The sequence below is a fragment of the Erigeron canadensis genome, chromosome 1 (genome assembly GCF_010389155.1).
Source record: "Erigeron canadensis isolate Cc75 chromosome 1, C_canadensis_v1, whole genome shotgun sequence".
Lineage (NCBI taxonomy): Eukaryota > Viridiplantae > Streptophyta > Magnoliopsida > Asterales > Asteraceae > Erigeron > Erigeron canadensis.
This window is the reverse complement of record NC_057761.1, coordinates 31,912,670-32,051,179: the sequence shown is the minus strand read 5'-3', so window position 1 is coordinate 32,051,179 and position 138,510 is coordinate 31,912,670. Positions and strand designations below refer to the sequence as shown.

Sequence of the window (138,510 nt, the reverse complement as noted above, 5' to 3'; positions counted from 1 at the left end):
AGTGCCCTGAGGAAATGTTTACAGGTCCCCCAACCCGACAAGACCCATTTCATGTTAACTCACTAGTAAAGGTTACCCATTTTGACCCAGATATACTTGGTTGTGAGTTGTGAACTTCTTTGTTTGAATTTCTGTTGTTGCCTACATGTTAAAAAAAGAAGGCGTAAGGGCGTAGCAGATACGTTACCTTGCTGATATGTATTTGATCAAACTCCAAAAACATAAAAACCACTTATTTATTTTTGATAGAGATTACGATTGAAATAGATAAATGTCAAATGGGTCAGGAAAAAAGTTTAGCTAAATGGGAAATAGGTCAAATGGGTTAACAATCACCTAAAATGTAGCTCTGTCATGCTTATGATCTTCTAACCAAACTGGTTTAATTTACATTATCAATTTAAAATGTTATCTATACTATTATATAAAAGAAATAGTCTTCCCTTTCATCAAATGTTGAAATGTAACCATGCGAATGTACAAGAATGTCCTTCCTTTATTTCAATTAAAATGCATTCCTATTTAAACTATTTTCACAATTTCACTTCAATTGAATATCCACTTATATTGTTAATACGTGTATTTTTTGTTACTGTTGGTTGATATTGAAGCTACGGTATCATCGTGGTATCTCGCTTAATTAATCGTTCACTGATACTGTTTTTGGTAATCACGACATCGAACGCATTGTCAATGGTATCCGCTGCAACGCGCGGGTACCATGCTAGTAATATATAAAACAGATCAACAAAAGTTCTACAGGAAATGCTATTGTTAACAAAGCTCTTGAGAAAGAATGCTATTGTTCATCATCTATGACTGCTCCCATCTCTTTAAAGCTCTTTTCAGCACCCAATATTGCAGCAATACAAGAGACTACAATAAGAATGCAAACCACGATCTCCTACAAACCAAACCGTAAACAAATTATTAAAAGGAAATGATGATCAATAATATTAGTAATTTTATGGTGTGATTAGATGATTGGTGGCATATATATGCATATTACCAACGTACAAGCCATCATATATAATGATGGCTAGGTTGACAAAAAAAAATTAAATTCTTATGATACCTCAATGAGCTTGATCCTTCCATGTCTTAGTCGTACGTAGCAAACACATGGAATGATACATGCCTGCAACAAAAAAAAAAAAAAAAAGGAAAAAAATTTGATTTAGTTTAATCATTAAACTAAAATGCATTTAGTTATTATTAAACATTACAAGATCGAGGCCTACCGCTAGGGTCACCATATAAGCTTTATTTACATTTAAGAGATGCATATATAATCACCGCCAATTTATAATTAAACCAGATTAAAGTTAATTAGAGTACTTACCATAGATTGGGGCCACTAGAGATAAACCTATAGCTGTAAAAACAACTAGGTATCGGAGAGTATAGCTGATTAACCACCTAGCACGGTTCCCAACAGGAAGCCCAGATGCAATATTTTGAATGGCTCTAGCCATTGGCCATATCGCGAGAGCAAATCTTATTACTTGATGAAGCAGCTGCAAGATAACAAACCAGATATTAACTTTGTTTTTTTCTATTCTCTTATTAATATTGTTATATAATGTACATATTATTATATACATACCACAATCAATCTTGCTAATAAACTGAAATTTGACCATTTTGGAAGGCTCAGGAGATAGTTAGATTCAACTTCTTCACCGAACATCCAATAACCAATGATTGCGGTCGATGCATATAAAAAGGTAACTGCTACATATCTATAATATATAAAACATGAAGTGGAATTAGATTAAAATACCAAATAATTATGGAGAAATAAAATCAATTCTATGGAAAATTTTCAAAATTTTATTTCTCTTACATATATAACATAACCCTCCAATATGCTCTTTTGTCAACCATGGACGTATGAACTTCTGCAAGGTATGGATGACCTGCATATGCATACGCGTGGAACCCAAATGCCATGGGGAATCCAGATACATTGATGAACTCCCAACTTTCATCAGACTTGCTGTCTTCCCTTAGAAAAATCCAAGTCAAGGTTCCAGCACCTAGTATGGTGAAAATAACACCACAACCTAGATTGAAAAAGAAAAATAGAAGTTTTCAAAAGATTCAATAGATTGTAAGTTTTCACATTAAAAAAAAATAATAGTTATAAGCTTTCACGAAATTCAAAACTCACATGTAAAAAGACGATCCAGGAAATCGGTATCCTCCACCCACGCAGCAATACTCATCACGATAACGAAGTAGGTTACGATGAGAGATGTGGGCGTAAGGTCAACTATACCGAAAGTGGGGTCACTGGGATCATACTGCTGGAGTATATCGCGTGAGATTATCGTCGCCTCTACACAGGAGGCCTGTAATTAAATATAGAGAAACTTAAAAAACCAAAGAAAAATAAAAATATAAAAATCTGGATTCCACATACAACCGATTAGACAATTTATTGTGGAATTAGACATGCAACTTCAAGGGTTATGGAGGGGGAGTTGAAAGCTTAACACAAAGTTTGCATACTGTATCTGATGTTGTTAAAAGGATCAAAAGTGATCAATGTATGTCTTGAAAAGGTAAAGGGGTAAAAGGTAAGTTTTTCTCTTATAGCCGACTTTCACTTAGAACCTTGCACTTAAAAAACATGCAACAATAATGTATTTTGTAATAGTAATACTGAAAGGTTTTTCTCTGTTAAAAAATTAAAATGATAAACTGCATAAAACCAGTGATTGGTTTGATTGATATGTTCAAGCCATAAGCTTGAGAAGGCATGTTAAAAAGGATTGAAAGTGATCAATCATATATCTTGAAAAGGTAAAAGGTTAAAAGGTAAGGTTTTTTTTATCATATTTGTGGTTGCTGCAGAATATTTTGAAGTGCATGGTTCTAAGTGAAATTCAGTTGGCTTTTGTGTAAATTATGAAGGTTTTAGGACTTCTATAAATTCTGGACCTCACTCAATATGTATGTATATTACGAAATAAAACTTGTAGAGAGAAAATGAAAACTTTGCTTTTCAAAAAGTCTCGTGCATTCAATCAACAAAGAAATGTCTATGTATAGAGAGACTTACACCGGTTCACAGGAGCACAACTTCTATCCTAAATAACCGGACCACTATTGACACAATCCTTAACCCAACATGCATATACAATAACTTCCTTAAGATTCCATTATTTCACTCTAGAGTCATCCAACTCACATGCTACTGTAATAAACTAAACTTACTTACTAGATGACCAAGAAAATTAAACTTACTAACATACTGACTTTAATAAACATGCTACTAAATCAAGATTAAACCCAACAAATTAGATATATATATACCTAACTTTTTGGGAGATAGGTTTTGTAAGAGTGATATGCATTTATTGTTTCCAGTGTGTTTCTCTTTGAATTCGATCATTCTCATTGAATATATTCTGGTTGTAATATGGTTGATAAATTCATGAGTGAGAGAGATTCATACAGTGAGGTTTGATATGTATTAATGGTATTGTAATCAAAAGTCTAGCTGGAGTAATACCGAAGTTAGTTTGATTATTGAGAATTGATTCTTAGAATTTTTACAGATGTTTTACATGAAAAGTTTGACAAGGATCAGGTTTGATTAGATAACATCGATGAAAAAATGGAGTTACATAAATCAAATTATTTTAGAGGGTGGGTTTTGTTGCCTGTTAAATGATAGCTAAGTATGGTACTATAGTACTAAGTAGCTCATATCTAAAGGGGTGGTTACTAGTTTGTTAAGAGGTCATGACAGTGACTATAAGGCCTCAGCCTATAGGCGCGTCGCGTGAGTGTCTTCACCCTCCAAGACGCTAGACGTTATTGCGAACAACCTTCTTCAAGGGTCTGTCCAGGATGAACTTCAATTCTCGTGGTAGAAGTTGCAAGATGGAGAGAGAAAGTGAGCTGGTGAGTTTATTTCCTTTTTTTTGTTTTTTGTTTTTGGATTTTTCATATTGATAATGTTAATTAGTGACGACTTTGCTTAGTGACGATTAAAATTTGGTCACTAATAACCTCAATTAGTTACCATTAAGAAAAAGTGGTCACTAAATTTGGCGGCTAAACAAACTTAGTAGCCAAAAAATAACATTTTTCGTCTCTAAACAAAATTAGTCACGGACCTTTAGTGACGAAGAGTGACAAAAAGTGACCACTTAATTTTATTTAGTGACCAAATTTTGGTCATTATGATAAATTAGTTACCAAATTTTAAGTCGTCACTTTTCATTACTAAAGATCCGTAACTAATTTTGTTTAGAGACGAAAAAATGTTATTTTCTAGCTACTAAATTTGTTTAGTGGCCAAATTTAGTGACCACTTTTTCTTAATGGTAACTAAATGAGGATATTAGTGACCAAATTTTAGTCGTTACTAAGTAAAGTCGTCACTAATCAACATTTTTCTTGTAGTGTGTTTATAATACTACAAGAATGGAGTTACAAGAATATGAAAGATATATAATTAATATTCCCCCGCAAGCGAGACAATGGCGGTCTAAGACGAAGCATATAAACCAAAAGTGCTCAAACTATGGTCGAGGAAAGCTTTTGTCCGCCACTTAAAGCTTGGTAGGGATAAAACGAGTATGAAGTTTGCCCGCAAGAACAAGTTCCCTAAGGGAATGATAGTCCAGTTCAATGTGCTTCACCCTCTTGTGAGATATAGGATTTTGTGTCAAAAAGATGGCACTTCGATTATGACATAGGAGAGTTGGACAAGCAGCAGGTAACGCATGAAGTTCATGTAGAAGATGAGTAATCCATATAAGTTAATTGAGCTGCATCGTTAGCCATTAAACAATATTCTGATTCGTAACTAGACCGTGAAACAATTGGTTGCTTTTTAGCACTCCATGAAACAAGGTTGCCACCAAGAAAGATGGAATAACCATAGGTGGAACGTCGAGTTTCTAAGCAACAAACCCAATCGGCATCAGAATAACCATTAAGGTGGACTTAGGTTGCTTAGTAAATGTGAGACCATAAGTAAGAGTCCCCTTGATTTAGCGAAGAATCCTTTTAAGCCGTTGAAAACGTTCAACAGTAGGAGCACTACGAAATTGACTCACTTCATTAACAGCATAAGAGATATCCGGGCGAGTAATAGTCAGATATTGAAGTGCACCTACTAAAGAACGATAATGTGTGGCATCAGCAAATCAAAGGGTGTAAACGAGCCAAGCCGAGCCAAGCTCGAGCTCGATCGAACCTTATTGTATATGCTCGAGCTCGGCTCGCGATATGTTAAAAAAGCTCGAGCTCGACTCGTTTGACAAAAGAAACTCTACAAAATCGAGCTCGGGCTCGAGCTTGGTAAATTAACTAAGCTTGATTATCAAAAGTTCGTGAAAAAAGCTCGTTAGTCTATAACATATTATATTAATTAATATGTATTCGAAGTTTGAGCTCGATTAGTAAACAAGTCAATAGTTAAGCTCGAATTCGACTCGAGCTCGTTTAGGCTCGGGTCGAAACAAGCTTTTTTCGAATCGAATTAAAATAATTCGCGAGCAGGATTGACTCATTTACATCCCTAAGAAAGTAACCGACGGAGATAAAGGAGTGGCAGCAGGATTTGCTTCAAGCATAGAGGCCCATTTAAGTATGTCGGTAACATACTTAATCTGACTTAAAAAGAGGCCAGATGGGAAATGAGAGACCTCAATACCCAAAAAATAATTGAGTTGTCCTAAGTCTTTGATAGCAAATTCGATATTAAGTCGTTTGATAAACGTAGCTATGAGAGCTTTATTTCCTGTAACAATCAAATCGTCGACATAGACGAGCATGTAAATAATATTTGTGCCACGTTTATATATGAATAATGAAGTGTTAGCTCGGCTGGAAATAAACCCATTAGTAAGAAGGAACGAGATGAGGCATTGAAACCATGCACGAGGTGCCTGTTTAAAACCATAAAGAGCTTTGTTTAGTTTACAAAAATGGTAAGGGTATTTGGGATTTATGAAACCTGGTGGCTGCTCCATGTAAATATCTTTGTCAATATGCCCATGTAAAAAGGCATTATTGACATGAAGTTGATGAAGCTTACAATCATGGATCACAGCAAGAGAGAGAATGACCTGAATGATCGTTGATTTAACCACGGAGCTAAATGTGTAAAAATAGTCGAGACCAGCAAGTTGACTATACCCTTGCGCAACAAACCAAGCTTTGTAGCGTTTAGTGGATCCATCAGACTGATACTTGGTTCGATATAACCATTTAGAACCAACAACTTGACGATTGGAAGGTCGGGGAACAAGATGAAAAGTGTTGTTCTTGCTAAGAGCTTTCGGTTCTTGTTGCATATCATCAAGCCTTTTGGAATCTTTTGTCGCATCTTTAAATGTCTTAGGGTCTGTATGAGCATACAGAGCCACATGAAGAGAAGAGGACTGAAGTTGAGACAAGTCTGCAATATGATGTGGTTTAAAAATTCCCGCCTTTGCACGAGTTGTCATAGGATAAGTATTAGTGACAACCGGGATGGCAGATTTAGGAGTAGTAGGTGAAGAAGTCAGTTTAGTGGATAACAGGTTCGTAGCAATATGTGTCAAAGTTGTGGGCGTAGAGGGGGCAGATTTACCGTCTCGTCGATGCATAAGGTACATGGATTTGGGGTAGGGTTCAGTTGAGGAGTAGGCGGCGACTTAGTAACCAATGGACCGGTGGGAAGATCATTAAAGGTACTGATGGGTAGTGATGAAAGATTGGGTAATGTATTTTGTGATGGAGAGTCAGCAAATGGAAATACCTTTTCCTCAAATTGTGCATGCCGTGTGACATAAACACGAGAGGTAATTGGATCCAAGCAACGAAATCCTTTATAAGTGGAGCTATACCCAATAAAGATGCATGGTATGCTTCGTGGTGCGAGTTTGTGCAAAGCATGATGGTGAAGATAAGGGTAAACTAGACATCCAAAGACCCAAAAAATGCGATAATTTGGAACCCGATTATATAGGAGTTCAATAGAGGACCTTTTTAAAGCTGAAGACAGTATACGATTAATGATATACACGGCCGATGTAACAGCTTCAACCCAATAAGAAGTGGGAACATTAGCATTAAACATCATGACCAAACCTGTTTCAACAATGTAAGGATGTTTATGTTCAGCTCTAGCACTTTGCCGAGGTGTATAAGGGCCGGACAACCGATGATGCATGCCATTTTTATGAAACAGTTCACGGACCCGAAAATTAACAAATTCTACGCCTCCATCACTTTGAGAGACCTTAATTTTCCTTGAAATTTGAGTTTGAACAAACTGCACAAAACTTTATATTCCCACAAATACATCAGATTTCCTTTCTAGTGGGTAAAGCCATGAAAATCGAGAAAAGTCGTCAATAAACACGATATAGTTATCATGAGACATAACAGGCGAGGGACCCGAACATCACAACGAATTAAGTCAAGTAGATGCAATGCATGTTTGAAGTCATTCTTAAATGGTAATTTGTGACTTTTAGCCATTTGACAAGAAGAGCAAACAATAGATTTTGGTAATAAAGCATTAAAAGATGAATGACCAAACTCTTGCAACAATTTAAGAGTCTCAAAATTGACATGTCCCAATAATTCAAATGATGCCCTTGGGCAATTATTAGATGCCAAAAATGTTGCATGATCATTATGAAGAGCATATAGCCCATTCTCACATTTTCCTTGACCTAGTATTTGCTTGGTGGTCTGATCCTCAACAAAAGTGAGGATGGGAGAACAAAACATCCACACTATTATCTCGAGTGAGTTTGCTAACCGAAAGCAAATTTTTAGAGAGATTAGCAACCACTAGAATATCCTTGAGAAGTATATCATTAGGAAGATGAGGAACCCGTATGAGAAACGGGAAGAGATTGACCATTCCCAAAGGTGACAAGAGGAGTACCTGATATAAGAGTAACAGTACTTAGCGTTTCATAGGTCGAAGACATATGATCAGTGGCACACGAGTACGTATACCAATCTAGAATATTGTTGACAATTTGCCACAAACGCTTGAGCCAAATCTCTAGCAGGAAGATTTCGAGATGCAAAGGTGGAAAGTTTGGGACACACATTTGCATAGTGACCATTATTGGTGCGACACAACTGACAATGTGGTGGTCAAAAATCGCGACCACGATCACTATTGAAACCTCCACCACGATTACGACCAATCATAGGCGGAGCAAAAACATTTGCGGAGAAAGCCACTGAAGGAGTGGACGAGTGATGAATGACTTGCAAAAGCATTTCCAGTCCTTCTTCCTGTGCTAATAAATCTAGAAAAACACAGGTGGTGGTTGAGTACGCCAAATAGATGTAGAAAAGTTTTCAAATGTTGGACCTAACCCACAAAGAAACCAGTGAAATTGGTCATTCGCATTAACAAGGTGACCGATTGCCGACAGTTGGTCACATATGGCTTTAAAAATTCGACCATATTCAGCAACAGTCTTTGTGCCTTTCGTAAAAATACGAAGTTGGTCCCGGAGGGTGTGAACCCGTTCAATTAAAGAGTTGCCATAAGCTGCTGCAAGGGCAACCCAAATACTCCGAGCGGTGGTAAGACCCACGATCAAGGCAACAACTTCTTTAGTCAACGAAGCATGAATTATGATAACTGTTATTTGATCTGCAGCATTCCACGCGGAATATGCCGAATTTTCTACTGATTGTTTAGCAACAGTAATGGTTGGATCATGAACAGAACTCGAAACATCTACATGAGATAATAAGTTTTGGTAAGGGAGAATAGGTGTCATTTGATTCTTCCAAAGAAGATAAATGGAAGCACCTAATTAATGGTGAGCATGTGAATAACAGTGTTAAAAGGGATGGAAGAATCAGTGATGGAAGAAAGAAGACATGATCGATGACAATCAAAGGGTTGACAGGAAAAACAGGGAGCGAAGGGGACCGAAGAAAATAGAAAGGCTCTATACCATATGAATGATTTAAGAATCCAGGAACCCCACAATTATATGGAGAAAGTATTTATAACACTATAAGAATCGAGTTACAAGAATATGAAAGATGTACAAATGAATATACATAAATAAGCAGTTAAGATATATAATCAATAGTAAAAGTTAACATAAAGTTGTCTGATACCTAAGTTTGGATGTGAAACCCTCACATACAAATTTTTTTATTAATGAATAAATGTTTAGGCCCTCATAAATTTTATGAATTAAAAAAACAATACGTAAGTGTTCCACACCTAAACTTATGTATCTAACAGCCTTATATTATCATCCCCATATATATATATGGGTACTCGCGCATTATGACGGCGAAAGAGAAAAAGTACAAAGGGTGTTTGAGCGGAGAGAAAGGGGGTTGGTGTTGTGTGTGTTTTTGTTTTACTGGTTGGGGTAGTAATTGAATAAATGGTAGTTCAAGGATTTAAGAGTGTATCAGGTGTAGGTAGTATGAAAAATTAAGAGAATTTATGACTTTTTCAAGGCTTTAAAGTTTCAAAAAATAGCATGACATATGCTTTATAAGGGTTTAAAGATAGTCTTCATACTTGTACGATGTACAGATTTAATATGTATATTCAATTTCTTTTTCTTAACACATTATTATTATTAGTTTCTTTATAGTTAAATTCAATTATGGAATCTAGAAAACAGATGTCTATGTATATAATTTGAAAATATTGATTTAAATTATGATAGTGTAATTATACATATGATTTAAGTGTATATAAACAATAGTAAGATAACTATTAAAAACAGTATTTTTATAAATAAATTAGATTTTTATGTTAAAACATATTTTTAAAAATATATTGATAGATGTGAAAACAATATAATAAGCGTTTAATTTAGATATATCTATCTATTAATTGAATAATAATTTTAGTACATGTTATATAAAAAATATGATTTATTAATATAAATATGATTAAATACTACGTCATGTATCAATTAAAAAACGTTTCAATCATTTTTTTAGTATGTTTGTCGATGGTTTGTTGAACATCGATGATTTTTTGATTAGCAAACACGATATTGTATGATATATCGGTAAACATCCAAAAGAGAGTATTGTGAAATTATATTAAAGTGGATATTTATCTTTTATATTAAAGTTATTACGAGCATGATATCCGCGCGTTGCAGCGGATACCATTGAAAGAGTTTCGATTGTTGTAATCTTAAAGTCTTTTAATATCGTTAATTACGACCTCCTCTTGATCTTTAAATCTTCGGATCTCGTTAATTACGACTTTTGCTTCATCAGGATCCATATGAATAGACGTACCGTCATAATTGCCGACTCCATATGAATGTGTTGTGTGTATTTTAGGGTATAGAGAAGACAGATATTAATGTGTAATGACTTAATGTGTCTGCTTTTGATGAAGAGTATTTTTATTTATTGGGAGAGGGAAGACTAAAGGGGTGAGGAAGGGCAAAAACGTAAAATCACATGTCCCAAATCTTGTAAACATTCAACATGGGTGGATAATTTTTAATAGGGAGTATAGATATTTTTTGAAATCTTCTATCTTCAAGCTTACAATACAAGCTTTGTTATAACCTAATGATTAACCCTCAACTATTCTCGATATATCATAACCATAGTTGTCGACTCATAAATCTCGACTCGACTCAAAATCTGATTTTTCGACTCGTGATTCGAATCGTAAGAGTCAGGATATTTGGAAATGTATATTTTTATAATTATTTGAAAGTATTTATTGTAGACATATTGTAATGTATTAATATATTAAGCTAAAAATAAAAATTATTTTGTGACTCTTGACTCAGACATGACTCGGACCGACTCGCACCACAAAACACAAGTCATGTTACGAGTCTGGAGTAAAGCGAGTCATTCCATCGAGTCGCCTCGTTTCCTCTTTGTTTTGACTCGACTCGTACGAGTCATGAGTCGACCCGTATGAGTTTAACAACTATGATCATAACTAAAAGAGGAGGTTGAGGTACACTGTCACTCCTAATCTTCTTTCTTAGGCCTAATTCTACCTTTTAATTAATCTAGCTCTCCTTTTCTCTAGATATTTTTTTTTTCTTATTAAATAGATAGATATATTTAAAATGTATCATAAATTTTTTTCAATCAAAATAATTTTTTAAAATTTTTATTAATCATTTTTCTATTATCTTAAATAAAAAAATCATGGTCATATAATTTCTCAACAAAGAAAACATACGTTTTTTTATATCACTCTAATTTAATTTTTGCTATTTTGTTCATGTTTGTTCATTATTTGATATTAAATTGTTATGTTATTGTTATTTTTTAATTCTTTTAATTTATTTTATTCTTAATTGTATGATTTGTTTTTTTACAACAGGTTTTATACTACCAAATTAAAGTCATTGAAACGGGAAATGCATCCCGAGAACTATTAGATGGACCAGTCGACAAAGTAGAGATATATAAATAACATTGAATATTTATCTATATACACACGATTAAGTACAATAATGCAAAGGTTTAGTTCAAAAATACTTACATACGACAATATGAACTCCACAGTCTGCCAAGAGATAAATGAGAAACAAGGGGAAAAAAATTAGTGTGTACGTATATAATCAGTGTTAAACTTAGAAATAAAAGAAAAGAATTAATAATAAAACTTACCATCAAGATGTACCTTCCTGTGCTTCCAAAAGCCGCACCACCGATATCCGCATAAGTTCTCATGTTTGGGTTAATCCTAAAACAACATTGTAGCATCCGAGCGCAGTAGAGTGAGAACAATGCAAAGATAGCCAATGCAGCCAAGCTAAACCATCCGCCCTCACGGAGAGCATATGGCATGGAGTAGATAGATGCTCCACAAAAGACGTGGATTGCTGCAAGTTAACATAAAAAAGGACATCAATAATTCCGAAAACAAGCTAGCTAGCTAGCTAGTTAAATATAACAAAGCTAGTAGTTTTTACATCAATATTGATTTGTATATGTATGATTAAAAAGTTTAATACATACCATTTATAATCAGCATAAAGTTACTTAATCTGGGACCTTCAACTACAACAACTGCAGGCAATTGGGGCTGCTGCCCCGTTTCCTCATCTTGAGTAGTTTCAACAATTTCTTCAAGATCGGGTAGCTCCTCAAGTTCATTATGAAATTCAAGAAGATCTTCAAGAAGAACGACGTCACGCGTTTGCCTTGATTCCACATCAGGTACTGGAATTGGTTGAGGTGAGGGTCGACGTCGTATTCTGATTTCATCTCGTCTCAGTGCAGTTATGTCCGCACTAGCAATAATATAGTATATGTAAAGAGAGAAAATTAAAGAGGTTTCCATAAATAAGTTCATTAATTGTAATAAAAAAATCTTACACGTTGAAGTTTAGAGTTAAATACCTTTTGCGCGGAGGACTTGGTTGACCTGACATCCTTGCAAAAACCTAATGTTTACATCAATACTAGTATCATTTACTACCTTTTTAATTTAGTATGTATATCAGTTTTAGTATATCTATATATGAACAGATACTAAGATGCATGATACATGTCACAAGTAGTAGATGTAAATACATATAAGATGATAAATGTTATAAGTATTGTTTAATTACGTATTTAATTTCATTGAGTGAGTTTTTCAAGCTCAAGCTAGCAACTCATTTTTAAAATATCAAAAGTATAAAAATTTTAAGAAAATCTTTCATTTATCTATCATTGTAAACAATCCTAACTATTTATGAATATAAACTAGCTTTAGACTGAAGACATTTTTTCTGAAAAATTTAGTTTCTTAAAAGATTTTAACCTTATTTCAATAAAAAAAAAAAAAATCTAATGAAAACCTTTATCAGTTTTTTGTTTCATATATTAAAAAAATGGAGGAAATTCATAATAAAGCTAACGCTGATGATAGCTGCTTCGATTTAATGTAACAAAAAAAGCACTGAAAAACATTTTTTATAAAACTTAATTAGTTTATCAAAATCCTTTAACCTTATTTCAATTAGAACTCTAATAATTCAAAAAGTTTATTAATTTTTGAATTTTGTTAAAAGATAGAGGAAATTATAATAACACCCCTTTGATGATTTTCTGTAGATAACTTCGATTTATGTAGATAAAAAAAATACTGGAAAACATTTTTACTGAAAATTTAGTTTCTCAAAACACTTTAACCTTATTTTAATTAAATTAAAAACTCTAATGAAAACTTTTATTTACTTTCTAATTTTATTAAAAAATGGAAGAAAATCATGATAAAACTAGGAAGTAGTACATATGCAGATTTGATTTATGTAAAAAAAAAAAAATAGAGAAAAAACTTATTGCTATTTTTAGGGATTTTGCATTAAATCCTTTTTTAGACCCAGATTAATTCTCGGAGTCACGCCCTAAAATCTATCAATGCACGTTGTTAGTTACTGTTTTTTTTTTTTGAAAACAAGAAACCAAAAACCATCTTATAATGAACTTTTATTTTATTGTCTGATTTTCTTTCATATACAACAAACATATTCATTTACTGTAGATGTATATGTATATGTATGTTATCTAAAGTTTACTTCAAAAATATAAAATATAACCCAGATTCATGTGAGCATAATTAATCATAGAATAAAGTTATTGAGAGAAAGTGAGTCTACCTAGCTTCCAAATGCTATTGCCGTTGCTAGTATGAAGAATGAGGTGGTGGTAGTGAATAGTGAATGGTTGCTGGTATATGTGTTCTTAAATATAACTTTGTTGGGGATTTGTAAGAGAGAGATCTTAGTACTTATATCACGTGATACTACCATAAGAAGAAACGACGTCGTTTAGTGTCTCATATATATATGCATAACTAGTGGATGACACAAGACGACAGATACAAGAAGTGTTTCTAATTTTGCATTTGAATTATATTTAAGTTTTTTTCATATATCTGTATTTTATTTTACTTTTTCGTAACACATAATTAGTTTGTTCAAATTTTGTTTAGAGTAATTTATAATTTTCGCTTTGAATCTCTTATTATAACTTAACCACTGAAATTGAGAAAAACTTAATGATCGGGTTGGGTCCAACGGTGAAACGATGTGAAGTGTTTATCACCCACGCACCATCTATTTTTAAGCTAAAATTAATCATAAAAAACATTTATAACGAGATGGTTGAGTCTTCTTCTCATGTTTTGATTTCCTGTGGCAGTACATTTGGCAGTCTATTTTCAAATGGCTCAACATTCCCGTAGTATATTCTTCGTTCCCAATGGCTTTGAATCAATGGATAGAAGATCTTTCCATTTCAGAAATTAAGAATTGAAGAATGTGATTCAACTCATCACGTTTAGTGCTTGGTGGATAACTTGGAAAAACAGAAATGAAGAAGTTTTTGCATCCGAAAGACAAAGAAAGAGCATCTATTCGACTTGGTAGTGTCATATTCAATTCTTATCTATGGATTTCTTGTAGAGCAAAAAAAGATAGTATGTCATGGATTGATTGGCTTAATAATCTGTTAATCTAAGTTGTAAATATTCTTTTCAAGACTTATGGTTGATACCTTCTTAACTATCATGTTCCTTTTTATTAATAAATGGCTGTTGTAAAAATAAAAAAACAAAAAACATTTAAATCTAATGTTACAAGAGAAGATAGGCTAGAATTTGTTTTAACCATTGGGTATTGTAGGCGAATAAGGTGAGTGGGCCCTCCAGAAACCAACAACCCGGCCGTCCTTTTTTCTTTAGTGCAAACAAGAACAGTTTGAAAACGAAGCGCGTAACCCGACCAGGGAAAATAGTGTAACCCGACCACCCACTATTAGCGGCGACGTCGTCGCAAATAGTGGGCCCCTCCGTCAGTCAACGCCTGCAACCATTCACGTGATGTCTGTAACGATTCCCGAATCTCGTGGGTGTGGACCCCACTATTAGCGGCGGCGTCGCCGCAAATAGTGGGTCCCCCCACTTCGATATAACCCACGTCTAAGTCTTCTTCTCTCTTCTGCGTTTTATTCATCTTCTCCTCCGAACTCCTCCTCACTTCCTCCGTAATTTCTTTCTTCTCCATTCGTTTAACTCACAAAATCCGGTCATCTATCCTCTCATCCTCGTTATCAATAATCCTTTTTACACGAACCACGTTTTCCGACGTCCCGGAGTCCATTTTCAGGTTGGGTTTTATAATATATCATAAATGTATGATAATATGTAAATCTTTCAAGTTTCAAATTTATATATAAATCCACGTATTGAAAAACTAAGTTAGGCAAAATTCTCCAAATCCCACTCATTTCTTACATTTTTTTTACTACGGTCTTTTTTCACTTAGGTTATTTTTATATAATATATTACATTTTCATGACTTTCAAAAGAGACAGATATTTCAAAAATGTTTGTCGTACTTAATTTTTGTGAGATAAATTTAACTTTTATTACTTTGTAATAATAATTTTTTTTACACACATACTACTCTATCACTATCGTAAATCCCCATTCAGTATCCACGGATTAACCATTCAGTAAACCATGTACAAGGTACGCCAAGTCATCAGTAACGCTGTACGAGGAATGCCACGTCATCAGCATTTGCGGCGACGTCGCCGCAAATACTGATGACGTGGCATTCCTCGTACAGCGTTACTGAAGGGCAGCAGTGGCAGCGGGCCCCACTATTAGCGGTTTGATACCAAGATGAAACCATTTCAATGTAACCTACTGTATGCTACTGTAACATTTGTTTTCAAGTGGCATGAAACACAATTCCGTTTTTGGAAAAAAGCCAGAAGGCTGCATGTCTGTTTTACAAAAAGATGTAGTGTCTAGACTACAATTATATAATTAGTCAATTGTCATGTCATTAGCTACATAATTTAACCTATCGAGATTTACCATTTTTAAGTAACATCAAAAAAGTGTATTGTTTTCTGCATAATCCGAAAAGTTTTTTTGCGTTTGACATAATATTTTCTGGTCAACAAAGATACAAAAAATCAAGAATTGAATCATGCATAAGAATTTATAATGGATCTTAGATACTATTGACGCTACTTGACGGGAATAGATATATTAACCATGATGATTAAGAAGAAATGCGAGATCAAATGATGTTACTTTTGCATTTAAGGTATAAATTATTTGAAACTATTATGTCATTTAATAAATGGTATAGTTTGTACAAGGAAAAATTATCAAAACTTTTGCTTATTAAACGCCGGAGTTTGGTCACCGGAAAACTAGACATCGTTCAAAATTTCAATAATTATGTTATCAAAATGACTAATCCAATAGAATCATGTGGATTAGGCAAATGGAATCATGTGGATTAGGCATATGTAGGCTTCGAGATTTCAATAATTATGTTATCAAAATGACGGTGGCGCAACATGAATAAGGCAAATTATTTTTTAAAAAATTACTAATGCCATCATATTCCTCTCAAGCAAAGGAAACGCAGGTATTTGCACTCCTACACAAACACCTTTTATAGAACTATGCATAGGACAAATAACACTCATCTATAAAACTTGGAACAGTTTTGAATATAATTATGATCCAAAAAATATTATATGGAACGGTTTCATATAAGGGATAATGACCTGTGGATTGTCTATGTTATGTATTGATCTAATCAGAGGTCTATGTTATGTAACGAACTTACCAAAACTGTTTAAGTGATGTATGTTACCGGGTAATCTACAGGTAGCTGGTTACCATCCAAAGGGATAATGACCTGTGAATGTAGTGAACTATGACAAAATATCTATGTTATGTATTGATCTAATCGGGGGGTCTATGTTATGTAATGAACTTACCAAAACTGTCTAAGTGATGCATGTAATTTATTGTTTCCAACTCCTCCCGAGTATTTGAGAACTAGTATTTTCTTGTTTCCATTTAGTTATTTATTAATATTTCGAAAAGAGAAATGATGAATTCCGAGGTCAAGGGGATTTGATCTTTTCAGCTTTAGGTTTGTAATGTGTTCTTCTAAGTTTATTGTTTTGTTGCTTTAACTAAAATCTAGCAATTAGTTATTATTTCTCATTTCAATTCTAAGTTATGCTTCAAGAAGCCATGGAAGAATACGTCCCCTAGTCTCTCATTGTTTGTTTGTGTGGGTTGTATATATGTACCCTTAAATTTGTGTGTGTCAATGTGTATATGTTTGAAAATATATGTAATGATTGGTTTCAGGTTTTTAACCTTATAAGGGATCGTAATCTTCAAATGTGATTTTAATTTTTAAGATCTTTGATTTTTTGGTATATGATTGTGTTAGGGTTGATCGGAAAAAAGGGGAGGTAGGTGGCGGCCAGAAGATATGAAGGTGTTTACAGTTTTTATATAATTACAGAATTTATATACATATATGTTTCCATAACTTATACTTAATTATATATGTTAAAAAAATTAATTAATTATTAAGATTAAAAAATAAAGGGAAAAAAATTGATAACCGGCTTTAGCCTGTAACATGCATCCCTTAGCCAGTTTTGGTAAGTTCGTTACATAAGATAAACCCCCGATTAAATCAATACATAACATAGATATTTTGTCATAGTTCATTACATCCACATGTCATTATCCCTTAAAAAAATGGATGGTAACCGGCTACCTGTAGATTACCCGGTAACATGCATCACTTAGACAGTTTTGGTAAGTTCATTACATAACATAGACCCCCAATTAAATCAATACATAACATAGACATTTTGTCATAGTTCGCTATATCCACAGATCATTATCCTTTCTATTAATATTTTTTTCTGGATAGATGTTTGGATTGGAAAATCACCACTCAAACGAACAATTTCCACACCTAGCTTTTGTAAGTTCTTTTTCCTAACACCTATTTTAGTATTTTACTATATAAATTACAGTAGTAGGGATCTAACGAAATTAAAATAAGATAACTTTGAATTTTGTAACCAATGTATCCAACTAATTTTTGTTTTACATCTAGAGTTATTGTAGGGGATATTAAATAAAAACAAACAAATTACAAGATAATGTCGTGTGTAATTACTTTCAGATTAAATTAGATTAAATTTACGTTCACCTTACAATATTCAATTGGATAACAATCAAAGATTTAGAACGCTTTCATTATTTGAGATGGGAACAATAGAAAATTTTGACATACTAAAACAAAAAAGTGATGAACATTCTTGAGGATTTCGCCCATAAAACTGTCTAAATGATAGTTATCTACATGAGTCTTCAAGTTGTCAAATTTAGTCACTCAAGTTCTGAAAATAAAATTCAGAGGAACTTTTACCATAATTTAATAGAGATAATAAATTTCCAACTCGACCCCATCTAGGGGCTCCGTCTCTTAAACACAGTTCCCAGTAATTTAATCTGTATTGAAGGATAACTTAGCTAATCAAATCTATCGATTTTTTTTCAAAATAAGTTATTAAACATGTGATTAAATTATGTTATTTGAAAAATTAAATACAATCAAATTACTTTAATCATTTCCATTAAGTTATGGTAAACATTCCCTGAATTATATTTTCAAAACTTGAGGAACTAAAATTTGACAACTTGAATACTCATATAAATAACTGTCATTTATCAATAAATGTGATTGATCAATTAAAATTACTTCAATAGATTATATAAGATTAGATTAAATTAAATTGGATTAGATTAGATTAAGATAAGATCCTAGTGACTTGGGGCATAGTTGTTAAACTTTTACGGGTCACGAGTCATCCCTTACGAGACGAGTCAATTTACACAAAAAACGAGCCGACTTGTTAGGTGACTCGTTTTTGTCCAGGCTCTTACGAGTCGTTGTGTGAATCTGGACAGAGCCACAAGTCGCGAACATATAAGTATTGTACTTAATACTATGGTTATATATTATACTTATTTTGCTGCATTATTTTGTGTTATTTATGTAGTTTTGATCATTTTATTGTGAGTTTGGAGATAAATGCTTAGTTTATATCTCAAAACTAATAAAAATATTATATTTTGATAAATTTATTAAGATAACGAACTCATATTTTGCTTTTAAATACCTCACATATATAAAATTATAATATATTTTGTAGTACTTAAAAATGTCGTGATTCTTACGAGTCGAGTCATGTTTCAAGTCACGAGTCAAAAACTCATTTTCGAGTCAAGTCAAAAATTACGAGTCGACAATTATGAGTAGGGGTGTAGTATAACTACATGAGACTAACGTGTAACTTATGCAGTTTTGTAACACTTTGATTTTCTATAGAAGAAAACAAAAAGTATATGTGTTTTTCATTTATATATATACTAGCAGGTACCCGCATAATGCAGTGATGGTGACGGTGACGATGGTTTAGTGGTGTCGGTGACAGGTGGTGATGACATCGACAATTGGTGTTGAGTGGTGTACCCGTTTAAGTTGATGTAATGATGATAGTGGAAATATTTTATAAGATAAGGAAAATGTAAATTTGCAAGATAAGAGTTTAAAGTGTAAATTAATTCATTAAGGGCAAATGTGATAATCTTTAACAACACTTTTCATAAGGGTGTTTATTAAAGGTAATTTAGTACTTTGGCATCCAACTATTTTCTAACACTTTCCAAAAATAAGGGGGTAATTATTATAAAGAAGTATAGACAGGGGTGATAAAAATACGGGTCAACCCGTTAGACCTGTTTAATTAGCCCGAAATAAGTCGAGCAGGGCCCAAACGACCCGTTAAGTATATAGTCCAGTCCACAAGCCTATATTTTATGAAATCTCGGTTTACGAGCCGGTCCGGGCTAACCCGGTGAAAAAACCGAGAAGCCAACAACCCGTAGGACTCATTCAGACTCATGTAAATATATATTATACATACTATAATATTTTTTACTAGTATTTCTATATATTACATATGTATCAAACTATCAATCAATATAACATAACAAAACTGTTGTTATACTTTATGTTATATATCATAACTAGATAATTAACCCGCGTAATACGCGGGTGAACATATATAACTAACAACATGCTATTCCTTTATAATATCAAGTATTGATACATTTTGGAAAAACAAATGTTGAAAATGACATTGTTATCATTATTTTAAAAATTATTATATCCGTTATAAACAATTAATTATGTATTATTCATTAAAATATCTTAACATGTTAACGATATATAACAAAATGCATAACAAATAATTGTTATGTGATATCACAAATTTAGTAATAACGTTTTTAATTTTTAATTTGCTACAAACCTAAATGTATGTTTTATATTTGTTTAGTTACATAAATTTATATTTTTCTAAAACACGTGTAAATTGGTCGTGAATATCGAAAAGTCTGACATACTTTGTCTTAATTGTATGTGTAATTAACTTAGTTACATTGGTTAACCTTTAAAAAACTACTATAATTATGAAAGTCATATAAAAAATTTAATATCAAAATAAATTAGTACTATTTTAACTAAAAGTTAATTATTGGAGGCCATATATATTAGCTTTGCCTAAATTAATATTATTTGTTTGTTAAATCTTTGCATAATCTTTTATATAAATATAAACATTGTGATTACATCATTAATTATTATCAATTATCAATTATTATTATTAAAGAAAATCCTACTTTGCATTCTCAGACATTTACTTATTAATCATTATTTTGCAATTTATTTATGAGATCATATTTAATCAAACTTTGATTTTCTATTCCTTTATTATAAAGTATTTTCACTTTTAAAGATTTTAAATATCGATAATTGTTCATATATTTATATTTAGGAAAATAATTAATCTTTTTAACTAAATAACCTAAAGATCATTCTGATCATAAGATAAACACAAGTGGCAAAACAATATGATAAGATTAGGAAAAATAATTAATAAAATCCACATGTCACAATTTTAAGATTTTAAGAGGATTTTTTGGAGGATCAATCATTTCCATCTATTTAGTGTCGGATTAAATGACATATACAAACATTTTTTGGTATATCAAAATAAATATTTTTTTGATTTGCCCGCGTGGGTTACTAAGCTAGTGACGACATAAATAAAACTTGATTATTTAGTGTAATAGTAAATCTTTTAAGAAAAAGCATAATATCTCCATTGCTATACAAAATCACTGATCAGATTACTAAATTTAAATTACAATATATATTAGGATGAGTTATTTATTCAAGAGACAGTTATTTTAAAGGAACGCAATGACAAATGTGAGCACACATTTCTCATCTCTCTCTTTTTTTTTTTTGATTATATATATATATATATATTTAAAATCCATTAAAAAAATTAAACAATTTTTTGATGTTTTTTCTATTGGCTACTTATTGAAAATGGACCAATATACTACGAATATAGTACGGGTGTTGCCCTTAGCCAACATGCGTAGGCCATTAAAAGGAGCTTCGACCTTATTGGGTGTAGCAATCAATATTATATACAAAAGGGTTGGAAACTAAACTTATTTAAAAATGGTTTGGATTTGAGAAACGACGATCCAAATATGGTGGTAGTGGTGGTATACGGTACGTCCTCTACTATGGTGGTGGTGATGATGGCGGGGAAGAAGGCCGTGAGAATGATAAATTATGATACGAGATTATCTTGATCATTATGAGCTTCATCCAAGAGAACAAAGTCATCCAATATAGCAATTTCATCATTAGCCTCAAAATTCATCTATATACCATATAAAAAATATTAATATGTGTTTAAAAAAAAATGTAAGTAAATGTTGGAGATATATGACTTACTTGGTTTACATTATATTCATCATGATGAAGATCATCAAAGAAAACAAAATCATCCAATAAAGAAATTTTTTTCATCACCATCATAGTCGAGACCATCTATTTCCTCATCATTCGAATCATTTATATCATATCCAGTTTCTTAGGTTGTCTTCTCTTTTTTGTTGTTAGTGTTGTGCTACATTCTGACAATGGAGTAAACAATCAATCACTTTATATATGTATCATCAAAGTTTCATGAAACAAATTATACCTTGGTTGGTAATCTGACGAGAGCATCAAATTTTTTGGTTGAAGACATATTGTTTGTTTTGTTAGAGGAGACTTTTTTCTTTTCGATAATAAAAGAATTTGAAGATGAAATCAAAAACCAACTTTTAAAAAAAAATATGACAATGGTGTGATGTGTCGACACAATTATGTAATCTATATGTGAAACTAATGTTGGTTTTTAGGAAACAAATCAATTTTATTAATTTCATAATTTCATTTTTTACATACCAATATATATTTAATATTTTTTATTGTATAAATAAATAAATATTGTGAAAAATTATAGAGATGACACATAGGATTCTTATGTGACAAATTTTAAAAATAGTTTTAAATTAAAGAGGGTTTTAAAAAGCTAGGATTCCTATTGTTTTAATATTTATATAGATAATATAATAATAAATAATATATAGATATCATGGACTTAGTGAAACAAATATATATTAGGGACTAAAAATTATTATTATTGGTTAACGTTTTAGCTAGTTCCTCACAATTTGGCGTAAAGAGAAAGGGCACTGCACCAATTACCACATAAAATTATGTGGCTAAACAATTACTAAATGAAGGTTGCGCATGAATGGATTTATAACAAGTTTTAGAAGTTAATTATTGATTTTAAGCCTATCATAACATTATTAATATAATCTTTACTCTTTTACTAAATGGGTACCCGCGCGTTGCAGCGGTATTTATTAGAAAACGGTGGTTAAAGTGGCGTTATATTTTTGTTGTGTAAAAACAGAAACAAAATTATGAGTCTCATATAATAGTATACGCATGGGATGCGGCAAATTTTACTAAAACAAAACCTAATGTAGATAATGTAGTACTCATCATCCGATTTTTATTGTGATATCGAAAAAGAATATATTTCATTCAACATTTGAATGAAAGAACTGTGCATAGTCCTCCCCCGCTCATGAAAGGGCTATGCATCAAACAATTTCAAATCACTTACAAATAAGTGTTTTTGAAAAAATTAAAAAAAAATGTTACAAAAGTACTTCGACGGGTGGATAGCCTTTTTTGCTCTTTTTTGCTCATTATTTAGCAGAAATTCTTCATTCGGGTCAATCTGTGTTCATCGTGACCTGCAAATAAAAAAGTAGAAAAATACTATTGAGGTGGTAGGATGATATGATTAAAATTGTCAAACTCAAATAAATCATAAAAAATACCATCCTAATTCGTCCTTAAGTGACACGCATAAATACTACTAATACATAATTTACTTGATTTGTATATTCTGCCTTGAGTGAATACGGAAATGTGTTTAGTACGTAATTAAAATGTCAAGTAGCAACATTGTGTGTGCCATTGCATATATGATTTGATTTTTAGGATAAACCCAAAGGGATTAATTTAATAGAAGCATCCAAAACATAAAATATAACTTGATATGCCAAATAAAAGATGTATATACGTCAACATGTTTTTTTTTTTCTAAAAAGTCAAGTACGTGGCTCATGGGATACACATATTGTTTGAAATGTAGAAGCATAATGAGCTAAAATTTGGCCCATAAAACATTCAATAACATTACCATAGATGGAATAAATCACATAACTACTCAGCAAATTTGGCCCATACAATCATTGCAACTTAATTTTTTTCAAAAATTTATTAAATAGATGGTCTTACTTTGTATGTACTACTCATGTAACAAAACAAATTCCGGGTAAAAAAATCGTTGTAGAGAGATGAACTAACCTGAATGCATGGGCAAGATGGATGGGAGAATCCATAACTCTGGGAGCATTGGTTGCATACTACTCATCAATATTAAGTACCTAGAAAAAACTTCATAAATACTTTTACTTTCAATATAATGCATCTTTGAAAAACTATATTTAATGTCTTACTAAAAGGTACATTTTCCCCAAGGATTGTCGATCACACAGCCATAAGCTAGAATCCATTTTTGTGCTTTAGTGCAGGTGTTATTCAAACCACCATCAGGTCCTTTTCATAGAAAACGAGTGTATATGTAATGGTTAGTCGTGCCAAACATTACGCTATGACCTTCCATGTGTAATCCCAGCCACCATCTTTGTTCTATAAATCCAAACTAACATTTATATTTCAAATTAATGAAAACATGTTAGATATTTTTCCCATCTAACTGATCCATTTTGTAACTTGTAATTGACAGTATAGAATGAGAATGGTTCAATACCTTTTCAAGATAGTTCTTCGATTTCTTGATATGATCCTTGTAATCCAGATCCTCGATCCAACCATGAATCCATTTTATCAAGCTAAAGGCGTTGGAACCCACACCTGGACCTTCACCATGAATCCATTTTGTGTAAGCAGCCTGCACCAATTCAACCATAACTTAGCACATAATCAAATTGTTTGTTTCTGGAGGGCCCACTCACCTTATTCGCACAAAAACCCCAGCAGCAACAATAATAATAAAAAAAAATAATGATATAATACGTAATATTAATAAAGTATATAATAATAAAATTTTCATAAAACCAATAAAGTTTATAGCAATTTAATTAGTTGTTCACGTACGTTTTTTTGTTGATATAATGTTTATTTATTGTTAGATAAAAGTTTACGGGTCACTTTTAATTCTTCATGCGTACGTAATGGTTTAGATGGTGCGTGCATGTGTATGTTTGCTTATTTCTGTGTGTGATGTTTGTTTCTTTTTTTATTTTAACAACGGCTTTATTAACTAAGCTACTGCGGATGAGCTAGAACGAAAATTACAGATTAGAATGCCTAAGATATTGCTTATTGATGTGTGTGATGTTTGTTTTTAAGTCGAAGGATGGTGTAATCAACTTTTTGAACATGGCTTATTAACTAGGGATAATGACATACGAATGTAACCACCTATGACAAAATGGTTATGTAATGTAGTGATCTACTCGGGTGGCTATGTAATGTATGCACCTATGTTTTTTGGGCTATACTATGTAAAATATGTACGGACCTTACATAGTATAGCCAAAAAAAAAATACATAGGTCCTTACATTGATTGACCCAAAGGGGTAAGTATCCTGGAATGTAACAAACTTTGGACGAATGTTTATAGTAGGAAATAACTAAAGTTTTGTGTATTGTATGTAAACAACTTTAAAAAATGTTTATTGTATGTCAAAAAACATATGTGACAACCATATAGAGGTGCCACTTGTCTGATTTTAATTGGTTGAATACATTTTCTTACATACAATAAACATTATTTTCGAGTTGTTTACATACAATACACACAACTTTAGTTATTTCCTACTATAGACATTCGTTCAAAGTTTATTACATTACAAGATACTTATCCCTTGACCCAAATAAAAAGGTTCTTACATTATATAGCTAAAAAAATATAGGTGCATGCATTACATAGCCACCTGAGTAGGTTACTACATTACATAACCATTTTCTCATAGGTGGTTACATTCGTATGTCATAATCCCTATTAACTAAAATGAATACTTGACATTCATGTTCATACAATTAAATCTTATTGATGTTTTAATTGAAGTGATATTTATTAAAATAATAATAATAATAATAATAATAATAATAATAATAATAATAATAATGATGATGATGATAATACATAAACAAAGAAATAAATGAACTATCCGCTCGCTTCTTTTATGTTTTGATGGGTGGTCACATGGTCAGCATTAGATTCCACGAGCAATGGAGACCAGTAGAAGTCAATTGAAACATCGTATTCCTGTATTTTCGTGTTAATATAAGTATGGGTGGGTTACAATAGAGACTCCTTAAATTAGGTATTGGAACCACGTTAGTGTGACCGTCACTAATCGTTTATCATTCCTGATATGATAATTGACGATAACTGAAATCCCTATGTCTAGTAAATATATGATGGGCGTATTTATTCATAAAGACATGTTATAGGGTTTTCCATTAGGTGATTATAACTAAAAGGACTAGTAGGGTACTCTACCTTACTACTTGTATTGTTTTTTGGGTGATATAAAAGCTTACTGGGGTTTCAATTCCCCTTTACCTCCCCCCCCCCCCCCACCCCCCCAAAAAAAAAGAGGACTAATGGTGCATACAGTAAAAACTAGAAGGGTTGAAAGCGTAAAAATACTCTCATTATAAATAGAGAGTCATTAACCCTAAGTTAAGGTTAATCCCTAATTCCCTACACATACTATACCCTAATTTTCGTGTGTTTTCTGCTTAGGAATCCGTGCATAACATTACAGCCGGATTTCTCATCTCATCATTAATCAATCATCTTGTTTTGGGAACCCGAAATCAATGGCAACTATGTTTAATGTCTTTACAGGTTCTACATGATCATCTGGTGAGTATTATTACTTGAATCAAATCATGTTTATTCCAACATTAGGGACCATTAGGGACATGTAACTTACACATATAACAAGTTTTAGAAGTTAATTATTGATTTTAAGCCTATCATAACATTATTAATGTAATCTTTACTCTTTTATAAAGCATTTTGGTTTTTATTTATGATATGTCTTAAGAAGTTATACATATCTATTTTTTCAAAAAACTCCTTTCATTATATTTATTGTTTTAAAATGCTCATCCACACTAAAACACTAAATTACTATATCTACCCTTATAATAAATTTTAACTTCTAAAACAAAACTCTGTCGCAACGCGCGATTATTATGCTCGTTATGTAAAATGGAGTTGTAAAATTAACGACCAAGGATGGACGAAATTAAAGAACAAAGAGCTAAGCAAAATTAAATTAATGTTGGCATGTAAGAATTTGGGCCTATTTGTTAATTTTCCCATGGAGTTCAAGGAGTTTGATGGAGTTATCGGCTGCAAACAATATATGAGTGGGTGTATTGAGTTGGATGAATGATAAAGAAAAAAGAGTGAAAACAATTTAAATATAAAAATATACTTTTTTGATAAATAGTTTGTAAACTATACCATTTTGGTAAATATGTTTTCTAAATACACCATTTAAGTTAAAAAGTCGTCCACATTATGTTTTACTAAATTACTCGTATGAAAATGAAAATAAACATATCTATTATGTTCTGTTTGTGGTATTTCCCTTTAAAGAATAGAACGCAAAAAAATGATAATGACGGCCCTTCAAGCAACCTCCTAGTTAAATTGTATCCCAAATGGATGTTAATAATGCAGCTTATATATATATATACAATTTCATTATTTTGGCAAAAAGCCGAAAAGGCTGCAGGCTTTAAATACATATATATGTTGCATTTCTGTTGTAATTCGACAAGTTACGAAAGGAACAAAAAATGTAGCGTATATGCAGCGTATGATTGTTCTGGTAAAGTTTGGTTATGTAAAATATGCACATATTGGTTTGGAAGCATTGAATAACTTTGATTGTTTGGCAAAAAAGGTAAAGACCCATTTTGTTGTAAACTCGCTCTTGAACTTTTTGAAAGCTTTTGAAATGTTTAGTGAAGTGATTATGTCATCTTTGTATTAGTGATTGGCTGATTGGTAGTCGGAAGTTTGGATTTGAGTCAAAATGTTTTAAAATGTCAAAAGGAGTTTTTTTTGAAATTAAGCAGAAAGCGTGTGTTATGTGTCAAAAGCGTGTTCGCTGAGCCACAAAGCGCGGTCGATGCAGTCCCCCATCGAACGTGCTCCATTGACTTCGTTGCTTACTTTTTACCGAGTCTTTGTTTGACCTTTTTGGGTTCTGAAACTTGCATGATAATCTATTTACATCATTTTAAGAACATTTCAAATGTTTTTTTCTTGATTTGAAACATTTCAATTTTTCACGAAAAATGACCATATTTTTCCAAGTATAAGACATAATTTTTTTGTGTATTAATATTTAAAGTCTATTTGGGTTGAGTCGTTTCATTTATACATTAAAATGCGGCCTAATGGTAGGGTAAATAATCACAAAATGAACGCACATCATCTATACACTTAAAAATGTAAATATACGTTATATTTATCAAAAATGAGTAATAAAAATATATAACTATAAGATAAAGTAAACAATATAAATTCCTGGTTCGGTTTGGTGTTTATGTTTAGAATTCATATGAAACCCAAACCGAAACATAACTTTCGGTTTTCAGAAAACCAAAACAAAAACTCATCGTTTTTCCAGGTTTTAGTTTTTTCGGTTAGGAGTTTTTTTTTTTTTTGGTTTTTGGTTCTCTTTTTACTCACCCTTGCTAAGGACAACAACTACTTTAAAGCAAACAATAAATGAACAAATAAAACTAATGGACCTACCAACAAAGGGATTGTCAAACAAAAAGAAGATCTTTTAAATTTTAGGGGTCACTTTACTTATAAAAGTTTTTTTTTTTTTATGTAATATATTTGGATTTGGTGGAATGCCCTTCCATATACTCAACTTTAATCCGAGGAAATTCATAACGGAAAAAACCTCTATTTTTAATTTTGGAAATATTTTGTTCACATCAAATTTTGAATTGAATATCTCTACGATATACTAATCTATCTATGTTGATAACGACTTAAAAAAGCTCTTGCTGCATTCTTGCATGAGTGGGTTAAAGGAGTCATATTAATATCTTTCGCTAGGGTGAGCACGAACGTTAATATGAAAAGACACTATAGAGGCGTTAGACGATCCACATTCACAACCCAACCAAACAATACTATTCATTAAAAAAAACTAAATTTTCTTTCTTACTTTTACCCAACCCAACAAAATCTCAATTTTATATTCCCATTAACAACCCAACCAAATTATTATTTTCATATACGTTAATATCTGATAATTAATATTTTTATATTCAAAATTAATTTAAAAAGTTAAAATAATATTTTGTTTCAAAAAAATAAGTTAGTTATCATCATTAAAAATATAAAAATAAATTTATCCTAAAAGATATTTCAGATTTTATTAAACATTTAAGAAAATAAATAACTCATTGTATCATATATAAATAAATTATAAATATAAAAAAGTAAAATACTACCAAAAATTATATAACTATAAAATACTGGCCACTATATTAATATATGTATCATTTTTCCCCATAATTAATATCTATACTATCTATATAAACAAACTACCCCTCCAAAATTTAATACTCTACCTTTAAAATCTCCAATTTACCCTTTTAATCTATACTCTTATCAAACACTTTATCCCTGAAATTCTAAAAATACCCTTAAAAGAAAAACTTTAGGCATGTCCCTTCCTTTCCCTGAAACAACAACGGCGGTTTGCACTTTCAGCCGGACTAAGAAACACTTGAGTTGAATATACATTCATATAATAACACGGTACCGCTACTTAACCAGCGTTTTTTTTCTATGTCCCGCCGCATTGCGCGGGTACAAAGCTAGTCTGAACAATGTACACCGAACAAACAAGTTAGTCACGCATTTGATGGGTCCTATCAAAATATCACCCACCTGGGGCAAACAAGTAAATTTCCATGCGTAAATAATCCAGTCAACAGAAAAGGAGAAGAAGAAGCAATAATAAACTAAGTGAAAATAAGAAAAAAAAAAAAAAATTCAAAATCCCCGCTCTCAAAACCCTTTCTCCCAATATCCCTTTGCATTCCACATCTCAGTAATCCAGTAAGCAAAAAGGTTAGGGTTTTTACTCGATGGTGAGATTGCGTCTCGCAGGCATCGAAGTACCGATAATCGGCAGCGATTCGACAAAATGGTTGAATATATCGCTGCCCCAACCACCATCACCACCACCACAGCTACACATTGCTCCTCCTCTTACTACAGACATCTCTTCTTGCTGCAATGTCGGAGACCCCCCAAATTATTTCATCTGGTATTCAACATTTCATCATTTCTTTTTTTACTTTTATTAGCTATCAGTCTTTTCATATAGATGCACACACACACACACATGATGTATATATATACACAGAACTTGCTTCCTTGTTGCTTGTTTTGTATTATCACACATTGGGAAGGCATACATATGTATTTAATGATTGATTAGGGTTAACCTGAGAACAACAAATATTGAGAGAACCTTGAGAACCACTTTCTTTTTCTTTTTTGGTGTGGTTTTTTAATTTTTATTTTTTGAATATATTTTTTTGTTTTTTATTTTCTTTTAATAAAAACCCATTCCAAAAAAAAAAAAAAAATTATTTTAAAAAAAAAAATCATATGGGTTACGCGTTGAAAACGTATGGATACGGTGCGGGGGTTGCCCTCATCCATTCGAATGGGGTTGTCACCAGACGCATATGGGAATGATATGGATTTGATGGACGTGGTCCAAGAGATGGTGTCGGTTTGATATGGTACGGGCGTAGCCCTTAACTCGAAGGGCAAAGCCTTTAGAGATGGATTTTTAGTGGTTCTCACTTGATCCCTTCACTTTATGTGTATATATATATATATATATTATTTGACCTCACTTTATATATCGCCTATTATTATTCATTAGAAATGTAGAATCACAAAATGTCTTGAGTCTTACTGTTTTGAAATATACGTTTATCCATTAACCAGGAGAATTTTTAAGACTCGTCCAAATGTCCTTGAGGTAGTTGAATTCTGCACCTTTTCAGAATTCCCAAGGGTTGGATTGCGGATCAATTTTGCTACTCCTTTATCTCCATTTGCTTTCATTTGCAAAAACGAGGTTTTTTTATCAGCTTTTCTTTTCATATTTACCGTATTATATCAGAATAACAGTAATGATTATATAATAATGTTTTCTTTTGCAGCATTCTAGTGCTTCTGGGAAACCATACATGCTCTATGCATTGAGTGTTTCTGGAGTTGCATATCTTATCAGACTGACTGATATTACTAACTATAGATCATGTTCTGTTTTCTCACCTGATGAGGTTGTTGAGTTAAATATTCAGAGTTATTGTGATTATGGAGGTATTACAGCTATAGCAGCCACCGCAGGGTGTCTTGTGATAGGAGGAAGAAATGGATCCGTTGCTTGTTTCCAACTTGGCATCCTTGATTTTAGTGATCCGGGTATGTATCTTTTGGTGTTTTTTTTTGTTATTAAAAGGCGGCAGACAAGGCTGCTATCATACGTATTCATCTTAGTATTGGTTTTTCAATTTACAACATTGTTTCTAGAAAATAAAATATGCACTGATTTCAATCTTTCGTTTTATCTTGTGATTCAGTATTCAACTATCTCTCTTGTCAATTCTTTCATCTAATAAAAGAAAACCCAAAATATCATTTTCACTATGTCTCATGAGGGACGTTTAGGGGGTTCGTAGGTGGTGCGTTTTCCAAGACGGGAGAGAAAATGTGGTGCTTGTTTGTTGTCTTTTTAATGGCATCGAGGTAACTGTACATGTACATTATTAGTCAAAAAGCCTTCCAAGATAGTTCAAAGCAAATGTTTTGAATATAATACTGGGGCAAAGCAAGTACATTTATCTTGGAAGGTAAATCAAGGTAATTCAAGGTAAATTAAACCATTATATGCACTGGGGCAGTCATTTTTTTCTTTTAAATTTTAATAGGCTTTAACATCTATTAATAGGTTAACTTCAATTAGCAAACCAATACTATTAGAATTAAAGCATATATTTAAAGCAAATTTATTGGTAGTTAGTGATAAAACGTGACCCAAATCGACCCATTCATAATCAAAAGGGCCAAAACTGTCGACTCTACTCTTTCTCATGACTTTGTTTATTAGCTGCCATTGAGTTTATGTAAATCAGAGGATGATCTTAATCATCTTATGCTTTAACAAAAGGCAACTATCTTAGGTTTTCTGCATGAACTACTGGATGACTCAAGATTGCGGAGTTTGATGTTCAGGTAATCACTTAACTTCTGTCAGGTTATTTATTATTGATAATAGGGTTTGGGACTTTCTATGCAATCTTATACTAATTAGAAATGCTTTATAGCTTAGTGGAATTATCAGAATGCATCTGACAATCTGACATTAGGAGTTGTGCTGTTTCTTCATTTAGAAGCCTTAATGTCTTATCTAAATTAAAAGTATATATTGACATGATATAAAAAATCTTAATGTCATCTCCATCTTTTCCTTTTCATGCCTGATTGAAGCTGAAAAAACTTACACCAAGCTCTACTATATGTGTGTAATAACTACTGTCTGGTTTTGTTTCTTTTCTTTTCGGTAATCATTACTGCCGACTTTTGAAATGTTTTTGTTACAATCAAATTCAAGCTACAAACTTGGTTCCATAATGCCTTTATCCTTAGTGAGTGTAATCTATGATTCTTTAATATTTCATGGAGAGGAAATCCTTCATAAACTTTATTAAGCTATTTTAAATTTTTATTTCAGAATGACCGTAGCTCCCGTGATGGATATGGTATGTTTAAAGATTCATGGGAGTAAAGCTCTTATTGTACTACATTTGGATGGAGCAATACGAGTATGGGACCGTTTGAGTTTCAGAAGACTTCTGAAGTATGGTATGAATGTTTTAAAATCGAAAGGCAAGTCCTGTGACTCTTTACCCTTAGCATACATCTATTAGTTTTTGTCAATGCAATGCTTTAACTTATGAATCTGTAGCTAAAAAAGGGACCTTTTACGTACAGCATTTTCATATGTTCAACTAAACCTCTCGACCAAAGAGCCTCTCTAATCCTAAACATTTTGGGGTATTGCCATATGAATATAAAAATCATGCAAGCACATATGTTGCAATGCAAGAGCATGCATTCCTGTTTAAATGAAGAGTTTCTGAAGCAAAATGATAATTTGCACCTTGCGAATTTGTATACCATCTTGACTGAATTGTCTTTTCTGAATTCTAGTTAAAATCAGTTCGTCTTCAAAGAGACTTTTATTAGCTATTTACCATAGCATATAGAAATCGATTGGAGAGACAAAAACTAAATTTCAATTGAAACCAATATCTCTTCCTGTAAATTAAAAATCAAATTGTTTTATTTACCATTGTAATTGGAGAACAAAACATTGTATAGAGAGGCATAGAACATCCATGGGGATTGGAGAGCAGCCATATAGTTTATGAGTGGCAATATAGATCTGGTTTTTCTTAATTTCTTTACCAAAATTGTTTATCTGTGAATGATTATGGCATACCAAGAAGGAAGCTTATCAGAAGTAATATTATTTTACCAAACATTCGGAGATGTGATTCGTTGAATCCTACCATAGGTATATCCGTATATACGAGTTAATCTTAGATTATATCACCACAAAATTACGTCTATATCTTGAGCTAATTAATTGAAGTCTTTAGGGTCCAAATGGAAACATGATCACATATTAGTTTACTATTGACTTCGCAACAATGACATATGATGGTTTCACCATTAATTTATGTTTGTAATATTTTAGGAGTTATATTCACGAGGTTATGGGCAGGAGAATCTACCAATGATACAAGTATATTACCTTTGGCGGTCCTGCATAAGTCTAATTCGGTACCTCCAGCAATTCTGAACTTTGAAATGTGTTGCTAACTTGCTATTAATTTCAATTTTACAGCTTTCAGTTTTACCGTCAAAGTAGGATTGCAATTACTTATTTTATTTCTATACTTCTAATGTTTTGCAAAAATGAGCATGTCTTTTCCTGATGTTACTCCATTCAGGGGGCTTTCATCTGAAATTTACTAATGTATAACTTTTCTTGTTACTTGGTAATTTCTAGTCTGGTTAAAAAGTATCGTCCAACTTATCTGAAACATGATGTGCCTCAAATTGAAGTCGTCTTTGATGTTATGCAACCTAATTGTCTGTGGCTGTGACTCTTCTTTAATGATATACTAATAAACATATATGTTTAAATCTAAACAAATTGATGTGAGCTTTGAGATTTTGAGATTGTTGCTCAATTCTTTTCTAATGTGAGAGTATACGTGGATGAACTTTTTCTAACATTTAGTAATATAAAATAAATGCTAATCAATAGTCAAGAAAACTTTTAGGTTCGTGAGTTCTCATGCTTGCATGATGTATATCTGGAGTATATAAATCAACCTCTTAAAGCGTATATTCAAGTGTCCTTAGCATATTCAAGCTCACATACCATTTAAGGATCAAAAGTGTAAAGGAAGTTGGATTGCCACATCTATACAGAGCACAAATTGAATATCAACACACATTGAATCACTGTCTACAGAGCACACATTTCTCCAAGTATAAAGAATGTGTATAAAACTTGCATTGTTTCAGTTTGTGTTTCAATTTGATTCTAGCTAGTTTATGTCCAACGATAAATGAGAAGTTGGTTTTGGATATAATGTTAGGGACTACTTTTACAATTTATATCTGTGGCCTACTAACATTCTTGTTAATATTTTAGGTTGTTGATTGGGAGACGATCTCATTATATAGTTTGCGACTTAATCTTGCAAGGGGGACTACTTTAACTATCGAGCCTTCAGCAATCAACATACCAATGCCGGTGGTGAGTCAGATTAGTCCTATATTTTTTGCTCAAAGGTGGAAATTATAATATAAAATGTCAGCTTTTACAATTGGCATTTTTTAGGGTCTACTCATTGACGTCAAAATTTCTTCAAATAAAATCTGGGTACTCGATGCAGAGAAGTTGGTGGTGCACAGCTTGTTAGATTCAAGTGAGAGCAGGTAAAGGATTTTATAATTTCGTTGGTGCAGTTTGTATAATCAGTTACTTTATATTTTACGTGTTTAGCAAAATGCGCAATTGTGAAAGTGGTTTCTTATTCTTTTAGTACACATTTTTGTTACCCTTTGATTTCTTCAAAGAAACAGAAGTGCTGATACCAGATGATGCAGTGTGGAGGCTGCAATTCCAGCCCTTTTACCTATAAATGGGTTGATATGGGTTATATTATTTTAGCCAGTTAAATATGTTAACCTAAAATAACTACCAAAGGACACAAGTCAAATGGGTTTTAAGTTATTCTGGAATGTGTTCAATTCAAATTGGTGATATTCTGATATCTAGATTTGTTTTTTGTAATAATAGCTTATGTTATTATTTAAATGAAAAGAACGAATGAAAATCTGTTTTTGGGTTTCTTTTCAATTTGACTGACCTGTTTTTATCAGCACTAATAATTACCAAAGGACACGAGTCAAATGGGTTGTAAGTTATTCAGGAAGTACTGGTTAATGTTTTTTGTTACTTCTACTCTTAATATCCGTGAATTTAGAATTGAGTTCCTTGACTATTCTCCTAGCATTTCTTCACTTGTCTAATAATATCTGTTTTTATAAACATATTATCACGAGTTTTGGTTGTGTCTTATATTGATAAATTTAGCAAATTATTTTTAGGATACCCAAGGAACTCTACAGTTTACACAATATAGACATTGGTTATGAACTATTTCAGAATGAGCATGCTGCAGATGATCTTCTTTTGCTTGCTTATGCACTGTATCCATCTGCAAAGGTACTGTGAACTTTATACAATTTCATACGCTTTTTATTTCTACTCGCTATGTCTCTCCTAAATTCTTCTGTCTATAACCATGATAATGTTCAAAAGTTTTGTCATTATAATAAAATAGTCAAAGTGGTTATCTACATTGAAGATTGGGAAATTAGAGGTAGAAGGTTCAAACCTTGTTTAGGTAAAAAAAAAGGAAAAGGAAATATCATAACTATTGTGCCGATTCCAGTATTCCTTTGGGAGACCTTTACCAGGTTCAGGATTGTGTGGTGGTGGTCCCAGACCTCTTGGATTGTTCTGCCAAAAGGCCAGACACCACGTTTATAAAAATTGTCGATTTGATAAATTCATGTTGTCTGTAACATGTGGTTGTGCCATTAACAGTTTTTATCTGTTCCAAAAAATTGCAGGAGCAAATTGTGTCTCATGTATCGTCCATCTTCTCACGCATGTTTTTTTTTCCTGGCGTTTACCATAACTCTGTAATCCGAGCAACACTTCAATATCATAACAAGCACTTTACAGATTCCGAGTTTAATTCCTTAACTGTTGATGGTTTGAAAAAAGCGATCGTTTCTGTCATTGAACATGAGGTTTGGACTTTAAATAACGGTTTAGTAATAAATTGTTATTATTGATTAGGTTCTTATTACAGGTGGCAAGTTGGCCTGGGCATGTGGGTTAGGTGAAAATGAGTAATATTTGGTATTGGTTAAAACATGCTGGGTTCGTCAAATATCACTTGAAAACATATGCTATTTTAGTTGTATTCTATTCTTTTGTGTACAACGGCCAAGGAGGTTTTACTTGTTAAAAAGGAAAATGTCATTCGCATAACTTTTGGTCTGTTTGACCAATTCAACCCATTTGACTAGTATCTTGTTTAGCCAAGATTTCATATTACCAGTTTGTGTGGTCAGAGATAATAGTATTACAAACTGGTAGCCGGTCCATTCATACGTAACCATCTGAAATTATCATCTCTATCCTAATATGATATCTTGTTTACCTGTCTTTGCATGGTGTGTTATGGTGGAACTGATGATGCATGGTATTTATTATAGGGCTCCTCCATGAGTTCGCTTTTCCTTCTTGATTGCTGGAAAAACTTCTGTTCGAGCTACTATGCCAATTGGTGTCATAAGAATGCACCCTGTGGGTTACTTCTTGATTCAGCTACTGGTGTTATTGGTTTAGTTAGAAAATCTTCAGTTTCTCTACTGCGGCAAGTGGAAAATATAGAGCTTCTTACTATCGGTATGTTTACATAACTATAAGTAAGCTATGGTCATGGCATATATGAACCATTTACTTATGGACTTCATTATCTGGTAGATTTTTTATTCTCTTTTGTTACTAGATTAAATATGTTCTCTATTCAAACCATGTACAAATTGTTCTGTTGCCTTTTGGTGTTTAGCTTTTGTAGAAACTGATATAGAGGTCTGAGTTCAGTTTGACCCAAAATAGTGTTGTTCAAAAATATAACTCGTACGTGTATAATGTATTATTGGCAACGGCCCCCAACATATTATAGGAATTTTTTTGTTTCACTTTGATTATAAACTATTCTCTATGACTACTGAAAATTGTAGCATTCTTGATTAAGATTTAGGCCGCTTGACCGACTACAAGAGCAAGCCAAACATTTAATTTGAACTCTTAAAGAATGAATGTGAAACCCTATTAGTTCTTGATATACAGTTTGGTAATGGGCTGAAATGGGTAACCTTTCAGTATTGGTCTGATGGGGCACATGGGCCAACTCGTCAAGACTTGTTTTTGTTTTTGTTTTTTAGTTTTAATTAGGTTTCAACACAAGGTTGTAAAACTCGGCCGAGTACTCGAAATTGGATCGGGGATCGGTGGGTAAATGGGTCGAGTTAGCCAGACATGACCTTAAACTTGGCCAACACATGTCAACGGTCAAAACTAGTCCGATTGGCTTCAAAATAGGTCTGATAATTGATGATGGTGGCGGTGGTGGCTGTGTGACGGTGGTCACCGATAATGGTGGCAGTGGTGCCTGTGTTAAGGTCTGTGTTTGAAGATAAAGGAAGAAAAGGAAAGAAAGGGAAGATGAATGGGCTGTGTGTGCTGTATAATTAGGGTTTCATCATTCTTTATATATACTCTACCATGTTCAGTTTTTGTTCTTCAAGTTTCAATTATACCCCAACAACACTTTTCTTATTTCATCATTCTTATGGTTACACTACAAGCCCCTATACTTGAAGTTTATAATTTTTTTTTAAATTTCAGTTACATATAATATCAAAATTTATATTTTTATATGTGAAGTACTCAACCTGATTTTTGCCGATCCGAGTCTTAAAAAACTCACGAGTCCCCCCCTTTTCCGATCCGATCTTGAGCCATGAGTTCCCCAACCTTGCTTTAATAAGATTGGTAAAGTGATAATTTAATGGCATTAGCAAAATCATTCAAGGAGGTTCTAAGCACGTAAGAACGTTTTGTTGACTTTTGAGCCGTTTGACCCAGGCAACCCATTTAACTGGTTGGGGATAAACTCAATTGAAATTGAATAGATTCAATCCTCATGGAAGCCTTACTACCATCATGATCCTGTTCATTTTCTGAGCATATTGTATTTGATGTTCTTAATAGGGTTGGATTATAGACTGGGAGAAATTGCAAGGTCTACCATTAACATATCAGGTGATGAATGTAGAGTTTTCTTTGAGGTGCTTAAGTGCACCACTAGACTAAGTGAACAGCTGGGGAAACGTGTCACTGCTTTACTGCATGAATCGTTTTTCAGTGACCCATCTGTATCTCCTGAAGATGTTGTGGGACGTATATTAAGGGTTCTAGAAACCGGGTATTCTTCTTCTATAACTGCTCTTTATGAATCAGAGCCAGGTATTGATACTGAGCGAGTTTGTGACCACAAGACTCTCAGAAAAATCCCCATAAGTATTTTGGTATCGCTTAATGGGTTGTACTGAAAAGCTGGAACCTGGGACAAAGTTCTTGATGTAATATTAAAATACTTGAACGTCTTAGTTCCTCCAAAGAATGAAAACAATTCGACTTCCGATGCGGTTTTTGATCTTAGGACATGCATTAAAGTTCAGATGACTTCACAGGTTGCCAACTTGATGTTTCAATCTGCAGTGGACATACTATTGCTGCTCAGATATATGGTGAAGTTAGGTGGCCAGGTCAGTATCTGGTCTTTTCACCTGGAACAAATATGCATGTATATATATAGACACACACACACACACACATACAGAACGCGAACACCCATATAACTATGTCTTTGTTAGTCAATGAAAATTGCAAACGAAAGATGGGAAAGCTAATTTCGTCTTTCTTTTGCTTAAACAGATAAATATGTTACCAGGTGATGTTTCCAGGGTGCACCTTGAGTTATATCCACTTGTCCAAGAAATCATTATTGAGTGGCATTTAATACATTTTTTTGCGACAACACCTTGTGAATCACCTACCTCGGAAGATTTCAGTTGTCGACTTCTTTCACAAATTGGTAGGCTTATGTTAATATTAGAAGTTTAAAACTCTTCACCCGATCATCTTTCTAGTGTTAGCTATTCATAGCAATGTACACAATTCTGATTGTAGCTATGCTCGTCATTTGATATCAAATAGGGGTGGCAAGATGGGATGGTGGGCAATGAGTTAAAGTAGGGTCAGGGTTACACGGGTAATTTTTATAGTAACTGGCTTACATGGCGCAGTCGGCCCACAAAGACTTACCGTTCATCCAGTCAAACCTTACCAAACGGTTAATGTGTTAATTTTTATCATTTAAAAACTTGTTATTACAGAGATAATTAAATCTTGAAATAAACTGCATAAGAGGATGTATGCATTAAAAGTAGACTTTTGGCGACTTTCAACTATTTCTACTTGTTAGCTAGTTTTTTTAGTTGACCCAGTAGACAATATATCTAAGTTAATGGGTTGAGACTGACACAATACCAAATTTCTTAAATAGTATAGGCATCAGTTTGATTTATATCGTTTATAGTTTACTTATTACTTGTATGTTGAAAAAACTTCACACATCTTTTATTTATGTATGACCAGATACCAGTGCTCATCGAATATCATGGAATGACAAGTTTGTGAATCGTGACATTACTTTGGCGTTCATCCTGCTACTTGATCATCAAAGCTCTTTTGAAGACCAGGGTGTTAATCTAAAGTATCTTCCAAATCTTGGCTCCTTCATTGCTCCTGTACAGAACTTCATAAGTTGGATAATCTGGGGAAGGAGTGAAGATAGGCCATCTTCTCTCTCTACTCGCTCAAGTATGCTTGCTTTGATCTTGCTCAAGCATGGTCAGTTTCATGCTGCTGAGGTTAATTACTATGACTCTGATACTCCTTTATTAGTGATAGACATCAACTCAGCCCATTTATGCGAAATCGTTGGATCATGTTGATAATGGGTCAAACGGTCAAATGACTGGTCAGTGGATTGAGCGGCACCTGAAATGTATTCGAATGCACACAAGCTGTTATATTGTTTTCTTTAAAATGACTTTCTTTTTTAATAATTGTGTTGAATACGTTAACTATTGGAAAGTTTCAAAAACGATTGAGCAGAAAGTTTGTTGTGTCAGACCAACCCAATCTAACCCACACTTAAGATTACCTATAATGATCTAGTGATCTAGTTTGTTGTGATATCAAGAAGCTTGCTGAAAGTTTGTATCTTTTGATTTAAGCATCTGCTTACTCTAGTAAACCAAAATCTACTCAAGGGGAGAGTATCTGCAAGTATTCAGGGTGTGAACAATGGACGGTGCACACTTCTTCACCTCCTTGGCTGTTGTCTTCTTGCACAAGCACACCGTCAAGGCACTTGCACCGAGAAGAAACATAATGAAGCTATTTCCTGCTTTTTCAGGTATGTATCATGTCACAACGTCCCCCAGTTATCTATCTAGGACAACTGGAACGTGAACAGCCTTATTAAGCACAGTTGTACTAAAAGCTCAGTGAAACAATATTCCAGATAGATTTAACTTAGAAAAGTAACACATGGATGTTCAATATTTAAACTTCATTGAGTCTTGGAAAAAACCACCTCTAAGGTGGCCTTGTGGTCAGGCATCCTGATTTCCTCACAAGAGGTCTCAGGTTCAAAACTTTCTAGGTAACATCTTGGGGATTTCTAGGAAAGGTCTCAGGTGGATACCCCAATCAGATCGCTTTCATCTGGGTCAAAAAGACTTTCCTTTCTTGGGTGACTTGAACATGGAAAACTACCTTCATTTACCTGAGTCTTGGAAATTTTGTATCCTTATGCAATGCTTCTGGCTTTTTATGATATGCTCATAACTCGATTCAAGATTTCTCCATGTCATCATTGTTGGTGATTCCTTTTAAAGTATGTTTTGTGAAGAAAAAAGAATTATAATGTAGATCAAAAGACATTCAAAACCGCGATAAGCAATCATGAAAAGGGATTATTGCGTTGATACTCACTCTACATATAGCATGTTATTGGTGTGTGGGTTAAAGGTGACAATGCGGACCTATGTACCTGTGAACAATTTTGTCCAGGTTATGTTTTATATGTAGTTGGCAAACCGGTAAAAAAAATACTCATAAAATTAAATGTCTCTGCAGGATAATATTACAAATGGCCGAAATAGTTAAATGTGACAGAATGTAAGTTATTAAAAACTGTGACAGCATATCATATATGATACCTAATCATTTGGAAAACTTTTCCAGGTTGACCCACCCTTACCTGTTCAGAAATTTTACTCATTTATCGTGTTACACATGACGCCTAATCAACCTCTTTTTCATTTCTAGCGTAGATATATTTGAGAATATGTTTTATCTTATTAATATATCTTGTGTCAACAATATGTCAATAACATTTTACATACTTAATGTGTTTTTAGAGCGGCGTCTTTTGATGGGGCTCCAAAGTTATTGCAGAATTTTCCATATGAATTCGGATTGTCGCACCTTGGTTTCCGTAAGTCCTATCTTGCTGGCTGTAAATAATCAAGTTTTTGATGTTAAAGTACTATTCTTATGGTTCACTTTTCTGCAGCTTATCATGTCTGCCCTGGTGCTTGGAAGCTTCATTATTATCAATGGGCAATGCAGATTTTTGATCAATATAATATGAGTGCAGGTGCCTGCCAATTTGCACTTGCTGCTCTTGAACAAGTTGATGAAGTATTGAGCCTTAAAGACACTTTTTCTGGGAAAGATTTACTCAATGAATCACCAATTACCGCCAAAGGACGAATTTGGGCAAATGTATTTAAATTTAAACTTGATTTGGATTGTTACCAAGATGCATATGGTGCAATTATCTCAAATCCAGATGAAGAAAGCAGAAACAGTTGCTTGAGGCTTTTTATCAGTGTTCTTCATGAGCGTGGTGCCCTTAAGGTTACTTCGTACAACTACCACTAGCTATGCTTTTAATTGATCAACTCAAGTCGCATCTGGATTTCTGTATTTAGCTAAAACATACTTGAATTTGGATTGTTCTTGTAGATTCTTTGTGATGGTCAACTACCTTTTACTGGTTTAGTCGAGAAGGTGGAGCAGGAGCTTGTTAGGAAGGTGTGTAGCAGTTTATAAGAAAGTAATTTAGAGGTTGCGTAATGTTGACATATTTCCTTATGAGTGGGTTGATTCGGGCTATGCTTTATCTTTAATAAGCAAAACTGGCTAGTACAAGTTAAAGTTTCATATAAATTGTAAACGGATCAATTGGGTTTCATGGTTAAACTGGTCCAAAGGTGCCAAATGTGTGTTATTTATTTGTTCATCCAACTTAATTCACTTTTAAGAAAGCTGTTGGTTATTTAATCTTTGTAACCATATCTGGCACACTAATTGTATAAAAAAAACAAAGTTTTGTTGACAGAAAGTGTTCTTGGTTAACCTAACTCAACCAAAACTTCGTCTATTTTGACATGTCACCTACACCCCTTCCCACACCCATTTTGTCAACTGCAGCTGCTGTTTTGCTAATTCATCCATGGTTTTTTAACAGTTATAATAACTTTGTGTAGGTGGAGCGTTCAGATATTGCAGTGAAACCAAACTCTTATAAACTATTATATGCATTCGAAATGCATCGACATAATTGGCGCAAGGCTGCAAGTTATATGTATTTTCGTTCATCACTACTGAAAAGTGAAGCTGCTTTGAAAGATAACCAGGTCCGATCGCTGGCGCTGCAAGAAAGATTAAACTGCCTCTCTGCAACTATAAATGCATTGCATCTTGTTCATCCAACATGTGCATGGATCAACAACCCCTTGCTTCAAGAAAAGTCCATTCTTAAAGAGGTGTATTCTGGTAATACGTCTAGAATCAAAATTCCAGAGGATGGTACTGTTTCCCAAGACTTGTACTCTTGTTTAGTGTTTACCACCCCAGTCACTTATGCATGTGGTGATTAAGCTGTTTTTATCAGTAATGTGTCAAACATGTATATTAAAATGTGTCAATTGAGTTGGAAGGTTCTCAGCATGTCGTTTTAGTGAAAAAAAAAACTTGTTACCTAATTTTTGATGATGGTGTATCAACTTCATCATACTCATATATGGCAGATTAGTTGTTACTATAATGAGTAAATTCCAACAGAAAGTATTGAGGGTCAACCGGACCCTTGTCAAAAAGTACGAGATTTAAGTGTTGCATGTTTTGACTCATTTTTCAGCCTAATTCACTGGTTCATTTTGCCACCTTTACTACCTACATCACTATTTGGCAAATTATTATATGCAAATCTGCTATTTGTCTTTTGCAGAAGCTAATGATCCTTTCCCAAGTCAGAAATTGGATTCCTGCTTGGATGTTGAGAAACTAGAAAACGAGTTTGTTTTAACATCAGCAGAATATTTGCTTTCGTTAGCAAATATTAAATGGACATTTACTGGTACTAATACAAATGTGTTTCTTTCCTACTTTAATGTCCTTTAGAATTTGTACTTTATTTGGAGATTCTTAATTAAATGATTAGAAGGTTTTACATACTCCTGTATTGCATTAGGATGAATCTGAAGTTACAATAACTTTTACTAAATCCATTGGTGGGACAATACATTTTTTGAGGCCCACCCAAAAATTTAATTAGAACTTCTAAAACTTGACAAATATAGAAGTTAATGAAAGCAGGTAATATGATCAAGGCAAGGATCAAACTGTCTTCAGGAGCTTTTGCCTCTACTCCAACATTCTTCTGAATATGTTATATTCAGATTATCTTTAATCTAGATTACTCTTCTTTTGCGATTGATTTACCCTGTTATATGTTATTGAGGGATACTTTGAAAAGTAGGTTGGAGGGTCAAGTTGGGTGATATCTATTAGTGGTTACGTTAAAAATAGAAACTCTGAGTAAATAGGTTTCAAATACGTTTAATCTCTTCTGCCAATTTGGTTTGTTTTATGTAACCTACTTTTTGTTATATTTTGCATGGTTGTCTGGTTAAGGATAAACATCACTTGGATTTACTCAGTGATAATTAAATAGGTTAAAATTGGCCCCTCTAGATGATGTTAAAGCTTTGATCCATCTACTTTGATCCCTGCTAGTTAAACTTAAAAGAAAACAGATAGGATGAAAGTTTGTAGTAGTGTTATCTGCAAAAGATGATATTGTGTACTGTTAAGAAGAGGCGTTGTACTATTTGTCTTTTCTTAAAATAAATGTCAGGGTAATTGATATACCACTTATGCACTCTTTCAGGGATTGAAAAGCCTGACCAAAACTTGGTTGAGTTGCTGCTTCAGTCCAATTTATATGATATGGTATTCACTGTTTGTGTAAAATTTTTCAAGGGTTCAGCGTTGAAGAGGTATACTACATGTTGGTCTTCCTTGGAGAATTATCTCAGTAGTTATGATGCTTTTGTAGCTACATTTTTAGGATGCTGAAGCAATCATGATTTTGTGTTCAGGGAACTGGAAAGTGCTTTTATTGCCATGACACGGAAATGCTGTCCAAGCAGGTACTACACTTCATTTGTTTAAATAATTTTGGGTTTGCTTTTTCTTTTTTTTTTTTTGTTTTATCTAGTGGCAAGAAGGTCAAATCATGCAGTTTTGGTGATGGGTCAGATATTGCTTTGGTTGAATTTTCTTTTTTGTACTGCTCAACGAATGGTTCGGCATGAGCTGCAATTGCATTTATCTAAATAAACTTATAAATTCTAGTGCAATAAACAATTAAATATGATCGTTAAAGCTCTGTTACTATGATAACAATCTGGTTTAACCAAAAAATTAAAGAACGATTCAGGAGGTTTGAAGCATTAAAAAGACACTTTGAGTGACTTTCAACCTGTATGACTCATTTGATATGTTTTCAATTTTTACTTATTCATACTTACTTTAAAGCAACTTTTAGTATTATCCAACTGCTTGTCTTCAGATGCATGTGAGATTTGTTGAGCCTGAAGTAATATATATATATATATGTTTCTTAAGAGCCACTTTTAGTTGTATGCTAGCTATTGACTTTGTTTGATAAGCTTGAAAGCAGTCTGAAGTAATAACTATTTATATTCCCTTCAGGGATAAGGATGAGGGTGCCCATGATTCGGGTGACATCATTGCTGCAGCTCATCACTCCAAGAGGAATGACCAGTGGGATGCACTTGAGCAATACATTGTTTGTATTTTTTCTTAAGCATATCCATATTGAAATTGCTTGATGCAAGTTTTCTTGAGTTATCACGTCCTTCCGCTCATCATAGAAGTCTCTGACTGAATTTGATGTCCCCATTGTTAAGTTACCCCATCCGTCCTCAAATAAATATCCACTTAGAAACTACACTCAGTTTTAGAAATGTGTAATTAACTAATTATTATACCGTTCACCAATAAACTATTATATACACCACCAAAACCTCTTTTAATTGGTTAAATATGAAAGTGGACACGACATCTTTATTGGGACCGGATGGATTATTTGATAAGAGACTCGTTCTGGTATTTGTGCACATATAGATTTGTGAATAGCATGGCTTGTATACTAATTACTTCATTTTCATCATTTATTGTGTGATTTGACAAGCGTAGCAGGTGGACGTTAGGATTCAACCTATATAAAACAAAACTCAACTTATTATATACTTTTTGTTCTTTCTGGGAGTTGGTTATTCGCCATGCTCAAGTAACTTGTAACTCGTTTGTTAGCTTAACTTATTGTTATTGTTTGGTAATCAGATTACTTGCTTCAAAGCATATTAGAGGGACATATATATAAATATCTACATCATCATGCTCTTTCATTCTTATTTTTGAAGCTATGACTTGATTTTCTGAAGTTATACACATTTCTATGTGCTACAATAATCTTTTCTGAACTTGTATGACTTGAGTGCCTTCTTATCTTTGTACATTAACATTCTAGCTATAGGCAATGTTTGGTATGCTGGAATGGAGTAGCCTAACGATTCATGCTAACCTATTCAACTCCTTCTCTTAGTTCCCATGGAGTGCATTTTTTAGTGTGGATTCAGTTTCTAGGCAAATTTTGAAAGAGCGTATTATCTTATGAGTGCAAACTTGAAAAATGCAGGAAAAATACCAATGCTTACATCCTAGATTACCAGTGATTGTTGCGGAAACACTTCTGAGTGCTGATCAACTGATTCAACTTCCTGTTTGGCTTGTCCAAATGTTCAAGGTATAGTAGCTAAAATTCTGCATTTTATTGCAAAATGGGTCAAAAAGAGTAGTTGTTATAGCGGTTGCAATATACTGGTAATCTACACTTTTGTGCTTGCAAACCACCAGTACCATGAGTGTGATATACTCTTTGTAATATATTTGTTATCCACATGCCCTGCATTGACCGTGATTTGAATTAACAAATCAATTTAAACACCTATTTACTTAGATTTGTCAGTAGGGTATATGAAAGTATGAAACGTTGTGCATTTTATAGAAAGTTCACATTTGTTACAGCTTAGTATTCAAAGTTCTATATCCTCACCACCAACGGTAATTGATATGTGATATCCCACATAGCTTAAGGGGCACAATTATACGTAAAAAGGTACATTTTTTAAGAATAGCCATTAGATATCGTTGGTACTCTGTAAAAAACATAAACTTTTTTTCATTAACCTAGAAGTGCATCAACACAAAGAATAACTTATTTAAACAAGTTGTCATTTATTTGAAAAAAAAAGCTACAATTTCTTTATTACAAGCATAAAATAAGTATTGATGGGAATTATAATGTTTCATCTTCTTATACTGTTTATGGCAGAGCACGCTGAAAGGATGTTGGGGTATGGCTGGCTCTGAAACAACCCCTGCTTCATTGTTTCAACTATATGTTGATTATCGACGATATGCAGAGGCTACTAATTTGCTGCTTCAGTATATTGAATCTGTTGCATTGTTGGTATGTTTCACACTCCGTATTGTCTTATTTTGGTTTTTCTTTAAAAGAGCAAAATGGTTTCTCTAATTCAATCTCAGTCCCATATTTATTCTTGTATTAGTTTTAGTAGTGATGCTATATAAACATACTGATCATACTTGCATTTTGAGGATCACTGTTTACATTTTTAGCATGGATATCTAACGGTGTTCTTTATTAATGTTGGGTTCTCTAACGATAGTAGCTCAAACAGATTAAGCCGCTTTAATTATTTTACTCTAAACATCAACTTTTATTGAAGTAGTAATATTGTTTTCTTTAACCATATTAGTGTTTTGCCTGAACCCAGCATGAACAATTGAACATATTCATTTTTGGGTAAAAGGATATACCCTATGAATTTTATTAAACAAAAATAAATCAGGCAATGTGACTAAATGTCACATTGGCTTGTACAAACTACGCACCATTGTGCAAAAATATATTTGTATGCTTGTACAAACAAGGCACCATTGTGCAATAACAGAAACTATTATGGGCATTGACATGCCAGTCCCATAAACTACCTAGCCGACTATGAACAAAACAATGGGCTAGTTAGACAAAAAATTAGAAGCCTATGTCTCGTTAACTAGATGATAAGGCAGCTTCCACTCCACAAGAGCCTTTTCTACAAGGGTCGTCTTCTTGAACCTGAAGGTTAACAACTTGAGTCTAACGGTATTGATTACCACTTCGATTCAATTCAGAACTCGATCTTTTCTTCTTGTTGAAGATTCTTGCATTCCTTTCCTGCCATAAGTAGTACACAATAGCTGCCAGAACAAGCTTAAATATAGCAATTCTTATCGAGTTCTTTCTTGGCAATAAAATAGGATCAGCTATAATAGCATCCCAACTGCCCAATTTTGTCTTAATGTCGAAATTTCTTCGAAAATAAACTTCGGATATCGCTTTTATTTTTTGATTGCAATTTCATGACATTCTCGAATATGTGCAGAGACCAGCTGAAGTTATTCGTAGGAAGAAGACATCTGCAGTCTGGTTTCCATACAAAGCCATTGAAACCTTGTGGTGTAAGCTTGGTGAGTTGATTGATTCGGGCCATATGGTTGATCAATGTGAAAAGCTAAGAATGTTGCTAAAAATGGCCCTGTCCAAACATTTCCAACAGGTAATATTCTCAGGTCTTGGCTGCTCATTATCCTCCTTAAAGTGACCTTATTCGTTTTACGAATAGGTCGGTTTTCGTTGTTTCAAACCTATGGTTTAATGGGTTGAGAGTCATCTTGGTGTATTTAAGTGCATGGTAAAACCTTAGTAAGCAGTTTTTATATATATATTTTTCTTTTTTAAATGCATAAATGGGTTGCGTATTTATACGTAACCCATTTATTATAAGTTAATAAAAATGATGAAAAAAATATCAAACCCATTACCCACTCACCAATTTTCTGTATTCTGAAGTAGGACTTACTAGTTTTTTTTTTTGCATCCAGTTAAATGTAGATTCAGACGATGTAATAGCTTCAGCAATGTCATCTAGTTACAATTGAGCATCATTTGGAGATTGCTTTCATGGTTCACTCACCGTCTTGTAAAATAACTTTGATGTCTGTAAATACCTGAGGCAATTGGTTTTTGTGTTTGGCAAGTTTAAGGCGTAACCTAGTATCAAAGTAGTTGCAAGGCAACCTTGAAAGACCAGGGTGTTTGGACAGTGCTGATCTATTATTTTTGTTTGAGATATGAATACAATGCAATTGCAACTTGCTTGCTAGTGGAAGCCAACTATTGATTGGCCAAATTGGACCTTTCAACTATTGATTGGCCAAATTGGAGTAGTTTTAGACTCAACTCTTTGTAATTTATTTCGTCCTTTTGTACTCTAGCTTCTCACTAGCTTTTAATAAAATTTGAATGTTCGAAAAAAAAGAAAAAAAATTACCATCTAGCCAACAATATATTAAAGTCTTCTTGATAGTCTACGATTAAAGCGCCTAACAACCTAACAGAAAACACAATCTGACTAAGGAAATTGATAGTCTATGATAACTAGAGCGCCTAACAACTTAACGAAAAACACAATTTTACTATGGAGAAGTCATAAAAAAATGATTTAAGATACAACTTTATTCATTTCCTCAAAGCTCTTTATAGCTCCGAAAATCGCAAATATCAAAGACACTACAATGATGCTTTTGATACGTATTCCCTACAAGCCAAACACGTAAACAAGTTAGTTAAAAAGGAAATGATAATGCAAAATACTAGTTGAGGGTGGAGTCTGTCCCATTACATGCATATCAAATATTTTACTTTCCAAAATTGCATTCAATTAGCACTTGCAGATTTGTAGTCTTACAATATTCTTATAAATCATTGGTGCTACAAATGGTCGTTACCCAACCAAAATAATGTCTCCTTTATCTAGTTAGTGTTGCTAAGAAATCATGGGAGTCAACTGTTGTCAAGGTTTAGAATTACTTGCGCCTCCAAAATTAGTACTATCAATGTGTTGTATGAGTTACGAATCAATGTTTTGCCGAAAAGACAATTTATTTGCCTTTGTGTACGTAACAAGTGTTGTTAATGTTGTATTATGTTCATTTTAAATTTGAGAATATTAGCCAGTCAGGAATGTTGCCTGTTTGAATTTAACTAAGTGTGTTCGGTTTGGGTGGAATGGCTCAAGGCAAAGAGATGACTAGGCTGCCAGTACCCTAGCAAAATGAGGCATGTCAAGGAAAGCTAGCTAGCCTAATGCTATTGTATAGATTAGGAATTTGCATACAAGAGTGAAGCCCAGCTGATGAATTGAAGTGATTATAAACTAAATGGGTTAATGCAGCAAAGTGATAGAAAGATAAGAAGTACTTGGTATGTTGTCCCAGTAGGATTAAGAACAAGCAATATGTAATAAACTTGTATATAGAATATATTGTTGTTATTACACACTTGTGAATTTGTCTACACGTAATATCTAATATATATATATATATATATACACACACTAGTTGAATGGTTAAAAGTCAACCATTGTGTCTATTCGGTGGTAACCACCACCCTTTCCTACGATGGTGTTGATGGTTGTGTCTTTTGGCCAACCATTACACCCTTTCAAGTATTATCTAATTACATAATCACACCTTCTAATTACATACTAATATAATTATGTTTACAAGTCTTCGTTTTAACTATGTCAATGGTTAACTTCCAACATGGTAAATATAAGTTTGTGGTGTGATTAGATGACGTGTGGCATATGCAATTACCAGAGTACAAGCTTCTTATCATGCCCAGGTTGATAAAAATAGAAATAGAAATAGAAATAAATAAATAAATAAATTCTTATGATACATACATGTGATCAATCTGCGCATGCCTTATGCGTAAATAGCAAACGCATGGGATAATCAAACTCTGTAAAACATAAAAGTGAGATTTAGTTTAATCGTTAAAGTAAAAGGAATTTTATCATTAATTAAACATTACAAGATCCTACCACTAAGGTTCCCAACAAAGAACCAAGAAAAGCTATCAGCGGACCTGTAAGAAAAGGAAAATTTCACCACCATGAGCATTATTCACATTTATGAGATGAAAAGAGTAACTCAATCTTAATATTAAACCAGATTAGCATCAATCATGCGGTTGAAACTAATTCCTGGTACTTACCATATAGAGGGGCCACTAATGATAAGCATACAGCTGTAACCAGCCCTCTGCCAAGCCAATTGCCTTCCTACCAAAGTTCTCAACATTAAGCCGAACTGCAAAATTGTCAATGGCTTTGGCCATGGGTCATAATCCCATGACGAATCGTACTCCTTGATGAATAGCCTGCAAGATATTAGTATGAAAAAAACTAGAAATATTATCAATAGCACTCTTAACACACTTTTTAATTCATTTATTAATGTAATATTGTTATACTATTATAGTATTATTCCCTATACTATATACATACTGCTATTGCTATGGGCCTATGGCAACAGTTACAGGCAATGATTTTCCCTTTTCAGGTCCACTCTTTAAACTTAACAAATATAGATTGAACAGCTTCCCAAAATATTTCATATCCAAGGATAGCGGTTAAAGCATATACTGTAACCAGCACATAACTTCAACATAGAAAACATGAAGCAAAAATCAGTTTTTAGTACCATCTGATTAATAGATAAACTCAATTTTTAAGAAAAAATCTTCAAAACTCTATTTTCTTACCTATATGAAAGAACTATTGAATATCGATCCTTGTTAAACATTAGTGTGCAGCTCTGGGAGATACACATGACCATCATATGCATATGCAAAAAACCCACAAGCCATAGGGAACCTTGAAGCATTTATAAAAACTTGATTTCTTTGATCAGCTTTGTAGCCTCCCGTCCAAAAAATCGAAACCAAGATCACAATACTGAGTCCGTTACAAACAACACCAATACCTGGATTATTGGGAAAAATTAAAAAAAAATCTTTTCAAAAGATTTAACAAGTAGTTGGAAATTTTCACGTTTGAAAAAAATTAATTACAAGGTTTCACTAGATTCTAAACTCACCCGTCCAAACCAAATCCGCAAAATTCTCATGTAAGAATGATATAGAAGTCATCGCGATAATGAAGATGGATATCATTAAAGCTCCAGACGAGATGTTGATGTCATCAAACTCAAAAGACATGACGATGATAGATGCATATGGTCCGAGCAAATCACGAAGGATGATAACCGATTCTACACAAGAGTGAAACCGAGTAGATGAATTGAAGTCATCGGGACTTTTCAAAGAAAAACACGATAGCGTGGATTGAAAAATAAAAAATAGAGAAAATTTCATTACATACCCTTAGGGTATGTCATATTATTAAGTTTCACCATTAATTGAAGCCTATGTCTCGTTAACTAGATGATAAGGCAGCTTCCACTCCACAAGAGCCTTTTCTACAAGGGTCGTCTTCTTGAACCTGAAGGTTAACAACTTGAGTCTAACGGTATTGATTACCACTTCGATTCAATTCAGAACTCGATCTTTTCTTCTTGTTGAAGATTCTTGCATTCCTTTCCTGCCATAAGTAGTACACAATAGCTGCCAGAACAAGCTTAAATATAGCAATTCTTATCGAGTTCTTTCTTGGCAATAAAATAGCATCAGCTATAATAGCATCCCAACTGCCCAATTTTGTCTTAATGTCGAAATTTCTTCGAAAATAAACTTCGGATATCGCTTTTATTTTTTGATTGCAATTTCATGACATTCTCGAATATGTGCAGAGACCAGCTGAAGTTATTCGTAGGAAGACGACATCTGCAGTCTGGTTTCCATACAAAGCCATTGAAACCTTGTGGTGTAAGCTTGGTGAGTTGATTGATTCGGGCCATATGGTTGATCAATGTGAAAAGCTAAGAATGTTGCTAAAAATGGCCCTGTCCAAACATTTCCAACAGGTAATATTCTCAGGTCTTGGCTGCTCATTATCCTCCTTAAAGTGATCTTATTTTTTTTACGAATAGGTCGGTTTTCGTTGTTTCAAACCTATGGTTTAATGGGTTGAGAGTCATCTTGGTGTATTTAAGTGCATGGTAAAACCTTAGTAAGCAGTTTTTATATATATTTTTTTCTTTTTTAAATGCATAAATGCCCATTTATTATAAGTTAATAACAATGATGAAAAAATATCAAACCCATTACCCACTCACCAATTTTCTGAATTCTGAAGTAGGACTTACTAGTTTTTTTTTGCATCCAGTTAAATGTAGATTCAGACGATGTAATAGCTTCAGCAATGTCATCTAGTTACAATTGAGCATCATTTGGAGATTGCTTTCATGGTTCACTCACCGTCTTGTAAAATAACTTTGATGTCTGTAAATACCCTAAGGCAATTGGTTTTTGTGTTTGGCAAGTTTAAGGTGTAACCTAGCATCAAAGTAGTTGCAAGGCAACCTTGAAAGACTAGGGTGTTTGGACAGTGCTGATCTATGATTTTTGTTTGAGATATGAATGCAATGCAACTGCAGCTTGCTTGCTAGTGGAAGCCAACTATTGATTGGCCAAATTGGACCTTTCAACTATTGATTGGCCAAATTGGAGTAGGTTTAGACTCAACTCTTTGTAATTTATTTCGTCCTTTTGTAGTCTAGCTTCTTGCTAGTTTTTATCTTAATAAAATTTGAATGTTAGAAAAAAAATAAAAAAAATTACCATCTAGCCAACAATATATTAAAGTCTACTTGATAGTTTACGATTAAAGCGCCTAACAACCTAACAGAAAACACAATCTGACTAAGGAAATTGATAGTCTACGATAATTAGAGCGCCTAACAACTTAATGAAAAACACAATTTTACTATGGAAAAGTCATAAAAAAATGATTTAAGATACAACTTTATTCATTTCTTCATAGCTCTTTATAGCTCAGAAAATCGCAAATATCAAAGACACTACGATGATGCTTTTGATACGTATTCCCTACAAACCAAACACATAAACAAGTTAGTTAAAAAGGACATGATAATGTAAAATACTAGTTGAGGGTGAAGTGTGTCCCATTACATGCATATCAAATATTTTACTTTCCAAAATTGCATCCAATTAGTATAAGACATTTGCAGAGTTGTAGTCTTACAACATTCTTATAAATCATTGGTGCTACAAATGGTCGTTACCCAACCAAAATAATGTCTCCTTTATCTAGTTAGTGTTGCTAAGAAATCATGGGAGTCAACTGTTGTCAAGGTTTAGAATTACTTGCGCCTCCAAAATTAGTACTATCAATGTGTTGTATGAGTTACGAATCATTGTTTTGCCGAAAAGACAATTTATTTGCCTTTGTGTACGTAACAAGTGTTGTTAATGTTGTATTATGTTCATTTTAAATTTGAGAATATTAGCAAGTCAGGAATGTTGCCTGTTTGAATTTAACTAGGTGTGTTCGATTTGGGTGGAATGGCTAAAGGCAAAAAGATGACTAGGCTGCCAGTACCCTAGCAAAATGAGGCATGTCAAGGAAAACTAGCTAGCCTAATGCTATTGTATAGATTAGGAATTTGCATACAAGAGTGAAGCCCAGCGTATGAATTGAAGTGATTAGAACTAAATGGGTTAATGCAGCAAAGTGATAGAAACATAAGAAGTACTTGGTATGTTGTCCCAGTAGGATTAAGAACAAGCAATATGTAATAAACTTGTATATAGAATATATTGTTGTTATTACACACTTGTGAATTTGTCTACACGTAATATCCTATATATATATATATATACACTAGTTGAATGGTTAAGAGTGAACCATTGTGTCTATTCGGTGGTAACCACCACCCTTTCCTACGATGGTGTTGATGGTTGTGTCTTTTGGCCAACCATTACACCCTTTCAAGTATTATCTAATTACATAATCACACCTTCTAATTACATACTAATATAATTATGTCTACAAGTCTTCGTTTTAACTATGTCAATGGTTAACTTCCAACATGGTAAATATAATTTTGTGGTTTGGTTAGATGACGTGTGGCATATACAATTACCAGAGTACAAGCTTCTTATCATGCCCATGTTGATAACAATAGAAATAGAAATAAATAAATAAATAAATTCTTATGATACCTACATGTGATCAATTTGCGCATGCCTTATGCGTAAATAGCAAACGCATGGGATAATCAAACTCTGTAAAACATAAAAGTGAGATTTAGTTTAATCGTTAAAGTAAAAGGCATTTTATCATTAATTAAACATTACAAGATCCTACCACTAAGGTTCCCAACAAAGAACCAAGAAAAGCTATCAGCGGATTTGTAAGAAAAGGAAAATTTCACCACCATGAGCATTATTCACATTTATGAGATGCATAGAATAATCCAATCTTAATATTAACCCAGATTTGCATCAATCATACGGTTGAAACTAATTCCAGGTACTTACCATATAAAGGGGCCACTAATGATAAGCATACAGCTGTAGACATAACCAGCCCTCTGCCAATTATGCCAATTGCCATCCTACCAAAGTTCTCAACATGAAGCCGAACTGCAAAATTGTCAAATGGCTTTGGCTATGGGCCATAATCCCATGACAAATCGTATTCCTTGATGAGGAACCTGCAAGATATCAAGAAATTAGTATGAAAAAAACTAAATATATTATCAACAACACTCTTAACACATTTTTTTAATTCTTTTATTAATATTGTTATATAATTTAACTATTATTCCCTATACTATATAGTATATACATACCGCTATTGCTATAGCAGCAATAAAAGGCAGTAATTCTCTCTTTTGAGATTCACTATCTAAGCTTAACAAATATATAGATTGAACATCTTCCCCAAACATTGCATATCCAAGGATCGCGGTTAAAGCATATACTGTAGTAACTAGCACATACCTTCAACATAGAAAAAATGAAACAAAAATCAGTTTATAATACCAGTTTATAAGATTCCCTCTGCTCTTTAGTTTGGAAAAAGAAAAAAGTGTACCGTCAGGGATCGTTCTGGTAGAAATGATGGCGTTTTTGAGTTTGTGAGTAAGTGGTCCAGGAACCCTGCTTCTCCAGGTGAACTAATGGAATGGCAGAATCTCGCCAACTTGTTGTCCAACTGCCAGATTAATAATACTCCCGATAAATGGAAGTGGTTGGGAGGAAAAGAAACTTGTTTCTCTGTTAAAAGTGCTAAGGAGTTCCTTAGAAGTGGTAACGACTATGGAGACAGGGTCGTGTTCAAGGGACCTAAATGGGTCTCTAAGGACTGTTTCTGGTTCATTTGGAAAGTGTCTATGAACAGGATTCCAACAATGCTTGCTTTAAAGGAAAGGAACATTGTCTTTGACAGCCTCGATTGCATGCTATGCAATGGTATGGAAGAAAGTTTGGAACATCTTCTGTGTGCATGCGAGCTATCTAGTGCTATTTGGTATAAAGTTAGCGTATGGTGCAAGGTGTCTCCTCTTTTTTTTTTCTCAATCAGAGACTTATTTGGTATTGAAGAACACACGGGACTTGGAAGAAAGGCAAAACAGATTTTCAAGGGAGTCATTTTCGTTTCATGTTGGTGCATGTGGCGGGCAAGGAACAATAGTAGATTCAATGGCGAGAAGACTTGTGCCATAAAGGTTTTCCAAGAGATTAAGGCGACTAGTTTTCTATGGTTCAAACATAGATCTAGGAATTGTAATATTACTCTAGAAGACTGGAATAAGTTCGATGTTTGTACATAAGTTGTAAATATCCGAACCACCCCACTATTGTGTGTGGTTGGTGTCGTTTTTTTTTGAATAAAAGTTAATTTTCAAAAAAAAAAACACATACAAAACATATTAAAGGTCACATGAATGTCACAACACGTTTAAAACCTAGCTATTACCATCTAGTCAACAATACATTAAAGTCTTCTTGATAGTCAATAATTAAAGCGCCTAACAACCAAACAGAAAACACAATCTAACTAAGGAATATGATAGTCTACGATAATTAGAATGCCTAGCTAACAATTTAACGTCTTAACTGAGAACAAAATGACTAAGGAAATTGAACGGAAAACACAATTTTACTAACAAAAAGTCACTGAAAAAATGATGCTTATTTTCAACCCGGAGCATTTCTTTAAGATGCTACAACTTCATTCATTTCTTCAAAACTTTTAATAGCTCCAAAAATCGCAGATACAAAAGACACTCCGATGATGATTTTGATAAATCTTCCCTACAAACCAAACACGTAAACAAGTTAATTAAAAAGGAAATGATAATTAATGCAAAATACTAGTTGAGGGTAGAGTGTGTCCCATTACATGCATACAACTATTTTACTTTTCAAAATTGCATCCAATTAGAAAATGACATTGCTGTAGTCTTACAGCATTCTTATAAATCATTGGTGCTACAAATGATCGTTACCCAACCATAATAATGTCTCCTTTATCGTGTTTATTACACACTACAACAAATATGCCATTTTTTATAATTGTTTTTTTTTATACTTTTAAAATGTATAATTTTTTTTGTTAATTTAATCACATTTAAAAGTGTGTATAAATAATTTACATTTAAAAGTTTGAATAAATTCAAAAAATCATAATATTTACACACTTATACATGTAGAAAAGAAAAGTTTACACTTGAAAATGTATAAAAATATATCAACCATTCATACTTAGGAGTGTGAAAGTTAATTTGTAACACCTATTTGCTTCACACATGAAGAGTGTGAGTAAATCATGTGTTACAAATCGACTTTCACACTATTAAGTGTGAGTAAATCATGTGAGTAAATCATGTGCTTTAAAAGAATCCATATATGTGAACTACATAGAAGAATGGAAGTGTAAGTGTTGGTCTCCTAAGTGGATAGTATGCAGGACGTCAAATGAAAGAGAGATTTCCCACTAACAAAAGATTCAAGCATCTAAGGAGTTGATAAGGATATACATGACTGTACAAAGTGAGTCGAAAGAAAAAGTAAGATAGACATATGAAATGAATACGGGCATATCTTTGGTAGTGTTGCTAAGAAATCATGGGAGTCAACTATCGTAAAGGTTTAGAATTACTTGGCGCCTCCAAAATTAGTACTGTCAATTTGTTGAATGTTGTATGAGTTACGAATCAATGTTTTGCTGAAAAGACAATTTCTTTGCCTTTGTGTAGCAAGTGTTGTTAATGCTGCATTGTGTTCATTTTAACTTTGAGAATATTAATTAGCAAGTCAGGAATGTTGCCTATTTGAATTTAACTAGGTGTGTTCGGTTTGGGTGGAACGGCTCAAGGCAAAGAGATGACTAGGCTGCCAATAATGCCCTAGCAAAATGAGGCATGTCAAGGAAAGCTGGCTAGCCTAATGCTATTGTATAGATTAGGAATTTGCATACAAGATTAAAGCCCAGCGGGTGAATTGAAGTGAATGGAACAAAAAGGGTTAATGTAGCAAAGTGATAGAAAGATAAGAAGTGTAGAAAATATAATTTTGTGGTGTGGTACTGTGGTTAGATGACTTGAGGCATATGCAATTACCAGAGTACAAGCTTCATAATCATACCCGGGTTGATAAAAATAAAAACAAAAATAGAAATAGAAATAGATATATAAATAAATTCTTATGATACCTCCATGTGATCAATCTGCGCATGCCTTATGCGTAAATAGCAAACGCATGGGACAATCAAACTCTGTAAAACATAAAAGTGAGATTTAGTTTATTAAAGTAAAAAGCATTTTATCATTAAACATTACAAGATCCTACCACTAAGGTTCCCAACAAAGAACCAAGAAAGGCCATCAGCGGACCTGTAAGAAGAAGAAAATTTCACCACCATGAGCATTATTCACATTTATGAGATGCATAGAATAACCCAATCTTAATATTAACCCAGATTTGCATCAATCATACGGTTGAAACTAATTCTAGGTACTTACCATATAGAGGGGCCACTAGTGATAAGCATACAGCTGTAGACATAACCAGCCCTCTGCCAATTATGCCAATTGCCATCCTACCAAAGTTCTCAACATGAAGCCGAACTGCAAAATTGTCAATGGCTTTGGCTATGGGCCATAATCCCATGACAAATCGTATTCCTTGATGAGGAACCTGCAAGATATCAAGATATTAGTATGAAAAAAACTAAATATATTATCAACAACACTCTTAACACATTTTTTTAATTCTTTTATTAATATTGTTATATAATTTAATTATTATTCCCTATACTGTATAGTATATACATACCGCTATTGCTATAGCAGCAATAAAAGGCAGTAATTCTCTCTTTTCAGATTCACTATCTAAGCTTAACAAATATATAGATTGAACATCTTCCCCAAACATTGCATATCCAAGGATCGCGGTTAAAGCATACACTGTAGTAACCAGCACATACCTTCAACATAGAACATAGAAAACGTGAAACAAAAATCAGTTTATAATACCAGCTGATTAATAAATAAACTCAATTTTTAAGAAATAATCTTCAAAACTTTATTTTTCTTACGTATATGAAAGAACACTTGTATATCTATCTCTGTTAAACATGGAAGTGTGCAGCTCTGGGAGGTACACATGACCAGCATATGCATATGCATATGCAAAAAACCCACAAGCCATAGGGAACCTCGGCGCATTTATATAAACTTGATTGCTTTGATCAGCTTTGTAGCCTCCCATCCAAAAAGTCCACACCAAGATCACAAAGTTGATTCCGTTAATTACAACACCAATATCTAGAAAAAAAACAAAAATTTTTCAAAAGATTGAATAAGACGTTGGAAATTTTCACATTAGAAAAAAAATAATTACAAGGTTTCACTAGATTACCCGTCCAAATCAGATCCACAAAATATTCCTTCACGAATGATGCAGAAGTCGTCAAGATAATGAAGATGGAAATAATTAAAGCTCCAGACGAGACTTTGATGTCATCAAGCTCAAAAGACATGACAATCCTAGATGCATATGGTCCGAGCAAATCACGAAGGATGATAACCGATTCTACACATGCTGCCTGTAATTAAATATAACGAAACTATAATAACCAAAGAAAAATAAATATATTGGATTACACATACAACCAATTACACAATTTATTGTGAAATTAGACATGAAACTTCAAGGGTTTAAGAGGGGAGCTGAAAGCTTAACAAGAAGTTTGCATGCTGTATTTAATGTTCAAGATTAGAAATTTGACAAGGATCAGCAGCAGATAATAAATTATTTGAAGAAGTGGAGTTACATAAATGAATATCTAATCATCATAATGCCAAAGTTATATATCAGCCTACAAAGCCCGATAAATTAGTCGTTGAAGAGAACACTAAAGAGCTTAAGGTCAACAAATTTCAGCAGATGACATCAAATCTCTTTAAACTTCACCAAATTGGAGGGGGTAATTGTTAAAATATCAACCTTAATACTATCATTTATATCCATTTACTTACACATTTACTAGTATATGCAGGTTGGGCAATATTTAGCATGTTTACAATAGTTCAAGGGTTGCTGCACAAGTTTACAAGTCTGGATGAAGTTTGGAGCTAAATTATCAAGTATTAAAGTTCAAGGACTAAAGATGGATGCTGATATTCTTCATTTGTATATATACCCATTTAGGGTTCTTGGCCGGGGGAGATTATTATATTTTATACACATATATCTTCTAGTTATCTGCTTATTGTTTGATTCATATATGTTTTGATCTTCTTGATCAAATACATTAGTCTTTCTATTATTATTTCTGCATTAATCTTAAGCTTGTTGCTTAAGATTCTTGGTTTATTTCTTTGTAATCAAACTCTTTATAACAATAAGAATAAAGGTCATAATCGGGCCGATTGATTCTTTAAAGGTATTTGAGTTTTCATTTAGTAATCAGCAAATTTGGTGAATTTCAGTATTTCACCAATTCCCACATCACTTATTTTTTCATATATTTTTTATACATAAACATTTACATATATATCTTTATAAATTAAAATAAATATGTGTAGAAGATATAAAAGTTGGTAGTGTTTAATAAATATGAAAGTGTAAGGTTTAAAGCTAGAATCATAAATAGTACTTAGAAAAACAAATAAGACAAGATATTGACCCTTAGATTATGGTTAAATTGATGCACGAAGATTCACAAAGTAATTAATGCACAATGATTTTCATGATACACGGTGATTTTCAGTAAAAGAAAACATTTTTTTTTATTTTACCTAAAACCTATATATAATAATTAGCAAATCTAGAACACAAAAAAAGAGGTGCATGTGATATTTTTCCTTAGGGGGAGAGGAGTGGAGAACAGCATCCCGGTGGCATGTGTAGCCCGCTGAGCAAACACCGGCGCCATTAACATGGCATGAAGATGGCATGGGGGTCGACGGCTTTAAGCCCGTGGAGGCATGGAAGGAATCTAGCCGTTTGAGGAGCGTGGGAGGTGGGTCCAGCCTAAAAAGTTGACCGTTTTCAACATTAAAAAAAATAATAATAAATTTTTTTTGGTTCCTACTAGCCATTGCTGAGATTCAAAACAAAAAAAAATCCCCTTTAACTTTATCTATAAAAACCTTCTACCTATTTCATTTCAGACATCCATTTTCAAAAAAACATTTTCGTATATCATTTCATATACATCATCCATAGATTCAAGGAGGGGGAAACAAGTTAGAGGTCCACCGGCACCGACACGAGGCAACTTTCGTGTACCACCTAGAATAGACACGCCTCAATATCAACCTCAACAAATCAACCCCTCACAATACTATATTCCCGACCCACCACCGACTACTCAACCTCAATATCATTACGCCTCACAATCTCATACGGCGTATTTTCCTCCTCCCCCGCGCGCGATGCATCCTCCTCCCTCTTGCGCAATGAATCCTCCTCCAAGTACCCGCGTCCAAGATTACGAGTGGTACCAAACGGACGAGATTGATTTGGAGTCGTTCGATCCATTTGATCGCACAACGAATCCTCCTCCCCCTACCAACTCGCGCAATGCACCGACTTCCCTCCCCACCGATGATGAGGATGAGGTCATTCCCGATACACAAGAAGTTCAAATAGGTATTAAACTATGTTTCTATAATATTTATACAATTATATAAAAATATTATATGCTTAATATTTATATATATATACGGTTATATATTTATATATATATATATTATACGGTTATCTATATATACTTTATATATATACGGTTATATATATATATATATGTTTCTATACTTTATATACTTATAGGTATTAAACTACGTTTATATATATAGTGGAAGAAATTGTACCGAAAGGGAAGTATACAAACTGGGCTGAAAAAATGAAATGGATGCAAAATGAAGAGGTGGCGTTGGCACAAGCGTGGATTCATATTTCCACATGTAGAGTAGTCGGTAATGAACAAGCACGTGATAAGTTTTGGGAGCGAGTTAGGGAGCATTTCTCGAAGGAGTTGGGTGGTTCAAGTCGAAAAGGATAGCCTCCACACCAAGTGGGGCAACATGAATACGGCAATAACAACATTCAACAGATGCTTCATCGCGGCGGTATTTATATTTATATACTTTTTTTACGTTTATTTTTGTTAATGGTTAGTAATATATACGTTAGTAATATATTTATATACTTTATTTACGTTTATTTTTTAATATATACGTTTATATATATGTTTATGTTGTTAATGGTAGGATGGTGTAAGGAATAGTGGATGTGATGATATAAATGTGATGACTGAGGCGTTGAAGGACTACAAAACAAGAACCGGGAAGGAGTTTACGAGTATTGCAACTTGGAAGGTTGTGAAAGATGAAGCAAAGTGGAAGGAAACAGTTCAAGTTGGGCAAACATCTTCGGCCCATTCGGATAAGCAAAGAAAGTCGTCAGAAGGAGGCAATTATGAGTCCTCTAGTAACAATGACGATGCCACTGTGTTGCCGGATTTGAATGAGTCAAGCACTCCTAGTAGTCGGCCAAGAATGGGCCAAAAGAATGTGAGGTCGTCGTCGTCAAAGGGGGGAGTGTTTTTTTCAGCTTTTACGGAGAAGTACGCGGAGAAGATTAAGCAAAATATGGAGGAAACGAATATGAAGAAGCAAGTATTGTTGGACTTACAACTCGAGCATCAAAGTAACAAGACCAAGAGGAGCGACTACAAGTTTTTCAACACCCACATGCGAATTCCGATCCAAAAAGTAGAGAGTGGGCGATTGAGCAAAAGCGAGAGATTGCGGCGAAATATGGATGATAGTTTAATGAGTGATTTTTATGTTGTTTAATCTATCGTTTATGTTGTTTATGTGTCGAACATTTTAATTGCTATTTGTCTTAGTTTGTAATGACCTTTGTTTAAATTTTAATATATATGGTTTATGTTTTAATTTTAATGAAATATTTAAGTTTTTATATAAAAAGAAAGTGTTTGATTAAATTAAATGAAAAAGAAAAAAAAAAAATTTGGGGAGGGATGGAAAAGTCATGAATGTCATTAAAAATGTTTGGGAGGGATGGTTGGGAGGGTTGAAAAAGAAAATTGAGTTGGAGGTATTTGATTGGTGGAATTTGAGAGGGATGAAGATTTGGGAGTCATGACTCCTCTCTCCTTTAACTGGGAAGAGAGAAAAAAGACTTTTGAACAAATCTTAACCGATAATACATAATTTTCTTAATACAAGTAGTACAATAACCCAAGGATAAACACGCTTAAATGATAGTTTTTAAAATTTTTCATTTTGTTCTTAAATTATAAACTTTTAAGCCCATATGATTTACCAATATATATTACTTAAAATGCAAATTTCAAAACTAAAAAAAAAATTAAGTTAATATAATGTATAAGACTACTAAATGATACTCGTATTTGTTACTTTTTATTGACTATTGTTATTTCTTATTAAAAATATAAGATGGTAAGAAAATAATAATTTTATTTGTTTGTTTTTTTTTTGTGTAGTGTTCAAGTTTGAACATACAACCACAAAGATTTACATAAAAAAACATACACTTTTAAATTTGACTATAAATAATCTTTTTTTAGAAATGATTTACATAAGAGAACTTTGTATTTTACACTTTTGATGTGGCATATAGAAGCTTAAACTTTGTTATTTTTTGCTCTTTATTTCCATATTTAACATGCTATTTCTATTTAACAAAAATTCAGTCAAATTGGATGTCTAAACTTCATATTCACTTTTCTGCTGTACATAACTTTTTCTTTTTGACTATCATGCTAAGAGTGTTATGTATTGTAATTTTTATGCCAAATAAGTTTAGTGTTATATCATCTTGTTATTCATTTAATCAATAATAGATGTAAAATGACACACTGTTTAGTAAATGGTACGAGTAACACACTGTTTAAGTAATAAATTTGATCATGAAGATATCTAATATCAGTTTCAATCGGATACATAAAATAGCAATACATAACATAAAAAGGTCACCCAGCAATTATGAAGTACTAATAAATACTTACATATGATAACATCAACTCCACACCCTGCCAAAACATAAAATAACAAAAAAAAAAAAAAAAGAAAGAAAGAAAAGAATTAGACTATATAAATTACAAAAAGAAGTGACAGCGTATGTAATCAACGTTAAGCTTAAAATTAAAAGACTTAATCAAACATTCAAACATATACCATCAAAACATATCTTCCGGTATTTCCGTATGCCGCACCACCCACGTCAACAAACCTTCTCAAGTTTGGGTCACTTTTTAAACAGGATCCTAGCAACAAAGCGGTATAGTATGATAATCCAGCATATACGACCAATGCTACCAAACCAAGCCATCCGCCCTCTCGAAGGGCATAAGGCATAGAGTAAACTGGTACTCCACAAAATACATGGAAAGCTGCAACATAAAAATGGACATGTATTTAGTAAAAAAAGATTAGAACAAGCTATTAGACTCCAATTAAGTTAAGTAGGAAATTAAATGAATAATTCTTTTAAATATTAGCCTGGAAATCATCCAAAAACCACATTAACGTGAGAAGTTGATTCAACAAAATCTTTTTTCTTAATCATACCCTTTGATTTTGCACAGAAGAATTATCATTATTACCCATCTTATATATTTGTGTATAAGTTGAAAAAAATAAATTTATACTTACCATTCATAATTAGTATCCAGTTCGCCAGCTTAGGACCGTCACCAACAGGCATATTGGGCGGCAACGCCCTCTCCTCATCTTGATTTACAACGGGTGGGACTAAATGGCCATCGCGATTTTGTAGAATTTGGAGGTTTCTTTCAGCTTCTTGTGACATCGTAGAAGATAAGTTACGACTACGAGTTGAGAAAACGTGTTTCCATAAATTAATCAAGTTATTATTAATTAAGAAAAAGAAATCTTACACGTTAATTAAGTTTAGAGTTAAGTACCTTCTGCGACCAGACACACTACGGCGAGTTGGTTGATCTGCCATTCCTGCAACACCTAATGTTTACATCAATACTAGCTAGTATTAATTCTTTGCCTTTTTAGGACATAACAGTTTTAGTAGCTATACATATATAAATAAATGGACAAAATTTGTTTTGTTTCTAAGACACACATATCAAAGAGACTTAATTTTATGATAATATATAAGATTATAGATAGATGTTCTAAGTATAAATATATATAAAAATCTAAACTTTAGACAGAAAACATTTTTTCTGAAAATATATCATATATATGGAGTATAAAATATAACCCAGATTCATTTTAATATAATGATAAAATTAAGTTGACTAAGAGAAAATGTGTCTACGTACCTTCCAAAACACTTTGCGCTAATCTGCTATAAAGCTATATATTGCTGTTGCTAGTATGAAGAATGAGGTGGTGGTAGTGAATAGTGAATGGTTGCTGGTATATGTGTTCTTAAATATAACTTTGTTGGGGATTTGTAAGAGAGAGATCTTAGTACTTATATCACGTGATACTACCATAAGAAGAAACGACGTCGTTTAGTGTCTCATATATATATGCATAACTAGTGGATGACACAAGACGACAGATACAAGAAGTGTTTCTAATTTTGCATTTGAATTATATTTAAGTTTTTTTCATATATCTGTATTTTATTTTACTTTTTCGTAACACATAATTAGTTTGTTCAAATTTTGTTTAGAGTAATTTATAATTTTCGCTTTGAATCTCTTATTATAACTTAACCACTGAAATTGAGAAAAACTTAATGATCAGGTTGGGTCCAACGGTGAAACGATGTGAAGTGTTTATCACCCACACACCATCTATTTTTAAGCTAAAATTAATCATAAAAAACATTTATAACGAGATGGTTGAGTCTTCTTCTCATGTTTTGATTTCCTGTGGCAGTACATTTGGCAGTCTATTTTCAAATGGCTCAACATTCCCGTAGTATATTCTTCGTTCCCAATGGCTTTGAATCAATGGATAGAAGATCTTTCCATTTTAGAAATTAAGAATTGAAGAATGTGATTCAACTCATCACGTTTAGTGCTTGGTGGATAACTTGGAAAAACAGAAATGAAGAAGTTTTTGCATCCGGAAGACAAAGAAAGAGCATCTATTCGACTTGGTAGTGTCATATTCAATTCTTATCTATGGATTTCTTGTAGAGCAAAAAAAGATAGTATGTCATGGATTGATTGGCTTAATAATCTGTTAATCTAAGTTGTAAATATTCTTTTCAAGACTTATGGTTGATACCTTCTTAACTATCATGTTCCTTTTTATTAATAAATGGATGTTCTAAAAATAAAAAAACAAAAAACATTTAAATCTAATGTTACAAGAGAAGATAGGCTAGAATTTGTTTTAACCATTGGGTATTGTAGGCGAATAAGGTGAGTGGGCCCTCCAGAAACCAACAACCCGGCCGTCCTTTTTTCTTTAGTGCAAACAAGAACAGTTTGAAAATCAAAACCATTTCAATGTAAGCTACTGTATGCTACTGTAACATTTGTTTTCAAGTGGCATGAAACACAATTCCGTTTTTGGAAAAAAGCCAGAAGGCTGCAAGACGTTTTACAAAAAGATGTAGTGTCTAGACTACAATTATATAATTAGTCAATTGTCATGTCATTAGCTACATAATTTAACCTATCGAGATTTACCATTTTTAAGTAACATCAAAAAAGTGTATTGTTTTCTGCATAATCCGAAAAGTTTTTTTGCGTTTTACATAATATTTTCTGGTCAACAAAGATACAAAAAATCAAGAATTGAATCATGCATAAGAATTTATAATGGATCTTAGATACTATTGACGCTACTTGACGGGAATAGATATATTAACCACGATGATTAAGAAGAAATGCGAGATCAAATGATGTTACTTTTGCATTTAAGGTATAAATTATTTGAAACTATTATGTCATTTAATAAATGGTATAGTTTGTACAAGGAAAAATTATCAAAACTTTTGCTTATTAAACGCCGGAGTTTGGTCACCGGAAAACTAGACATCGTTCAAAATTTCAATAATTATGTTATCAAAATGACTAATCCAATAGAATCATGTGGATTAGGCAAATGGAATCATGTAGATTAGGCATATGTAGGCTTCGAGATTTCAATAATTATGTTATCAAAATGACAGTGGCGCAACATGAATAAGGCAGATTATTTTTTAAAAAATTACTAATGCCATCATATTCCTCTCAAGCAAAGGAAACGCAGGTGTTTGCACTCCTACACAAACACCTTTTATAGAACTATGCATAGGACAAATAATACTGATCTATAAAACTTGGAACAGTTTTGAATATAATTATGATCCAAAAGATATTATATGGAACGGTTTCATATAAGGGATAATGACCTGTGGATTGTCTATGTTATGTATTGATCTAATCGGAGGTCTATGTTATGTAACGAACTTACCAAAACTGTTTAAGTGATGTATGTTACCGGGTAATCTATAGGTAGCCGGTTATCATCCAAAGGGATAATGACCTGTGAATGTAGTGAACTATGACAAAATATCTATGTTATGTATTGATCTAATCGGGGGGTCTATGTTATGTAATGAACTTACCAAAACTGTCTAAGTGATGCATGTAATTTATTGTTTCCAACTCCTCTCGAGTATTTGAGAACTAGTATTTTCTTGTTTCCATTTAGTTATTTATTAATATTTCGAAAAGAGAAATGATGAATTCCGAGGTCAAGGGGATTTGATCTTTTCAGCTTTAGGTTTGTAATGCGTTCTTCTAAGTTTGTTGTTTTGTTGCTTTAACTAAAATCTAGCAATTAGTTATTATTTCTCATTTCAATTCTAAGTTATGCTTCAAGAAGCCATGGAATAATACGTCCCCTAGTCTCTCATTGTTTGTTTGTGTGGGTTGTATATATGTACCCTTAGATTTGTGTGTGTCAATGTATATATGTTTGAAAATATATGTAATGATTGGTTTCAGGTTTTTGACCTTATAAGGGATCGTAATCTTCAAATGTGATTTTAATTTTTAAGATCTTTGATTTTTTGGTATATGATTGTGTTAGGGTTGATCGGAAAAAAGGGGAGGTAGGTGGCGGCCAGAAGATATGAAGGTGTTTACAGTTTTTATATAATTACAAAATTTATATACATATATGTTTCCATAACTTATACTTAATTATATATGTTAAAAAAATTAATTAATTATTAAGATTAAAAAATAAAGGGAAAAAATTGATAACCGGCTTTAGCCTGTAACATGCATCCCTTAGCCAGTTTTGGTAAGTTCGTTACATAAGATAAACCCCCGATTAAATCAATACATAACATAGATATTTTGTCATAGTTCATTACATCCACATGTCATTATCCCTTAAAAAAATGGATGGTAACCGGCTACCTGTAGATTACCCGGTAACATGCATCACTTAGACAGTTTTGGTAAGTTCGTTACATAACATAGACCCCAATTAAATCAATACATAACATAGACATTTTATCATAGTTCGCTACATCCACAGGTCATTATCCCTTCTATTAATATTTTTTTCTGGATAGATGTTTGGATTGGAAAATCACCACTCAAACGAACAATTTCCACACCTAGCTTTTCTAAGTTCTTTTTCCTAACACCTATTTTACTATATAAATTACAGTAGTAGGGATCTAACGAAATTAAAATAAGATAACTAACCAATGTATCCAACTAATTTTTGTTTTACATCTAGAGTTATTGTAGGGGATATTAAATAAAAACAAACAAATTACAAGATAATGTCGTGTGTAATTACTTTCAGATTAAATTAAATTAAATTTACGTTCACCTTACAATATTCAATTGGATAACAATCAAAGATTTAGAACGCTTTCATTATTTGAGATGGGAACAATAGAAAATTTTGACATACTAAAACAAAAAAGTGATGAACATTCTTGAGGGTTTCGCCCATAAAACTGTCTAAATGACAGTTATCTACATGAGTCTTCAAGTTGTCAAATTTAGTCACTCAAGTTCTGAAAATAAAATTCAGAGGAACTTTTACCATAATTTAATAGAGATAATAAATTTCCAACTCGACCCCATCTAGGGGCTCCGTCTCTTAAACACGATTCCCAGTGATTTAATCTGTATTGAAGGATAACTGAGCTAATCAAATCTATCGATTTTTTTTCAAAATAAGTTATTAAACATGTGATTAAATTATGTTATTTGAAAAAATAAATACAATCAAATTACTTTAATCATTTCCATTAAGTTATGGTAAACATTCCCTGAATTATATTTTCAAAACTTGAGGAACTAAAATTTGACAACTTGAATACTCATATAAATAACTGTCATTTATCAATAAATGTGATTGATCAATTAAAATTACTTCAATAGATTATATAAGATTAGATTAAATTAAATTGGATTAGATTAGATTAAGATAAGATCCTAGTGACTTGGGGCATAGTTGTTAAACTTTTACGGTTCACGAGTCATCCCTTACGAGACGAGTCAATTTACACAAAAAACGAGCCAACTTGTTAGGTGACTCGTTTTTGTCCAGGCTCTTACGAGTCGTTGTGTGAATCTGGACAGAGCCACAAGTCGCGAACATATAACTATTGTACTTAATACTATGGTTATATATTATATATATATTATACTTAATTTGCTGCATTATTTTGTGTTATTTTTGTAGTTTTGATCATTTTATTGTGAGTTTGGAGATAAATGCTTAGTTTATATCTCAAAACTAATAAAAATATTATATTTTGATAAATTTATTAAGATAACAAACTCATATTTTGCTTTTAAATACCTCACATATATAAAATTATAATATATTTTGTAGTACTTAAAAATGTCGTAATTCTTACGAGTCGAGTCATGTTTCAAGTCACGAGTCAAAAAATCATTTTCGAGTCAAGTCAAAAATTACGAGTCGACAATTATGAGTAGGGGTGTAGTATAACTACATGAGACTAACGTGTAACTTATGCAGTTTTGTAACACTTTGATTTTCTATAGAAGAAAACAAAAAGTATATGTGTTTTTCATTTATATATATACTAGCAGGTACCCGCATAATGCAGTGATGGTGACGGTGACGATGGTTTAGTGGTGTCGGTGACAGGTGGTGATGACATCGACAATTGGTGTTGAGTGGTGTAACCGTTTAAGTTGATGTAATGATGATAGTGGAAATATTTTATAAGATAAGGAAAATGTAAATTTGCAAGATAAGAGTTTAAAGTGTAAATTAATTTATTAAGGGCAAATGTGATAATCTTTAATAACACTTTTCATAAGGGTGTTTATTAAAGGTAATTTAATACTTTGGCATCCAACTATTTTCTAACACTTTCCAAAAATAAGGGGGTAATTATTATAAAGAAGTATAGACAGGGGTGATAAAAATACGGGTCAACCCGTTAGACCTGTTTAATTAGCCCGAAATAAGTCGAGCAGGGCCCAAACGACCCGTTAAGTATATGGTCCAGTCCACAAGCCTATATTTTATGAAATCTCGGTTTACGAGCCGGTCCGGGCTAACCCGGTGAAAAAACCGAGAAGCCAACAACCCGTAGGACTCATTCAGACTCATGTAAATATATATTATACATACTATAATAATTTTTTACTAGTATTTCTATATATTACATATGTATCAAACTATCAATCAATATAACATAACAAAACTGTTGTTATACTTTATGTTATATATCATAACTAGATAATTAACCCGCGTAATACGCGGGTGAACATATATAACTAACAACATGCTATTCCTTTATAATATCAAGTATTGATACATTTTGGAAAAACAAATGTTGAAAATGACGTTGTTATCATTATTTTAAAAATTATTATATCCGTTATAAACAATTAATTATGTATTATTCATAAAAATATCTTAACATGTTAACGATATATAACAAAATGCATAACAAATAATTGTTATGTGATATCACAAATTTAGTAATAACGTTTTTAATTTTTAATTTGCTACAAACCTAAATGTATGTTTTATATTTGTTTAGTTACATAAATTTATATTTTTCTAAAACACGTGTAAGTTGATCGTGAATATCGAAAAGTCTGACATACTTTGTCTTAATTGTATGTGTAATTAACTTAGTTACATTGGTTAACCTTTAAAAAACTACTATAATTATGAAAGTCATATAAAAAATTTAATATCAAAATAAATTAGTACTATTTTAACTAAAAGTTAATTATTGGAGGCCATATATATTAGCTTTGCCTAAATTAGTATTATTTGTTTGTTAAATCTTTTCATAATCTTTTATATAAATATAAACATTGTGATTACATCATTAATTATTATCAATTATCAATTATTATTATTAAAGAAAATCCTACTTTGCATTCTTAGACATTTACTTATTAATCATTATTTTGCAATTTATTTATGAGATCATATTTAATCAAACTTTGATTTTCTATTCCTTTATTATAAAGTATTTTCACTTTTAAAGATTTTAAATATCGATAATTGTTCATATATTTATATTTAGGAAAATAATTAATCTTTTTAACTAAATAACCTAAAGATCATTCTGATCATAAGATAAACACAAGTGGCAAAACAATATGATAAGATTAGGAAAAATAATTAATAAAATCCACATGTCACAATTTTAAGATTTTAAGAGGATTTTTTGGAGGATCAATCATTTCCATCTATTTAGTGTCAGATTAAATGACATATACAAACATTTTTTGGTATATCAAAATAAATATTTTTTGATTTGCCCGCGTGGGTTACTAAGCTAGTGACGACATAAATAAAACTTGATTATTTAGTGTAATAGTAAATCTTTTAAGAAAAAGCATAATATCTCAATTGCTATACAAAATCACTGATCAGATTACTAAATTTAAATTACAATATATATTAGGATGAATTATTTATTCAAGAGACAGTTATTTTAAAGGAACGCAATGACAAATGTGAGCACACATTTCTCATCTCTCTCTTTTTTTTTATTATATATATATATATATATATATATATATATATATTTAAAATCCATTAAAAAAATTAAACAATTTTTTGATGTTTTTTCTATTGGCTACTTATTGAAAATGGACCAATATACTACGAATATAGTACGGGTGTTGCCCTTAGCCAGCAGGCGTAGGCCATTAAAAGGAGCTTCGACCTTATTGGGTGTAGCAATCAATATTATATACAAAAGGGTTGGAAACTAAACTTATTTAAAAATGGTTTGGATTTGAGAAACGACGATCCAAATATGGTGGTAGTGGTGGTATACGGTACGTCCTCTACTATGGTGGTGGTGATGATGGCGGGGAAGAAGGCCGTGAGAATGATAAATTATGATACGAGATTATCTTGATCATTATGAGCTTCATCCAAGAGAACAAAGTCATCCAATATAGCAATTTCATCATTAGCCTCAAAATTCATCTATATACCATATATAAAAAATATTAATATGTGTTTAAAAAAAAATGTAAGTAAATGTTGGAGATATATGACTTACTTGGTTTACATTATATTCATCATGATGAAGATCATCAAAGAAAACAAAATCATCCAATAAAGAAATTTTTTTCATCACCATCATAGTCGAGACCATCTATTTCCTCATCATTCGAATCATTTATATCATATCCAGTTTCTTAGGTTGTCTTCTCTTTTTTGTTGTTAGTGTTGTGCTACATTCTGACAATGGAGTCAACAATCAATCACTTTATATATGTATCATCAAAGTTTCATGAAACAAATTATACCTTGGTTGGTAATCTAACGAGAGCATCAAATTTTTTGGTTGAAGATATATTGTTTGTTTTGTTAGAGGAGACTTTTTTCTTTTCGATATGTATAAATTTAAACTTCTACTTATGATTTTAAGGAGTAAAGATGTAAAAAAAACAGTAGACATGTATTTGTTCCTTGTTTTTATTATAACTGGTTTGTAAAATTGTTGGAGGGAAAAAGTATAAATATGAAATTTAAAATTTTATAAAGTTCTCATTAGTTAGTTGTTATTGAAAAGTGCGTATGAAAGTGCCAAATTTATTGTTTTAGAATTAACAGAGTAAATGACAGTTTTTTTATATTTATAAATAAACGGGTAGATAGCTGTGAGATAAGGTACAATATTTATTGAGTGCTTTTAGTTTCTAACAAACTTAAAGATAAACTACTCCTTATAAGGAAAACTAAATACGACAGTAGATTTATATAATGATAGTAGTATTTTTTTTAAAAAGTGGCCGTAGATAGGTAAGGATAAGAAATATAATTTAATGGGCACATTTTTTTGGTCGGTAACAAACTAGATGATAAACTTCTAGTAAAAGCAAGACTTTACACGGTAAGGATGAAGTAATATTTTGATCTAATGGATCATATTAATTAAAAAGATTAGTTATCGGTAACAATTATTATATATAATACTCTTTTTCTCTCCTTAAATTTAAACCACTCATTTTTTTTCTTTGTCTTTTATAAATCATTTTATTCCTTTAATTTATTCAAAAATATTTATCTCAAAATATGGGTGTTCTTAAAATTTTATGCGCGTTCATTAGAGAAGTCATTTGATATACTTTCGACGAACTTTTAAATCCGAGGGTGGAACCTGTACGGCTAAGGGCGGAACCCGTTAGGTATGTTACCCCATTACTGCACCGCCGCAACTGCCATTATATCACTTCCATCACCGTCGCAACACACAGATAACTTTCTTGTCTTTTTAAAGATTGAAGTTATTGTTATATGGAAGATATGTAAACTAATAACTATTATTATATGGTTTTACATAATAATAATACTCCGTAATACTTATTTGAAGTTATTTACTCATAGGTTATGAAGTTTGTATTTAAATTAAGATGATCCATTAAGCGTCAAAAATCTCACTTAATAACCATGTGATAATTCATTTGTTATAGTTGAAGCAACTTAAATATAATACTTTTGTTGACAAGATGTCGTTAATTTTAATGGTTAAAGAGATCAATCCAACTATCCAAGTGCTACTTGGAACTTGAACGTTGGAATTTTAGTAGTTTTATTTTATTTTTTTTAAATGAAGATCGAGTGATCGACTCTTCATTCTTGGAGATTTATTCCTTTTTTCTGCTTTATAATAAAAACCGTGGATCCACCTGCGAGCTTGTATAACTACGGATGATGGACATGGATAAAATAATTAATCCGTATGCGAATACCCACAAATCGGCGAATCAAGAGAAAACCGCAGGATTTGTAACGGGAAAAAGATATATGCATCTGTTACCCGCGGATGTCCCTATTATTAATATATATTTGAGAAAAAGGAAAAGATAATGAAAGATGAAATGTAAATTATGAATTAAGTAAGCCCCTTCAATAACTAATTACAAATAAATGAGCTGTGCATCACCCAGATTCTAACCTAGTATTACTATATAAAGATAAATATTATACATTTTTTTATTTACTTTTCGTCCTTCTCATTTTTTTCCCACTTTTTCTCATTTTGATAATTTAAAAACTGCTCAATGGTACATAAACCGTATTTGAAAGTAGAGTAAAAGACACATTACAATTTTTTTATATTTATACTAATCAAATTATATTTATTGAAATTTAGATTACACAATATACTTAACAATAGCATAATAGTATAACTTTGGGTTGGTTTGATAATTTATAAATTTCAATAATTGAAAATGTTATAAAAAATTATTTACGTATATATGTTTAGTTAGATATGATCGTAATAATTATAACACTAACTTTAATAATACTTAAAGTATGTATATATTTATTGTTTATTAACGCTAGCTTAAAAGAATTTTATTTCTAGATGAGTATAGCCCAAAAAAGACATGCGTTGTTTAAATACAACGTCATGCGTACTCATTTAAGTTTAAATATAGATATTCATGCTTTCTTTCTATTATTTGATAGACTCTATTTATTCAATAGTTTTTTTAAGATTTGTTGCGTACTCCTTTACAATTTCCACATCTCTGGCAGTTTTAACATTTAAAAAAAAATGAAAAAGAAAAGAAAGGAAAGGACGGAAAATGAACAAAAAAACTAACGAACACTAACGAATGTTGACAACTTTAACGAAGAAAAACTAAACCGTTATCGCAGGGATGAAAAGTGAAAAAGTGTCAAGTTTATGGTTTTTCCCCCTATTTTTTCACTTTAGGGACGGAAAGTGCAAAACGTGTCAAGTTGAAGGACGAAACTCTCTTAAAAAAGGAAAACAAAAAACAAAATAACTATTATACCCTTAATTAGGGATGAGAATTAGGACCGGAAACCCGTGACCCGCCACTGACCCGCCACTGACCGCCCGTACCCGACCCGCCCGGCACCCAAAAGGGCCGGTTCACGGTTCATGATATTGATGATTCTCGGTTCTCGGGCCGGTCCGGTCCGGGTCAGAAACCGCGGTTTGACGGTTTGACCCGGTAAACCCGAAATGTAGTAAGAGTAGTTTTCTTTGGCTTTTGAATGTTTCCGTATGTTATGTATATAATTTATTGTACATATATATGATGATGGTGGATTTATGGTGGTGTTTTTTTTCTTCAAGAGGCTGTTGGTGTCTCTGTGAATTTATGGTGGTGTCTCTGTGGATTTATGGTGGTGTCTCTGTAGATCTATATCCATACAGTATGTTGCCATCCGTCGTCGTGTGAATATTACGAGAATGTGAGAAGACGAGCATTTGAAAGTGAGCTTTAGAGAGAGAGAGAATGTGAGACATTTAGATAGCAGGTAAAATTGGGTTTTGGGTATTACTATTCTTATTTCAGTTTAATTAAATATAAAATGAAAAAAAAAGGATAAGCCTTGTGAATATGTGGAGAGTGGAAACAATTGAATCACCTAGTTTGGTGACATAACCCTTTTTTTTTACCACACACATACATAAAAAATAAAGTTATTATTAATACTTATATTCCTATACCTTTTCTCATTTTCATATTACTAGTATACAATACATATATATTGTATTTATGGAAAAATAAAATTGTACAGCCTGTAAATAGCCAAACAAATCTGTCAACAACTTAAATTCTAGTTTCCTTTTTCGAAAAAACCTAAATTGTAGTATTCTGATGAACAATCCCTAAATGGTAGAGTTGTTACATTTCTTTCTCAACTACTTCTTCGTCATCGTCGGCAAACAAAAAAAAATGGTGTACACAGGTTTGAATATATAAACATGTTTATGTGAGTTAATTTATGTGGGTATTTAGATATAAGATACTGGGTTTGTGATTTGCAGGTTGGTTTTAAGATCTACTTTTCTTTTAATGATTTCTCCTTTTTGTTCTTGGGTATAAAATTCGGGTCATCCTTGTAAACCCGAGCCCGACCCATTAAAACCCGGACCCGAACCGACCCGCCCGTGGGTTCAACGGGTCGGTTCTCGGTTCCACTTTTCTTGCACTTTCGGTTCCCCGGTCAAGCCGGTTCGGGCCGGTTCTAGACCCGTGCACATCCCTACCCTTAATGAAACAATTTACACCATTAGTCCATTATCTTTTTAAATATCTCAACTACCCCTTTGAGCCAGTTTCCTCTATATCAACCTACATTAATCGACACCACCGCCACCAATAGTCGCGCCATCACTACCTGCCACTCACACCACTAGACCACTATTACAACCACCACCATTGCATTGCGTGATTGCTGTGTAAAAATAAAAGATAGGGAAGCAAAAATAAGATGTATCTTTTTTGAGTTATTCCTTTTAAGGTGTGTCTGATTTGAAGATTCGTAAATAAATTAAGAATTAGAAAGTAAAGAAGAAGTATTTGGTTTTAGAAATGAAAATATTATAAGATTAGTATGTGAAGGGTTTATCACCCTATTTGGGTGTGTGATAACATCATATTTTATGTAGCACTCAAACGGATACGACAAAGGGGTATGAAAATGATACCGGCAAAACTAAAAAAAAAATCCAAGATACGGTACGACGAGGATATGACAATAAAAATTATAAATATAAAAACATATCAACTTTGTATACAGAAGAAAATTGATATTTGAGAAATTGTATAATTGTATATGTATAATATATGTTAGTGATGATCAAATGTTTGTGAATCGGTTGTGGAATATAGAACTTAATGGTGACCGAACTGGGTTAGGATATATATATATATATATATATATATATATATATATATATAATCGCAGATGATAATAGGTTTGGAATAAGATAAGCTCATTAAAACCCTTATGTGGATTAAAACGATATTGAAACTTCAAAGAAACATTTCGGTAGATGTAGAAACTTCAATTAAACGTTTTATGCACATTTGGAACATGTTTGCATTCGCATGGAGTTTCAAAACGGGTACACATACTTGTTTGGAGTTTTCGTGAATTATATATAGACCAGTGTTGTAAAACTCGGCCGATACACCCTGATACAGCTGAGTCAGATCGTGTATCGACCAACTAACGATATGATTTTGTCATACACGGTCTGAAAATCGGCCAGGGTTTCAGACTTGGGTCAAATTGGTCAAGACTCGGTTTTATCGGTCAAAAATCGAGTGTATCGGTCAAGATTCGGCTGTATCAGATCGGGTCAACCAAAGTCAAACTTTTTTTCTTTCTTCTTAAAGCTTTTAATAATTATGTTATTGTTTCTAGATAATTATGTTTAATTTGAAAAATCATGTTTTGTTTAAGTGTGAAGTATATATATTTTTTAATTTTTTTTTGCATATAAGTTGAGTAACCATTATTTTATACATTATCACTATTCACTGATCTGATTCTGATCAAATTTTTAAAAAATCTTGTCTCCCCCCTTGCCGATCCGCTCTATCCCGAGTTTCACAGCCTTGATCTAGACCATCGTCACTATTTCTTTGGAAAACCGAGGAGGAATTATGAAACTAGCTCAAATAATAAAATATGAGAAATAAAATTATAATACCCCCGCTATCAAAACCTTGTCCCATCCCAAACTCCTTTTGCATTCCAAATTTCCACATTTCTCAATTCTCACCTCTCAATTCAATTCCATAATCAATGTCGCGATTGCCCTTGGCAGGCCGCGAGGTTCCAATAATCGGCAGCGATTCGACTAAATGGTTCAATCTATATCTTCCCCATTCACCATCAACATCACCATCACCACAACTGCTACACATTGCTCCTCCTCTTACTAAAGACGCCTCTTCTTGCTGCAATGTAGGAGACCCCCCAAATTATTTCATATGGTATTACAACATTTCATCATTTTTTACTTTTTATTAGCTATCTGTCTTTTCATTTATCTTCCACTTTCACGTGTATTCCTGTATATACATATACAGATATACACACGGACACACACATATATCTATTACATATACATACATATATATATACATACACACACATATATTCCTATATATCTGTTACGTATACATACATATATAAATACATACATATATATAAATATGTCCGTGATCAGGTGGTTTCTTGGTTCTGTGACGGTATTTGTGGCGTCGGAGGTACAATGCGGTTCCGCAACATATGCTATTTGTGCGGTAGTAGATTTTATATTAAAAAAAAAAAGGTAATTGGATGGGAACCCCCGATCCCATGTACCATTTGGTACCCATTAATCCCCCAGCTAGACTACTAGACTAGTGTCTAGGTGAATCTCAACCACTTAATAGTCCTCTTCTCAAGTTTGCATTTGGCAAGACTCCCAGGACCTCTCCTGGAAAGTGGCGGCTAGGCTATTGCCTAGTGGTTGATTTTATATATATGTGTGTTTGGTGTGTATTTATATAAAGGTATTTTATTATTCATTAGAAACTGTAGAATCAGAAAATGTCTTAGTTAATGAAGACAATAGAAGGACTGGTTTCTACTTTTCCCATTCAAAAAACAAAAGTCTTAATTCTTACTTTATAATATATACGTTTATCGATTAACCAGGAGAATCAACAAGACTTGTCCAAATGTCCTTGAGATAGTTGAATTCTGCACCTTATCAGAATTTCCGAGGGTTGGATTGCGGATCCATTTTCCTACTCCTTTATCTCCATTTGCGTTCATATGCAAACACAAGGTCTATTACTATTATTATTATTATTTTTAATTTTTCTTCATATTTTGCATCTTATATTAGAATAACATAATAGTAGTAATAGTTATTAATTATGTTTTCTTTTGCAGCTCTCAAGTACTTCTGGGAAACCATACATGCTTTACACATTGAGTGTTTCCGGAGTTGCATATCTTATTAGACTGACTGATATTGATAACTATGGATCATGTTCTGTTTTCCCACTGGTTGATGTTGTTGAGTTGAATATTCAGAGTTATTGTGATTATGGAGGCATTACGGCTGTAGCAGCTACTGCAGGGTGTCTTGTGATAGGGGGTAGTGATGGATCCGTTGCTTGTTTCCGACTTAGCATGCTTGACTCTAGTGCTCCAAGTATGTATTTTGTTATTATTATTATTATTATTATTATTATTATTATTATTATTATTATTATCATTTTTATTTTTTCGGGGGGTGGGGGGGTCAATCTTTCTCTGTCTCGTGAGGGAGGAGTGGGGGGGGGGGTGTCTGTAAGTGGTGCGTTTTCCAAGATTGTAGAGAAAATGGGATGTTTGTTTGTTATCTTTTGTTTCAATCATTTTAAGAGAAAGAATGTAAGCAGCAAAGGTAGCTACTTCATAAAGAAACAATCATTTGCTCGTTATTAATTGATATAGGTTAACCAATATTAGTCTTAAATTATCTTGGAAGGCTTGTTGACTGATAATGTACATGTACATTTAACTAGATCCCATTACATAGAGGTAGTAGATGGGTGGGTTGGGTAATTGGGTCAAAACGAGTTCCGGATTAAAAGATAATCTTTGGGGCAATCATTTTTTCTTTTTATGTTTGAAAATGTTCTGATATTTAGTGATGGGTCAATTTCATTTCGAAAAACAATACAAATGGAATAAACCCAAACATTTAAAGTATTGTTTTGGTAGTCAGAGGTAAAACATGACGTCATGACCCAAATCGACCCATTCGTAATCAATTGGGTCAAAGCTGTCACCTCTACTCTTTCTCGTGACTTGTTTATTAGCTGCGATTGTTGTAATCCAGAGGATGATCTGATGCTCTAACTAAACCTAAAAATCATAGGTTCTCTACATGAACTTCGAGATGATTTAAGTTCTGATCACTCCGGGAGTTTGATGTCCGGGTAATCACTTAATTTCTGTCGGATTATCTATAATTGAATATAGGGTTTGGTTTGAATTTTATACTATTAAAAAATGCTTTATAACTTAGTGGAATCATCAGGATGCATCTGACATTTGGAGGTGTGCTGTTTCTTCATATAGAAGCTTTAATATCGTATCTAAATTTAAAGCATATATTGATATGATATAAAATTCTTTATGTCATCTGGCTGGAACTAGCTACCATCTCTTGCCTTTCATGCCTGATTGAAGCAGAAAAAAACTTAATAACCCACATCAAGCTATACCATATGTGTGTTATAACTTCTGTCTGGTTTTGTTTCTTTCACATTCGGTAATCATTACTGTCGAATTTGGAATGTTTTTGTTACAATCAAAATTCAAGCTACAAACTTGGTGTTGCCATGCCTTTATTCTTAGTGCGTGTAATCTATGATTCTTTTTTATTCCTGAAATAGGAAATATTTCATAAACTTTATTAAGCTATGATAAATTTTTATACAGTAGCACCGTTGCTCCAGTGATGGATATGGTATGCTTAGAGATTCAAGGGAGAAAAACTCTTTTGGTGCTTCATTTGGATGGAATATTACGAGTATGGGACCTTGTGAGTTGTACCAGACTTCTGAATTATAGCATGAATGTTTCAGCAGTCGAAGGCAAGTCCTGTGACTCTTTACCCTTCGCATACATTTTGTACATTAGTCTTTGAATGCAATGCTTCAACTTATAAATCTGTAGCTAAAAAAGGACCATTTACATTAGCTAAAAAAGGGACCATTTACATACAAGATTTTCATATATATGTCTATATCCTAATCTTTTTTGGCCCCCACCAAGACCTAGCTCTGAAGTCTTTATTTTTGACTTTGCAACAATGACATATTATGGTTTCACCATTAATTTCTGTTAGTAATAATTTAGGAGCTACATTCACGAGGTTATGGGCAGGAGAATCTACCGATGATACAAGGATACTACCTTTGGCGGTCCTGCATAACTCAAATTCGGTACTTCCAGCAATTTCGAACTTTGAAATGCATTGCCATTAATTCAATTTTAGAGCTTTCTGTTTAACTGTCAATGTAGGATTGCAATTACTTATTTTATATCTATACTTCCAATATTTTGCAAAAATGAGCATGTCTATTTCAGATGTTGCTCCATCCAGGGGGCTTTTCATCTGAACATTAGCAGCCTCACCATACTAATGTATAACCTTTTCTGTATAACACTATGACCTATCATCTGTATTAATATATTAAGTTACTTATTAATTTTTAGTCTGGTTAGAAAGTATCGTCCAAGTGTCCAACTTATCTGAAACATAATGTGCCTCAAAGGCTCAAATTGAAGTCGGCTTTGATGTTATGCAACCTACGTGGCTGTGATTTCTATTTAAGGATATACTTACAAACATATATATTCAAAGTTAAACAGATTGAGGTGAGCTTTGATTTTTTTGAGAGTGTTGCTCAATTGTCTGTTTCCAAACTGACAGTATAGTCGACATGGATGAACCTTCCCTACATTTGGGAATATAAAGTTAATGCTAATAAATACTCAAGAAATTTTTTAGATTCATAATTCTCATGCTTGCACGATATATATACGGAGTATATATATAAATCAACCACTTAATACGTAAATTCAAGTGTCCCTAGTATTTTAACATTCATATGTTTATATTTTTGGATGAACGACTCCATCTGCTTGCTTTATTCATTTGCCATTTGGCAATCGAACTTCCTTTATACCTTTGAGACTTGGTTGGTATGTGGCGTCCAGTTAATTATTTTTTTCTCCCGATTTTCCTCTCTTGTTTTTAATGATTATTGTGTGGTGACATCATACAAATATCAGTAGATATCTGATCAGTTCAAGTATTATTCTAAGTTTAACATGGTCTTGTTTCAAATTCTTCTTTTTTATTTTTGATTTATCTTGCGTCAGTTAGTATTACCTGTAATTTTTTTTTTAATTAATCTAGCACGGGTACTTTGCTAGTTTTTATTGGACAGGAATACCTATACATACAAAAAGTATATAAAAAATGAACTAGACTAGCATCCAGGCAGTGAAGATATATTTGGCAATCTAGTAGAAACTCGTGAAACTGGTAATTCTTGAGAATTAAATTTATGTGTAGAATGACATGAAGGAGCTTAAGCTTGCTGTTTTCATGTAAACAAAGTTATATTTTCTATGAGAGTAATTGCTAAATCTTCAAAGAGAAACAAGGTCGCTTTTTATAGTGCTGAATCACTATAACTGGCATTTGTTTGTCCAAAATCCATTTAAAAATTATGTTAAAGGATTTTCATTAGTTTACTTATGAATCGATGTCTACAAAGCACACATTTTTCTAAGTTTAAAGATGTGCATAAAACTTGCATTGTTTCAGTTTGTGGTTCTATCCTATTCTAGCTAGTTTATGTCCAATGATGAATCATAAGTTGGTTTTGCTATAATGTTAGGGACTGCTTTTACAATTTATTTTCCTGCTTTAACTACATCCCTGTTAATATTTTAGGTTGTTGGTTGGGAGAGGATCTCGTTATACAATTTGCAACTCAATCTGGGAGGGATGACTAGTTTTATTATTATGCCTTCAACAATTAACATACCAATGCCTCAGGTGAGTCAGATTAATTCTATATTTCTTGTTTAAAAGTGGAAACTATAATATAATTTGTCAACTTTTACTATTGGCATTTTTTAGGGTATGCTCATTGATGTCAAGCTTTTTTCAAATAAAATCTGGGTACTAGATGCAGAATTGTTGGCACTGCACAGCTTGTCAGATTCAAGTGAGAGCAGGTAAACGATGTTATAAGTTTCGTTGGTTCAATTCGTGTTATCAGTTGCTTTATGTTTTACGTGTTTGGCAAAATGCGCAATTGTGAAAGTGGTTTCTTCTTATTCTTTTAATACACATTTTTGTCTCTCTTTGTTTCCTCTAGAGAAACAGAGGTTCTGATACCAGATGACGCAATCTGGTGGCTGCTTTTTCAGCCCTTTTACCTATAGATCGGTAGATATGGATATTAATAAAAGCAGTCAAATAGGTTAACCTAAAAGATTTACCAAAGGATAGAGTCAAATAGATTGTGTGTTATTTTGAAATGTATTCAACTTGGTAATATATTCTGATATCTAGATTGTTTTGTAATAAATAGTTTCTGTTATTATTTGAATTAAGAGAATACACAAAAATCTGTTCTTTGGTTGCTCCTCAATTTGACCGTGTTCTTACCATCACTAAAAATCTACAAGTTTGTCCTTAAGCCCTCTTTAGCCTGTCCCCCCAACAGACTTACACACCTGACATGCTTACCAGGTCTAGCTCATTGTTTATTATCTACCTTTTGTTCCCACACATGTAGAAGACTTCTAGCATAAAGTACTGGTTAATGTTCTTTTTTTTTTTTTTTTTACTTTTACTCTTAATATTCATGAATTAGGAATTGAGTTCCTTGACTTTTCTGCTAGCAGTTTCTCTCACTTGTCTAATATTAATTGTTTATATAAACATATTACCACAAGTTTTGGTTTTGTTGTCTTATATTGATTAATTTGGCAAATAATCTTTAGGGTATCCAGGGAAGTCTATTCTTTACAGAATACAGTCGTTGCTAATCAACTATTTCAGGATGAGCATGCTGCAGATGATCTTCTTTTGCTTGCTTATGCATTATATCCATCTGCAAAGGTACTGTGAACTTTATACTATTTCATACACTTTTTATTCCCACTCTATGTTTCTCCTGAATTCTTCTGTCTATAACCTTGATAATGTTCATAATTTTTTCCGTTATAATAAGAAATTGTCAAAGTGGTTATTGGACATTAATGATTGGGAATTAGAGGTAGAACCGTAGATGGTACAAACCTTGTCTAGTGAAAGAGGAAACGGAAAAACTAAAATGATAACCCTCGCGTGCAATCCCAGTCTTCCTTTGGGAGGCTTTACCAGGTTCAGGATTGTGTGGTGGACCGGTGGTGGACCCAGACCTCCTGGATTGGTCTGCCAAGGCCAGACACCACATTTTTAAAAAAGTGTCAACTTGATATTTTCTTCTTGTCTGTAACATGTGGTTGTGCCATTTATAGTTACTTATATGTTCCAAAAAATTGCAGGAGCAAATTGTGTCTCGTGTATCGTCCATCTTCTTACGTATGTTATTTTCTCCCGGTGTTTACCATAGTTATGTTATCCGAGCAACGCTTCAAGATCATAACATACACTTCACGGATTCTGAGTTCAATTCCTTAACTGTTGATGGTTTGCAAAAAGAGATCATTTCTGTCATTGAACATGAGGTTTGAACTTTAATAGTCACTTTAGGAATAAATTGTTATTAATGATTAGGTGCTTATTACAGGTGGCAAGTTGGCCTGGGCATGTGGGTCGGGTGAAAATGGGTAATGTTCGGTATTTGTTAAAATTTGCTGGGGGCATCAATTAGGATTTGAAAAAGTATGTTATCTTAGCTATATTCTATTCTTTTGTGTAAGATGGCTAAGGAGGTTTTACCCATTAAATAGGAAAATATAATTCACATACCTTTTGATCTGTTTGACCAACTCAACTCATTTGACCAGTATCCTGTTTAGCCAAGATTTCGTATTACTGGTTTGTGTGGTTAGAGATAATAGTAATAGAAACTGGTTTCCGGTCCACTCATATGTAAGCGTCTGAAACTATCATCTCTATCCGAATATGATATCTTGTTTACCCTTTTTTGCATTGGGTGGTGTTAATGTGGAACTGATGACGAATGGTGTTTTTGTAGGGCTCCTCCAGGAGTTTGCTTTCCCTTCTTGATTGCTGGAGAAACTTCTGTTCGCACTACTATGACAATTGGTGTCATCAGAATGCACCCTGTGCGTTACTTCTTGATTCAGCTACTGGTGCTATTGGTTTAGTTAGAAAATCTTCTGTTTCTCTACTGCGGCATTTCGAGGATATAGAGCTTCTTATCGTCGGTACGTGTACATAACTAAGCTAAGATCGTGGCATATATGAAGCATTTACTTATGGACTTCTTTATCTGGTTGATTTGTTATGCTCTTCTTTTACTAGATTAAATATGTTATTCAAATGTGTACAACTTGTTCTGTTTCCTCTTGGTTTTCGCTTTTGTACAAACTGATATAGAGGTCTTGGTTCAGCTTCACCCATTATAGTTCTGTTCAAACTTATAACTGGTATATGTATATAATGTATTATCGGCAACGGTTCCCAACTTATTCTAGGATTTTTTTTGTTTCACTTTAATTTCAAACTATTCTTTACGGCTACTGAAAATTTGTAGAATTCTTGATTAAGATTGAGGCTTGACTGAGTTCTAGGGCAAGCCCAAACATCAGTTTCTTAAAGAATGAATCCGAAATCCTATTAGTTGTGGCTAAAACGGCGGACCCGGTAATGAGCTGAAATGGGTAACTTATCAGTATGGTCAGGCGGGGCTCATGAGCTGACCTGTCGAGGCTTTTTTTTTTGTAGTTTATCATTTATAATTAGGTGTTCAATACAAGGCTGTAAAACTCGGCCGAGTACCCCGAAATTGGATTGGGGATCGTTGGGTAAATGAGTTGAGTCAGCCAGATTCGGACTAAAACTTGGTTAATGGCGGTCAACAGTCAAACATGGTCGGATCGGCTTCCAAATAGGTCTGAAAATTGATGATGGTGGCGGTGGTGGCTGTGTAAAGGTGGCTGTGTTTGAATATGGTGGCGGTTGTGGCCGTGTGATGGTGGTCACCGATAATGGTATCAGTGGTGCCTGTGTAAAGGTCTGTGTTCGAAGATGAAAGGAAGGAAAGGAAAGAATAGGAAGATGAAAGGGTTATGGGTGCTGTATAATTAGGGGTTCATCATTCTTTATGTATACTCTACCATGTTCAGTTTTCATCCAGTTTCAGTTGTAGCCCAACAACCCTTTACTTATTTCATTCTTTCATAATTACACTTAAAGTCCCTATACTTGAAGTTCATAGATATTTAAATTTCGATTACATATAATTTCAAATATTATTTTTCCCCATCTTCCGAGCCGATCTCGAGTCATGAGTTCCCAACCTTGCTTCAATAAGATTGTTGAAGTAATAATTTAATGGCATTAATTAATAAAACAATTTTAGGATCCCATGAGAACATTTTGTTGACTTTTGAGCCATTTGACCCAGGCAACCCATTTAACTGGCTGGGGATAATCTCAAATGAAATTGAACAAATTCAATCCTCATGGAAGCCTTACTACCAACATGATCCTCTTCATATCCTGAGGCCATATTGTATTTGATGTTTTTTATAGAGTCGCAAGATGCACTGGGACAAATTCCAAGGTCTAGGTTGAATCTATCAGGCGATGTTGAAATCAGAATACTCTCTGAGGTGCTTCAATGCGCCACTCGTCTAAGTCATCATCTGGGGAACGGTGTCTCTGCCTTACTCCGTGAATCTTTTTTTAGTGAACCATGTGTATCTCCTGAAGATGTCGTGGGACGTTTATTAAGGGTTCTAGAATCCGGGTATTCTTCTTCTATAACTGCTCTTCATGTATCAGAGCTAGGTGTTGATACTGCTTGGAAGAAGAGAGTTGGTGACCACAAGATTCTCAGAAAATTCTCCATAGATATTTTATTATTGCTTAAGGGATTGTACCGAATAGCTGGAACGTGGGACAAAGTTTTCAAAGTGATATTAGACTACTTGAACGTTTTAGTTCCTCGAAAGGATGAAAACAAATCGACTTCTGATGCGGTTTTTGATCTTAGGACATGCATAACCGTTCAAATAACTTCACAGGTTGCCAACATAATATTTGAATCTGCAGTGGACATACTATTGTTGCTCAGCTATATGGTAAAGCTGGCTGGCCAGGTCAGTATTTGGCTTTTTCATCTGGAACAAATATGTATGTATATAGACAAACACACAGAACGCGCACACCCGTATAACTATATCTTTGTTAGTCAATGAATATTGCAAACGGAAGATGGAAAAGCTAATTTCTTCTTTTCTTTTGGTTAAACAGATAGATATGTTACCAGATGATATTTCCATGGTACAACTTGTGTTATATCCACTGATCCATGAAATCATTACCAAGTGGCATTTAATACATTTTTTTGGGACAACACCTTGTGTATCAACCTTGGAAGATTTCAGTTCTCGATCTTTTTTGTTGCAAATTGGTAGGCTTATTTATTTATTTTTTTGAACGGCACTTATTTCATATTAGAAGTTTAGAACTCTTCAGCCGATCACTTTATACTGTTAGCTATTGATAGCAACCTACATATTTCTGATTGTAGCTATGCTCGTAATTTGATATCAATTGAAGTAGGGCCCGGGTTACATTTGTAATTTTTAAGTAACTGGCTTAAATGGCGCTAGTTGGCCCCTAAAGACTTTCCATTCATTCAGTTAAATCTTACGGAATGATTAATGTGTTAATTATTATCATTGAAAAAGTTGTTTTTACAGAAATAAGTAAATCTTAAAATAAACTGCATAAGTGGATGTACGCAGTAAAAATAGACTTTTGGCGACTTTTCAACCATTTCGACACGTTTAGCTAGTTTTTTAGTTATCCCGATAGACCATATTTGTAAGTTTATATCGTTTATAGTTTACACATTACTTATGTTTTATAAAAACTTCACAAATCTTTGATTCATGCACAACCAGATAGCAGCGCTCAACGAATATCATGGAAGGACAAGTTTGGGAAACGTGACTTTACTTTGGCGTTTATTCTGTTGCTTGATCATCAAAGCTCTTTTGAAGACCAGGGTGTTAATCTAAAACATCTTCCAAATCCTGCCTCCTTCATTGCTCCTGTACAGAAGTTCATAAGTTGGATAGTCTGGGGAAGGAGTGAAGATGAGCCATCTTTCTCTGCTCGCTCAAGTATGCTTGCTTTGACCTTGCTTAAGCATGGTCAGATTGATGCTGTTGAGGTTAATTAGTCTGACTCTGATACTCCTTTATACAGTTAGACATCAACTCAACTCATTTATGTGAAAATCGGTGGATCATGCTGATAATGTCACTCGGTCAAATGACTGGTCAGTGGATCGAGAGGCACCTAAAATGTGTTCGAATGCTCACAAGCTCTTATATTGTTTTTTTTAAATGATTTCTTTTATTAATAGTTGTGTTTTATATGCTAACTGTTCTAAAGTTAAAAAAATTACCGGACAGAAAGTTTGTTGTCTCAAACCAACCCAATTTAACCTACACTTAAGATTACCTATAATGATCTAGTGACCCAAATGACACGTCTTGCCACCCCTCTTTTCTTTTTATTATCGATCACCAGTTTATGATATCAAGAAGATTACTGAAATTTTATATCTTTTGATTTCAGCATCTACTTACTCTGGTAAACCAAAATCTACTTGAGAGAGCTACTGCAAGTATTCAGGGTGTGAACAATGATTGGTGCACACTCCTTCACCTTCTTGGTTGTTGTCTTCTTGCACAAGCACACCGTGAACCACTGCACGCTTCCACCGAGAAGAAACATAATGAAGCTATTTCCTGCTTTTTCAGGTATGTATGTCACAACGTCCACCAGCTTTTTAATTAGGACAACTGGAACGTGTTCAGCCTTATTAAGCAAAGTTGTACTTAAAGCTAATTGAAACAATTTTCCAGATAGATTTAAATATAAAAAGTAACACATGGATGTTCAATATTTAAACTTCACCAAGTTTTGGAAAAAACTACCTCTAAGGTGGCCTTGTCGTCAGGCATCCTGATTTCCTCACAAGAGGTCTCAGGTTCATTTTTTTTGTTAACATTTTGGGGGTTACTAGGAAAGGGTTTAAAACAGTCACGTGGATACCACTAATTTGATCGCTTACATCCGGGTTAAAAAGACTTGCCCTTCTTGTTTGACCTGAACGTGGAAAACTACCTCCATTTACCCGAGTCTTGGAACTTTTTTATCCTTATGATGTGCTTCCAGCTTTTTATCATATGCTCATTAACTTGATTTAAGACCTCTTCAATGTTGGTGATTTCTTAAAAAAATAGATTTTATGAAGAAAGCAGAATTATAACATAGATCAAATGACATTCAAAACCATGAGATACAATTATGAAATGGGATTATTACGGTGCTATTCAGTCTGCATTTGTATCTATATTTATAGTAACATAACAAGTATTTGAGGTGTCTTAAAATTTAAAAACTTTAAGAGCAATAAAATATCTGAAGTCGTTATTAGCCATCAATATGCAATAAATTCACTTCTAACCAATTTGTCAACAATATAGAAATATTATTATTTCCTTTAGTTAAAAACTTCTTTTACATCATCGCTGGCCACTGGTGGTCAGCAGAACCAGATGCTGCTACCTTTGGTTTTGTCTGTACATTGAATCTATACAACGACACGCATTGTGTGGGTACATTTCTAGTATGATATGATGTCACAGTTTGCAATAACTTACATTATGTGGGACATTCAAACAGTTCAGCCATTTGTAACATTATCTTGCAGAGCCAGTTAATTTTATACTAACAGGGTAGACTGATGAAATTTAATTATTGAACATCCTGGTGTTAGTATGATACCTGGTCATTTGGAAAACTGTTCCAGGTCAACCCAACCTTACCGGTTCAGAAAAGTTACTCATTTTGTCGTGTTACAACTTCCACAAAACGCCTAACCCACCCCTTTTCCAATTATGGAGTAGGTATATATGAGAATATGTTTTACTATATTATTATATCAATCTGTCAACAATGACATAATGCATACTAAATGTGTTTCTAGAGTTGCATCTTTGCATGGGGCTTCAAAGTCATTTCAGAATTTGCCATATGAATCTGGATCGCCACACCTTGGTTTCTGTAAGTTCTATCTTGCTGGCTGTAAATAATTAAGTTTTTATATTGAAGTACTATTCTTATGGTTCACTTTTCTGCAGCTTATAACGTCTCCCCTGGTGCTTGGAAATTTCACTATTATCAATGGGCAATGCAGATTTTTGATCAATATAATATGAGTGCAGGTGCCTGCCAATTTGCATTTGCTACTCTTGAACAAGTCGATGAAGTATTCAGCCTTAAAGACACTTTTCCTGGGGTACATTTACCCAATGAATCACCAATTACCGCCAAAGGACGAATTTGGGCAAATGTATATAAATTTAAATTGGATTTGAATTGTTACCATGATGCATATGGTGCAATTATCAGTAATCCAGATGAAGAAAGCAAATACAGTTGCTTGAGGCATTTTATCAGTGTGCTTTTTGAGCGTGGTTCCCTTAAGGTTACTTCGTTCACTAGTTATACTTTTAATTGATCAACTCAAGTCACATATGGATTTACCATAATTTGCTAAAACATACTGGAATTTGGGTTTTTCTTGTAGATTCTTTGTGATGGCCAATTACCTTTTATTGGTTCAGCCGAGAAGGTGGAACAGGAGCTTATTCGGAAGGTGTGTAGCAGTTTATAAGAAAATAATTTAGAAGTTTGTGCTTTATCCTTAATAAGCAAAACTGGCTAGTCCAAGCTTAAAGTTAACATATAATGTAAACAGATCATATGGGTTTCACGATTAAACTGGTCCAAAGGTGCCAGTTGTGTGTTATTTATTTGTTAATACAACTTAATTCACTTGTAAGAAAGCTGATATTTTGGTTACATAGATTTTGTAACCATATCTGGTCGCACTTTTTGTATATAAAAAAATAAATGTTTGAGGGAACGTGTTGGTCAAACCAACCCAACCAAAACTTTGCCTATTTTGACATGTCACCTAAAATCCTAACCAAACCCATATTGCCAACTCTGGCTGTTGTTTTACAGACCCATCCATGGATTTTTGACAGCTCTGATAACTTTGTGTAGGCAAAGCATTCAGATGTTTCGGTGAAATCAAACCCTTATAAACTATTATATGCATTCGAAATGCATCAACACAACTGGCGCAAGGCTGCAAGTTATATGTACCTTAGTTCATCACAACTGAAAAGTGAAGCAGGTTTGAAAAATAACCAGGCCCGATCGCTGGCTCTGCAAGAAAGATTAAATTGCATCTCTGCAACTATTAATGCATTGCATCTTGTTCATCCAACATGTGCGTGGATCAATAACTTCTTGGTTCAAGAAAAGTCCATTCATAAAGAGTTGTATACAAGTAAAATGGCTAGAATCACTATTCCAGAGGGTAATATTTCGCAAGACTCATATTGTTTACTGTTTACTAGTCTTTACTCATCCGTGTGGCGAGTAGGTTATGAATATCTCGTGAGAAACAGGTATATTTAAATGTGTCAAATGGGTTGGAAGGTGCTCAGAATGTCATTTTAGTGAAAATAACTTGGTAAACTAATTTTTGATAATGGCGAATCTATAGCATACTCATATATAGCAAATGAGCCAATTTCAACAGGAAGTATTGCGGGTCAACCCACCCTTGCCAAAAAGTACAGGATTTAAGTGTTGCACGTTCTGACTCATTTTTCAGCCTACTTCACTGGTCCAGTTTGCCACATATACTGCCTACGTTCACTATCTGAAAAATTATTATATACATGTTTGTTATTTGTCTTTTGCAGAAGCTAATGATTGTCCCGCAAGTGAGAAGTTGGATTCCTGCTTGGATATTGAGAAACTAGAAAAGGAGTTTGTGTTAACATCGGCAGAATATTGTCTTTCGCTAGCAAATATTAAATGGACATTTACTGGTATATAAAAAATGTTCTTTCCCTACTTTACAGTCCTTTAGAATTCATATTTGTTAAGAGATTTTTTTTACATGATTAGAAGGTTCTACATACTATTGTATTGCGTTAGGATGAGTCTGAAGTTACAATAAATATACTAATCCATCTGAGGAACTTTACTTTTTTTTGGCCCACTCAAAAATTTAATTAGAACTTTTTAAAACTTGAAAAATATAGGAGTTAAATGAAGCAGATATTAAATTTACTCCAACATTCTTCGGTGAATATGCTTCATTCAAATTATCTTTAATCTAGATTACTCTTTTTGTAAGTCATTAACCTGTTATATGATATTGTGGGATACTTTGAAAAGTGGGTTGGATGGTCAAGTTGGGTAACATCTGTTAGTGGTTACCTTTTTTATGGGCTGGCTTGAACATAATCTTTTTTTCGTGGCTAAATTGTTTAGAAATTTCTACGGTTTTCATGTAATTACGATTAAAATAGAAACTTTTTGAGTAAATAGGTTTTAAACAGGTTTAAATTGACTCAGTGATAAACATTACTCAAATTGACTCAGTGATAAGTTAACAGGTTTAAATTGTCTCTTCTAGATGTTATTAAAGCTCTGGTCTATGTATATTGGTCACTGTTAACTTAAGATTAAACATAGGAGGTGAAAATATGCAGTACTGTTATCTGCAAAAGATTATTTTCATGTATTGTTGAGAAGAGGCATTATAATGTCAGGGTGATTCATATACCACTCGTGTACTCTTTCAGGGATTGAGAAGCCCGACCCAAACTTGGTTGAGTTGCTAGTTGAGTCCAATCTATATGATATGGTATTCACTGTAATTCTAAAATTCTACAAGGGTTCAGCGTTGAAGAGGTATACTACATGCTGGCCTCCCTTGGAGAATTTTATCAATGGTTATGATGCTTTTGTAGCTACATTATTAGGAATGATATCATGATTTTGTGTTCAGGGAACTGGAAAGAGTATTTATAGCCATGACACTAAAATGCTGTCCAAGCAGGTACTACGCTTCTTTTGTTGTGTAAATAATTTTGGGTTTGCTTTTTCTTTCCTTTGTCTTATCAGCAAGAAGGGCAAATATGGACAAAAAGAGCTATAGATGAAACATAATATTCTTACTATGGTTGTAAAAGTTGGCTGGATCGGCGGAGAAATCGGAATCTGATCAGGGATCGGCGGTCTCACGAGTCGAGTTGGGCTGGGTCAGACTAAAAATTCGTTAACAGCTCAAACCTGGGTCAAGTTGGTCAGACTCGGCCTACTTGGTCAAGACTCGCTGACTCGGGTCAGCTCTGGTCAATCTTCTATTATTATTTTTTATATTTTTTAAATAAACTTTTTATAAAGTTCTTAATTTTTTAAGTTGCTGTTAATTGTTGAACTTTGAAGTATTATGTTTAAGTTTGAAGTTTGAAGTATTAAGTTTAAGTTTGCTGTTAATTTGTTATTTATATATAGAAAAAATCCAATCTGATATTTTCCTCGATCCGATCTAAGTGCTTCAAAAATCCTGACTTCCCCCATCGCTGATCCGATTTAGAGTCGCAAATTCCCAACCTTGATTTTGGTACTGCTCGAAACCGAATGGTTTGGCATGATTTGCAATTTTTTTTTTTATCTAATTAAAGGTTATAAATTCTAATGCATTTAATATGATCATTAAAGCTCTGTTATTACGATACAATCGGGTTTAACAAAAATAGAGAACGATTCAGGAGGCCTGAAGCATTAAAAAGACACTTCGGGTGACTTCCAGCCAGTATGACTCATGATATGTTTTCAATTTGATTCATATGATCTGCACACCACCAATTTTAAGTTGTACACCACTAAACATGCTTTAAGTTGTTGTACTGTAGAACACCTTAAAGGATGTTTGGTGGTGTACGGCTAAAAATTGGTGGTACGGACTACTGTTAAAAAGCCACTTTTAGTTTTATCCAACCGCGTGTCTTCAGATGCAGTTGAGATTTGTTGAGCCTGAAGTAAATAATTATTTATATTTCTTAAAAAAGCCACTTTTGGCTTTATACCAGTTATTGACTTTACTTAATTAGCTTGATAGCGGTCTGAAATTAAAAAATGCTTCTATTCTTTTCAGGGAAAGTTCTAAAAAACATCGTCTGCTGTTAGCATCATCAAAGGATGAGGGTGCCTGTGTTTCCGTTGACCTTGTCGCTGCAGCTCATGCTAATCACTCCAAGGGGAATGACAAGTGGGATGCACTTGAGCAATACACAGTTCGTATTTTACTTTATTTCTAAACATATCCATATTGAAATTGCTTGATGGAAGTTTTTTAAATTATCACGTCCTCCTTTGCATAATAGAAGTCTCTGACTAATCTTATTGTTCTCATTCTTAAGTTATCCCCTCCGTCCTAAAATAAATGTCCACGTATAAACTACACACAATTCTAGAAATGTGTATCATGACACCGTCTACCCAATAGAATAGAATATTATATATACCCAACAAAATCTCCTTTGATTGGTTTAAATAGAAAGTGGACAGTTATATTGAGATTTCTCAAAATAGAAACATGGATATCTTTATTAGGACCGGATGGATTATTTGATAAAATTATTTGCTCATATATGATTATGAAATAACCAGTGAATAACATGGCTTGTATACTAATTACTTCATTTTCATCATTTATTGTGTGCTTTGACAAGTCACAAGCGTAGCAGTTCAAATCATTGAGGGAGTCCTGTGGTATAGCAGGGGGATATTAGGACTCAACCTATACATGACATAACTCAACCGACTTTATCCTTTTCGTTCTTTTGGGAGTAGGCTATTCGCTGTGTTTTTTACTACGGGTAAAAGGGATTACCCTGGTTATTCAATGTGTTCAAATAACTTGTAACTCGTTTGTTAGCATAACTTAACATAATGGTTTGGTAACCGGATTACTTGCTTTCAAGCATATTATAGGGATATATAAGTAGATATCGACATTATCATGTCTACCATTTTTTTTTTGTGAAGCTATGACTTGATTTTCTGAAGTTGTACACATTTCTATGTGCTACATTATTCTTTTGTGTTCAACTAACTTCACTGTTCACCTAGATTGCCTTATTATCTTCATACACTCACATTTTAGCTATAGGCGATGTTTAGTATGATGAAATGGAGTAGCCTAACAATTCATGTTAACCTATTCAACTCCTTCTCTTAATACCCGTGGATTGTATTTTCAACTGTGGATTCAATTATCTCATGTTCACCAATAGGCAAACTTTGAAAGAGCATATTATCTTATGAGTGCACACTTGACCTAATGCAGGAAAAATACCATTGTCTTCATCCTGGATTACCAGTGATTGTTGCAGAAACACTTCTCTGTGCTGATCGGCGGATTAAACTTCCCCTTTGGCTTGTCCAGAAGTTCAAGGTATATTAGCTAAATTCTGCATCTTATTGCAAAATGGGTCAAAGCGAGAACTTTTTGTAGTTGGTTGGGTTGACCAGAACACTTATTTTCCAAAAAGTTCAAGATTTTCGTACACATCTAGTTTGGGGAATATGATCACAAAAGCCATGATATTTTCTTAATAATATTATACGCTAAATTTATATGTACTTGGAGTTTCACTTGTTATTAGAGACAATGTCAGCCTAAAAATACCACCTCTACTGTTATTAAGTGAGTGTGTGTGGCATTCATTTAGCATTTTTCTCTGTTTTTTCTACATTGTGTAATAGAGTAAGTTATTGTGATTGACCTTTTGGTTTGTTTAGAATTTTACATTTGATCCGATAAGATAAATAAAATATGGCTATAAGAATGGCCCTTTAATTTGGAATCTTTTTACTGGTTTGGTCTATTAGCCTATCGATGTTAAAATTGGTCGTTAAACCTAGCCACTTGCACGCTTTACATGTGAGGATTAATGGAAATTATAATGTTTAACCTGCTTATACTGTTTATGACAGAGCACACAGAAAGAATGTTGGGGCATGGCTGGCTCTGAATCAAGCCCTGCTTTATTGTTTCAACTATATGTTGATTATGGGCGATATGCAGAGGCAACTAATTTGCTGCTTCGGTATATTGAGTCTGCTGCATTGGTGGTATGTTTCACTCTATGTATTGCCTTACTTTGGTTTTTTATTATTAGAGAAAAATGGTTATTTTATATGCAGGGTTAAGTGTTGGTCACTGAATATGTGCTAATTATAATGCCCTATAGACTAATCAATAGTTGGTGTGTGACTTATATTTTTTTCTCTAATACAATCTTAGTCCCATATATAATATTGTATAAATCTTATTAGTGATGCTATATAAACATACTGATGATACTTGCATTTTGAGGATCACTGCTTGCATATTTGGCATGGATTTCTAACTTATGGTGGTTTATTAATATTGGGTCCCCTCTAATGATAGTAGCTCAAACAGATCAAGCCTCTTTAATTATTTAATTTACATTAACTTCTATTGAAGTAGTAATATTGTTTTCTTTAACCATATTAGTGTTTTGCCTTAACCCAGCATGAATCTATTCATTTTGGCATGTACTAAAAATGTCTAAAAATCTTTGAAGCTAAACTTCAGATGTCACTTTTATTTTCTGATTGCAATTTCATGACATCCATTGAATATGTGCAGAGACCAGCTGATGTTATTCGTGGGAAAAAGACATCTGCAGTCTGGTTTCCATACACAGCCATTGAAAGGTTGTGGTGTAAGCTTGGTGAGTTGATTGGTTCGGGCCATATGGTTGGTCAATGTGAAAAGCTAAGAAGCTTGCTAGAAAGGGCCCTGTCCGAACATTTCCAACAGGTAATATTCTCAGGTCTTGGCTTCTCTGTTGATTCTTAACCTAAACTTTGGGTTAATTATGACAAGTTAGAAAGTATGCATGTATTAATGTAAATAGGTTGGCAGTTATATCCTAAGGGACACGACTGTTAGTTTGAATCGGTACCAATATTGGTAGTTATACCGGTTGGAAAACTATATATGTATGTCGTATGTATAGTTTTAGGGCGTGTGTGTGTCTGTACAAACAAAGGGTTATATACACATGAAATTTACGTTTATATAAACATATTCCAAGTATCAATCGAATAGCGTTTTTATATATACATACCTGTGATTTATTGCAAGTCTAATTCCAACAATTGGTATCAGAGACAGGTTAATCGATCCAGGGAAGAACATCGATTAAAATGCGAAGTCGATTCCGGGAATTAACCGCAAGAATGAAAGAAGCGGGTGGGATTCATTTTTCATCATCAACACCGGGAAGAAAATAGAACCACCGCCGCCATGTATGTGAACCAGACACACCACCGTCCACGTCAAAGGACCACCATAAACCACTGATTGGAGTAAGAAAAGAAAGAGGGAATTGAAATTTTACCCTAATTGAAGTAAGGAACGGTTTTGGTTGTGTTTTTACTTTGTGGCATTGATAATAATCAGGGAGAGAGCAAAAGGGGCAATTAGCCTTTTGCCCTGGTTTTGTGAAGAAATGGAAGATAAGAAGATTTTCACTGCAAACAGGGGACAATAACTGAATAAGTCTCTTTTACTTCGACTTTTTCTTATAATAAGATGATTGAATTGGAGTATATAAAAGTTAATTGTCCATATCAAACAAGGGTTTTATCATTTGAAAACTAAAATTTTTATGAAAATTAGAAAACTATCAAAACATACTGTGATATGAATTTAACATAATGTGTTTTTAATATATTTTTTGAAAACACATTGTGTTAAGATCATATCACAGTGTGTTTGAACAATATTCTGATTTACAACGCTATCAAAAACACACTGTGATTTAAACTTAACACAACGTATTTTAGATTACACAATAAAAACACATCGTGTTTTATAAAAATACAATTAAAACACATTGTGTTAAATTTAGATCACAGTGTGTTTTGACCAGTTTTTTAGTTTTCACAGAAATTTTAGTTTTCAAATGAACATTTCACAATCCAGTTAGGATTTATTTTTAACAATAAAGTTTGCGTGCCTTGGAATTTTTTAACTAGAACAAAAGTTTTACATTTTTGACAATGACAACAAAAGGCACGAGATTTTTTTAAAATATAGAACCGAGATTGTAATAATAATTTTACGAGTTTGAAAAAATGAAAACAAAATTGAAGTTTTTTGGTGTTTATTTGCAAGAACGAAACATCAAATTAAGAGGAGTATAACTTCAATTTATTTTTCAAAAATGTTTGTTAGTACGATCTTCTATTAGCAAGAATAACTCCCGATCTCCTTAGACGACTTGTGTGCTTGTCTTTCTTTTCTTTTTGTCTTTCCACTTTGAACATTCCGTTGTTGTTATGCTCACCAATTTTGCCACCCCTTTTTAGTCTGTATTATGAAGTAGGACTTACGAGTTTCTTTATATTTATTTTGCATCCAGTTAAATGTAGATTCTGACGATGTGATAGCTTTAACAATCTCATCTAGTTACACTTAAGCATCATTTGGAGATTGCTTTCATGGTTCACTCACCGTCTTGTAAAAAAACTTTGATGTTTGTAAATACCCGAGGCAGTCGGTTTTTGTGTTTGGCGAGTTTAAGGCGTGACGTAGTATCGAAGTAGTTGCAAGGCAACCTTGAAAGACCAGGGTGTTTGGATTGAGCTGATCTATGATTTTTGTTTGAGATATGAATACAATGCAACTCCAGCTTGCTTGCTATTAGAAACAGAACAAGTTGTTGCCTTGCTACTCTGTTTGTCATTGTTCTGGGAGTCAAATCAAGCAAACACAAGTATTATTGAGTTTACAAAATCAAGATGTAGGGTAGGAGCGGAGCCAGGATTTTCGAGGGCCAAATAATGGAAGTCATGGCCAAATAACGGAAGTCATAAGAATTTTAACAAAGTTGGTTTGTAGTCGCAAAAGGTGACACATTAATCAAAATATCTACACATTTCGACTGTTAATGGCACAATAGTTGGTAAGTAACTATATTGGCAAGTAAAAAACAGTTTGAATTATTTTTATACTGAAAAACCGATAAACTTCATCATTTACATCGATAGTATTGAAGATTACTGTAAGATGATAATGAATCCCCTTAGGTTTTCCCTTTGCATTAATATCAATTTATAGAATTACAAATTACATTTGACTACCTTGAATTTATTTTATTGGACTACCTCATGTAAGATGATAATGAATCCCTTTTTACGGTTTTTCCCTCTCATTGATATCAATTTATATAATTACAAATTACATTGACTATCTTGAATTTATTTCATTCGACTATCTTGAAATTATGACATATTCTAAACTAATACTATAATATATAAATATATATATATATATAACGGTCTAATAATTACATTATATTAAATTTATTTCCAATAAAATGAGTATGAATAAAGAATCTATGGATGAAGATAGACATGTATATTTATAATTTATATATTTGAAACTAAATCTTTGCTTTTGAAAACATACAATTTTTTTTATATTTAAAAATTAAAATATAGGATTAAAGATACTTATAAAAATCAAAGCACATAGAAAAAACACCCATAAGAAAAAGTTAAAAATACTTACCTTTCTTATAAAGATTATAAGTCTTAAGGGGCTTAAAGTAAAATAGACTAGCTATAAGTCAACATACAGTAAACTTTTCTTCTTCGTTGAAAAACACATACACAGCACAAACCCAAAAGGAAATATAAACCTTATTTTTTTATGGTTGGAACTCTTGAAGCTCACATACACAACAAACAAAAACAAATCTAGTTTCTCACTCATGATTCTTTTCCGATCTAGGAAAAAATCCGAAGGGGGGGGGGGGGGGGGGGGGGGGGGGGGAGCCCCCTCTCTCGACTCTCCCTCCGTCCTTGTGTAGGGGGCAGGGTAGCGATCTTTTGATTGCACAAAAAATAGTTTTGATCATGTCTGATCGTATCAAGCTAATCACGACTTTTTATAGGATGAGTTGATATGGTAATAGAAAAAAAAACAGACATTGATTCAAGAGAGGCAGATATGTAGAGGGAAATATTTGCTTTTACATATATGAAAAAGCAACACATCCTTATATATGGTAAACCTCTAGGATAGTTTTTTTTTTTTTTTTTATCGTTTCACTTTGTTGATTATTATAACAAAATGTAAGAATGATCATTGTGTTACCACTCGATTTGCAAATGCAGTTCAAAGTTATGCAATGGTATTGGAATCAAAAACACGTTTTGATAGGCTTGTGCCAAACTGCCAATAGTTTCGTCTCCAATCTCATCTTCTCTCTACATAGTTAAGAGAGGATAATAAATTGATTATGTGTTTATATTAATCTCATGCCACATAAGCTTTTTGCTTACTTGGAAGTTTTTCATGCGTTTGTGACTTTGTGTGATAATGTATATTGCCATGTAGACGTAATAAGATATAATTATCTTTAAACCTCATGAACCTAATATTTAGGGAATATAATATATTCCAGTATCTTTTGAACTTTTCATTTTTTTAAGGAATATATAAAGTTTATTTAATATAAAATTTTGATGTAAATGCATATAACAATACCCACAACAAAAGAAGTAACTTAATTGTTGATAATAATAAAATTTAAAAATAAACTATATAACACTACACATAAAACATGCATATCTTCTGCTCCTTCTTTTTGCATAATTATTCTAGTGGAAAATGAAACTAGATACATAAAAGTAGATTTTATCTTTAATGACCAACATGTGATTCATCCCTTACATATTAGTTCTAGACGTTGTAAAATCATGTACAAATTTTATTCTTGCTATAATCTACTTCATGTTTTATGGAAGAGTAGTTGTAAAACATATTGTGTTAATTACTCCATCGTTTTCCATATGTGACTTCTATATAAAATAGTGGTATACATTCAATGAGAACAAAATTGGTAAAAAAAAAAAGAAAAAGAGAGAGAATGAGATCCTACTTGATAGCAACCATCATCAGATGACTATAACAATGTAACAATTCAGAGACTATCAATTCCAACCTTCAAACAAAAAATAATAAGATCTCAACCCCTCACTTTCTCATGACATGTTGTTAGTAAGGTAGATCCAAATAAATTATTTCCCCAAGCATGAAGAAACTCTCAAGCCCAAGTTTTCTCAAGATTTACTTGTCTTCAACAAATGAGAGGATATGATGAATGGGTTAAATATAGGTGCTCGTTATGTTGAAGATTTAATGGAGGGTTTGTGATGGATGAAATTGAGGGTTTGTTAGTTGAGAGGATTGTGTATGTGATAAATGCTAATATTAGAGTTGAAATAATGAAGTGTCTTGAGTTCTTAGCCCTATACTTATAACGAACCACTTCTAATCCAATTCTAATACTATTCATCACTTCCAGACACACCAAGAACACCCCCTCCTTAGGCCGATACTTATAACGGACGTCGAACGCACCAGACGCGGCGGACGTTATTAGTACGGGTTCGTCTTGTGGCTGCGTCTGGATCCTACTTCCGATTTTGAACGCGCGTCGGTTGGAACTTGTGAGGCCCAAATTCGTTGTTTCATGCGAAAATAAAAAAAAAACAAAAAAATTGAACATAAACTAGCAACGGCTAGTAGAAGACCCCGCTCCCCCTTTTTTAAATTTTTATTTTTTATTTTTTCCTTTCTATTTAAACACAACCATTTCACCATCATTTCTTCACATTCTTACATTTTCTTACTCAAAAACACACATTTCTTTCAAGAATTCATCAACCAAAATGCCTAGGAAAAACAAGAATGTTGCAAACCAAAACCAAAACCAAAATCAAACCCAAAACACAAACATAAACCAAAACCCTGCCCAATATCAAATTGTGATTGATGATTTTGATTCTCTTCTAGGTTTTGCACCCTTTTCACAAATGGGATCCCCCCCCTCCATGTCGTCATCTAATATGGTGGGGGCGTCTAGCAGCTTGGGTGCGATGAACCAATCGTTCACGAGCTTGTTAGGTACACCATTGATAAACGAACAGTGGCAGCAGTTCCTGATGTTGCAACACTTTAACGCACTTCAGGCTGCAGGTGTGCCCATCCAGAGGCCTGTAGGTGAGACTTCTTCACAACTGGCACGAACTAGTGTCGCATCTGCTGAAGAAGACGAAGTTCTAGAGGTTCCTGCACCCCCCAAGCGAGTGATAAAAAAAGGGGTGGCTGCAGTTGAGAAGGCGAAGTGGTCCATGGACGAGTGTGTATTGCTGTGCAGGGCGTGGACACATGCTTCACAGGACTCAAGAGTTGGTATTAGCCAAGACGAGACAATGTTTTGGCGTAAAGTGATCGAATGGTACAACCAAGACCCCCCAGCCGAAGAACGCAATAAAAGCCAGTTACAAGGAAAGTGGAACAAGATCAAAGTACCACTAAGAAGTTTCGAGCAATTATGAAGAGGCTGCAAGAGCAGGGGCGACAGAGCAGGGGCCGATGATAAGCAAGTGTACAACCAAGCTCACATTGAGTACGTGGGGGTTCATGGACCGCCCAGGTATCAGTTTGAGCCATGTTACGAGGTGTTGAAAGACTGTCCTGCCTTTTGGCAAGATCATAGTATTCCGAGAAGAGGCGTGGGTGAGTATGTTGATTTGGGTGATTTTGTAGAGTTGGGCCAGTCGACCCAAAACCCGGATGCAGCGACAGAGCGGTTGTTTGGGGACGACCCAATTCGACGACCTATGGGTCGTAATGTTGCCCGGAAAATGTCAAGTAGTTCGGATGCCACTTCTAGCCGTGGTGGTTCGAGTGGGTCTGAACAGGCCTTGCATACCCTTGATCGAATGCTCATGTTGCAAGAAGAGCAGGCCAGAAAAATTGATGAGGATAGGAGGAAAGTAGAGGAGTGGCAGTTGAGAGTGGATGAACGCTTCCGCAAAAAGGTCAGGGCGGCTTTTGCACTTCTGCAGCAGCCAATCCCCACCGGCATAGATGAAGACGAGCTGGAGCAAATACGGGCTACGCACAAAAACCTCTTCGAGAAATACGGGCCGTTTTTTAAGGATATCTAGTTTGTTTGTTATGATTTTTTTTTTTTTGGTTTTTTAGTTTAATGTGTTTCATGTTTTTTTTTTTTTAATTTTCATTGTGTTCTATGTTTTATTTTTAAGTGTTTAATGTTTTTTAATAATAAAAAGTGTTTTAATTTTAATAAAATGGGTTTGTTTAGTTTTATGAAAAATTAAAAGTAAATAATATAATAATAGATGAATAGTGTTAGAAGTGGGGGTTATAAGGAGGGAGTATTCTTGGTGTGTCTAGAAGTGATGAATAGTATTAGAAGTGGGTTAGAAGTGGGTTGTTATAAGTATAGGCCTTATAACCCCCACTTCTAACCCACTTCTAACACTATTCATCCATTATTATATTATTTCATTTTTATTTTTCACAAAACTAAACAAACATATTTTATTATAATTAAAACACATTACATTACTTAAAAATAAAAGATACTACAATAATAAAAAAGACAGTATTGGAAAAAAAATACATAATAATGATACGGTTACTCTTCGTCGTCTTTGATTGACATTTTTTCGATTCCACGGTGAACCGTTTCATTGGCCCACCACTTGTCGTGTTCTGGACATTTCACTTCCCATGTTGATTTGCCTTCACCGCAGTTGTCGTGGAACGATTCTGCCCAAGTGCATTGGTCGTTCAATGTGTGACCGGCCTTAAAAACATGATTGATTGCCCTCTTCATAATTTTGCTCTCCGCCTGCAAATAATACGAATATGGCTCTTCGTGTTTCGAGACCGTGCGACCGGGTGCTTCCATTTCCTGAACTTGTTGGTCGCATAGGTGTCTCTTCTTCCGTAGGTAAAGCAGTTCCCCAAGGAGTTCATTTTGAAGGAGCGTGTCCTCTTTGACATGTTCCAGGATTTGTGCTTTCATCTCCTCTTCGGTGAAACGAGGTCGGTGAATGTTCTTTTTTGATGATGATGATGATGATGAAGCCATTTGGAATGGTAATTGAGTTAGCAGATGAAACAAGTTTAAAGATTGATAATGTGATAATCTGATGAAGCCATTTGGGTTGGTATTTATACATGAAACAAGTAGGTAGCCGTTAAGGGACTTTAAACGAAAATTTTTGAATTTTTGAAGGACTATAAATGTAAATATTTTTTTGGCCGTTGGAGGGACTGTAAATGTAAATATTTTGAATTTGAACGTTGGAGGAGCGTCTGTGACTTCAGCTATAAATATTGTCTCTCTACCAGATAGTTCATTTCAAAACTCACAGTTTAATACATCTGCAATGGCTTCTTCATCAAATGCCCCTAACCTAAAACCACAAATGACTGTCGACCAAGTGAATGACAGTATCATGGCTGATATCCTCGACCACGAAATGTGCAAAGACAACCTTGTTGAAATTGGTCTAAAACTTCAAGCGAAAAAAAATGGTGTGCAGAACAAATCAATTATATACAAACAGGGCATTGCACTGAGCTTGAGTGTCAATATTTTCCTTATTTGCAGGGGAAGTTTGACAAGATTAAAGAAGCTGTGGAAGAAATTGCTTGTGCAGTCATGACCCTGGATGAGTCCATCAACATGGCCAGAGCAGTTTATGCCCAAAAGAAATAAGTAGGCTGTTTTAATGTTATGTTGTACATTTTTCTTTATTTCTGTTTGTAATGTTTTTAAAATTATGAATAAACTTATGTTCTGAATGTAGACTTATTTTATTAAAATACTTAAAAACATTACAATAGTAGTAGAAAGAAAACACACAATTCAAACTGCTAAAACACACTTAATCAAACTACAAAGTCTACTTAAAAATCCAGAACAACTTAAAACGCAACAAAGATAAGCTGCCTGAAGACATGCTCGTATTTGAATCCTCTGCCATGCTTCTCCCGATACATCCGATGCGCCCTTGCATATTGTTCCTCATCGTCTTCGTTCCTCACTTGTCCATTCAACTGCATCCAAATTACCTCAAACTCTTTGCATTCCCTCCTCATCTTGCTCCAGTGACCTTGCAGTTGAGCCTTACTTCGTGGTCCTCCATTGGTCTCCTCGTTGAACATTTCAGTAACATCAGTCCAAAAGCAGTTGCCGGGATTATTCGTTTCAATCCTACCCGTAACAGGGTCGGGTCTCCTCGTCACCCAACATCTCGACAAACAAAGATCTTCTTCTTGAGTCCACAGAGTTCTAGACATTCTAAATGGTTTATGGAAAATGGGTTATGAAATGGTTTATTGAAGTTGAAAAGGAGAAGAAAGAAATTAAGTTGTGATATGAAATGGAAGTGTGAAGTTGAGAATAAATAAGGGTTTAAAAATAAATAAATAAATAAATAATTATTTTGAAAGTAGCCGTTGAATTCAAAATCTTGGATTAAAAAAAAGTTTTTTTTATTTCGGGCCCCACACACACTCCTTCTCCGCGTCTAATATCAAACGCAGTAGCACCAGACGCGGCTAGACGTCGCCGGTGCTACTAACATCTTCTTCGTTTTGTGCGTCCGACGCCTTGAAGACGACTTATAAGTATAGGCCTTAGGAATTGTTTAGGAGTTTTTATAAAGGAGTGGATGGTTGGGATCACTTATAAAATGGCTTCACAAGTGGCTAGATCAAACACAAATAAGCTAAGAGTTAGGTAACCAGTTGTGGTGAGGCTTCAACAACAAAATGCAACAAAATAACTATGTTTGGTCAAAGATGGTTAACAAAATTTTCAATTCTAAAATTCCCGTGCAATGGCCGGTAAAGTAGTCACGGTCAATAAAAGTCAAAAACTCAACGTCACAAGCCCAAAATTACGGTTTAATGGGGTAAAGTTATTTTGATAAATTTTTTTTTTTCGAGAACCTTTGAGAACTTTTCAAATCAAGCCCAACCGATGATTGTTCTTTACATGAAAATTGTTTTTTGATTGTTTTCTGAATAACTTATGTGTAATTTTAAAGTTTATAATTGTGTGGAGGCATTGATTATCATCCGTTATACATATATATGGAGATTTGGATTCTTGATCACATGTGCACGTATATTGCTATGATCACATGTATGCAAGCCGATCACATGTAATCATAGCAATATTCGTGCACATATGATCAAGAATCCAAATCTCCATATAATTGTATAACGGATAATAATCTATGCCTCCACACAATTATAAACTTTAAAATTACACATAAGTTATTCAGAAAACAATCAAAAAACAATCAAAAAACAATTTTCATATAAAAAATAATCATCGGTTGGACTTAATTTGAAAAATTCTCAAAGATTTTCAAAAAAAAAAATTTTCAAAATAACTTTTCACTTAACGGCGGTTAGAAGTGACAACGGACAAAATGGGCATTAGCCGGTGGACTAAGGCCGTGTAATTTACACCAACCTTTTGTTTATTGAATAATTTTTTTTTATTACATATACGACAAATAAACTTGTTTCTATCTTTTACATTCCAATCTTTGAAATCTGAAATGTTTTTTATTTATCCGCATGTGTGTTGTTATTATTATAATTAGGAGTGGACTCGACCAAAGGTTCCTTAATTTCTGAATTAAGTAGTATAAATTTTCATTAAAAGTGTGTTGTGAGCTACACCAATTTGGTTTTTTACTTAAAACTATTGGCTAGAAGTATCGCCAAATATTTCAGTAACCAACATATGATTCATCCGTTACAAGTGCATTTAGACATATAAAATCAAGTACACATTCTGTTCTCACTATAATATCAGATTTTGCGATACTTATTCACTGAATCTGATTTATTTATTAAAGATAAGAATGAGAGAAATAATATAAATGAGAATAATTAATAAAATTTTGGTTATATATATAATAGTTTTTTTAATAAAGTAATTGGATGGTAATTGTATATATATTTATTGGAATAGTTTTAAGGATATTATATATCTTTAAATTTTAAAAACAATTGTTTTGATAGAATAAAGATTTTTTTTTTTTGAAACTTTGATGCGCCCACACCGAGTTCGAATCTTGGCAATGCCCTAAAGGGGTTTGTTCTCCAATGTGTAGATGAGTGTATCATTGTTAATACTCCCTAACCACTAGGTTATCACCCTAATGGCAAATTGAAAAAACATTTACGATAGAATTTTAAATATAATTATTTATTTAATAAGAAAATTAAAAATAAAAATATCTAAAAAGGGAGAGAGTTAGAGTAATTAAGAGAGAGTTTAAGCTTAAAAAAGGCTTTAAGGGGTGACAAGTATAGCCCAACCATTTTTTAGTTATATAATAAACTAGTGCTCAGGTCCGTTCAATGGACGGATAGTCTCAAAATATATTAATAGAAGCTAAAAATTTGGAATTCAAATATATTAAATAGGTACCGAATAAAAATAAAAAACCTAAAAATCAAACATAAAACGATTCAAAATAAATTGAATCTAGTTTACCCATTTTTTTCAACTTTAGTTAAATAAAAAGTTTATAGTTTGTTAAATCTAAACTTAAGACAAACACAAACAACAGTTTTAGACTATAATTACGAAAAATAAAGAAGGAAACATATGAAAATTAACTCCATTTTAAATGTTGAATCTAGTTAACCCTCTTTTTGCAACTTTAGTTAAATAAAAAATTTGTAATTTGTTATATCTAAACTTAAGACAAACACAAACAACAATTTTAAACTATAATTACAAAAATTAAAGAAAAATATATAATTTGAAAGGTTGTATATAATATATAATATAACTAAAAGAGGGGGTTGAAAGTACACTTGACACTGCTAATCCCCCTCCTTTAGCTTAAAACTTCTTCCTTATTAATCCTCCATTTTTTTAATTAATAATAATTCTTAATTCCAAATACCTGTGTGGCCATATACATTGATAGTAGTTTACCAACTTACTAAGTCTGGCCCAATGGGCTCTCTTTTACTTCTCATTCTGACAATCGACTAATTCGTTAATCAAAGTTTTTTAACTTTTATTTGTTTTGTTTACTTGGTATTTTATTATGGTTCTATTATAATTCGTGTTATATAGGTTTTCATGATCGTAATTCATATTACTTATGACTATATTTTGATTTGTGCTATATATAAGAGATATTAATCCTAATACACGTACGATGTACGGTAGCTATATAGATTGTATCGTAAAGAAATTTGAATATGCCGTATACATGATTCATGAGTATGGAATAGATTGTAGTGAAATTAAAACGATGATTGAAGCTATATTATAATAAAAAGTATTGGAAATATAACATACGTTTAGTTAGAGTTTTGAATTTACCTTAAATTTTTACAATCACATCAAAATCGAAAATTGTAAGTATAGTGGATAACGACGACAAATAGCCTTGTGATTTCGATTGTAAACCTAAATTTTTTAAGTCTTCATGTTAATAACTTATTATAGATGCGTTTACAAACATAACGCTTAGTCTTGAATCACCAAAAGCCAAACTCCAAGTTTAGTCTTTTTTCCTTTTACTAATAGAACAAAACGAACACCACCAAGGCACCAATTATGTTTGTTCGAGCTAAACCAAGAATATCCCTTTTTATACTTTGTTTTTCGGATGGAATATCAAACCAACTTTTACTTTCTTGATTTTCTTTTGGTTACGGATATGGAGTTAAAGAGAAACCAAAAGAATATTATATTTAGTAGGATCTGTGGAGATTTATTAGTTTTTTGTTTTAATTGTATACGTATTGTATAAGGAAATAATTATTAAATAGCAAAGAATCTTTAATAATACGAATAGCTGATAAATGAGACACATGTCGCTTAAACAAATTGCCATGTGTCATTTCAAGAATGTATTAATCCCGTTTTAGTATATTGGTAGATACTTTATGTTATTGTTATTAGGGTAAATTACAAGGATGGTACCTGGCGAATACCCCGAATTTCACAATTCATACCTATTTGCACAAAATTACCCGAGGCATGCCCATGGTTTGCAATTTTGCACAATCGACATACCTACCTCTAACGGAGGCGGATGGAACGTTAAGTTGGGTCACGTGCCGCTCAGGTGAAGGGGTAAATTACATCTATATCCTTTTGGCTGGCTTTATTAACGTTATTATCATATTTCTTTTTCTTATTTCTCCCCCAAATCAAAGCTAGGGTTTCTTTTTACCCACTTCGGCTCCCAAATCAAATTACAAGGGTTTCCAATTAACCCCAAAAATCCAATCAAATACAATGGTAATATGTTGGCGTGGAAGAAAAGCCATAGTACGAACTTCATGGACTGATGCTAACCCTGGACAAGGATTTTACTGTTTCCCTCAAAAGGTGAAGTATTTACTTTTATTATTTTATAAGAAATATTGATATACATGACAATATTATAATTGAAATTTTACTTGTTAGTGGATATTACTCCATCCGTCCCAATTTAAATGTCATAGTTTGACATTTTTGGTCTTTTATGGTTAACTTTGACCGTCTAAAATTATATTTGTGCTATGTAATACTTGATGTAATATATATGAATCGATTGAGTTTTCAATGTATTTTATAATGATATAACTTTTGTCAAATATTATAAAACACAAACAATAATAATAATGGTCAAAGTTACGAAGGATTGACTTGGACAGTCAAATTTAGACATTTAAATTGAAACGGAGGGAGTATATACTTTAAGTATTTAAACTAACGTGTCATTATTAGAAATAATGTGGCTAATGACTCATATTTTCAACTAAAATAATACCTACTACTATTTTATATTTATCATTTTTATGATCAAATGGAAATCTTAACTATCAGTTATTACTACCTAGAGCTAGTAATCCAAGTGTGTCAATAATAAATTGAAGTTAGCAAATATTTGGAGTGGTGGTGGTGTAAACTCGACGTCAGAACAAGAAAAGGATTTCATCATGGAACAATTAGCACCATCATATGAAGGATTAATTAATGGGATTATGACACTGGAGTGTAACCAACTATGACTCAATGGTTATGTAATGTAGTGCTTTTCAAATTGGCTATCTGATATAAGTACCTTTCATTTTTGTTCTTTTAATGTATCAGTTGACCTGTTGTACCGGTAGCCGGTAACAATGTTAGTTTTACTTTGGGATTATGACACTAGATAGTAACCAACTATGACTGAATGGTTATGTTATGTAGTGATCTTTAAAACTGGCTATCTGATGTAAGAACCTCTCATTTTTGTACTTTTCATGTACCGGTTGACATGTTGTACGGTCATGGTTACGGTTGTGGGTTATGAACTCCGACGAAATGGATGGTCAATGGTGGATGGTCTTAGACTCTGACAAGGTTGTAGTGGGTGGTCTCGGTCTCATTTTTTCTTCCATTCAAGAGGTGCGGTCATCTCTTCACCGTCTCCAAGTCCGGACACGTGCCACCGCTGATTGCCACCAATAAAATAAACAAATGTCAGCTGCCACCCAGAAAACCACCGTCGTCATTCTCTGTCAAAATCCCCCCTTTTACCCCATTGTAAACCAAAGTTGTTGGATCTTGATTGTGGTGGGGATGGGATGGCCGGATCTTTATGGTTAACAATGATGGGGTGATCATAACACAATCCAATTTAGGGATTAGGGTTCGAGTATGATTATTATTGAATCGTGTTCTGAAATCAATAAATGTATATATGCATCTATCTATATCTAATGTTGATTTGTGTTCAGGATTGACGTTAAACATTTAGTTACAATTTCATATTTGCTCTCCGAAAAAATTGTTGTCACCGAAGATAGTGCCGGAAATTAGCCGGAGAAGATGACTAGAGTATAAAGTCATCAGAGTAACCTGGTAGGATACATCGAGTGAACAAAACAGAGAGGTTCTTACATCAATTTTAACACTTTCGTAGATTACTTCACTCATAGTTGGTTACACTCCGGTGCCTTAATCCGTATTCTTTCTTATATCCAACGTGGCATTACCGGTTACAAATATGATGTTACCCGGTATGATACATTAAAAGAACAAAAATGGAAGTTACTTACATCAGATAGCCAATTTGAAAGGTTACTACATTACATAACCATTGAGTCATAGTTGGTTACATTCCGGTGCCATAATCCCTTAATTAATATACTAATAATCAAGTAACAATTACATTTTTCAATTTCTAGCAAGTGGGTTTTGTGGGTGTGTAAACCTACCGAGAGTTCCATCATAATTTTTAAGGTATGATTCCCAACTTTGTGATTTTGAAATTAGGGTTGTTATAATAATTTTAGGGATTTTAATTGTAATGGTTTAATCAAAGAAATTTTGTAAGTATGTTGAAAGTTTCGATTTAAAAATAGTATCACTATAATGATTTTTTAGATGAACCCTAATTAGTAAGTTTCTTTCATATATTTTCAAGTATCTGGCTAATTGAGTTCAAGCACATGAAGGCTTAAGTATACTTATATTATTAAGATATAATATAAGTAATCATGTGAATGTTATCTATTTATGATAGAGTAATCATGAGAATGTTATGTATTTATGATAGGTCGTCGGATGTATCAAGTGCTAAATGTTTAGTTGCCATAAAAAAGGTGAGTATTTATACATACTTTGTAATCTTGTTGATCGGGTCGAAACCCGAAGAGTAAGTAAGTAAGCTTAGGGCATAGAGAGTAAGTCTCTATGACCCTAAATATGCTAATGAGACTAGTAGGGGTAAGCCCTTACTAGAAAGTATATAGATGATGAGACTAATAGGGGTGAGCCTTTATTAGGAAGTTTAGATAATGAGACTAATAGGGGGTAAGCCTCTATTAAAAAGTTTAGATGACGAGACTAATAGGGGGTGAGCTTCTATTAGAAAGTTGTTTACATTTTATAGGTGCATGTGGTTTAACGCAAAAAGAGAAGATAACTAGTTACCTTGAAGAACTTGCAAATATAATTGTGCTTTGGAAGAAGATATAGTACAAGAAAGGTAGTATGAACATGTTCGATATTTGGGTTTAGAATTCCCTAACCAAGCTCTTCACTACCTTGTTACATTTTGTCAAATATTTTTGGGTATTGAAATTTAGTTCATTGAACTTTTGATTAAAGTGTAAATATGATAGTACCGAGTTTTAGTTTCGAAAGCATTTGACTAATTATATAATCTTGGACGTGAATAATGTTTTACAGGTTTTTGATTTTTAAAATAAGTACTTGTTGTCTATTTACGATATTGGTCATGTCAAAAATTTTAAAATATGTCGTTTTGTATTTGGGTCGTTACAATCCAGCTATGTGTCCTAGTTCGGTTGATATTATACCTGGGTTATTGAGGTCGAAGAATGTGGTTGATTCGAAATTGAAACCTAGTGAGTGTCAAGTTACAAGATTGAAGATGTATTTGGTGATAAGTTGGATATTTTTCTTGTTTTTCATATTTATTGTAACAACTTGAATTGTTTTGGATATTTATCAGTTAATTAACTTTTGTTGTATTTTGTTTAATTGTATGAATGGTATGAATATTCAAATGATGTATCAGTTTTGTTGTATGAATATTCAAGATAGTAAAACTTGTTCAATGGTTAATGAAAAGTTGGCATTACTGCTTTTAATCAAAAAATAGTGTAGCAATTTGTTTCATGTGTATCATCTATAATTTTGTTGCATAAGACACCATTCATGGCAAACATAGCATTAAGGCAAGCATAAAGACTTAACTTGCAATATTACATAGTCTTTGAACAAGCACCATCCAAAGTTACATCAAAAGACTACTAGTCTTTGAACAGACTACATTGTTTGAAACATACCATCCAAAGTTACATCAAAAGAGAACTAGTACATAGAACAAAAATAAAAGTCTTAAACATAAATAAAAGTCTTAAGTTGCAATATTACATGGTCTTATTCAACCACCATTGCATCATCTGGGTGGAGGCCTGGTCCAGGGATAACTTTGGCAAGTCTGTTCCTCGGAATTCGTTGACTTTTGCCTCTGACCTTCTTCACAAGTACTTTTCCACCTTGACTTTTGCCTGCAACTTGACTGGTTCCTGCTACTTGACTACTTGTTGCAAACTGATTGCTTCCACCAACCTCACTGGTTCCATCACCTTGATTGGTTCCACCACCTGTTTGTTGACTTGCAATTCTGACTTTCTTTGCAACTCTGGTTTTCTTTGCAAATTGACCTTGACTCCCACCACCTTGACTAGCACCACCTTGACTAGCTCCACTTTGTTGACTGCTTTCACCAACTCTGCCTTGACTGGATTCACCACCTAGACCTTTACATGTCCTTGAATTATGCCCCTTGTTACCACAATACTTGCATTTTCCAAAATTGATTTTCCTTGACAATTTTCCATCTTTGGCTAAGGGTTCATCCTCATACAATCCTCTTCTTCTCTTTTTTTTTGGGCCTGCCCACTGGATTGTGATGAACCGGAGCTGTTAGCTTTATTGGACAATTGGATTTAGTCTATGTTATTCACTTTATGCGTGTAAGCCTCCTTCAAGTATCCAACCAGTAACTTCTATGTGGCCACTGTTTAGGTATACCCCCCCTGCTTTGTGTGTTTGAATATGGCCCAATTGGTTGCACATTCATGTTTGCAGGGAAGGCCAGTCAATTCCCATTTCCTACAACTACATGTCATATTCTGCACATCTACAACACATTGATCACCCGAAGGTGCACTCACCTGATACTTAACACCACCATTCCAAATAATCTTGCACTCATTTGCTTCTTGCTTTGTTACATTCATTATAGACATTGCTGCTGGTGTTAATGGACCCTTTGAACTATCAATAAACTTCTGAACTAGCATAATTCTTTTCATAAGGTATTCCCTAATGAAATCTACGCATGAAATGATGGGTTTCTCTCTCGCACCTACAAGTTCTTTGTTTAAGCACTCACAAAGATTATTAAGTAACATGTCTGACTTACATTTACCAGAAAAGTGTGACCTGGCCCAATGTTTAGGTTCAATTTTGGCTAACCAGTTGTATGCATCCACATTCAGCTTCTTACAGGATTCCATGGCTGCTGCAAATTGAGGTTTAGTGGTTGTAGTTGCACATCTCCACAAATGGTCTTTGTATGCCCTTCCCCTCCAGTGCAACTTCATGTTCTCATGAATGTGTTTCAAGCAATACCTATGTTCAGCAGCAGGGAACACATTGTTTATTGCTTAAATTAGACCCTGCATGTCAAACAAATTTAATTAACATTTGGGCCACTTGAAACATTAAGTAAAAAACATAAAAAAGATAGATAAATAGTTACCTTTTGTCTGTTTGTAATGAAAGTAAAGTTAGAATTAGCTGCCAAATCAAGATTATCCCCAAGATATTCAAGAAACCATGTCCAGGAATCCCTATTTTCTGCTTCAACCACTGCATATGCAATTGGGTAGATGCCATTATTTGAGTCCACTCCAACAGCTATCAAAACTTGACCTGGGTAAGGACCCTTCATGAAAGCACCATCCAACCCAATCAAATCCCTGCCATATGCTTTGAATCCTGATTTAAGAGATCTTAGACATATGTATATCCTCTTGAACTGTCTTGTTGGGTCAGCTGGGTTATGTGCTCTCTCTACTTCTATTTTCACAGTGTTACCAGGATTTTGTAACCTTAACTCCCCACAATAATCTCTAAGCAATTCATATTGACTAGGATAATCACCCTTGCAGTCTGTGTTTGCTTGTTGTTTAGCCCTAAAAGCCTTCATCCAAGACACACTCACTTGCAACTTCTGCTCAAGTTCTTCTTGAAGTGCCCTTGTTGGAATACCTAGATTCCTATTAATCTGCTCTCTGATTTGTTTTGACATGTACTTAGATGTACAATGCTTTATCTCCCTGGATTGCAAACAAGTGTGTACCCTTAAAGGTCTTTATCATCCATGTTTTTTGCTCAGGCAATTTACTACAATGCAAAACCCAAGGACACTTATTGTTGGAATCTTTACAAGTGGATGACTTAGGGTTATCATTGTCTACTTGGTCCACTGGTTTTTTTCCCTTTGGATTTGGGCCCAAGTGGTTGGTCTTGTGGCCCATTATCAGGCCCAGTACTTGCTGGGACCACTCCCTCACATACTGCCCTCACTCTCCTTTTATCATTAAACACCAACTTAATGCATCTTCTACTCTCAACTAAATATGATTTAATCACCAACTTAATGCATCTTCTACTCTCAACTGAATATGATTTAATTAGTTCTTTCACTTCTCTTGAATCACCAAAAACTTGACTAAGATAAAATGGTGCAATATCACTTGCAACTGACTGTTGTTCCTTTCTCAATTTTTTCAACCTCCTAGCATTAGCCTTATCAATGTCATCACCATCAATATCACTTCCACTCTCAAAATATTCTGTGTTTATTACATGAAGTTCATCATTAGCATCAGGTTCATGCAACTGGTTATTCAATATACCACCACCTAGACCCTATTGAGACAAATTTAAGGTGTAACCAGACATGTCCACATTGACATCAGTGAGTACATTATCAACATCTACAAGCACATCATCATCAGGTTGTTTTTCTTGATCTCTAGCATCCTCATTTTCATCATGACACTCATTTTCTTGCATTTCCTCATCCTCACTTTCTAGTACTAACCTCCTAACCAGTTCTTTGTTTGTCAAGTCTCTAACACTTTTTCTAGCAGTTTGTTAGGTAAGTCTAGGAGAGGCACATGCAGTTTGTTTGGTAAAACTAGGAGAGGCACATGCAGTTTGTTTTGTAAGTCTAGGCATGGCAGCAAGCAACTTATCCATATGATGTTCAATAACAACATTTATGCATTTACAAACCCCTTCAATATATTGAATCATGCTTTCCAAATCTTCATCAGAGTAAATTGGAAGACCTCCCAATGTAAATGAGCAATAAGGTTTAATAAACTCGAAAGACTTAATAGTATCATTACTATAAGCTATTTTGCCCATTATGACTGGCATTTCCTTCAAAGAAAAAGTTTTCAAGTCTACATAAGTGGAGTTACCAGAGCAAGTACATATGAAATTTTCCTCTACAACCGTACCTCCGTAATGAACGTTCAGTGTACACATACTAGGTTTTCCATCTGCAAATATAAAATTAAATAAATTGATTAAATAAATAAATTACTTAAAAAAATTAAAAAAGGTGGGTAACTAGGGTTATGTAACACAAATATTATTTAGAAAAGTATCATATTTACCATATTTCAGCGAGATCGTAATCCGGTGCATTTCTTGGCCGGATTATCCAACCCGACATTGTTTTCTTTCTATGCTTTTTTTTTGTATTTTATTAGGTATGAAATGGGGATTTAGGGTTTTAATCGGGTATATATTGGGAACGAAAATGATAGTGGGGTGAAGGTGGGGCTGCTTTTGTAAGTAAAATACGAATTTACCCCTTCACGTGAGCGACACGTGACCCAACTTAACGTTCCATCCACCTCAGTTAGAGGTAGGTATGTCAATTATGCAAAATTGCAAACCATGGGCATGTCTCGGGTAATTTTGTGCAAATAGGTATGAATTGTGAAATTTGGGGTATTCGCCAGGTACCATCTTTGTAATTTACCCTTGTTATTATTAACATTATTAATTTAGTTTGTTATCCATAAATATTTTTAACGTTGATAAAAAAAAAAGGTTAACTAAATTAAATATTTATTTGGAGTTAATTTTCATACGTTTTCTTTAGGTTTCTTAATTATAGTCTAAAAATTGTTGTTTGTGTTTATCTTAAGTTTTAAAACAAACTACAAAATTCTTATTTCGCTAAAGTTGAAATAAAAAGGGTTAACTGGATTCAATATTCATATGGAGTTAATTTTCATATGTTTTCTTCTTTAATTTTTGTAAGTATAGTCTAAAATTGTTGTTTGTGTTTGTGTTTAGGTATAACAAATTACAATTTTTTTATTTAACTAAAGTTAAAAAAAAATGTTAACTATTCTTCAACTTTTTGCTTAGTTTGAATCGTTTTATGTTTAAATTTTAGGTATTTTAATTTTATTTGGTATCTATTTAATATACTTGAATTTTAATTTTTTAGCTTTGATTAATACTAGTATATATATATAATATATATATATATATAACAATAATAATAAGAATATAATTTTTGGAATAATTAAAAAAATAAAAGATGGGAGTTTTGGACTAAAGGTAGGGGATAAGGGATGTCAAGTCTACCTCAAACTTTCTCTTTTAGTTATATTATAGATAGATGATTATTATTATTATTATTATTATTATTATTATTATTATTATTATTATTATTATTATTATTATTACTTTTATTGAGACTTCAAAAATTTACAAGAAATTAGTGGAGAGCCGCGATACTATCTGGGCTCCCACTCCTCTAGCTATAACAAAATCAATCCTATTAAATATATAAGCAGCCGAACGTGCTCCAACGTCTTGTATTATTATTATTATTATTATTATTATTATTATTATTATTATTTGCTATTGTTAGAGGAGTGAGGGCCTATTTCGGTTTTCTACTAATTTCTTGTAAACTCCTATGAATTTCTAATGAAAGTGTTATTATTATTATTATTATTATTATTATTATTATTATTATTATTATTATTATTATTATTATTATTATTATTATTATTATTAACTTTCTTTTGAGAATTTTAAAGATAATTAATATATGTCTTTCAAAGTTAAAAATACTTGGTTTACCATATTTAATTAGAATTCCTTCTCGATTATTGTTACTATTATATTTAGCCGACTTTATAAAACTTTCAACCAAGTGAAGCTATAACATAACATTCCATATATATATATATATATATATATATATATTACATGTACGCATGATGAAACCTTATTTGATTAATAAAAACTATAAAATATTTAGAAAAAAAGAGAGTTAGATTTAGGCTAAGAAAGAGGATTATGGATGCCAAGTGTACTTCAACCCCGTTTTTTAATTATATTATAGATAGATAGATACATAAAAATAGTTCTATTGAATTTATTGTTGGAAATTTTATGTATCCAAGTTAATAGATATGTTAAAAAGAGTTGAAAGAATAATTAACTAATGTGAGTGTGTCCCACATTGGTAGAAGAATAAACATTAAGTATGTTTATAAGGAGGAGTGTTGGAGGAATTATAATTCCTTATAAGGGGCTACACCCCAAGTGAGCTAGGAGGGTGCGAAGCACCCGACGCGCCCGGGACCGGGGGCGTGGGCGATGAGGCGTAATGTGGCGCACTTTGCACTTAGCACGCTATTAAGCCGTCTTTATTTTTGGCTAGTTCGGTGTGGCTCGGTTATGGCTTACATGGCTCAATTATGGCTAAGTGTGATGGCTCAAGTGTTAGTGGTTGTGGCTTAAGTGGGATCCTTTGTTCTTGGTTTAACACCTGGAACAACACTTGCATTAGTTCAGCAAGTGACATCTGTTTTAATGTGTTGTTAACCTTCTAATGTTAACAGGTGTTTCCCACTTAACAAAATCTAATTTATATATGTTTTGTAACCGATCAGAGTGACAATAACAAGAACACTAACACTTTCTCCATCCTGGATCATCAACAATTCTCTTTCTCTTTCACTCCACTTCAAGAAGTTCTTGAAGGTAAATTATGGGTTGTGGTTGACTCCGGCAGTACTAACTGCTTTGGCTGTTGTACCCTGGGAAACTGTCGGGTTCACTTGGGTGGCCCGAAATCAGTTTTAAGGGACCTTGGTTTAACCATATCCTTAGCCCGTTTTTGCCTTTCTTTCTGTTTCTGTTTTACTCTTTATTTTGCTTTCTTGTAATGTTTTGTACTACTTCCTTTACTTGTAATTTTGTTGTTGTAATTCGAATGTATCTTCAATAAATTGTTGTTTTCTTGAATGGTGTTCTAACATTTATTCAAGAAAATGGGTGCATGTGAGAGTTTTTAAAATTAAATTAGATATGTATGTTATTATCATTTGAGATTTAAGGAGAAGATATATGATTACTTTACTAAAATAATAAAATCTACTTGTAAATGAACCGTACGTCCCCTAAAGTTCTGTTGTTTGTTAAAAAGTTTCGTGTGAGGCATCCGGAAGGAGCGGAATCTTTTTTGTTAAACTTCCCATCTATTTAGCATACAAAATTTCAGCCCTATATACATGCAGCCGAAATATATACTCAGTCATCTAGTTTTACTATTATAAATTTGAAACCATATTTTTCTTATTTCAAATTAACAAGTTTTTTCAAACGACTTTGAATTTACAATTTGTCGAATGCATTGTTATTTTGAAATGCAATGCATATAATTCTATGATCTTGTGGACATGTATATATAATGCTTAAGCTGCGATTACAAGTTCAATAATTATATATTTGAATATTTCTTACTTGGAGCTATAATGGGGTGCATCTACTCGAAAGGGGTTGCTGCCAACGGGCATGACGAACTGGAACAACCAAACGAATTAGGAAAACGGTTGTTGGATACTTCAAGAATAGACGATGATGTCGTGGCGGACGTTGATAGTGTTAATGATTTTCAACTTTTATCACAATGTAGTAAAGAAAACGTAGCATGTTCGCAGTTAGATTCCAAGGGATACGGTAATCTGTACAGTGACAATTGTCTATCTCATGGCCAAGAGAGTGTAATGCTGAGAGCCCTTGGAGTCTCGGAAAATCAAATTACATCGGTTAGGTTTGAAAAGAAGCCTCGGAGAGAACGAGAGGAAATATTGATATATCTTTATTTGAATTGGCAGGTTCTCCAACAATACTCTTCAGTCATTGAAGCAATAAAAGAGACCAAATTTGTAAAAGGTGGTGCTAAGCGATCCGGAAAATTATATAAACCTAAGGAGTTGTTTGATCCCGGTGATGAAATATTGAAATCAGTTTTTTCTGGTGTGGTTCGAAAGTTTCCTGGAAAAAGGTTTGTTTCAGACGGATGGCTCAAAATACTAAGAAAAACAGGGCTTCAGAACGCGAATGACGCTGATGCTATTATTCAGTGTGCCAAAAGGGTAGAGTTGCTTGGAGCCGAAAGTATGAAGCCTTTAAAACGTGTTAAAGATAATAAGGAGTGCTACTCTTTAAACACGAAAGCTGAAGTTTCGTTAGAAATTTGGTCCTTGGCTAAAACTCTTGTCTGTGGGATAATAAAGAATTTTGATGTTCTCAATAATGGCAACAATTTCTGCAATATCCTTAGCGAGATTGCGTGCATTCCTGCAGGAGAAGGCTTCCCATATGAAAATGGAAAGGAAGGTGGTAGACGAGTGCTTTGTTCGTACAGTGAAGCCATCTTGTTGAAAGATTGGCCACTTGCATGGAGTGCTGCTCCCATTATTTACGGAGAAAAATTGGTTCCACCGGAACACTCTTGGGGAGCTCTTCAGTTGAAGAGCCCTCCACCTTTTACTACGGTTTTAAGCACCTTGAGGTTATGAACTTTTCTTTCGTATTAATGTATTAAGAAAGCTGATGATTATTTCGTATTAATATACATGTCTCTAGTTGGTTAATGTATTAAGAAAGCTAATGATCATTTTAGGATGCATTTCATACTAATTCGAGTCTATTAACTTACGAGGAAGCTACATTTGAGGTACTTCAGTATCTAGACAGAATTTGGGATACTTTATCTCCCACGGGTATGTTCTGATTATTATATACTAATTCAAAAATCAAAATGATCATGATTGTTAATTTGACGAATTTTTAATTAAAGTAAGAATGATTAAGGAGAATAAATTCATTATCATAACAAAGAGAAAATTTATTAGTTAGACACATAACATATTGATAATTATATAATTTTTTTTTCTCATCAGATATTGCGGGGTTGGAGGAAATAGCATTCATTCCAGCTGCTAATTCGACATTTTTGGTGAACCCTTTTTGTTTAATTTCCTGTCTCGCTATAGAAGTTTGCCCAATTGCATTTGAACTTCCATCACTATACCTGCCATTTGTGAAGATCCTGAAAGATATGAAGCTTCAGGAGAGGCCGTCTATATCTCATGCGGTGTCTATTCTTTCAAATCTTCATAAGTATTATCGTGATCAGCGTCTATGTCCAAATGATGTACGTGCAGTGATAGAAATTCTACATTTTCTTTATAATGAAATCACAGAGCATCAGAATTCAGATAGATCTGATTGGGAGTCATTGCTGTTTGTTCCTGATGATAGTTGCAGACTTGCTCACCCAAATTCATGTGTATATATTGATGCCTATGGCTCTCGGTATATAAAACATATTGATACTTCAAAACTGAGATTTGTTCACCAAGATATTTCAGAGAGATTGTGTCTGGCCTTTGGCATAAGAAAGGTTTCTGATGTTGTTGTGGAGGTACTAGAGCTAATCAAACTATTTACTTCCCCTTTCTTTAGATTATTGTTTTTTTTTGGGGGGGCATGAGTTCTATGCAGTGTGCCCTTTGGGTACCAAGACGCAGAGGCGGTACCAGGAAAAAATTCCAAAGGGGGCAAACTTAGAAAACTTACGAAAAATAAATCTAAAAGGGGGCAAAATGTTAAAAACCTATAGAAATTTTTTAAAATTTTATGAAAAAAATTAAAAATACATGACAAAATTTAAATTTGGAGGGGGCATTGGACCCCCTTGCCCCCCCTTTAGTACCGCCCCTGCCAAGACGGTACATGGGACCAGAGAGTTCCCACCCGTTAATTGCCCATCCCCTAGGTTGTGGGTTTTAGTTCCATGATTGACAGATTTTAAATATATGTTGACGTATATGATATATAACTTTCCTGCTACACCTTTGATTTTCTACAATAATATGTTTTCATAGCGCCAATTATGTACTTTACAGGAACTTGATTGTGTTGACCACCTTCAGACTCTTGAAGAAATTGGGTCTGTTTCATTGGTAGCTATCAAACAGAAGTTGTTAAGTAGGTCATTTCAGGTTGCTTTATCAAGAGTTTTCAACGCTGTCTCAAAGAATAATACTAGATCAAAAAAACCAAGTTTCCAGACACTACAAAGATCACTTGAATCTGTTTCCCAAAAGTTGCAGTTCATTCAGTGCATCTACACCCGTTATAGGCTCTTACCAGATTCGTTAGACGTCACTCGTGTCTCAGTGGAATCAATAATCCCAGAATGGAAAAGTAGATCTCGTCATCGAGCCCTCTACTATGTTGATCGTTCAAATACTTTTATGCTAATTGCTGAACCACCAAGCTATGTATCAGTACTTGATCTTGTTGCAGCCGTTGTGAGCCATATTTTAGGTTCCCCTGTCCCCTTACCAATTGGTTCATTATTCTTCTGTCCACAAGACTCTGAAGCTGCACTTGTTGATGTCCTAAAACTTTCTTATGACGAACGAGTAAGGAATGAAAATTTCTCACTACTGAATGGGCTGATTTTTTTCTTTTTATTTTCCGAGTTATAGAACTTTAATGTGGGTGCTAATCATCTGAATTACTTACAATTGAAGTATGATACAATAAGAGATTCGGAGTAATGATAAACATGTTTCTATATACAATACTTGATATGGCACTTTGGCAAAGCTAAAATTTATAAGCTGGAAGGGCATGAGATTGCAAGTTGGCTAAGAAAATCATAAAAAGCTATTCTGTTTGACAGGGACAATCAATTGAACAAGTTGAGCACGGTCATTTACCAGCTAAAGAGTTGATGCAAGAAGTTGAAGCGATGCTGTCAGGAGCTGGTATCAGAATGGACACAGAGAAGCAGTGCCTATCTCAAACAACTTTGTCCTTCCAAGAGCAAAAAATGGAATCTCGGGCCGCACTTTTGCTGGAGCAGGTCTGCATCCTACTAAGTTATATCATCCAGACTACATTAAGATATGTTCTTAGTTTATATACTCTAATCTGTACTTTGATCATATTTTAGAACAATCTTATTAATATCATTCTGCAAAAGATATTTTGATAGGAAAATTGGTATAACTTTTCTGTTACAATGGAAAGTCTCTTCAGAAAACTTAATAAAACTATTATTTCACATACTATGTATTGATATTAATCAAATTCACTCTTGGCACTTTCAAAAATGATAACTAAGCTCTTTAGCACCAGCTATCGAGCTTTAAGCACATTTTAGTACAAACAAGCATCAATACGCCTGCTACCCAGGCCCCAGGCCAAGGCAAGGAAAAACAGGACTATTCAATCTAATTACCAATTCATACTTGTCTTATGATATATATTTTCAGGTAAAGTCAGAGATTGTAACAAATGCAGTTGACAAAGCTAAAACACAATTGTTATGCCGTATCTGCTTGTCCAATGTAATAGATATTACTATAGTTTCCTGTGGTCATGTGCTATGTCATCAATGCTCATTTACGGTCTCTCACTGTCCATTTTGTCGAGTACAAGTTTTAAAAACAAGAAAAATGAATGGGTATGAAAACTATTTCGGCAATACCCTTGGTGAGATTGCGCACATTCCTACAGAACAGGACATTTCATCTGAAAGTGGAAAGAGAGACGGTAAAAGAGTGCTTTGTTCAAAAAGTAACACCGTACTGCTGAAAGATTGGCCATTTGCATGTAGTGCTGCTCCCATCCTTCCCAGAGAAAGCTTGGATCCACCAGAGTACCCTTGGGGAGCTCTTTTAATGAAGAACCCTCCTCCGTTCACTGTCATTGTAAAGCATCTGCAGGTTATGACCTTTTTTTTTTTTGAATTTAATATCATAGGGCTCTTTTGGATTAATGCATTAAGCAAGCTAATGATCCTTGCAGGCTAAGTTGCATACCAATTCATGCCTATTAAATACTGTGGAATCTTCTTTTCAAGTACTTAAGTATCTAGACCGTATTTGGGCTACACTATCTAATTCAGGTATGTGTGTGTGTGTGTGTGTGTGTGTGTGTGTTTCCTTTCTTCTTATGATAGTGATAACTAAAGTAGGCAGTATGAATCTTACTTGACTCAAATGTGGCGTTCTCTTATAAATATTACTTGTATATGCTTAATGACTCTTAAACGAAGCTTATGAAACCATCATATTCATAGATCTTAGTGCAGTATTAAGTTATATTTAAAACATGTATAGATGATAACATCCATATGTCAAAAATTGAAAAATGTACAATTAAGCTGTACCCACCTGTTTTTAGACCTCCAAATGTTGAAAGATGTAAAATGAAAAAAATCGTCTGTTTGTGTGTATTTGTGTGATTACTAGTGTATCTGTTTTCCTTTCTATCAGATATACTGGAGTTGAAGCACGTGGCTTTCATTGCAGCTGATAATGGGGCACACTTAGTTAGTCCCAGTTGTCTTTTTGTTCATCTGTCGATAAACCTGTCACCACTTGCATATAAGTTTCCTCCACACTACCTGCCTTTTGTGAAAATGCTGAAAGAACTGGGGAGTGAGGACAAGCTATCTATTTCTAGTGCGATGAGAATTCTTTTAAACCTTCAACGCTTTTGTGGTTATCGCCGTCTTAATACAGATGAACTCCATGCAGTAATTGAAATTCTACATTTCCTGTGTAATGAAAAAATAGAGCAGCAAATGTCAAACCGACCCACTTGGGAATCAGAGTTGGTTGTCCCTGATGATAGTTGCAAGCTTGTTCAGGCATATTCGAGCGTATATATTAATTCTTCTGGCTCTCAGTTTGTGAAGTTTATTGATTCTTCGAAACTAAGATTTGTTCACCATTATGTTTCAGAGAAATTGTGTTCGGCTTTTGGCATAAGAAAGCTTTCTGATATTGTTGTGGAGGTATTAGACCTGATCAAACTATTTACACGCTTTTTATATTGTTTGTCACGGTAGAGCTATTATTCTGTGAAATAACTCATACCAAACAACCCTTTATCAAAATTATAAAATCTATAAACTACTCGTCTTCATATCTTTTCTTTCACCGCTAAGTAAAAAAAAAATATTGTTCTAAAGCCCACTAATGGGGACACATTGAGAAAACAGACAAATATGGTATCTCTTAGCCTCTTAGGATGCAGGGGTTGGTTCTGTTCCAGCTGCAGTTTTCTATAATTTGTTCTCATACCATCATTTATTTTCAGGAGCTTGATTGTGTTGAAAAACTTCAGATTCTTGAAGAAATTGGATCTGTTTCATTGGCTAATATCAAACAGAAGTTGTTAAGTAGGACATTTCAGGTTGCTTTATCAAAGGTTTTAAACACTGTCTCAAGCAGTACGCCTGGATCGGAAAATTCAGATTTCAAGACACTACAACAATCACTTGAATCTGTTTCCCAAAGATTGCAGTTTGTTCAGTGCATCTACACGCGGTTTTGGCTTCTCCCAAAATGGTTAGATATCACTCATGTTTCAAAGGAGTCCGTCGTCTCAGAAAGGGAAAATGGATCCTATCATCGATCCCTTTACTATGTTGATTTTTCAAATACTTGTATGCTAATTGCTCAACCACCAAGTTACTTATCGGTTATTGATCTTGTTGCGATTGTTGTGAGCCGTGCTTTGGGTTTTCAGGTCCCACTACCCATTGCTTCGCTAATCTCCTGTCCACAAGGCTCCGAAATTGCACTTGTTAACATCCAGAAACTTTCCTATCATGAAAAGATAATGAGTGGTGTGGGTTGTGGTGTTGGGTTTCTCGGCAGAGAACTAAATTCAGAAGATGCCAAGACAGGCGCCTATTTTACATCTGTAACACCATATTACAAGGGAGAGATAGTGGCCTGGCATAGTAAAAAAGAAGAGAAGTTGAAGTATGGTAGAATTCCGGAGGATGTAAGACCACCAGAAGGACGAACATTGTACAGATTCAACCTTGAAACTTTTCCAGGGAAAACTGAAAGCGTCATATCTTCATTGGTCTACACTTTTACTCATATCCCAATTGGCAGGTGGGCGACCTCACACAGAGAAAAAATGTTGAAATTTCAGGTTTGTTGGGTCAACTAACCCTTCTTTGATATCGTAGCCATACATAAGCTAGGACACAGTGATGTTTAATGTTTGACGGTAATGTCTTTGTAGAAACCATAGTAGGAAACCTGAAAGTCTCATAAGAGACAAGGAACCTCCTTAAGTGAAAACTTTGGGATTGTGAGGGAGTAGTCTGGAAACGACTTAGGAACGAGAATACTGTTTAGGCTGCGTAGCTCAGACCCAAATGCTTGACTCCCCCCTCTCTCCCCGAGGCCTGAGTAGCCCGGACAAGGATCTCTTTGGGAAAAAAGATGTTCGAGATATAAATAATTGAAGGAATTTTGTTCAACACAGCTACAATTTGCAATATGTAATCGGTGACCAACCCAGGACTCGCTGATAGTGCACAACTCTTTTTACCAACAAAAGTATAATGGTAATAATAACTGGACCCGGTGCATTTAGGGATTTTGTATGAAATTTAACTCTACCAGGTTAAAAATGATGCATTTTATGTGAACCCTGCATCTAATGCTGGGAGTAGTCTGCAAATTTTTTTTATATAGTAGTTGAATTATCAAAATCATTCTCTTATAACAGAAAGAACGAAATACAAAACTTGAGCATAGTGGTATACCGTTTGACGAATTGGTTCAAGCAGTTGAAGAGATGTTGTCTGGTGCTGGTGTTGGTGCTGGTGCTGGTGCTGGTGCTGGTGCTGGTGCTGGTATGTATCTTTTGCTCGAATCTGTATGGTCCAAAGTTACCAAATTTTAGGTTTGTACTTTGAAATCCCGCATTCATAACTTGCATAAACCATGTTTTCTTTCTACAAAAATATAGTCACACTTGCCGGCTCCACCCTGGACCAGCACTGCTAAAATATCTGAACTGTCACATTAGATTTTTCCAACAATATACTTTTAGTTACTAATGATAATGTATATATGATGGTTCATTTATGAGTTGCCTGGGGATTTCATATACACATAGTTTGAAATCTATTTCTACATATTTTGTGGCATATATGCAGGAAAAGTCAAAGATTGGCAACAAAAGAAGTTGGTCCAGCTAAAGCGGCGTTGCGGTGCCCAATCTTGGCAACATAAGATGTTGATGCAGCTGAAGCAATAGTGTTTCAATATACTGCTATATTGTGATATCAGTGGCGGAACCAGGATTGAAAGGGACGAGTAGCACAATTTTTTTAGCGTTGACCTTATATTGACGTAAAATAACAGTACCGACTAAATTGTTACGTTTTTTTAGCGATTTTTTAGAATTTTTGGTTATTTTTAATGATTTTTAAGAGTTTTTGACATTTTGGTAGTTTCATTTATCATTTATGCACAAGTACGTCTTTATGAGTTTTATTATTAGGATCATCTTTAGAAAGTTTAGAATTATTTACATTGACGGGTATCCAATATGTGTTTGACCCATAGCATCAATAAAGAATACATCGTTTTTCAAAAAACAATTACACTACATAGATCTAGCGGACCCCTAACCCGGGCTACCCCTAGCTTATATGTAATTCGGCTAAGGCTCGCAATTTTGACACGAAACTTATTAACACGACACGACACGACTTGTTCTTAATAGGTTTCGTGTAAGACCTATTAATATTCGTGTAGGTCGAGACCTGTTAAGACTTGTTAAGCTTACATATATATATATATATAATACTATAAAAGTGAACCCTAATCTAATTCATTCTCAGCCCCCATCTATATTCTTCCCTTCCATCTCTCTCTTTCTTGACATCTTAATAAAAAAAAAAAAAACTTTAACCCAAATAAATGTAACCACCACCAACACCACATCTCTCGGTTGAGAATTTCAACCCAATTCCTCCCTTAAATATATAAATGTACTACAAATTTCACGACCAGATTCAACCACGGAATTGTGACTACGACTTTTCCGATCAGATTTCCGGTCACATCTATAACTACGAGGGTACGAGGCTAAGACTTTCACGGCGACATTTTCAGATCTTTCTCACATTAGATTTCCGATAAGACAACTTTACAAATCAGATCTGGTCAGATCTACAACGACGGCGAGATGTGTTATCGAAACCGATCCTGTTTTTGAAATGTACTCTAATAATAGAAGAAAATTGCTTTTCGTCACCCAAACACTTATAAGTTAATTGTTTGTAATGCATTGTTACTACAGCAACAAAACGAAAGTCATAATAGTAGCGTTCTGAATTTATGGAATTTGATTGACATAATTTTGTATATATCGATTTTTGTAAGTTACTAATTAGTAGGACTTTTGGTTTATGATTTTTTATAATTGAAAGAATGAAAGAAGTGTATGTTGACTTGCTGCTTATCAATCAAGGTGAGATGTATGTTAACAAGTTTTTAACAGGTTTCTTCGTGTTTGAAAAAAATGACACGAATTGTTAACAGGCCGTGTTCGTGTTTGACCTTAACAGGTTCGTGTCTTAACAGGTTTTGTGTGACCTATTATGCCAGACTTAAGTTCGGCCCATGTGTGATATACTATATTACTTTGGGATGAAAATACACTACTAATGGTATAGACAAAATTGATCAAGAGTTTGCGGTACTCTTGCGGTATGTATATGTAACGATCACCCATAAAATCCCCTTCTTGAGCAGTAAAACAATCATGTAAATGTTATGGATATTTCTATCGGAAATGACATGCTGTCCGGGTAAATCCTTACTAGGGAAACAAACATTTATATTTGAACCAATAGTTTTTAGGTGAAACACTACATTAAGGGGTAACAATATGTTAAGGTATCCGTATTTATGTCATAGCATACGAAATTATTGGTCTATACACATATTTGTTATGATATGTTTCTACTGAAAGCTTATGATCCATGTGAAGCTTTGATGGTAAAAGGAAAAAAAAGAAAAGAAAAGATAAGTGTGTGGGAACCTTCTAATCTCATGTACCCAAACACACATTGCATAGAATTTATTTCCAGTGACTTACCATCGTCACACATGGTTCACAAAATATAGTTTCTCTATTTGGCTTTGGCAAGTTTCAAACCTGTGACATGTAAAACCTTTAGTTGTGGCTCATGTAGTCACATACTCACATGGTGGTAGTAGCACTGAGGTCACATATTGTGGCATGCTTTACTTTCTGAACCTTTTATGAATGCAAATATAAACTATTTTACGCATTGCCTATGTATCATCTTTTATGGATCGAAATCCCTGAATCGTTATAGTGTGAGGCACTAAAACTTGAAGTATGACTATTATCTTAAAAAGGGAAATCTAAACATTTATGCATTAGGAAATTATGAAACTCTTTAAGTGTTTTATAAACTATTTATGACATTGTGTAAGCAACTTACCCACTTTTTGTTGACATATATTAATGTATTCTAAATAGGGTAAATTGATGGGAACCCGTTAGGCCATGTACCTTTTTGGTACCCACATAACCCCCAAATAATCGAGTCACAAATTAATCTGGTCTTTGATACGATTGGAACCTGGATCTCCCTTAGTGAGTGGCGGCTAGTGGCCAAGGGAATTAAAATACTCTAAGTATATATAAAGGAGACATGATTTTTGGGAGTCACATATAAATTCATTAAAAGACGACAATTTTCTATTTATTTTGTCTGGTTAAACATGTTGTAGAATCTCTAGAATAATATTATGTTTTTCATATCAGTAGTACTTCGAAAACGACTCATTTAGAGGTCATTAAGTCATTTATTATGATTTGTGATTGTGATCTTGAGAAATCTGTTAAACTAGTGGCTCACTCCAACTTGTAGAACAACTTGTAGACTCAACTTGACATAGAATTTCTTCCACTTGACAAGTTGGACTACTATCAACTTTAGATGCGTTGAACCTTCCATTTTATTTGCCTATAAAAGGAAGTATCGACGGGAGAGTTCAACACACCCATCACACACACAATTCTCTCCATCCTCTCTTCTTTGTAGTTCTTGTACTTTCATTTCATATTCCTTATCATCTTTAGTTTTGACACAAGAGTTACTTGTAACCTTTTAGCCATTTTATATTTGATGTACTTGTCTCCATCTATCTAATAAAATTTAGTCCAACCTTTTTGACGTATGTTTCTTTGGCGTTACCATTTTCCGCTTTGTGACTAATAATGCTATTGGGGCTCGTTATTTCCTAACAAACTGGTATCAAGAGCCATGGTTCCATAAAGATCTCGATTTAGAATTTATAATATGCTCTATGGTCGCAACTTTGTCAGAAAGAAATTCTATTTATCCTATTGAGATCATAATATATCATATCCCATTTTTTTCTATTAGTCACTATGTCGATAACTACCTCCATCAAAAAGTTTGATCTAAGTGTTAACTTCGGCATGTGGCGACTCAAAATGGAAGCCATTCTTATTCAAAATGGTTGTGAGTTGGCACTTCATGGAATTGAAAAGAAACAAGACGAAATTACGACACAAAAGTTTTAGACGTTGGATAAAAATGCGAGATCGTCCATCATCTTAAATCTCTCAAATGAGGTTTTACATGAAGTTGCTGATGAGACGACATCAAAAGGTATGTGGGATAAATTGAAATCCATATACATGAAGAAGACGGTGGAGAACAGACTTTATCTTAAACAAAAGTTGTACATGACAAAGATGATAGAGGGTACATCTATTCTTTTGCATCTTGATAAATTTGATTCCATCATTATGGATCTGAAAAATGTTGATGCCAAGTATGAAGACGAGGATCAAGCTATTTTATTGTTGTGTTCCCTTCCCAATCCTTTAAGCATTTTCGTGATATTATGATTTATGGGAAAGAATCTGTCATGATAGTATAAAATCTGCTTTAGAATCGAAAGATCAGATCGATAGGGATATCACGGGGGAGTCAAGTGGTAGTCACGCAGAGGGGTTGTATGTACGGAATAGACCTGAGAATAAAGATTTTAAAAACAATAAAAGGTCGCAATCCGACATAGACTTCCATTTTGCAAATATTGCAAGAAAAAGGGTCACTCTAAAAATGATTGTTATAAGCTCAAAAATAAAGAAAAATATCAAAATGAGCTAAATAACGGTAACACTGCTGAAGCCGGGATAGTTGAAGGTGAGAATAATGGAATTATTCTTATGGTCACTGAAGATAAATCAAGATCTAATAATGAGTGGATTTTAGATTCGGGTTGTTCTTACCACATGAATCCTAACAGGGATTCTTTTTCCACATATGAGTCATTTGATGGTGGAATTGTTTTAATGGGGAACAATGGTCCTTGCAGAGTAGTTGGCAAAGGCTCTGTTCGAATCAAGATGCATGATGGCATTATAAGAACACTCACTAATGTTAGACATGTTCCTAATCTAAAGAAAAGTCTCATCTCTTTAGGCACTCTTGATTCTCTTGGGTGCAAGTACTTCGATGAAGGTGGAGTTTTGAAAGTTTCCAAGGGTGCTCTTTTACTAATGAAAGCTTAAGTCTGGCAGTTTGTACATTTTGCACGGAACCACAATTACAGGTGGTGCTGCATCTCTGTATCTTCGGATACTAATGTCAAAAAGTTATGGCATATGCGTTTGGGACACATGGGTGAGAAAGGCTTAACTGTGTTAAGCAAGAGAGGTCTTCTTGGTGGTCAAAGTACCGGTAAATTAGACTTTTGTGAACATTGTGTTTATGGAAAGCAGAAAAGAGTTCAATTTAAATCTCCTGCTATTCACAAAACAAACGGTACTCTAGACTACATTCATTATGATATTTGGGGGTCTTCTCGTGTTCCTTCTAAAGGTGGTGTAAGATATATGCTAACTTTTATTGATGATTATTCAAGAAAAGTTTGGGTATATTTTTTGAAGCATAAAAATGATGTTTTCGTCATTTTCAAACAATGGAAGGTTTTGATTGAAAATCAAACAGGAACACATATTAAAAGGCTTCGCACAGATAATGGCATGGAGTTTTGTAGAAATGAGTTCAATGAATTTTGCAAGAATCAAGGAATTGCACGACATCGTACAGTTCGAATGACACCTCAACAAAATGGTGTAGCCGAACGTATGAATCAAACTCTTTTAGAAAATGCCCGATGTATGATCTTCGATGCTGGGTTGACAACTGATTTTTGGGCTGAAGCAATTGCAACTGCTTGTTACATTGTCAACCGCTTCCTTGTGCTCCTCTGGATCTCAAGACTCCAAAGGAAGTTTGGTCAGGTACTCCTGCAGATTACTCTGACTTAAGAAATTTTGGGTGTCCAGCTTATATGCATGTCAACGAGGGAAAGTTACAACCTAGAGCCAAGAAATGTATCTTCCTCGGTTACAATTCTGGGGTGAAAGGATATAGATTATGGTATCCTGGCCCTAAAGAATCCAAGTTTGACAAATCCTCAATGTTATCAGCTGATAAAGAATCTCCTAGTTCTTGCAATCTTGAAAAAGGAAAGAATACCCAGGAAAAGGTGGAGCATGGGAGTACTCCTACTTCTCCAGTCCAGGTTGATAAAGTTGATCAACAAGAACCAGAAGTGGTTCAGCCTCCATTTCAGGTTGATGAAGTTGATGAACAAGAACCATAAATGGTTGAACCCGAGGAAGAATATTCCATTGCCGTTAATAGAGACAGAAGGGATATTCGAAAACCATATAGATATGCACATCTAGTAGAACAAGAAGGATTCGATGAACCTTCCACTTATCTTGAAGCTATTCGAAGTCCTAATGCAGATAAGTAGATGGGAGCCATGAAGGAAGAAATGGAATCTCTGCAAAAGAACGCTACTTGGGATCTCGTGACACCACCAAAGGGAAAGAAAATAGTTGGTTGCAAATGGGTCTTTAAAAGAAAAGGCGATACTTAAGGCATTAAAGGTGCAAGATTTAAAGCACGATTGGTTGCAAAAGGCTATAGTCAGGTTCAAGGTGTTGACTTTAATGATGTTTTCTCACCTGTTGTAAAACATAGCTCTATTCGTGTATTGCTTGCGTTGGTTGCCATGAATGATTTAGATTTAGAACAGCCGGATGTCAAGACAACTTTTCTACATGGCGATTTAGATGAACAGATCTACATGAAACAACTGGAAGGTTTTGAAGTCAAAGGAAAGAAAGACCAAGTTTGTTTATTGAAGAAATCTTTGTATGGTTTAAAACAGTCACAACAACAGTGGTATAAGAGGTTTGATTCATTTATGTTGAATCATGATTTCACCAGAAGCCTATATGACAGCTGTGTTTACTATCAAAAGCTAAATGATGGTTCTTTCATTTATCTGTTATTATATGTTGATGATATGCTCATCGCATCAAAAAGTTCTACGGATATTCACCGTTTGAAGAAATTGTTGAATAGTGAATTTGAAATGAAAGATTTAGGACCAGCTAAAAAGATTTTAGGCATGGAGATAATGCGAGACATAAAATGTGGCAAGTTATATCTGACTCAAGAAAACTATCTCAGGAAAGTTTTGGTGAAATTTGGCATACAGGATGCAAAACCTGTAAGTACTCCTCTTGCAAGCCATTTTAGATTATCTGTCGCTCAATCGCCACAGACAGATGAAGACAAATATTTTATGGCACAAGTTCCCTACTCTAGTGTCGTTGGCAGCATTATGTACGCAATGGTGTGTACTCATCCTGATATATCACAAGTTGTTATTGTTGTTAGCAGATACATGACAAATCTAGGCAAAGAACACTGGCAGGCTATGAAGTGGACTCTCAGATACTTGAAAGGTAGTGTAAGCACTTGTTTGGAGTTTGGTAGAACCAACAACACTCTAGTTGGTTTCGTTGATTCAAATTACGCTGGTGATCTGGATAAGCGTAGATCTCTTACTGGCTATGTCTTTTGTATCGGAGGTGGAGCAGTTAGCTGGAAAGCTACTCTTCAACATGTGGTGGCATTGTCTACTACTGAAGCAGAATACATGGCAGTCACAGAAGCTATCAAAGAAGCTTTATGGTTAAGAGGTTTATTCAATAAATTAACTCTACACCAAGAAGTTACTACCATCCACTGTGATAGTCAAAGTGCTATTCATTTGACTAAAGATCAGATATATTATGAACGGACGAAACACATTGTTGTTCGATATCATTTCATCAGAGACACCATTGTTAAGAAGATTGTCGTTATTTAGAAAATTAACACAAAGGACAATCCTGCTAATATGTTCACAAAGCCTCTACCAGTTCACAAGTTCACGCATTGTTTGGACTTGATTGACATTCATAGTTTGTAATTCCGTTCGTTGGTATTCGCCAAGGTGGGGATTTGTTAAACTAGTGGCTCACTCCAACTTGTAGAACAACTTGTAGACTCCACTTGACAACTTGGACTACTATCAACTTTAGATGCATTGAACCTTCCATTTTATTTGCCTATAAAAGGAAGTATCGGCTCGAGTGTTCAACACACCCATCACACACACAATTCTTTCCATCCTCTCTTCTTTGTAGTTCTTGTACTTTCATTTCATATTTCTTATCATCTTTAGTTTTGGCACAAGAGTTACTTGTAACCTTTTAGCCATTTTATATTTCATGTACTTGTCTCCATCTATCTAATAAAATTTAGTTCAACCTTTTAGACGTATACTTGTTCGTCGTATCATCTCATTAAATCTAGTTACTTTGGCGTTACCATTTTCCGCTTTGTGACTAATAATGCTATTGGGGCTCGTTATTTCCTAACAAAGTCACCCTCCCCTTGATTCTACCTTAGGCGGGGTGTGACATGTACGGGTCAAGTTAGTGTTTGATTTTGTCATAAAATCGTTAATAGGTCATGGGTAGAAAGTGGTTTTTGCTTTGACCGGGTAAAGGAAGAAGTGGCCTTCGTACGCGAGGTCCTAATAGTTTGGCATGTGTTTTGTTAGCACGTTGGAGTCTTGTAGGATCTAAAGCCAAGTCAAGTTTCCTTCATCCTCTCTGCAAGTGTAATAACCATTTGTGTTATATTGCATATTTACATACATGTAAAGCGTGTATTGTGTGAATTAGATAGGGACCTGAACCAACAATACACTAAACTGTATTAAAAATTAACATAACTCAAAGGTGGTTTACTAAAACTCGAAAATCATTTACCTTACTCATTCTTTCACTCACATGTGTTTATTGTACAAATTTATCCATACCCGCACCTAGCTTACACAATTGTGCATCTATCACATATATGTCAACCAACACAGCTCTCACACACTAATTTCCATCATATTGTACATATCTCTCTCCATCAACAGGTCAACACACTTCATCTACTTACTTACAGAAAAGGAAAAACAACTATAGTCTATCTTTTTAAAACTATTTGAGGGCTGGAAAGTAGCAGTCATGACGTTGGAGAACAGACAATTGAAGTAGATAACAGAGGTGTTACAGTTAATGCTAATCTTCATCCTTTGATCAACTCTGGAATACTCTTTACTATTCCAATTACCGCCGCCGCCAAAGCCAACAAAATGACTATACAGGCAAAAACACCCTGCAAAACCAATTTCAGAACAAACAGTTTGGACTATATAAAAGAAGGAATGCTACTCATATACATTAATAGCTGAGAGTGGAGTATAGCATTTCATTTTGTGTATAACATCACAACTGCTTAAGTTTTGGGTATTCATGTTATTATGATTTACTAAGATAATTCCGATGACAAACATGACTGATGCAAAACAAGGCCTGTTACGCAAAGTTAATCTGATGTTTTAAATTAGAAGGTACATGCCTGGTGAATGTTCAATATATTGATTGCTATCTGAAATTTTCTATTAATTTACAGGGTGAATAGAAGGTTGTGGATGAGGTGATTTTGATTAAAGATGTTGATGCACTTTATTTGACTAAAATCTACACAATCATAGAAACTGAGAAGAAGAATAAATAGAAAGAAATTTGATACCTGTGGTCGAGTGACATGACCCCATCTCAAGCGGAGAAAGCATACGCAGGGGATAATTAGAGCCTGAAACAAACAAACATTGTCACAATCATTGAGTTGTTTGCCAAAAAGAAAAGACAGTAAGTCATTTGAATTAAGACCCTACCACAACAATGCCAAATGTAGATCCTATGAATGCCATTAATGGGCCTGTCAAATGATTTTGAAAAGTCATCACTACTATTAATTTCTTTGCAAACATGAAATAACTTGAGATAATTGCCAGAAATTATGTACCATAGACGGGGATCTTCAACGAGAAAATGATTGTTGTTACCACTAATACAGCTCTACCCACATACCCAGTGGCACGATTGCCCTGTCCATTGTGCAGCGTCATGACTAGCTCATCAAAATCTCTACTTACTGAGCATATACTCAAAGTATATCTAATCACTTGGTGCAATAGCTGCAACATAAGAAATATTTCAGTAAATAAGATAGTTAGGCTATTAGCAATTATCAAAAATCCACTAGTACATTGTAATGAATTCGAGTTTTTAACACACCATGCTAATGATAGCGATGATAGTAGGAACTTGATTTTTAGGCATGCTAAGTACAAATATGGATTCCACGTCATTCCCAAATAAGTGATATCCCATTCCCGCCACTGCCAGATATAAACAACCGCTTCCCCCGAAGCTTTACAAACATTAAACAATATAAGCAAAACAAAAAACTGTTAGATCATATCATGAAACAAGATACATAAATATATGAGTTCAGTTTATCATAAAACAGCAAAACTACATACATCCAAAATAAGATAACCGAATAGTCCTTTTTGTGCCTCAAAGATTGATATAATTCGGGAAGATAGACGTGACCTACAAAACAGTAGGCGTAAAAGCCTAATGCCATTGAAAATGTGGACGGGTTGAAATATACTACTGACTTCACATCGGGTACAACTTTATGGATGAATAAGCAAATTACTAGGACCAGAGTCAAGATGACCCCGGTAGCTGCATAAGAATAAATAACAAAAAAAAGAGTAAATTAATGTTGTGGAAGTATTCAATAATCCAAATTTGAATTATAAAATGTTTCTCACGTACCAGTAAGATAGAAATCAAAAATTCCAAAATCGTGGTAGCAGACCACAAAAAGCAGCAGAATAATGATGATATATGTGATCAGAATCCCCACGGTTATTTGATTATGTAACACGGAGAAAACTTGTTTATGGAACACATATGTTAAAGTGTCCTTTCCGATTACTACAGATTCCACACAAGAGGCCTGCGCACATTAAGACAGATAAGGTGATATAAAAATATGATGATAAAGTCAAAAAACCTAATAATTATGATAACTTACTAGATCAATAATATAATAAGACTGGTCCAACATATATGATGCTAGTCAGATTAAGAAATCTAAATTAGGTATCTCACCCAACAGAACATAATTGGCTTACCCGTTGATTTCTTGAATTACCGGAAAAGACGAACCTAACCATTAATCCAAATAGGTAGGGTGTTTTTGGGTTGCATACTGGATTTTATGCCTATTGTTAACTCTTGTTGAATAATTCAACTTTTAGATATGAGAAATGACTCATATACACTTACATCTTACATATGGGATGACCAGTTCACCATGAAAGCGAATTCAATCCTATATACAGTCGTCTTCTACTTTATTTATTTAGGCCTCAGCTGTAAACGTAACTAATCAAAAATACAAACATTGGTTTAGAACCATAAAAGGTTTCCGTACTTACATAATTGTACAAGAAGACAATAACCTGCCAAAATGAAAATACAAGATTAGTACAGTAACTAGACCTAACATGTATTACATAATCATAGTGTTTAGTAAGCTTACCGATACGACCCAGAAACCTGCACGCCCAAAAGCTACACCTGCAACCTCGGCCAAAGTCCTGATCGGATCTTGATGATTTTTAAAACATATACCGAGGAGATAACTGGTAAATGCTGAGGCAAGACCGAATAAAAAAAGTGCCATCATGCTACGCCAACCGCCCTCCTTCATTGCATAGGGGATAGAAAGTAAGGGTATCGCACAGAATACGTGAATACCTATAAAAAAGAACATATGTGTGAAGGATGTGAAAAATCACCACACTTGTGATGTATGTAATATGTATTGATATCTATTTATAATACATTGTTTTTTTACCAAAAGCACATGTATATACTAAACATTCAGAATGTACAAAATATACATTTAGAATTTAGACATCCCCAATTCATTCAGTACTCACACAGGGTACCAATGCAAAATTCAACAACCTACTACAAATCTTAACCGACAAAGAGCAATTCACATCAACAAAGACATATAATCCAACATCGTTTATCCTAAAAACCATCATGCACTAGAATAGGACCAATCTCTATTCCTATCCGCACATGCATATAGTGGCTCCATCCAACCAAACCAGCAGGTCAATCCAAACTGTCATCATCTTCCTTCATAGTTCATACATTGTGTACAAAATTAGACTTAGCTCCCCATTTCTTGAAAGCCTCAATTACACTAGTAGTTCTTTTCACTTTCAGCCCCACGAGTCTAAGTTTAATGGAATTACTGATGCATTCATTTATCCCTTTCTTACTTCTGTCTCCTGTAAACCTTGTCATTCCTATGCATGTCACTAGGAATAGGTTCAGAAAAGGATACTGGTCTCTCCATATATTTGGCCATATCCATTCTCAATCACATTATCCATGGACATTGAAGAATCAAACCCAACATCATACACTCTCCTACTAATAAACTTGCACAAAGGTCCACATTCAGTCCACCTATCATACCAAACAGAGTTATATCCCTGCCATTTCCTATCCTATGCCAAATATGGTTCCTCACTTTATCTTTTAATTCAAGTAAGTTCCTCCACATCCAGCTGTCTGAATACTCATGAGCCATGACCAATTTCACAAAAACTTCTTCCGTTAAGTTTTTCTGTACTTACCCATTTCTTATTTATAATACATGAGGTCACTTTAAAATAGAAGGAAAAGATATACATAAATATACAATTAACTCCTAGTTACAATGAGAATGTCATGGGTATAATTGGCTTGACTAAGAAAAAGGCCAGTGCTAGTGTAGTGAACTTCTAAGTCCTAAGAAATAGTTTAGACGACAGAGATCCTTAATAGCAAACTCATTGTGTGAACAACGCTCATGTATTATAAACAGATATCAACAGAAATCGAGCAGTAGTTTGTTTTCAAACCAGACTAGTTGTTAAAAAAATATCGGTGTTCT

The 138,510-nt window shown here is 33.7% G+C and overlaps 1 protein-coding gene and 1 pseudogene across 1 annotated transcript; both read left to right on the top strand.

Annotated features, from left to right (window-relative positions):
* The first annotated feature begins 29,473 nt into the window (after nt 1–29,473).
* LOC122585876 lies at nt 29,474–48,401 on the top strand (annotated as a pseudogene).
* A 29,160-nt stretch (nt 48,402–77,561) lies between these two features.
* LOC122597231 (nuclear pore complex protein NUP160-like) lies at nt 77,562–96,921 on the top strand. Its single transcript, XM_043769852.1, has 27 exons — nt 77,562–77,797; nt 78,507–78,639; nt 78,747–79,011; nt 79,723–79,783; nt 80,289–80,443; nt 80,709–80,794; nt 82,318–82,422; nt 82,507–82,604; nt 83,379–83,496; nt 83,925–84,107; nt 84,581–84,773; nt 86,104–86,672; nt 86,827–86,986; nt 87,483–87,754; nt 88,165–88,349; nt 89,582–89,658; nt 89,736–90,082; nt 90,185–90,253; nt 90,667–90,985; nt 91,377–91,505; nt 92,268–92,376; nt 92,474–92,524; nt 93,626–93,764; nt 94,820–94,927; nt 95,470–95,607; nt 96,149–96,322; nt 96,674–96,921. Exons 1-27 carry the CDS (start codon nt 77,607–77,609, stop codon nt 96,734–96,736), a joined length of 4,497 nt encoding a protein of 1,498 aa, XP_043625787.1. The 5' UTR covers nt 77,562–77,606; the 3' UTR covers nt 96,737–96,921.
* Nucleotides 96,922–138,510: the final 41,589 nt, after the last annotated feature.

What these genes read in the sequence shown, in the direction of transcription:
- LOC122597231 (XM_043769852.1), top strand. Translation starts at nt 77,607, where the DNA reads ATGTCGCGATTGCCCTTGGCAGGCCGCGAGGTTCCAATAATCGGCAGC. An exon ending in TTAACATACCAATGCCTCAG is followed by an intron (nt 82,423 to 82,506) that starts GTGAGTCAGATT and finishes GGCATTTTTTAG; the next exon opens with GGTATGCTCATTGATGTCAA. An exon ending in TGTCCGAACATTTCCAACAG is followed by an intron (nt 96,323 to 96,673) that starts GTAATATTCTCA and finishes AATTGGTATCAG; the next exon opens with AGACAGGTTAATCGATCCAG.